Source organism: Hydractinia symbiolongicarpus, chromosome 5 (assembly GCF_029227915.1).
Source record: "Hydractinia symbiolongicarpus strain clone_291-10 chromosome 5, HSymV2.1, whole genome shotgun sequence".
Lineage (NCBI taxonomy): Eukaryota > Metazoa > Cnidaria > Hydrozoa > Anthoathecata > Hydractiniidae > Hydractinia > Hydractinia symbiolongicarpus.
Window position 1 is genome coordinate 23,429,894 of NC_079879.1, and position 121,896 is coordinate 23,551,789.

At 34.3% G+C, this 121,896-nt stretch overlaps 4 protein-coding genes and 2 long non-coding RNA genes across 6 annotated transcripts; 2 read left to right on the forward strand and 4 right to left on the reverse strand.

The window, feature by feature from the left end:
• Positions 1 to 5,262: 5,262 nt before the first annotated feature.
• Positions 5,263 to 21,833, reverse strand: LOC130645502 (protein sidekick-2-like). Its single transcript, XM_057451511.1, has 14 exons — positions 21,787 to 21,833; positions 16,909 to 16,953; positions 16,499 to 16,790; positions 16,153 to 16,304; positions 14,615 to 14,746; positions 13,641 to 13,803; positions 13,157 to 13,308; positions 12,148 to 12,435; positions 11,359 to 11,655; positions 9,786 to 10,076; positions 8,786 to 9,082; positions 8,052 to 8,339; positions 7,676 to 7,981; positions 5,263 to 6,091 (listed from the first exon to the last, which is right to left on the reverse strand). The coding sequence occupies exons 1-14, from the start codon at positions 21,803 to 21,805 to the stop codon at positions 5,829 to 5,831; spliced, it is 2,985 nt and encodes a 994-aa protein (XP_057307494.1). The 5' UTR covers positions 21,806 to 21,833; the 3' UTR covers positions 5,263 to 5,828.
• Positions 21,834 to 60,411: 38,578 nt separating this feature from the next.
• On the reverse strand, positions 60,412 to 64,869 carry LOC130646298 (uncharacterized). The gene is made up of 5 exons (XM_057452472.1): positions 64,366 to 64,869; positions 63,219 to 63,330; positions 62,730 to 62,957; positions 62,549 to 62,596; positions 60,412 to 61,441 (listed from the first exon to the last, which is right to left on the reverse strand). Exons 2-5 carry the CDS (start codon positions 63,277 to 63,279, stop codon positions 61,305 to 61,307), a joined length of 474 nt encoding a protein of 157 aa, XP_057308455.1. The 5' UTR covers positions 63,280 to 63,330; positions 64,366 to 64,869; the 3' UTR covers positions 60,412 to 61,304.
• Positions 64,870 to 65,293: 424 nt separating this feature from the next.
• Positions 65,294 to 67,300, reverse strand: LOC130646066 (uncharacterized). The gene is made up of 9 exons (XM_057452201.1): positions 67,268 to 67,300; positions 66,985 to 67,193; positions 66,844 to 66,871; positions 66,618 to 66,721; positions 66,502 to 66,532; positions 65,978 to 66,119; positions 65,780 to 65,896; positions 65,605 to 65,664; positions 65,294 to 65,535 (listed from the first exon to the last, which is right to left on the reverse strand). The coding sequence occupies exons 1-9, from the start codon at positions 67,298 to 67,300 to the stop codon at positions 65,330 to 65,332; spliced, it is 930 nt and encodes a 309-aa protein (XP_057308184.1). The 3' UTR covers positions 65,294 to 65,329.
• On the reverse strand, positions 66,994 to 68,430 carry LOC130646299 (uncharacterized). Its single transcript, XM_057452473.1, has 4 exons — positions 68,228 to 68,430; positions 68,059 to 68,154; positions 67,794 to 67,835; positions 66,994 to 67,689 (listed from the first exon to the last, which is right to left on the reverse strand). The coding sequence occupies exons 1-4, from the start codon at positions 68,286 to 68,288 to the stop codon at positions 67,517 to 67,519; spliced, it is 372 nt and encodes a 123-aa protein (XP_057308456.1). The 5' UTR covers positions 68,289 to 68,430; the 3' UTR covers positions 66,994 to 67,516.
• A 31,155-nt stretch (positions 68,431 to 99,585) lies between these two features.
• LOC130645503 (uncharacterized) lies at positions 99,586 to 113,805 on the forward strand. Its single transcript, XR_008982711.1, has 2 exons — positions 99,586 to 103,467; positions 113,022 to 113,805. It is a non-coding gene; the product is annotated as an uncharacterized LOC130645503 (long non-coding RNA).
• Positions 113,806 to 115,416: 1,611 nt separating this feature from the next.
• On the forward strand, positions 115,417 to 120,693 carry LOC130645505 (uncharacterized). The gene is made up of 2 exons (XR_008982712.1): positions 115,417 to 117,706; positions 118,881 to 120,693. It is a non-coding gene; the product is annotated as an uncharacterized LOC130645505 (long non-coding RNA).
• Positions 120,694 to 121,896: the final 1,203 nt, after the last annotated feature.

Sequence of the window (121,896 nt, forward strand, 5' to 3'; positions counted from 1 at the left end):
AGTCCGCTCCGTTCGGTTTTCTTCCGTTCTGTTTCATTCCATTATTCGTCTCAGCATTATTATTAAAAAAATTTTTTTTGCGCAGATAATGTCGCTGAACGCAACATACGCCGGTGAAGGAGATATAAAAAAGACAGAAATTTTCTTCAGCAATCTTAACAATAGCAATATCCAACAAATACGCGGCGAAATTTATAAGTCTATAAATGGTGACAGCTTTTTCCCAATACACACATGGCCTTTAGATATGCAGTTATTGTTCACTAACCTCCCTCTATCCGATTCAGATACATTTAAATTAATTTTATTTATGTTTGGAAATGGTTGCCCCCCACAAATTTGCATACAACATATTTTATGTAGCCACTTTAACAAAAACGCTATGAAAACGATAAAACGCATCCACCAAATTAGATGGATTACAACCAATTTGGAACACAAATTAAACACATGGTATTATTTTGACATATTTGAAAACAAAATGCTCTCTTTGAGTGGGATACCCAGGGGATCGTTATAAAACTATTTCACATGCACCTCCCTTTTGGTCTTCCCCCCCCCCCTCCCCTTTTTAACCCCGACAAAATTAATGATAAAGTGTTGTTCGCTATTTTTTGCTTTAAAATTTTAGTCTTTAATCATGGACTGCGATCAACTCAGTACTGGCGTTCCAGAAGACTTTGACATGTTTGCTCCCCCAGAAGACTCCCCTACCTTCGTGCACCAAAGACACCTCGAAAAAGAAAAAAAACAAAGCTTGGACTTGCTCCTAAAAGAAAAATTAAAAAAAACAGAAATCGAGAACTTTGGGCCATGCATAAATATCATCCCCACCATTTCCCTTACAGAAAACCGAACTACCCACTGGAAGCAGATATGTCAACATACAGCCACCTCCCTTCACCATATTCTTCTGGAGCAAGTCAATGAAAACATCACGCACATACAATCTAAATTAAACCAAATTGAATTACAATTACAGTACATACATATACCTACACCCATACCAGACAACGTAACGTGCGGCCAACCCTCTCCAGGTAAGTCAGGTAAGTATCCCTCTACACCTCTGTCTCCACCTGTGACCACAAACAAGAAAAATCCTAAAACTAAAAGAACTACACTCCTCCCAAAAGAAGAAATTCCAAATCAAACGCAGCGACCAGTACCACTCATGAATCTCAAAATCCGACCACCTAAATTATACTACAAAAACACCAACTCCAATTCCAATCGAAAAAACACCAAATCCAATGACCACCATAAAAATCAAAGAAAACCAAAACAAAACAATTCAACAGCATCAGAAAGCACAATAAAATACAGGGATTATCGCTATTTTTAGTGATATATCTCTCACACACATGCACCTCCCCACTGCCATGGTAAGCCCGTACAAAATTATTTTTCCAAATAAATTTAAATCAACAAATTATGCTATTTTTTAATTTCAACGAATTCCAAATTTGAACAATCTCTGTACCCAACCATATACAAAATATTTTGAGAACAAGCGCGCTCGCAACATGCACTAGTTGCACTATCGCTTGCTATAATTACCAATTTTATCTAAGCTTCTAGGCAAGAGGCTGCGGAGCGATATGCGTGACAAGATTAAAGCCACCGTCTTGCAGTAGTCACAAATTTCTTACCTCAAGTTTCTGGGGCATCGCGGGAATAAATGGTAAAGGGACGCGCGTTAAATTCTTATAGACTGGCAAAGGTTGTAGCTTTTTCACCACGGACTTCTAGGCTACAACCTGTTGGGGCAAAATGCGGCTTATGACTTAATATAAGCGTTATTTAATTTTGCCGATTTACCATAACCACAATTGCTCGCGAAGGGCTGCATGGGAGGGTAAGACGCGAATCGGATTGCGGACGCGTATTGGTGCATTGACGTATAACCGCTGTTCGGCACTGACGCGGTTCATCAGGGTGCGGGGTTAATTGTCCTGTCGTTATCCTTTTTTTTTGGGGGGGGGGGGGTGAAGGGGCGCAGGGGGCACGTGTGACTAGACTTATGGGTTAAAGGGAAAGTTATAGAAATACGGACTAAAGTTTGGAAAAATGGGACACCGCTTGGCACTGGAGCCGTCTATGCGAATACAGGGGTGTTTGTTCTGTCGTTTTATCTTTTTGTGGGAACGAGGGGGCGCGCGGGGCACGCGTGACTTCTATCATAGGTTGGAGGGGCAAGTTAGAGTATCATTTCTTTTTTCGTCACAATTTAGCCTAAATAGAAATTGGGTTGCACTGGGTTGGAATGAGCGTGTTGCTGAAAGTTAAAAACACATACACTTATTTACCTACAGGCACTATTTCCGCAACTTTTAAACTATAAATACAAAGCAACAAATACCTAAGTCGAGTAAATTCTGAAGAATTCACTTCTGTCAGAAAGCTATCTTAACGATGCACCCTCATCGTTAAGACAGCTTTCTGACTCCGTGTGGAACACCACATTTAATATTCAGAGCTTTCATACATTGTCTTAGGAGGCCCTAAAGTGTCGTCTAGCAACTGGAAAGCATTAAACATCGACGGAGGGGCAAAAAAGCTGTCTAAAAATGCGGAAATGGTTGTTACGGGCGTTGCTGTGCAGTTATATTTGCAGTTGGTTGAAAAAAGTGCCGGATTGCGTAATAAAAACTGAAGTTTGTCATAAGCACTAGTTACCACAGTATTGCTGTCTGAAAACGGATAAAACAAAATTATTAAAATTCAGCCATTTGTTTCTATAGTAACCACCTTAACATGCGGTCTTAAACGTAGATGGTATTAGGGTCGCTACAAATGGTCTTGACTAAAAAAAGTTGTATGTATTTAAAAGAAACAAATAAATCAAGGACTATTACTACGATTATCTAAAATTTGGGAAAACATATTATAATTTTTACCGGTTTTTATTGTTAATAAACGATTTTTATACATTTTATTTATATCAAGAGAATTTTAAACATTTTGTACATGCATGTTGAAAGACGTTTTTAGTTGTGATGTGAAGATGCTCTGACCAAGAACAGGGAGAAAATTCATCAAATTTAATTTGTTATTTATTGCCTTAAACCCAAGAAATATTTGCTAAAAAAGGCCAAAAAACAAAGTTTTTCCGAATTAATTTACTTTGGTCATTACATTGTGGAAGGAACAGGTAGACAAGCAAATGATCATATCAAATCTGATATCGTAGTTCTTATAGCTTGATATGGTGTTTCCATAGTAAAACCAACAAACTTTCAACATATAACTTTCATTACATGTCGTATATAACAACATAACGAATCGTAATGGAGTTTCTGCCAGAGCATCACTTGCGCTGATTTTTGGTTTGCCCTGGAAATAATTACATGAGAAGCACTAAATTATGGTAATCTCCACCCCAAACCACGACTCGAATAATTTAAGTTTACAACAAGTCAATGTTTTCTGTTTTTACACGAGATCAAAAACTAGCTTTTCACAGGATTCTCGAGAATCTTGTTTAGATTTTATTATCAAGTTAGGATTCAAACGGACTCAAGTATTCGTCGCAAAAAGTGGTTACCTTTGGCGAACGATTTTACGTTTCCTAGCTTATCAAATTCTTCCGGATAAAGGTCAATAATTGTCGCAATTAGAAAGAGTTACTAGGTCCATCAGAACGCCTTGGTTTGCATGTAATATCTTCTACTACAAACATGGACTGGTTAAAAGGCTCCTGGAGGATGTGTAACTTTCACTTTTGTTATGAGTAAACTAAATGGTGAAATAGGTTTGGAAATTTCGTTTTTAAACTACTCTGAAGTTACTTGCGTATGCGGGCTTCAACGCCACTCAATTTTGTCGCAACCATTGTCACGAAGGAACAAGTTGACATTCGTACGACTTTTTTCAAATAAACATGTTAATCATTGTTTGCGCCAATACGGTTGGCCCCTTTGTCACTTCCGATGTTCCGATGTTCATCTTAGTGTGCATTAAAATTCTATTCAAATTGCTATTGCTTCGGCATCCCTTTGACATCCATGCGTGATGTGCATTTCACTGCCTTTTGACAAAAAACAATACGTAATCCTTTAGCACGCCGTTTGTTTATATGTAAAAAAACGTGATTTTCAGGCAAAGCACGACTACTCTGGAGATGTTATGTTGTTTTTATCTCTCAGGGGAAGAGTGAGTTGTCATAACAACATTTAATTACCCTTGTTGTTTACAAAATCCAGCTTTTTTAACCAGTTTTTTACCTTCTGTAAGAACATAGTCATAAGTTTGTTTTTCTTATGACTATGGTAAGAAGCAGAATATGCTCAAAGATTTACTAAAATTTAGCATAATAAAGTTGTGAGTCAAGATTGATTCAAGGAAAGAAAAAAGTAGAAGAGTTAATTGTTATTTTTCTTTTTAAATGGTGTAATTTCATTTATGGATTCGAAAGATACTAAAATTTTCGTTAAGACCTATTTCCATTTCTTTGATTCTGCTGATACACAAAACACATATCAGCCATTTTGAAATGAACAAATCATTTACGTAATGTTATGGCTTATTAAAGGGGAACTCCAGTAATAATCACTTTTTTGTTTTTTGTTTTTTATGTACTCAGAAAAGCATAATAAATCAAAAAAATCTTACTTCACTTGTTTTCCTTATTTAAAATTGTTGTACTAGCCTTCGCATATTCAATTTTTTTCTCTTAAAAAACACAGACAGGCGCGATTTCATTTAGGACTGGACCCGATTATAAATAATGACATCACATCACACAGAAAGTTTAAGCGAGCGCAGAGAAAATGGTTAGTTGCTCTGCGTTTCAATGTACCAATCGACCAGAGAAGTGTAAAGAAGTAAGTTTTCACAGAACTCCGTCTGTGAAAAAGAAAGAACTCAAACAAAAATGGCTAAACAAAATACGTCGTGCAGGTGAACTACCAAGCGAGCAAAGTTCTTATACTTGATTGGCGCACTTCACAGATAGTTCTTTTAAAAGAAATCTCCAGGAAATAAACTTCCATATTAAAATATTGCCACTTTGTAAATGCAATTTAGCTAGTGATCGCGATCAAAGTTTCTCATTTCTTCTCATTTCATTATTTGTACTTATATCCACAGAACACAACCAAATAACGTTTTGTACATTTTTATATTAAACAAAAGAACATTATACCAATTTCCAATACAAACACCGACAAAAAAGTTTTCTATTTACACATGTATCTTTTGTAGCGCTTAAGTTATTCGATTGTTTTCTCGACCAATGAAATTTACTAAACTGACACGCGCTAGAATTTAAAATGACAACATGAACAGATTTGCAACTGATCGCATCACGAATGATTTTAATAGAAACAAAAGAGTTCAATTTCCTTCCTTATTTCTACCTCCATGGTGCAATAGAAGCTACCTTATAATATATACAAAGCGTGGTTTGCTAATAAAGCAGACGATTTTGGTGCAAACACTTTAGTGGAAACACTTAAAAATGACATATATAATATTTCATATTCCCATGTATATCAAATATTTACCATTAATATAAGGGAAGGATAGGATGGAACTATTTTTCTATCATCACAAATCATACACTTGCTCGAAAATCGTTATGTTGAAAAATCCATGTTTACTGAAAAAAAATGGAGATTTAAAAATGTTAATTAGAAAAAGTCTGCCCCACTGTTTTCGCTTATTTATACCTTTATACGCTTTATCATGGCCAATGTATATTCATAATAAGATCCACATATCATTAAAAAGAAAATCTGGGAATGTTTAATTAACCTGTTTTCGTTTCTATCTTGAATTGGTAATAACGTGCAAATATCGTATTTTGCGTTAGTCAACTAAAAAAGTTACGAGGCCATTAGTTGGTAAAACTTCCAGCCATCTGCGTCAACAAAATTTTTAGCATGATTAGTATAAATCATGTCATTTAATTCGCACACTTTTGTTTCTTTGTTGTAGTTGACAGATTCACAACGTGCGTCGTCTTCGCAGAATGTTAACATGCATTGCACAGCATCAAATGCACCATATTCCACTCGAATCACGTGATTCATCAAACGCTTGTTGTTGAAATAAGCGTTTGATATGTATCTTCGACTTGCTTTTCTGCCTAAAACGAAATTTTAATAATGATTTCAAAGCAGAATTACATTTGTGGGATATTAGGGAAAATATTCAATTTTTCAAAAATTGTTTTGTGTATTATAGTTAAAAAAGTTTTAAAATTTTACTTACGATATTATTTTCTCAAGATGAAGAAAAAATAACTTATTCGTTTAATTTTTGAATTTAATTGGATTTTTTCAATTTAATTTAAAACACGCAAAATGAGCACTTAGATCATTTTTTTATATACCGTAATGATCCGAACAAGCGCCCTGGGCGCTTATTAAATTTTTGGATTTTATGCATTGGCGCTTAATCGAGGGTGGCGCTTAGAAAATGCTGGGCGCTTATAGATTTTTTCTAATGTTATACAAAATAAAGACAACGGTAATTTTCTAATTTTTTTTCTCCTGAAAAATGAAACTGAACAAAAGATGTAACAAAATAAACTTTAGTCTTTCTAGGGTTCTCAATATAAGAAAGAAAAACTTTTAAATAAGCGCCCAGCTTCTCAAGGTAGTTTTCGATTAAGCGCCCACTTTTATCAGGTGGGCGCCTATTGAACTTTGAAGAAATTACCTGGGCGCTTATTCGAGGGAGCGCTTAAAAAATGCTGTCTGTCTGTCTGTCTGTCTGTCTGTCTGTCTGTCTGTCTGTCTGTCTGTCTGTCTGTCTGTCTGTCTGTCTGTCTGTCTGTCTGTCTGTCTGTCTGTCTGTCTGTCTGTCTGTCTGTCTGTCTGTCTGTCTGTCTGTCTGTCTGTCTGTCTGTCTGTCTGTCTGTCTGTCTGTCTGTCTGTCTGTCTGTCTGTCTGTCTGTCTGTCTGTCTGTCTGTCTGTCTGTCTGTCTGTCTGTCTGTCTGTCTGTCTGTCTGTCTGTCTGTCTGTCTGTCTGTCTGTCTGTCTGTCTGTCTGTCTGTCTGTCTGTCTGTCTGTCTGTCTGTCTGTCTGTCTGTCTGTCTGTCTGTCTGTCTGTCTGTCTGTCTGTCTGTCTGTCTGTCTGTCTGTCTGTCTGTCTGTCTGTCTGTCTGTCTGTCTGTCTGTCTGTCTGTCTGTCTGTCTGTCTGTCTGTCTGTCTGTCTGTCTGTCTGTCTGTCTGTCTGTCTGTCTGTCTGTCTGTCTGTCTGTCTGTCTGTCTGTCTGTCTGTCTGTCTGTCTGTCTGTCTGTCTGTCTGTCTGTCTGTCTGTCTGTCTGTCTGTCTGTCTGTCTGTCTGTCTGTCTGTCTGTCTGTCTGTCTGTCTGTCTGTCTGTCTGTCTGTCTGTCTGTCTGTCTGTCTGTCTGTCTGTCTGTCTGTCTGTCTGTCTGTCTGTCTGTCTGTCTGTCTGTCTGTCTGTCTGTCTGTCTGTCTGTCTGTCTGTCTGTCTGTCTGTCTGTCTGTCTGTCTGTCTGTCTGCTTAGCTGCGCAATAGCGAGAAGCACGCAATGTGGTATAAAAAGGACGGGCGAACCCGTGGATTTTCCACGGGCTAACGACTAGTATAAATAAAACCTTTAAAAAATAAGATATTTTGTGAACATTAATTCTTTTGGATATGTACGACGAATTTGAATATCACAAACATAAAAATATAAAATATGAGTCCACTCACATAATATGTTTTGAAAAGTGTAATTTCCAATGACACCAATCCCATCTTCAGTAAAACCTGCCATAGTAACATTATACGTGGTAACAACTGGATCAGAACTTCTGTGGTACTGGAGCGTAGCTCTCGAAGCAGCGGAAATATTAAAAACGGTTTCCCCTCCTCCATTTGGCCTGCTAATATTTACTTGATATGACAAAATTATACCATTGCGATCATTCTGGGGAATCTCTCCTATCTTTATCGACAGCTGTGACCCACTTGTAAAGCAAGCATGTACTAACGTTGGTGGCTTAGTCGGCCATGATGCTAAAATTAATTTCTTTCATTAGACATGTTCAAAGAAATTACTTTTTTTATATCGGAAGTTATTGCTTACCTTTAGGCTCTGTAGCGAATATGATCGATTTACTAAATGCTCCAACACCTAAAGCATTTTTCCCTGCCACTTGATATTCATAAGGTATTTCCGCATCAAGACGATTAATTATCATGCTCATTTGATCTGTGGTAACCTCTCTCCAATCAGCATCGACGAGTTGTTTATATCGAACATGGTATATCTCAGCGCCTTGACTTTCGTTAGCTGGGATTGTCATCCAGTTAACGACCGCGGATGTTAAATTAATCGAAGTAATGGTGATGTCCGAAGGTGGTGCCGTCGGGGCTAAATAAAAATAAAAATTCAAGAAATAAATTAAATATAAAAATAAATATTACTAAAACCGAAATAAATTAAATTCTGCTATATTACTTTTACAAAAATAGATACTTTTTATAAAAAATTCACATTAAATAGTTTAAAATTATAGCAAGAAAAAGAAACCAAATTTGTAGAAATGAAATATTTATTTGTTTGTAGATTATTGCAACACGCCCAAGGCAATATATTTTACTCCGACCATAGATAAAGCAAAAAAAGTACCATAGATCTGCTCATAAAACAATTGATTTCTTTTGTAGAGGTCATACTCGTCAATTGGAGTGTAATTAAAGTGCTATAAGTTACTTTGTATCCCAGAATTAGATATGTATTTGCTGATAGCCGCACTATTCAGTGTTTTAGTTCAACAAAAGTAAAAAGACAGACACTAGCCATGTATGTGTTCTCACCTGAAAAGATTTGTTGTACAGTAAGCACGTTGGTGAAAACACCAAGTCCAACAGATGTCTCACCAGCTATTTTAAAATAATAAGTCTTCCAAGGTTCCAAATTATCAATATCAGCTATGGTTTCATTTGGACCAGCCTGATACACTGAAGTTACAATTGAAGCTTCTTCCCAATACAACACGTAATAGTTAGTTAAAATCCCATTTCGGTAAGGAATATCTATCTGATCCCATGTAGCGCGGACATGATGATAATTTATTGCATTCACAGAAAAATTTCCAGGACTTTTTGAAGGAACTGGAGAAACAAAATAAAAAGACAATTTAGTTATCTCCATTCTATTTTTTTAGTAAACACAACATGTATTAACTGGAAGGATAATGGTTACGCTGCAGTAGAAATTCAAGAATATCTAATGGGAGTAAAAAGATGCTGTATTTGAATTATTAGTCGGAAAACATTTTGTGGATTCGGTAAAGATATGAGAAACCTGGCGACTGTAGATACCATATTTGTTTATGTTTTTAAAACCTCTAAAATTGTGTACATTATGCATTTGTATTTTGAACCAAGCAGTTCAGGAAATTTTATGTGTTTTTTAAAAAATTGATTTTGAATTTTAATTTTCTTGTCTACTCACACCCCGTTTATGCTAAGTAAACTTTAAACCACTCAATATCATATCTTTTTTATGGGAAACTTTTCACCGGTGAGTAATAGCTCCCAGGGTCACTTTGATGTTGTCGCTAAAAGGATTATGAACTTCTGGGGAAATGTATTTTGCCGTAAACCAAAATGTATCACTTTCTTTCCGTTGTATTTTCAGACTTTACTAACCGTTTTCATACAATTAAAACTTAAACCTTTCCCTAAAATTATTTTACGCGTAATTTCAGTACTTGAGTTCACGCTATAAGGAACTTATTCGAGCGATTGCACAAAAATTGGTACGCACGAAAATTAAAGTGAATAAGGCAGATGTTTAAACTAGCTAACTCACCGTCAGGCTCTGTAGCAAATATTGTTGAATTGCTAAAGTTAGCAGCACCAAAAATGTCACTACCCCCAGCTACTTCATATTCATAGAATACTTCGGGAAGAAGTTGATCAATTGTGGTGCTTGTCTGATATGTGATGACTTCCGTCCAATCAGCGTCATTGAGTGGTTTATATCGAATGTAGTAGAGACCGAAACATTTTCTCTGTTCAATCGGAATTGGCTGCCAACTTATGTCTACAGCATATGGATTTCGTGTAACGATTGAAATGTTAAAAGGTGGCAACTTAGGATCTACAAAATAAGTAAGCATCAAAGAAAAAACTTTTTCAATGTTGTTGCGCAAATCAAAGCTTTTGTGTTGTGCTTAGCTCTATTTGGTCCATATTATGATTCGGGGAAGGAGGAGATCGCCCCGAATCTTAATTGAATCAAACTTAGTACACTTATACCCTGCCATGAAAAAAACAAGATGGCAGCATGATACTTTTGCTTATGTCAGCACTTTATCTGTGACGTCATCAGAAATTTGAATTTTGTCCAAAATACGCACTACATGTTTTTAATTGAAATTTCCAAATGAGGCTTAAAATGCTTATAAAAGTACTTTTTTGAAAAAAAATATCGTATTAAATTTTTAAAACACTCAAGAGAAGTTTAGCAAAAGTAGCAAATATAAATGTGTTGAATGGAATGAGAATTGACCACTTGTCCTAACTGAAGAGAGTGCTGTGCGTACGTGATTTTCGTAGCTCGAATATAAGTGTTATATATGTACTGCCCTTTGCAGAGCCCTTGTGGATGGCATTATTAGGATTGAAAAGGCAAGCCTAGATAAATAGTTCCAAAAGCTGAAAAATATACCTTTAGTGGTAAACTTATGACCAGAGGTCTTTCATCACGTTTACCTTAGAAAGACTTTTTTATCGCGAAGGTTTCGTTTCTAGTTTAAGGGGGCTACAAAATAGTTGATGTGAAAACTTTTACGTGGATTTTACTCTCAATCCTCGCACATTCTGAGTGCAGATGTGAAATAAATAGACCATTCGAAAGATCAAGTACAAGAAATTATACGCACTTTACAACTGTATAAACATCCGGGATTTTTTCAGTATACTTTTTAGCGCTTAAGGAAGCTACAGTCTGTAAAATATATTACATAATAGTTAATCAAAAGTTTGTTTTGACAAAACAGGGCCAAGTAGGTGGCTACCTAGTAGCTACTTAGCAAGTAGCTGCCTAGCTACTTAAAAAAGGTTTGCAGTTAATTTTATCAGAAGGCTTGGTTCCATAGCATGGTGTATGCTTATATCGAATAAGCTATGCATATCAATTACACGTAGGGAACTTTTCCTTCATTTTCGGTGATATTAGGAAGTGCAACGTGATATTTAAAATGATTTTCAACGTTGTTCTTGTTCTTAATGCTCATATTTTTTACACTGCTATTTGCCCGACTTTTGTGGACGTTACTAAATTCCAAGTTTTGTAGCCCCTTTAAAAGTATTATTTTAAAACTATTAACTGTTATTTTAGGCAAGCATTACCAAAAATTAAAAGGAATAGTTGTTTTCACCTGCATAGACTTGTTGTACATTTACGATGCTTGAAAACACTCCCAATCCTGCAGAGGTTGACCCAGCTACTTTAAAAAAGTAACTCTTCCAGGGTTCCAACTGATTGATATTAGCCTGTGTATCATCTGGACCTACTGAATGCAGAGAAGGTTCTGCTGAGCCATCCATCCAATACTGAACAAAATAGTTAACCAAAATTCCATTCGTCAAAGTAGCGTTTATCGGATCCCATGTAATGCGGACATGGTGACAATTTATTGTGTGCGCAACAACATTTTCAGGACCTTTCGACGGAACTAAAATAGAATTTACGTATAAGGCCTTTAAGAAAGAAAATTCACTTGCATAATTTTCCTGAGTTTTAGAAAATAAACGCATTCATTAGGTAATTCCAGTCCCTTGCATTATTCTCAAATGTCACAAACATTATACAATCCGTCGCACTATAAATGATTTACAGTTTTAGATCCGATTTTATGCATTTCTGATGTATTCATTTGAAAGTTTCGTTAATTTGGAAGTCTACTATATTTACGTTAGCGTACATTCTAAAAGAATTAGATTCCGTTTATCTATGATTTCCGAAGGCTGGTGACGTCAGAGGGGAAGGAATAGAGATTAGTAAAAATTTTCATGAAGTATTGCAAAGTTGTTGTGTATTTCTGTAATTCTTAATGAAAAACACCCAAAATGGAACAATTTGAGCTCATGTTGGGGTGAAGTCTGAAATACTCTCGTTTTGGCGCCTGTCCATAAAGTAGAGTTTTAGTAGTAAACGGTTCACCAACCTCCCTCCAACGTTGTAACTGAAACAACAGGCGTAAAAACATCGTAATCTCGTAAATAATTTGTTGCCGTCAATTGAACATGGTAATCTGTCAGAACTTTTAACCCTGTCACTGTGATCGTAGAACTTGTGGAAACTAGTTTGCTTGTGAATTCACTTGCTTCCACTTCTTTGTAGGACACATAAAAGGTGCTGTTAAAACCAAGCGCTGAAGGTCGTTGTATTTCTACTGTGATGGTGTCAGCTGTTGCTACGGTGTTTCTAATGGCAAGTAATCTCTCACTAGAAACTAAAAATAAATGGAGTGAAGTGATATAATTAGGAGCCAGAAAGTACTATCTGCAGGCGTACGTTAGAAATTTAAGAATGGCAACATGCTGTAAACAAGAACGGGACAGCACAGTGAGAACAAAGCCAACTACAGGGTTTTATTTAATTATCAAAGTCATAAAAAACAACACTACATTCCAATATTTCTTATCATATTGAATACATTTATGATAAACAAAGTTTGAAAAACAAAGTTCATTCTTTACAGCTTCTTTACCAAAATGTTTAGCATTGTTCAAATTACTTTAGGAGTTGACTTGTGGATAAAAAAAATATGTTAAATAAATATCATTTGATTATAAATGAATAAAAAGTTTTGTAAACAGAGTCCATATATTCTATGTAATCAAAGCTAGTTTTCTCTTGGGTCGCTTAGCAGTGTGTAACAATGTGCTATTTCTTGAGGGCGATTGTTTTCATCATAGATAAAGCAAGTTGTTTAATAACGCAAGCGATAGACATGTCCTGGGGAAAAAGTTGGACCTTTTTTGGCTTTTTCCTTTATATAATCTTTAAAAGATATCTATAACATGTTATATTTACCTTAGGTTCCTGAAAGTGGAGCATATGTAGAGTTACAGAGTTGTATAATTTAGGCATTATAAATTTTTTTAATAGTCAGTGCACGTCTTAAAGAAATATTATTGTTGCTAAGAAAAAATAAAAAATAAACATCTTACTGCCAGAGGTGATAAAATTTTCTCCAATTAAGATTCCGTTAATCGTTTCAAATAGAGACAATGGAACTATGTCTGCTACCCGTCCAACCGCTGTGAGATAGACATGAATGTACTCACTTCTTCCAAAGAGGAGTTTAGTTGTCATTTTTTGTCTATGGTAATTAATCTCTATATAATTATCGAGGTGTTCCATTCTTTTACACAAATCATTTAGTATAGCCCTACTCAATTAACAGGATAAACGTAAAAAAGAAAAAACGATAAAAATAATACATATATACGGCCTAATTAAGACAGTATTCCGAAACAGACGGGTTGACAGGTGGCTGGAATTATTGGACTTCCGCACTCTACTTGATATAATTGTGTTTCATTCGGTGGAAAGGAAAAAGAGAACAAAAAACTTGCCTAGTTATCGGTCGGATAGCTAAATTTTCATTTCCAGCAACTCTACTCTTGAAAAGATTAGTACGCCTTAACTTACCCTGAGATGGATATATCTTTTCCATCCACTTCCAACTTAAGACTTGAGGAACCAACAGATGTTTTCACTTCAAATACAGCCTCTCTTTCAACTATTCGCCCATACATCACGAGGTATATTCCCACCGTTTCATCAGGATTGTCGGAAAATCGTACAGGTAAAGCTAAGAAAATAATAAAGTATAGAAATACGGTTTCATATGGATTTGAGAGCTACAAAGTTGTAATAATTAGAAACTGCGTTCTTTGAAAAACAAAAGACATTTTAGGAGCAAACTAAAAACTTAAAGCCATTTTTCATTGAGATCGATCCGTATTGCAAACATTTGGAGTCATTATGTTGCATCAACCACGCTATTCTTGTATGTACTACTTTTGCTTAGAATTAGTCTCCCTTAATTACACATTACGTATGAAGTTTATGTCGGATGCCCTGATCAGACAACTTATATTTTTGTGACTTCGTATTCTGCTGCAATTTGTTCTTCTGGACAAATAAATCGAATTGGATTGAATTAAAAATGTTAGAAACTGTGTCTATACTTATTCGTAAAATGCGTGATGCAACATAAAAAAATTTCGCCATTTCACGTTAATGACGTTAATTAGATTCTCCGTATGAATAATTGGAGGCTTCTTTTCTTCCAGAGCTCCACTATTTTAACACCATTTGACTTTTTCTTGCAAAAAAATTCACAGGTGCTTTATCAGTTTTTTCAAAAAAAATAGATTTTTTTGGCTTTTTATAAATAGACAATCACCAAGTTTTTTTGTGGAACGACTGCAGGAATATGAAACAATCTGAGCAGCGTTACTACGCCATTTAAAAACTGTAGCGTTGACGTTGGTAACGCCTGATTTCTCGGGCAGTATATAAAAAATCCTGAAGTACGCGTAAAGTAACTTACCGTGAAATACACCGCAATATAACAAAACAGAAAAAAAATTAAGACTTTCAAACAGTCATTTTCTAACCGTTTATTTGAAAAAATTCCGGTGCGGTGATGATATCTGGCGAGTTCGGAAAGTTTGGAGATGATCTTAGCTGTTCTAAACTTCCAACGTTCCGAAAAAATCTTGCAATGCTCTTCTTTCTTCTAAAAAAGTCTAAAACAAAGAAGGTATTTCAGTATTTAGTATTTCGTTCAAAATTCGAAAATTATTTTAATTTTTACCCCGACACCACTCCTGTTTCTAAAGTTTTAAAAGAAAGGTAGTGGTTGTAAATTTAATGATAAGGCGTGCAATTGAAGTTAAAATTATTTCCATTCCACAGTTTATACTTTTCGTTAAGAAAAAATATAATTACGTCATTAAAGGTTGACTTGCGCTCACTTGAACGGATGCTCCTTTACGTAACTAACCATCCCATTTCTCTAAGTCGAATTTCATGCAGAGTTTTAAGCGTCGTATCGAAATTTTAACAAAATGTTTTTAGATTTTTAAATATGCATAGGTAATTACTACATTTTTATTATTAAAAAAGTAGCTTAAAAACTTTACATGTAAAGAAGATAAGGTGTTAAAGCCTCATTATATGTTGACTTTGCTTTAGTTTATACCAATTAATTTCATAGTATGCTACTCTGTGATGTGGATTGCTATTGTAATTATACTTGTTGAACTATGTAGTACATTATAATCATGCTGTTTCGTCTAATTATTTGATTAATTGCAGTATGGGGCGTTGCGGAACACAAACCACATTAGAAAACCTCATATATTTTTAAATATTTAAAATATTGTTAGCACAGCCACCATTACCAGTCTCAAAAAACAATGAGCAAGGACGATGTTTTAAATTCAGATGTTAACATTTTCATTGCTGAAATAATGAAATATATGAAATAATGAAATAATGAAATAATGGCTTGATCTATTGTACTTTTTTAGTTAGTAGTTAGTTAGTATTTGAATCATTGATTTACAAAGAGATATGTAACATAGAATTTTCAGAACATTTACGATCGATTTGAACGACATCCAGTTACTTTTTCAGCATAGTGGTTTATGTAAATGTATAAGTTGTTGTAAAGTAGCTATGTAATTTTATTCAGATGTAATGTATGTATTTTAAAAACTGGTTTTAGCTTAAAAGCAATTCTTATTTACATTGAGGACTTCTTAGGGTTTTATATTGTTAATAATATTGGAATGTAAATAAACAATGGTTATAACACGTCTTCTTTTAAAAGCACGACGTTAACTTTCAGAGTTAGATTGCAACGAATTTCCAAACAAATTCTTTATCACTGCTTTTGTTTTTAATTTTAGATCTCATTGCTATATACTGGTCGCTGTTTACAACCTGTTGCGGGTTTTTTTCATCAATATTGTTTTTGACTGATAAGAGAGAGAGAGTTGGCTCGTCACCATTGAAAAATGAATTTGTCCTTGTATCACCCATTTACGACATAACCCAACACAGAAAAAGCCATTTTAACAGAGCATATTGAACGCATAAGCACCCTTCGTCTAATTTGGAGACTGCACCATGATCGTAAGTTACTTACGTGGAGCGACATAAGTAGTAATGGGCGACAGAGTGTTATTTTTCTTCTCACCAACAAATAGCCAGTTACTTTGATCGGTCATAGCTTGATGATACACCGTAATACAATATCGCTTTCGAAGTGCAGAGTTGATTGTAATATTTTTTGATTCACTACAAAAGAAAATATAAATATTATAAGTCAGAACTGTTTGTGGCAAAATGTACAAATTAAACGCTACTGCTTTAATGTTTTTTTATTCTTTAAATACACATTGCACCTTATCGAGAAAAGATCATGAAGAGTTATGGAAACACCCGTCGTTTCTTATGTGTCGTTTGGGTTGCACAATTCCAACATTGCATACCTATGATATTCTTCATTCACAACTGTGAACGCAGTATTATCTGGGTCCATGCATTGCAAACTAAATGATATTCTGCATAATCCCGAACAGGTCATGTACAGTTGATGAGGGCTTTTCTTTAAGATGTAATATGCTCTAAATCTTGCAACATATTCATACGGAAAGGTGAAATTTTGTTCTGCAAATAAAGGCAAGTGATTGATACTGTATCCCTTTGTCGGATTGGTGTAATCTTCTTTTGGATAAAATAACTCCTTATAAACTCCATCTCTTTCATCCATTCTGAATGCATCTAAAAAGAAAAGGTAGCCACTCTAGCAAAGAAAATCACAAAAACAACAGCAACAGAAACAAAAACAATATAAAACAAGTAAAAAAAGTAAAATGAGGCAATGTAATAAAAATCCTACCATGTTGAAGAGTAATGGTCACATAGTAACCAACCAACATCAGTGCTAAAAGAGAAATGTATGAGGAGGTTAATTCGTGGCATGATTTTTGTAATTCTCGTGGACAAAAAGCCGTGATATTGCTAGCCCGTCTTTAACATTATGTGCGGAAAATAAATGAAGAAATACCACCATAAAACGGGATTAGTAGAATAACCCTATTGGTATGGGCTTTAGATTATGGGAGAAGGGAGGCATAAAGATTTTGCGGTCCATAACTTCTGACGATTATGAAATAAAACTTTGCATAATTGTAGTACAAATTGGGAATAAATTAACATAATTATTCTCTTTTTCCGTAAGGATGTTTGTTTAAAAAATCAGGAAAACTACCATTCCAATAAAAATCCAGTTTAAAAATGTTCTGGTCAAAATTTTGCAGTCTATTTTGATTTTTCTTAGTAGCATAACTAGTTTATAACACTCCTTCTGGTTTTTGCATATAGAAAAGTATAAGTATTGTCAAAATCTTAAACGATCCGATCCATGGAGAGACACCTAAAGTGACAGGTGACAAATTATAGACGAAATGATTGCATTTAAAATATAAACACTGTGAAATTTTTATGCTTACACGACCATTATATAAGAATTTATAATTCTTCCTTCTAATGAGTTTACTATGGTGGTTATAAACAATGTCCAATAACATCATCTGCAAGTGGAGTGAAAATAATTGGAAATGTTGCCACTCGTGAAAATATAAATAATCACAAAATTTTATAATAATTCAGAAAAGGAAATTAAAACATGTGCTTAAAATTTATTTGTTCTAGCCACTTTAAAACGTAAACGAAACTTTTATTAAGTACAGAACATTTATATAGGGGATGTTTTATTGACACTTTTAAAGAAAATTCCGAAAAAATATAATCGACTTTGCCTGGAAGAGAGACAGACAGACACATGCAATTACTGTATTATTATAAAGTGGCGCGTGGTTAAATCCACGGGTTCGCCTGTCCTTTGTATATTGCATTTCGTTTGTCTTGCTACTTGAGGTACCATTTTGCGCACAGACAAACAAAATACGGCTATTATTAAGATGAAAAGTGCTTTACCATAACGTGTAGCAGGGTTTTTTAACTTTGTTTAGTTTAGTATTTTTTGGTATTTTATACGAGAAAGATCAAAACACCTGTACCAATCTGTTGCTTTTTTTATATGGACACTCTTAAAAGGAAAAATTTACAACAATTCTTTCCTTCTTATTTAGAATGGTATTCAAGGTAGAGGAATACATAGTATACGCTACGATTGTCATGTACAGTTTTTGTGAGTTTAGCGCCTCGTAAATTTGTTTATTTTCATTTTATTAGTAGCACCTTCCTAAGCAAAATGAATGGTACAACTCTTATAAAAAGGCGTATTAATTTTTTGGATTTTTTTTATCTAAATTGGCGGCTCAAAAATGGAGTAAATATAAAACTAACACAATAATTAATTTAAATACTCTCAAGCCAATCTGGTGAAGAATGTATGCAAAACAGCAGTAAATTATATTCGTATCAAGTTTTTTTAATTGTTAATGGCAAGGCGTTTTCCCTAACATTTAACTCTTCTTCCGGGAGGTTTTACCTCGACCAGCACAGACTTAACAACGAAAAGCGAGGTTTTTAAAACAGTCGTTAATTAAATTATCACCTCAATTTGCGTATAGAAGATATTTTAAAAATGGGAGTAAGTTGAACCACTTTTTGGGGCTCTTTTTTCTCATTTTGACACGAACGGCGTGAATACATACCACAGGGTGTCCGGATTAGAAGTAAATTGTTTGGTTGTGAAAAAAATTTTATCAGCGTTTATATTTGACTGTTTGGTTAGCCTCACTAATTTCGAAGAATAAAACTTGTTTTTTAAGAGCCAGTTCTAGAGTGTTTAAACCTTAGCTACAAAAACTTTTAAATATCTAACCACTACTCAATATAGCCTTTTCATGATTAGCCGTGGTGGCAAAAAATCAAAACATTGCACGAAAACAAGGGTAGTTTAGATAAATTCAGGACGCCAAGGTGTTTACTAGCTGTCCTGACCTTAATTATCAACAAATGTTGGTTTTATCATTTTCAACTTCCATATTAAAAAGATCGTAGTAGATAAAAGTATACTGAGGGTATTAGTAGTGATAGCGTGCCAAAAATTATGAATATTTATTGATATTAAGTGTGTATTTATAGCAATATTAATGTTGGCTAGCTATACCTAGTTAGCCAACAAACGTCTTGTTTCTTCCTCCTACAAAAAGTTTATGTATTAAATATATGCCGTGTTCTATTTTACATAGTCGTCTTCAATTCAACCCAAGTTTAAGGAATGAAAAAAAAAGAAAAAATTTAGAAGAACAACGACTCTTATAAGAACAAAATATAAATAAGAATTTAATGACATAAAAATTCTAAATTGGGAAAACTCCGAGACTATTTTTGTTTTGTTTTCACAAAATCACTTGGAGCCTTTGAAATAAATATGCTTTAATTGATTATTAAGCATAATTATTTGAACTTTTGTTTTCGAAACTAGCAAATTAAATAAAAACACTCTTTTTTATAGTCTAAAGGCTGAAATACACCGTAAGTTTAAACGAACCGTTTAGTTGTAAGAAAAAACTTATAATTTCAGTTGCAGGTAATACACCTGTGTACACGATAAGTTAAAGAAGTTTTTGATCCAAGAATAACACAAGAAAATTCTAAGTAGATATACAATAGGTAAACATAGGTTATTGAGATTTATTAACCCGAGGTGATTTATATTCAACGACGCGCAGCGGAGTTGAATATAATATCACCGAGGGTTAATAAATCCAATAACCTATGTTTACCTATTGTATATATGTTTTATTATATACCCAAAAGAGATTTCTTTGTTTTGATGTTTTTGTAAAAAGAATTTTCTCGACAAAAAAGTTCCCGCCATTTCACGTGTTTGGAAATCGACCAATCAGAAAACGGACCACTAAGAAACAACCAATCACAGTTAATTACGATAAAAAGTAATGAGGCGGAAAGGATAAAATCAAAACATGCGTTTACGAATGTTTTGTCAAAACTATTGTTACGTCACAAGCATTGAATAATACGGGTGGAATACGATTATTTATTCAATGGCTGTTTTTGCTTACGGGTATATAATAATAATATATATTTAAGTACACGTAATTCTTGTACTTCTTTTTTAAATGATAACTCATGTCGCAAACCTAATTTGTAAAATATTCATTTATTTTTGCAAGAGACATTTATCCCAAAATATGATTAAAAAAAATTACACTTAGAAAATTTAGGACACATTTTATCTGTTAAGCATTCGTCACTTCGTTCATTCAAGATGCATTTGTTCACATCCTCGCATGTTTATGTTACACAAGTTAATAATTTATCGAGCAGAATATGCTTTTCGAGACCGTAATGGCGGCTAACTTAGTATCATTTTGAAAGAAACAAAAGAAAACAAAGTTTAAATTCACATTCTAAATTTAGCCGAACTTGTTATCGTTAGTTTTCCTTAAAAAAACAAAGAGAAATGTATAAACTGGTTTCTACTCTACACATGACATGATCCAAAGTCGCTTCTTTTGCGTCAGGTAAAAAGCGTGTACAATTCGCTAGTAGTATTTTCTGGAGCTTCCTTATCATGAAATAACCCATGTCGCGGTCCACACAGGTCACAAAATTCGGAAAATATTGTGGTCAGCAACAATTAACATGTTTTAAAAGTTAGCACGTTTTAAAAGTTGGCATGTTTTATAAGTTAGCATGCTTTAAAAGTTAGCCTGTTTTAAAAGTTAGCCTGTTTTAGAGGTTAGCCTGTTTTAAAAATTAGCCTGTTTTAAAAGTTAGCCTGTTCTAAAAGTTAGCCTGTTTTAAAAGTTAGAATGCTTTAAAAGTTCGTCTGTTTTGAAAGTTAGCTTGTTTTAAAAGTTAGCATGCATTAAGAGTTAGTATGTTTTAAAAGTTACCCTGTTTTAAAAGTTAGCATGCTTTAAAAGTTAGTATGTTTTAAAAGTTAGTATGTTTTAAAAGTTAGCATGCTTTAAAAGTTAGCATGTTTTAAAAGTTAGCATGCTTTAAAAGTTAGCATGTTTTAAAAGTTAGCATGCTTTAAAAGTTAGCATGCTTTAAAAGTTAGCATGTTTTAAAAGTTAGCATGTTTTAAAAGTTAGCATGTTTTAAAAGTTAGGCTGTTTTAGAAGCGTGCTGGAGAGCGACTAGCAAATCTAAAACTCTAATTGCTTCACCTACGTGCAAGCAAACGTAGCTGGTTTGTCGCTTACTTACTGTAGATCATTGACCGTCGGACTCTTTTGTTCATAATTGAATAAAAACGATAAAACTGCCTTCTATTTTTCTTGTTAAAGAATTAACTTTTTAATTTTTAGTCCAATAATTTATATTAAGGGGTACCTTTTTTTGCTATGTGACAACAGACAATATATCCAACAGCTTAACCTAAAGTCGTTTAATGAAGTGTTGGAATAGTTTTGGGAGATGGATACGCGGCCTTGAGATTGCAAAGCAAGCCTATTTCTAAGCCCAATTTGAGTCTTTTGACCTTTAGCATCTGGACTGGTAAAAATGTAAAATTTGTTTAAACACCAATCTATAAGGCCCGGAGATTGTTGTTTGCCCACTTGCCACAAATGTAACTCACTGCTATTTTTTGAGAAAGCTTTTGTAAGGCCACTGACGGTGCCAGTTTTTTTTAAATATTTAGTTGTTATGCCCATGAATGGATTTTTTTCTCGCAAACAGACAGCTAACTAAAGACAAATAGAAAAATTAAAAATTTTGTAAAAAATATGTTATATAAAATATAATATATAAAAAAGTCTTTACTTACAATAAGAAATATATTTCATCCTGATAATGGTATATTTCTTCCTCTTCTTCCTCTAAATATTTACAATCAAAAAGAAATTGATAACAAATTTGTCACGAAGAGTGATATGAATCAGTTATTCAGGGTAGATGGTTAAGAAAATGAATAGTGTTATAACCGTATATTCAGGAAAATGTACTTTTATTTTAAAAATAAAAATAAAAATAAATAAATAAATAAGTAGAAAATTGTTATGTTAATAATTGCAGCTATGCCCCAGTACGTTTTTTTTCTTGATAGCAGAAAGCGCCGATTAGAAACAAAGAGGTCTGCAAACGAAATTGACTGAGATGACCGAGTATTTTGAACAATTTTTGTAACTTATAGTTAAACTTTGTTTTCAGGGAAACGTTATTGAAATGTTAACGATTATGTTATGTTGTAAAGTTGTACTAATAAAAGTAATAAAAATATTACAGTTTTTTGCTGGTCATAAAAGCAGGATGTAGTCAAATATATTTAGAATTATTTATTTAAAAAATAAGAATGCTAGAGAACTAATTTTGCGAATAAAATTTTGGTATTAAATAATTCGAATGGTGAATTTAAAAAACGCATGTCTAAAAGCCAAAAAAAACCAAAGCGGCTTGTGCTTCATTTTTTAAATCTATAATTATCCTAAGCTAAAATCAGAAATACTATAAATGCACGTGTCTATTTTCTACTCAATTTTCTTCGCGCTCTTGGAATAAAATTAAAAAATGAATATTATTTCTTTGAAATAAACAACAAACTTTTTCAAAAATTTCATTTTGCAGTATAATTTATTCAAGTTATCATACTTTCTAAAAATTATGCATTAGAAAAGGAATGAAAATAGCGTAAATTTTATTTGTAATTAAAACCCCTTCGCGCTTAAAACTTAATATTGCTATCCATCTGGATTTTGGAAGCGAGCAACACGAGTTTTTAGGCATTCTCATTGGCTTAGCGCTCTTGACGACGGGCGATTTGGAGCGGTATTGTTAGTTTTTGTCTAGAAGCAGAAAAAGCAATTTTTAAGAAGCATTGGAAATGATTATATATCTAACTCCCATAATCCATTGAGAAAATAGGTTAGAAACAACAACGATGTCAAGTTTAACAGTTAAAAAACCAGATTTTGCAATATTCTATCTGGATGCTTCTTTAACATGGCTAGTTAACTAGCTGCATTGTCCATAAAGAAGGTTATCTACATAGTTTTACCAGAAACACTAAATACAGGACGACGAAATTATAACAAATACGTCTCCTCTCATTTGTATTCGTTCCTTCAGCTTTTTGGTTACTCAGTCAATTTAAAACTTGTTGAAACCCATGTTTTTCTTGGCTAGATAACTAGCTAGCTAGTTAAAAAAATTACTTTGCACATTCAACTTTTCACATTTTTCTGTAAGTGTCGAACATCGTAATGTTTTGTTTACATGGATTTATTCCATAGGGACTTTCGAATTCTGCATAGAATGTATGTTTTTAGACAGGACTGTTTCAATTTTTTACTTCGAGTGTTAACGAAAGTAGTGGTAATGGATAATATTACCTTGTGGGGGAAAAAATAGTCGGGGGCTATTTATTTCGCACATTCTGAGTGTTCCAAGTGCTCCAACTAGCATTTCTTTGGTAATTTGGGGCATTTAAAATCGAATCTCAGGTACGAAAGAAATAGCCCCTAAATTTTTAAAAGTGACTTAATTTTTCCTCGGCCAAAATTTCCCCCGATTATTTTTTCACCTACTAGCATTTTTTCCCGATTTTTTTATACCTGATTAAGGAATTTACCCCGATTTTTTTCTTTTATCCTAAACTTTTTTTCACATTGTTACCACATTAATAAATTACAAGGAAGATTACAAAAAAGGATGAGGGACATAAAAACGTAACGGTTCTCAGTTCTTTTCATTTCGAGAAGCAAGGGATAAGTTGTCAATTCTATGATAAACTTTGTTAGCTTTTTTACGGCTTCAGTGATGCATGCTGCTTTAAAGCTATTAAAATCGAAATCAGTACACCCTTGCAAGTACTGGTCCATCTCGAAGATCCACTTGGTATGTAATGCTTTGACTTGTGACAAATTTAGGGAAACTTTTTCGTCTGCTGGAGCTTTTCCTTCGTGGTTCAGCCGGGGGTAATCGGTTATTATCTCAGGTGAGAAATTGCCGCCAAACAAATGGAAACCAAGTTACTAGACAATTCCTCTCTTCTCACTAATGGTGTCAGAGATGGCACCGTACTCGTTTATTTTTAAAAGAGCTCCGTAAAGCTTCCTACGTCTTCATACACATTGCCTTAATAAAAACATCTAAAAAATCAATATACTTTTGGATAATTTTTTTAGTTAATTTTGGGGCACTAATAGGGTAATTGGAAGAACAGAAGAAATGTATGTGAGGACTATCTTTAAACTCAAACTCTAATCCTATGACATAATACGTAATTTTCCCTAGAGAACTATTTATTACAATCTCATTAAAAAAATATTGAAAATCTTATCTACGTAATATTAAAAATGCTTTGCGCCATAAAACAACAGAGTCTGTGTTCGATTTATCACTAATGATAGACCCAAAATTCAACTATAAAATTATTCTTGCCAATTCATTCCAACGAGAATCAGCACAAGATAGTGTCATAACAAATGTTGGTAACCCTAATTGCTTTACCATAGCTTAAATTTCGAGAAGGAATCTCTTGCAATGTATAAATGTGGCTTTATTGTGTTTATGAAGTGAAATCCTTTACATGCTGCAACAAAATTAGAATTGGAAGATAGCATTTTATTAAAGCTATGCTTAATGTACTCCCAAAGGTTACTAAGTTTCCCTTGAGTTGTGGCTATACAAAAGAAATATACCCTCGGTCGGAAACTTGATGCTAAACCGTAAAGGCGAATGATGTAAGAAGAGAACAATTATCTAACGAAATATACTGGAAAGACAACGGCCCATTGGTGCTGCTTTCATTCGTTGTAAAAACAGCATCAGGAAAGAAATTTTTCTTTCTTTTTCCAACCGCAACGCCTGTATTAGGAACCACAAATCGCAAGTCAAGTTTGTCTAAGCTATACGATTTCACGAAAAGCCAAACTGATACCAGCATTGTGTATCACTCTTGCAAACTAAAATCTCGCAAATGGACTTTCCAGTCGATAGGAAATGCATTTTCCTATCGACTTGATATATCACGGGTGAACTCTGTAACGATTTATGGTCTGAATATGGGGATGAGTTAGTCAATTACCTTGTAAAAACCTCATATCAAACAGCGAGATCAGGCAAGACTGAAATGGTCTACAAAAATAAGGTGAAGCTTATTGGCAAAATATTTTTACCTGAACCTGGTCCCACAATCAGTGAGCATAGTCAAGGTGTCATATATGCATGTTGGAGATTGTTGGTGTTAGGAAAAAAACAAGAAATAAGGTCAGGTATCAGTGCGCAGACGTCTAAGCAGAACGTTTTTCTTTCTTGAATTTGTAAATACCATCCTCGCCCCCAGGGTTCGTTGCCTATGCCAGGGTCGCTAGCGTTTACTTAACCGCTAAACATAATGCTTAGCTACCTTTAATCCTTATATCTACGCTATGATATAATTCCTTCCTTTCCCTCAGCTATCAACTTTCCCAGCATGGTTTCCTAGAAGCAATATATACTGCGTTTAAGCAATAATATAATATGATCCGAAAATTCAAATTTCCCAACTGTGTTGTTCAATAAAGGTACTAAGTGCCAAAAATAATTAGCTAAAAACTTACTGAATTATTTTTACCTGAACTGCGACGTAAGCCTGGTCCCCCAATCAGTGAGCATAGGGCTAGATGTCATATATGCATGTTGAAGATTGTTGGTAAAGGTCACAGCCAAAATCTTTATGCCAATCATGTGGAAAGAATATATATCGCATGCAGTTCTCCCGCAATCATAGGTAAAAAATTGTGAAAAAACTGTAATACTAAATATCTCCAAAAGTGAATTATGTTAAAAAAGAACCTAGAATGTTCTAATCCATGCAGCGGTTAGTGGAGTAGAAACTTCTGCCATTCAGTTAGCGAAAGGTGTTGAAAATACAAGTGTCATAGCTACTGTTGGAACTGAGAGAAGTTATCCTTTTCATAGTACATGTTTTACTTATGTTGCAAGAGCAATATCAGAAAACCTTGGGATGTTTTCGAAAGACAAAACATAAACGAATAAATATGGAATTAATATTGTTGTATTGTTTATTAAGTGGTAAATGTTTTTTTCCTATCAGTAATAGCATTTTCTATACCCTAACGAAAAAAGTATTAGTTTTAAAGAGTTGTCATTTTTTAATCAATAGTAGTTTAGGGCGAGGTAATATTGTCACATTGGATCCTGTTGGTGTAAACAACTGGGAAAGGAATACAAATAGTTTGGCTTTGGATTCTTGATGGGTGTTGTATGGTCTGCTAGGTGGGGCTCGTATAGATGGAAGCTTACTGGGAAGACTTCTGGGAGAGCGAGCGCAGTTGGTGGGAACGACATTGAGAGAACACGATCGTTGGAGGTAATTTTCAATGTTAAAAATATTTTTATTTATAAAAAGAAAGTTTTTGTCTGACGTTTTTGTTGCAGATTTAGCTAGAGCATAACAGCATTTTACGTTCCCCTAGCAATTCACAGCGTAAAAACTATAGTCAAAAGATGCGTAAGCAGCAATTGCCTTCTCAGCGTCTCGTACACTATGCTTCTCTCACTACTTTGTCTATGCGTTCAGATACTCGATATACGGAAAACGAAGGCCTGAAAAATCCGACAGTGCTATCATGCGCAAGTAGAATAAAAAGGGAAATACCTACTCAAAGTTCTGTCCACTTCAGAAAAAATCCGAAAGTCCAAAATGTGTATAAAACTAATAGAAATGAGTTGGTTCAAGAATGCAATCAGCAAATTATACAGTACTGTATCAGCGCCAGTAGGAGCAACTGGCAACGCTCTTGCCGATCAATTACAGAGCGTGCGGGATACTGTTACTTTTTATTATAATAGGGCAAAGGAACAACTTTCGAGAGGGAAAACACTTTACGATGAGGTGGAACAGGACGCACATGAAGAGTATCATACCGAAGACAACCGACAAAAAAAACTACACAGGTATTGAAGACATTAAACATCTGTTTCCACGAAAAAATAAGGAAGCCACAGGTATTGAAGATGTGCAGTAATTGTACGATGTTCTTGACATGCGCTTGCTAGAGGATGGTAGGCGAGTTAAGACATGCCGAATAACAAAGCATCTGAAATAATCACTGACAAATACTATCATGTGAAAAGCAACACCAGACATCAACACGCGAACCAAGGTTGCTTACTGTTTTCAATGCAAGGTGCATCAAGGTGGTGGTGATGCTGCGAAACATCATAAAACTAAAGGGTCAACAGGAAAACTGACAAGTCTGAAAGAGGTGGAGGACTTTATCGAAGAATGCGAGAGAAAGCGACTTCACTTAGATGATCATGAGTTTTGATGTAAAGCTTATATGTCAGCTTCGAGAGTTATCGAAACACCGGGATGGAGGAAAGATTGTCTTCATGCATGTGCAAATGAAGCTTTTTTCAACAAATGAGCCTTTTTGGGATGCAGGCCATTACCCGATTGGCTGCACAAAAGCGGTGTATTTACGCTGTTGATGCTAAAAGTGAGCGCAGTGATGACTTGTGTGTTTGGCGTTGCCTGGCATTTAGACTCGTGGCATTGAGAGCAGAGAGACTGAGCATACGACAAAAGAGGCGCTAAAACTAGCAAGAGAATATTATGAAGATAGCAAGCTGAATTGTGAAAATGTGCCAGCTACAAGAGTTATGGGCTTTGAGAAAATCGCGAAGAACTTCAACATCAACATCAGAGTGTATAAACCGAAGAGTAACTCAGAGAAAGCTCCATAGATGCTGGTGTACGGTCAACGTCAATACAAAGAAAGTTTGGACACGATTAATCTTGGTACGCTTGGAGGTCATTGTTGCTATATCAAGAAGATGGATGTTTTGTGTCAAAAATAGGAATGCATGGCTTGTAAGGAAATTTTTACTCAAAGCACCCACTTGAATCGACACCTAACCGATGGTTCATGTAATGGTCGGCAACCTAAGCTGATCTGCAATGGAAGGAAGTTTAAGCGCTTGTTAAACACTAGTGAGAAGGTGTGTAAGGATGCAAGCCTAACTTTCGCTATTCAGCATGTCAGTGGCTAGAAGCATAGTATGAAGAGACTGGTAAGCACATACACCACGCTTAATGCTGGCACGGAGGAGAACGTGTGATTTGAACTTGATCAAGCGATATTTTGTAGCGAAAATTGTAAAGTCTGATGCCCCAGAACCCTGCCTGTTGATAGACGTTGAACTAGATCAGTTAGCAGCAGCAAAAGAGATACTTGTGGCGAAAGAAGATAACAATTACATGTTGTTGACGACAGACAAGTTTAAATTTCTTGATATTAGAAACTTTTTGGTTTGAGTTACGACGCATGGTGTAAATCTCTACGGTGCAAACTGTAGAAAATGGTGCATCATTACGAATGGTTGACTAGCTATGGCAAATTAGGTCATTTTGGTCCCGTGAAGCGGCAAGAATTCTATAACAACCTTACAAAGAGGGGGATTTCGTGACAAAAATATAGGCAGTTTCGGCGAGAGTTTTACAAGCGCGGATATGCAACGATGGTAACCTTGCTGAAGGAGTACAACATAGCGGATGTAGAGCCATTCATCGAAGCTGTGGACAAGACCAGGAAGCAATACTATGATAAAGAGCTTGACATTTTAAAAGAAACAGTAAGTATACCAGGTATCTCGCGAAAATATGTCTTAAACAAGGCGTTAAAAAAAATTGAATGTGAGCTTTATGCACCAGGAGAATCCTGTAAGCATAAATGTGAAAGTGGCTGCATGAAAAAAGCTTGCAAGGCTTGTAAAGAGGTTAAAAAAAGAGTGTAAGGAATGTGGAAAAAACGAGGCTTATGAACTACTACGGACAGGGATGGTAGGTGGGCCTGGAATTGTATTCACTAGGTACCATAAGCGTGAAAAGACAGGGATCAGAGGGCATGTATACTGTAGAAGCAGTAAGAAGTGCAAAACAATCTTATGATACGATGAGAACGCCTTATATCTGTATTGCTCTGGTCAAGTCATGCCTTGTGGAAAGAAGCAGCTCGACAAAGTTATGTCACCAAGAAGTCGACAAGGAGCCCAGAGGTTGAATGGAAAGGTTCTAAATGGGTTGTTGCGCGAGGTGATATCGAAGTGTCACGAGGGTTGTTAGAGACATTTAGTGAAATGGCTCGGCATTTTTTCATGGAAAGAATAATAGAAGACCCAGAGGATATGAAGACATCAGGAAGACACAGGGCGGAAGGAAGGCAAGAACTCGAGGAAACTATTGGGCGTTATGAAAGCTAAAAAGATCTTGCCTTATACATCATTATTAAAGTGGTACTTGGAGCATGGTTTGGGCTGTTAAAGATAAGGATAATAAGATCACAGGTGATACTGCAAAGCTCAAAGGGAACAGCTTCTACGGAAAAATGATCGAAGATGTTGCTCATTGTTATGTTACTCAGTGTTACACAACATTTACAAATAGTGATGAGAGAGTAGATATAGCACTGAGCTCACCATTTCGTGAAGATATTGACCCGAACGGTGATGCTCAAGAGAGGAAGAGAGGCGGAGATAACACGACCGTATCAGTGTGGTATAGCGGTATACCAGTTGGCGAAGCTTCGCATGTTAGAGTTCTACTATGACTTTTTGAACAAGTATGTAGATAGAAAAAACTTTGAGCACATTTACATGGATACAGATTCAGCGTACTTTGCTATCAGCGGAGAGTGTCTAAGAGATGTTGTGAAACCAGAGATGCTTGAAGAATATGATAGAGAGGTTGTGAAATGGCTGGCAACTGACAAATATTCAGAAAGAACTCCAAGGATGTTTAAGTCTGAATTTATCGGATCAAAGATGGTTGCTCTGAGTGCAAAATGTTACTTTGCTGAAGTTAAAAGTGGTACAAAGTATAGCTGCAAAGGTATGTCAAAAATTCAGACTGATCTCAACCGGAAAAGGTGCATGAATGTGTTACAGGGTCCTCTTGATAAAGTTCGGAATACAGGCTTTCGAATACACAACCAAGGTGTTATAACATATGAGCAAAACAAGCTTGGTTTATCAGCGTATTACGACAAAAGATATGTATTATAAGATGGTATTCATACAAGACCACTAGCATCAATATTGTTACGTTGGTACCAGCAATTGTACCAACTTTAATTCTTACAATCAAGCTAAAGCTGTATATATATATATCCTGGCGAGGAAGAACAATTGAAAAGATTGCATTATTCCAACATGCAGCCTATGTGGGTTGCAAATAACCAAACGATAAATCTCTGAGTAGTGAGAAAATATTGTAGTCTAGTGTGATTGATCAAACAAACTTTCAATAAATGGAATTTTGTTTATATATTGCGATAATTCTGCCATATGTGATAGTACTACTTTTTTTTCTTTAAATTTCAACGTTTAATAAACAGAATAAACAAGCTTTGGGCAGCTTACTCAAATATATTTGATGAAGTAGATACCCCCGCGGAAGCGACGGCAAGTAAGGAAAAAGCTATCGGCACACGCCAAGTTTTGAAGGATGCAATACGCAAAGCCAAAGGGCATCTATTACCAAAAATATGTACTGAAGGTTCCGTAGAAAAGGCGCCAAACGATGCGATCGAAAAGGCATATTCAGAATATGTTCAACGTAAAATTCATGAGAAAGAAAAAAAGACAGCCAAGGCAGTCTTCTCATGCAATTAGCATGTACGCCAATGTTGTAAGGAACGTTTTTCAACTTGATAGTGCTGAAAAGTTAAATCAAAATATTGAGGAACATCCAATTATTAGGGATTCCATTGCCGATTTAGGGATCCTCGTGTACTCTGCCTTTGGAAACTTTCTAGCACTACTATTGGTTGTTGCGCACACAGTGAATCATGTTGATGTTTTATTAAAACAAAACGGAACCGTCGAAGATCGAGAAGAAAAAGAGTGAAAGCCTACGTTATTTTATAAGTCTTGCGACTTATAAGAAATGAGTGAGAACAAGCAAGTTTATACTAAGAAAAATGAGGGCCGTGTTGCTGCTAGCAATAAAAAAGCTGAATGGAATTGCAAGAAAAAGTGAAACTTGCGCAAGAACTCAGGTAAAAGTTCTTTATCAGTTAGCCAGCAACCTTCATCAAGTGGTCAAGTTCCGCACAAGTCAAATGATATCTACATCTACGGTGTAGGGGCAATTGCCACGCTTGCTTGCTTGACAGTTGGAGTCTATTAAAGTTTCTCACGTAAGCAGCAGCAGCAGCCTGATAAATCCTCAGAGCATGTTGGAGTGGCAGATCGTCTTGCGGCTCAACATGAGCGACAGCTTACGCACCGCGCTAGCAAAATAGTTCAGCCTCAGCCTCAACAAATTGACATTTTTGAAATGTATTAAACCTTTAATAAATGACAAACATATCGCCGAAATTATCGACATGCTCTATGAAACTGTAGTATATCTCAGTTTCATCTTCGGATATGCCTTTCAGGTAAGAATTTTTTAGGGATCACACGACCCTTTGCCAAAATGGATATGAATGATGTGATGAAAAAGATAAGGTCCTTTGCAGCAGATAAAGCAAGTCGTGATATGGATGTGAAAAAAGCTGGATCCCACCAAACATTATTCCCAAAAAATGAATAATAAACAAACTGTCTAGCGAAACTTATGTTTACATTCAAGGTAAACACAAAACAACAGGAAGAGATTAAATGTACGTGCTCCCAACACTATCTTTCTTTGAACAATTTTAGGATCAAGGGGAACCTAGAACGGACAAAACAATGCATGAGATGTTTGAATGCAGACGAAGCGTCAAGGAAACGTAAAAATCGCCGTTATGGTAAACGGAGATCAACACCACCTCCGAATCATAACTAGGAAATAGGTTCACAATTTGCTCAAAATTATCTTTTGCAAGCATCGCATGCAAGTAGAGCTCATTAGGCTCGCCTTCGACAGTGATCGAGATTTTCTCAATGTTTGGGTTTTATATATATATATATATATATATATATATATATATATATATATATATATATATATATATATATATATATATATATATATATATATATATATATATATATATATATATTGCTTATTACTTTACACTGATTACTTTTGTTTGCTTATTTCTGTGTGGAATATGTCGATTGGTCTGGATGTTTTCCGTGAAACAAAAAAGACCCCCTGATTTTCAGAACAGGCAGGTGTTTGGATTTACTGGAACTTTTAGCGTGTGATAAATTTGACAAATAAGGATTTGATAGCACCTGATACTTTGTGGCTTTGGAATTTGTGGCTTTTTTGTCTTTGTCTAGATTTGATTCGCTGGGTTTTAAAATATAGCAAGAAGGAGTTAACTCAAGTTTAGTGAGGATATAACTTTACGAATTTGTTAAATCACGATGGAAGTCCAAATCAACATTTTGTCGCATACACAAGTCATTAAAAAAGCTGCTTGCACTTTTTTTTAGTTTTAGGGTATAGTTTTAAACTATCTAAGCAACTTTGCTTGTTGCCAGATGTAAAGAAAAAGTGCAGATTTGAATACTAACAATGATATTTTATTTTTGATATTACTATTTAAACTTCATCAGGAGTAAAAACAGATAAAAAAATAGTGCAAAGCAATTCCTTTAGATGTCACTACCTTAAGAGTTTTTTCAACAAATGCGCCACAACAAGCTACAGTTTCTTAGTCATTCTTTTCTCTAGTTTGACAAAATCCACATCAGTTCTCGTCAATAGTGCCGGATTGTAAAAAGTTGTTATTGGTGATCGTGCAAATTCTTTATAACCTTTCTTTGTATAATAGGATTTTAAATCTGCTTGGCAAGATACAATTTCAACTTGTGATACTGCTGCTAATGTCTCGGCATACTCAAGCAATTTCGACCCAATACCTTAATTCTGGTGTGATTGTGCAACAGCGATAGGACCAATTTTTACAGTATCATCTTCAACTTTGGCTTTAATACAACCTACTATTACATCTTGAACAACATAAACAAACGTATGAACCATCTCGTCTCTAGTTTTTTCTTTCTCAATATTATATGACAATCTGTTTTCTTTCGTAAACTCTCTTTGTTTACTTTTATAAGCAGCGTTAACAAGATCATAAATGCTACCAATGTCTGCTTCATACTTTGCTTCTCTTATCATGCTTATCTAGAATGAAATCTGAAAATGAAAATGAAAAGAAAAGTTTACATGTGAAAATGTCTACTGAAGTAAAAAGTAAAATGTCTGCAAAGTTCTCTTAGTCTGTTTTTAAGCATTTGTAATTATTTAACACATTCTGTGTGCGCTTTTGGTTTTAAAAATTACCTGTCGTTTTCGATATCTTTATCGCAAGCTGTTTCGTCATTAATTATTATTGATGCATTTAAGCATATATGGAAACTCTTGTATTTTAAGCACAAATACTGCGTCTGGCTCTTTTATTAATAATGTTTCATATCGCACCCCATTACCATTAGATAGTTGAATCTATTTTCTTTAAAGCCCTGACTAAACGAGTTAAACGAATTGGCTTTAACAGCTATCAGTAAAGGAGCTCGTACAAAAATAGTAGGTCCCATTTTTTTAAAGTTACGTCAGTTATTTTTCACAGCGCAGATACTAGGGACAACCTGAGACCAAAATTGGGTAAGTTTTCTGAACCTGGGTCCCCGAAACCGTTTCGCAATGGACGGGTTGATGACGTTATCAAAAAATTTAAACCACAATATCTCTGTAACCATTCGTCAATAGCACATAATACTATAGATTCTTGATCATCGTAACAAGATGAACAAATAATAACTTGGTTTGAATCAAAACTTTCTAAAGTCAAGCGTTGGAAAGAATAAACAACCAAAATACATCTTCTTTGCCATGTGAAAAAGGAGGACTCGATCAAGTCGATTTTACTAGCCGAAGAAATTGTAACAGTAAGACAAATCATTTTACTGGTTTATTTTACTAATTTACTGGTTATGAAAAGCAGTCTGTACAAGGGTTTTGTTAGCAAACCAGTATAGAAAGTGTTGCGGAGAGGTTGCCAAGGCAAAGGCATTAAGGAAAGGGCACGGCAATATATTTAGCGTTGCACGGCAAAGGCAGGCAAGGAAACAGGAAAAGGAATCAGCAAGCCAGGGGTAGGCAAGACAGGGGTAGGCAAAAAAACCACGTGATCCATATTGTCCAATCACAGTTAAAATTTTTCGTTTTTTATAAAAGTTCACGTGATCTATTTTGTCCAATCAAAGCAAAAAATGTTTGTTTTTGAAAAACTTAGTTCCCAGCGCTTTTTGTATTAGCAAATGCACTGTTTATTCCGGACGCAATATTTCACGTGCCAATGACATTACGTATTGTTTATAATCTAATGAATCAAAAACTACTAAAATGTAAATAAACAGTATCCCGCGTCTGTTTTCTTACCAATAGGTTAAAGAAGTGTCGGTATGATATTTATTTATTTGAAAGGAATATTTTTTACAGGATAGCCATTCAAAAGCTTGTATATTATATACCAAGTTTTTTCCATGGGTCCTGTTAGATTCCTAAGACAGAGAAAAAACAGAGAAAAACACAATGAACTAAGAAATATAAAAGGAATACAGATATAGTTGATAGTTTTGTTCTCAACTTTTTTCAACTGGCTCTAATTTTGTTATTATTCAGCCAGAGGTCGACTTGCGAAGGTTCTAACTCGACCTGCGAGACAAGGGTATCCAAGTTTTTATGGGATGAAATAATTATTGTATTATCTGCATATAGGTGGTGGTGGTTTGAATTGATGACAGATTTTAAGTCATCAATATACAAAAGAAAAAGCAGGGGCCCAACACAGATCCCTGCGGCAAAGGTAAAAAGTCAGGGTAAAAATCAGAATATATATATATATACATCATAGTATACGGAATATAATATCCTTAATACTGCAATATATAGCTATATGTGCAACATAATTAATGTTTTTCCTAGCCCTGTCCAGGATTCGAACTTGGATCTCTCATTTATAAGAGTGTCATAGCCATTAGACCAACAGGGCATGAATGCATATATACTTTTATAGTTGCACATTATAGCCACACATGTACAGAAAGTCTGATATATAAGAACATCATTTAGTTTTCTTTATACAAGTGTCTCAGAACTGCAATATTAACCACAACAGCAAAAAACAAATCAAAATATAAAAATATATAACCAAAATGAGTCAAAACTTTGTACTCTCTGCACACCATATGTTACTTATGTTAACTTTTGAAGTTGTAGCTTCACGTCTGTCGTGGACGACTGACGTCAGTCACTTTTTCCTCTTCTTCTACTTCATCTCTAGAGAGAGGAGGATGAGGGTTAGATCGAACTACAGTGACTATACTGTTTTCTGAGGCTTTATATATGGAGAAAAACACAGTCTATTCTGGACACAATATTCTATATGGGTCAGTGACACATTTTATTTAGAACAAAACAAATCAGAAGATGCTACAAAACGTTACGAAGAATTTTTCTTATGCGAATTGGATGGCAAATTTGCAGGCGAAATGTATCTGAGCATGCACATTTTTATTTGTGTTATTTTGCTTCAAAAAGTTTGCTTAACTGAAAAGTAGAAACAAGGTTCTTTTTTCATGTAAATATACATCCTAACAAAGTTTTATCCTAACATAGAAAAAATAACAAAAGAAGTCTTAATTCAAAAAAAAAAGATGTATATATATACTCAATAAAATGCATAACTATAAATTCAAATAAAAGCTCAATGTTGTTCAATGTTTATATATATTTGAAGATTTTCTATGTTTCTATGTTAATTTTTCTGGACATGTTAATGATTGCACAAGAACCACTCCTTAGAAATTAAAAAAAATTGTTACTAGAAAATATGGATGTTGGTGTTAATCCTGATATATATATAGAAATAATTTCAGTTTCTATAACATGACTCGCACTAGTGTATTAAATTAATTTGAAGACACATGATCCTGTTGCTGTATTAGCGAAAGAGTAGTCTGTTTGGAACGCCAAATAGTCTATGGGTCTACATTTTGTTTAGAATCCGACGACTACAAATTTACATGTTAAACAAAAATTGCATCCAGCACCGTGATGCCCCAGTGGTAGCTTAATATTTACTCCTCTGAGTGTTTGGTGATGCCTCTTAATTTCTAGATCATAACCTCCACTTCTTTCTTGAAAAATCTCATCATTTCGCTTCTAGCTGGCTGACTACGTTTAGCACCATCTTTAAAACACAACAAAAACTCCATCGCCGTGCTAAAAACACGTTGTCTCGCTCAATCAGATATTTACGAAAATTTACCAACAAATGACCAGATAAAATTACTGGGCAACACTGATAAAATGGCAGAATTTTTTATAAATTTGATGTATAGGGACGAAATAGTATAGAAATCCTATATACTCTCCACCGTGCTTACTTTTTACTTATATTTGGCTTATTAATGAGGAAATGGGCTTCGACGCTCCGTGCGCTAGCGCGCACTCCGCTACTCTCCGCAATCAATATAGAAAGTGTTGCGGAGAGGTTGCCAAGGCAAAGGCATTAAGCACGGCAAGGAAAGGGCAAAGGCAGGCAAGGAAGTAGGAAGAGGAATCAGGAAGGCAGGGGTAGGCAAGGCATGGGAGCCACAGGTAAGGACATACTTTAAAGGAAGAAATTTTCGCGGAAGAAATTTTCGCGAGGCCAAAAAATCGCGAAATTTTTGGAATTTTCGCGAATAGCCTCTCCTAAGATTTTTCGCGGGAATATATTTTCGCGAATGAACACTTTCGAAATTTTTCGCGAGAAAAGATTTTCGCGAATGGCCTATTTTTAAAATATTTCGCGAGAATAAACTTTCGCGAACGAAGACATTTTTGATTTTTTTATACGTACCTAATTTATAAAAAACGTGTTTTTTATACAAAAAGCAGTTATATAAATGACAGCTGATTTGAGAATGTAAGTTTTTCTTTCGTTTGCACTTTTTCAAAACACAAAATAAACTATATATAAACAAGTTTTACAGGGTAAAGCTTTTCGTATTAACGAGTACCAAAAATATTTGTTTTAACAGTGTCATTGTTCATCTTCCATGCTTTCAAAAGCGTCAAAAGCAGATCTTTCCCACACAAAATCACAATCCTCATCTTCGTCGTCTTCACCGCTATCGTCATTTTCGTCGTCGTCGGCTCTTTCAGAGTATCCAATCTGCTTTTCTTCCAAGGTCAAACCACAAACCGATTGAAGCTGCTGGTTCTCCACTGGACTGCTTTCACATAACGGGTCGATCTCTTAAAATGGGTCGATTGGAGGGAGATTCTTGCTACCCAGCTGAATCGCATCAGTAATTCCCGCTGCTCTCCATCCACTTTCAATGATACTTTTTCCTTTGCTGGTAGTCATCTCATCATAAAAGTCGACAACCCATTGAGCATGTAGGGGTTTGAGAGTAGTTAAACGCAGCTTAACATCTACTTCATCAATTTTGACCACATCATTAAGCTGCCTTGAAATTTGATCAGCGTACCAGGTGCTGAATTTATTTCTCAAGAAGCGCTTTGCATGTCCATTGACAGTTAAATCTAATGGTTGATAAAACTTGGTCATATTTGCTGGTACATTGACGACACATATGTGGTTTTCCTTGATCTTATTGAGGACTTCGCTCGTCATTTGGCCAGTAAATACATCCATGATAAGCAATCCTTTTTGATCAAGAGGTAGCTTGAGTGTTGCTCGTTCTTCTTTTAGGTAGGGCGAAATGATTTCTTCAATTATTTTGATTGACTCTGTCGTGTTAGAGTAGTGAGTGGGGTTTGCACTCAAACTGAAGCCGTCTGGAAACTTGAAGCGAGGTAGACTCTGTTCCGTCTTTCCCCCGTAGATCAGCTGGATAGGCAAAAACTTATTTGTAAACGTTATTCCAAATGTTCCAGTAATCGATCGTTTGTCGCTAGCAGCTTCCATGACTACGGACGCTGAACCACGTTTGGCTAGGGTGAAATTACCAGTTGGGACATATTTTAGGGGTGTTTGGTCAATGTTGACGATCATGGAGTGTGGTATGTTATGCTTTTCAATAAGGGTGACGATCTCATGGTGAAACAAAAATTCCATTTCTTTCCTGGCACCGTCAGGAATATTAACCTTCGAAGAAGTCTTCATCCGCCGAACGAAGCCCATACGCTTGAATAAGCTTTTTGCCCAACTTGATGAATCGACATCAATGTTTCCAACGGCGCCCGGATACCTTGACATTCCATCAATTTCTCCAAGTAGCAGTGGACGACCTACTGGCTTCGAGTATTTGGACACAGATTTCACAACTTCACGTTTTTCTTTCGAAGCGATTTTTATCTCCTTCACGACTTTCTCTTTGAACGATCGAATTGTGCTCTCTGTGAGCCCAGGAAACTGCGACTTGAACTTCCGTAGCGCAGCACTGTTGCCATTTTTACGTGCGTAGTCGCCAATCGTAAATCGGTCTTTAGGTTGCCATTTTACGTAAGTCTTTCTTTCCTTCGCTTTTTCCGAGATTGCTTGCACATCAACTACACCGAGGCCATCGACTTCAGGCAAGGATTTAGAGGTAGTACCTAAAAATAAAAATAAAGGATTTTGTAGAATAATTTTTTAAAATATACCCTGCAATAATTTCATGATAATTCATTTGGTACAAGAGCTTTTTGCTGGCAACGAAAAATATAACACTAACCTGCAGAAGGTTCCGGAGGAGCAATGTTCTTTTCTGCAGGACTGTTTTCTTTAAGCTTATCTTCTAAAGCTTTTTTAAGCTTTTGACTTATTCGAAGGAAAGACATGGTTGATCCTTCTCATCCAAAAAACTGTTTGTTTCCTTTTTCAAATCACACAGAAACAAAACACAACAAAAAAAATTATGTGAAATACTTTTTCGATTGCCTTTTGAAAATATAGTTTGCATCTCTTATCTTAATAAAAAAGAAGAAAAGCTCACAAAAACATTTCGAAACTAAATTTAAAAAAAAAACATGTATTTTGGTAAAAAAAACGTCTTTGATGTTTATATTCTAAAGAATTAAGATTTAGAACAACATAACCCCCGGCATAAATTGACTTATCCTTGTGTGTATTCGAATACGCCTCTTCTTTTATGTTTGGATCGAATCAGTCTAGACGGTTTCGAATTTAGCAGACACCTCTTTTAGACAAAATCGAACGACAAATCATCTTTGTCATCACTTATGTGTACAACTTTCTTGCATCATGTCTTCGACAGAAAAGATTTTAAAATTTTCTTCAGCTGTAAGAGGTTTTCATTATTATCAGAGATTATGGTTCCCAAGAGAAGAAGAAACACTTAATTGCTATTATGAACAAGACAACGCATTTGATCTGTTTGCTATAAAAACCGAACAGTGCGATTCTGGAACAACAGTGGGACACTTACCCAGAGAAATTTCTAGGATAACAAAGCTTATTCTAGACAGGGGTGCAAGGATTACGGCTACTCTAACGTCAAAAAATTATCGTCGATCTCCATTGGTTCAAGGAGGATTGGAAATCGCATGTGAAGTCACTGTGAGAATGCCAGCTACAATAAAAAACCACATGATTTTGGATCGTTATAAAGAATTGCTGAATGATTATTATATCGAACCAAAAGATAAAGAAATTCTCGGAAATTTTCTAGCACTTTCAACTAATAATGCTTCTCCACCAGAAAAAGAAACTGCTCCGAAAAGAAAGAAGAAAAAAACCACAACAAACGTCAATGAGAATATCCCGGACAAAAGGGTTATATTCCGTCGCCAACAAAAAAATCACAATAAACAAAACAGGGACGACGCCAAAGCCGAAACAGTAATTGTAATAGATTAAACAAAACAAAAAGAAAATTTTTAAAAGATATTGAATAACTGTTTACGTTATTACTTCCTAATGCTTTCATTTTTTAGAGTGAGAAGTGCCATAAATAAAACCTTGCACATTTTTCTCAAACTTTTCCCCAATAAGGTATTTGTTATGTTGCAAAAATAATTTTTTCGTGGGAATTTATTTTCGCGAATCAAGCATACTTGAAAATTTCGCGGGAATTTATTTTCGCGAACGACCCCTTTTGATTTTTTTCGCGGGACTTTATTTTCGCGATTTTTACCAATATTCGCGAAATCGCGAAAATTTCTTCCGCGAAAATTTCTTCCTTTAAAGTAGTAGGCAGGCACCAGAAAAGGCATAGGAAGGGTAGGCAAAGAAAGGCACGGTCAGTGCAGGCAAGGCAATGGAACGGCAAGGCAGGGGTGCATGACTTTAATAGAAAATCTCCACCTTACAACTCAAAGATTGCGTATACTCAATATGTCTAAGTTAAGTATCATATTAGTCCAGGAGTATAGAAAATATTGAGGTGCAAATATTTCAAATTCAATATCTCAAAAAAAAGTCTCAAATTTATCTCAGGTCAATATACAGTGAATCATAGCAGAATTATGTGCCATTACAAGTATTTAAACAATCAGTCATAACGACATATCATTTTTTGATAAATCTGAGATTAACTTGGTTCCAATGACAACAACATTAAAAAGTCAAGATATAGAAATAATCATAGAAGTCTTCGAGAAATGCAAAAAAATTATTAAAAAACGCCTTTTTTGGTTTCTTGTGCCTACCAGGTGTATCAACAAAAACTTTTTACCATAAAGTAGATCTATTACAAAAAACAAAGCACTTTTGGGCTCTATAAATGAAAGTGGTAAATGTATGCAACTCCCCCCCTTTACGACTCAAAGATTACCTATTATATGAAAACCTGGTTGTTGTAGGTGCAAGATAATTATGTTTTTTCTAGCCCTGTCCAGGATTTGAACCTGGATCTCTCATTTGCATGAGTGTCATAGCCATTAGACCAGCAGGGCATAAACATAAATATATATACAAGACTTTACAGGTGAATATTATATACACTTAGGAATTTGCAGCACACAGCCTAGATAAAATAAACTTTTGAGAAATGCTGGTTAAGCCACAAGTAACTGTGTTACCTGGCATAAAACACTTGTTGAAACAATTAATACAAATTGTAAACTGTAGCACACATTCAGGTGGAGCGCCTTAGTACAGGTGTGCACTATATCATAAATCGAGTGAAACACCCAACATTTAAGGTGTGTTGGGTGTATAATTATATTTTTCAGATTCACAAAATATATATATATTTCCTTCAACTTTAGCTTGAATAAAAACACAATTTACATATTGTGCCATGTCATAACGAAAACTGTCAGCAAACCTTTTTTATTTTTCACAAAATGTTCCTGGTAAAACTTAAAATATATATGTACTTTAATCTGTGGTGCGCCATTAGTATAGGCAAACAAACCCTTTCAAAAACACTTTAGCACAACTTCTGTTAAATAGAAACACGGGTAACAGCTTGTTGTTAACACTGGGCTGAGTGATTTGTGCAGGTATATATATATATATATGTGTTGCACATACTTTTCGGCATAATACCTATTTCCAAAAAACCTGTTGTTATCCTATGCAGCTAAACCAATCTATCTGTAGAATATATAGGTATGTACTTTTGCTGATTTCACTAAACATTTTAGTCCTTGATTTTTGATCTAAAATTGTCCCATACATATCTTGTCCCTGTGGCTAGAACAACAAGCTATGTAATGGACATTTCTAATCAGAGTAGAATTATCTCACTTACTGTGTCATGTCAAAAAAATTTATATGCTAGCTAAAGGAGCTAATTTTATGCCTGCTTAATTGGTAGTTTTATCCCAGCCAATTAGTTAATTTTATGCTAGCTTTGTAGCTAGTTTTATGCTATAGCCCTTTTTTTATAGCTAGCTAAACGGTTAAAGTAAGCTAGCTATATGTTATCTAAGTTCTGTTATTATGCCAGCTAAGTGGGCAGTTTTATACTAGCTAGCTTTAGGTGGCAGTAAGGATAAGAAGGGGTTCATCAATGTAAAGAAATAGTGATCTACTAGCTGTACATACCCTTTCTTCGTTTTCCTCAAAATACCCTTCTACCCTATCATCAAGCTATCATCAACTAAATTTTCGTTTCAAGCGCTATGTATCTGAGGAAATGTCATGTGATATTAGTAAGAGTAACTAATGAATCACGTGGCTAATGCTGTATGCCGACCTGATCTTAACTGAAAACGGCGTGTCTCGACCAACCGGATTTTCACGGAAGAAATGACCATAAAAAATATTTGGGTAAGTGGGTCAAAAATCGGACGTTTTAAAATTTATTGTACTAGGAGAAAACGCGGAAATTCGTTACGCTCTAATATATTTATGGGAACGAGGAAAATAGCTCCGTTCGAGCAATGGCTCTCTCTCCGCAACCAGTATAGAAAGTGTTGCGGAGAGGTTGCCAAGGCAAAGGCATTAAGGAAAGGGCACGGCAATATATTTAGCGTTGCACGGCAAAGGCAGGCAAGGAAACAGGGAGAGGAATCAGCAAGGCAGGGGTAGGCAAGACAGGGGTAGGCAAGGCATGGGAGGCACAGGCAAGGGCATAGCAGGCAGGCACCAGAAAAGGCATAGGAAAGGAAGGGATTTATTAAGAACGGCAAGGAAAGGGAGCGACAAAGGCAGGCAAGAAAACAGGAAGAGGAATCAGCAAGGCAGGGGTAGGCAAGGCATGGGAGGCACAGACAAGGGCATAGTAAGCAGGCAACAGAAAAGACATAGAAAGGGAACGGCAAGAAAGGAACGGCAAGGCAGGGCCAGGCATTTAAATATACACTCCTTCCCCTTCTACAACTCGAAGATTACGTATATTTAATTAAGGTATTATAAGGTCAATATACAGAATTTTATCAATATAATACAACGGGGTTGTTGTAGGTGCAAGATAATGTTTTTCATGCCCTGTCCAGGATTCGAACCTGGATCTCTCGTTTACGAGTGTCATAGCCATTAGACTAACAAGGCGTAATAATTATGTAATTTTGTTAATTAAATATACTTAAATATTTACACTTGTGTCTAATAAAGTAAGTAATATTGATCATTATCCATCAGTTTTTGACCTTTCGTATTAAAGGATCGTGTGTTTCAGGCTTAATCCCGAAGTTTGAGGTGAAACTAAGTAAGTTTATTGAAAAAATTTTCCAGCATGCAAAGGAACGAATATTATCAGAACAAACTACCACTTTATTCTTTATTATTCCATGAAATTAACGAGTCAAGAAATTAACGCAAATTACATTTAATTAACGCGAATTTGAGAATATGCTACATCACACGGAGCGAAAATTACAGTAACAGGCGATTTTATTTATTGTAAAAAAAGTCGGCAATTTACAGTATTTTAATCAACAAGTCATGAAATTAAAAGTCTTTAAATTAACACGAATTTTGAAAAACCGGTTTACACGCTTTTTTTATAAGAATATTGTTTTTTCGTTTCAGCCTCAGTATCCTTAGCTTTTTGACAAATCTCAGCCTCAAATATTCTTAAAAATATTCTTCACCGGAAAGTATGATTACCCTTAATATGCTTAAAGATGGTTAAAAAAATGGTGGAAAGTCAATAAACAAAGTGAAAACGACAGGTGATCCGACAAGAAAATAAACGTACAGTATAAGAAATAAACCTCTAATCAAAATCTGCGCATCACACAAATTTTCATATCTAAAACAAGAAGTTGAGCCTGGGTATATTCTTAGTATATTTTTAATTTTAACCCATTTCTCAGCCTCGATATTCTTATAATTATATTCTTATAAAAAAGCGTTTAAAATCATAACTGGGTAATTTTATGGAATAAGGTAATTACGCACATTATATGCAGAATCTGGAACAAAAACGCAAGACACAAATAATATGACAAAACGCAAATTGTTTTATAATAGCTTAATAAAGAATTTTATAACCTAAAGTTATGCTTGCAAGACACAAATATAGGTGGTGGTGGTTTGAATTGATTTCAGATTTTAAGTCATCAATATACAAAAGAAAAAGCAGGGGCCCAACACAGATCCCTGCGGCAAAGGTAAAAAGTCAGGGTAAAAATCAGAATATATATATATATACATCATAGTATACGGAATATAATATCCTTAATACTGCAATGTATAGCTATATGTGCAACATAATTAATGTTTTTCCTAGCCCTGTCCAGGATTCGAACTTGGATCTCTCATTTATAAGAGTGTCATAGCCATTAGACCAACAGGGCATGAATGCATATATACTTTTATAGTTGCACATTATAGCCACACATGTACAGAAAGTCTGATATATAAGAACATCATTTAGTTTTCTTTATACAAGTGTCTCAGAACTGCAATATTAACCACAACAGCAAAAAACAAATCAAAATATAAAAATATATAACCAAAATGAGTCAAAACTTTGTACTCTCTGCACACCATATGTTACTTATGTTAACTTTTGAAGTTGTAGCTTCACGCCTGTCGTGGACGACTGACGTCAGTCACTTTTTCCTCTTCTTCTACTTCATCTCTAGAGAGAGGAGGATGAGGGTTAGATCGAACTACAGTGACTATACTGTTTTCTGAGGCTTTATATATGGAGAATTTTTACTCACAAATTTTTATATGTCATGGGGCTTCTTTATTAGCAAAAACACAGTCTATTCTGGACACAATATTCTATATGGGTCAGTGACACATTTTATTTAGAACAAAACAAATCAGAAGATGCTACAAAACGTTACGAAGAATTTTTCTTATGCGAATTGGATGGCAAATTTGCAGGCGAAATGTATCTGAGCATGCACATTTTTATTTGTGTTATTTTGCTTCAAAAAGTTTGCTTAACTGAAAAGTAGAAACAAGGTTCTTTTTTCATGTAAATATACATCCTAACAAAGTTTTATCCTAACATAGAAAAAATAACAAAAGAAGTCTTAATTCAAAAAAAAAGATGTATATATATACTCAATAAAATGCATAATATAAATTCAAATAAAAGCTCAATGTTGTTCAATGTTTATAAATATTTGAAGATTTTCTATGTTTCTATGTTATTTTTTCTGTTATTATATAGATGTTTGAAGATTTTCAGGACATGTTAATGATTGCACAAGAACCACTCCTTAGAAATTAAAAAAAATTGTTACTAGAAAATATGGATGTTGGTGTTAATCCTGATATATATATATATAGAAATAATTTCAGTTTCTATAACATGACTCGCACTAGTGTATAAAATTAATTTGAAGACACATGATCCTGTTGCTGTATTAGCGAAAGAGTAGTCTGTTTGGAACGCCAAATAGTCTATGGGTCTACGTTTTGTTTAGAATCCGACGACTACAAATTTACATGTTAAACAAAAATTGCATCCAGCACCGTGATGCCCCAGCGGTAGCTAAATATTTACTCCTCTGGGTGTTTGGTGATGCCTCTTAATTTCTAGCTAGCTCCACAATCATATGACTCTCCTCCCCCTGCCCTCTCCCCAACACTTCTCTGTCATCCAATCTTGAAAAAAATTACCTTTGGTGTCGGTAACATGTGACCATGTCAATGTCTATATAAATATTGACAGGAAGTATTATATGTGGAAAAATTAGCGATGTTCTTTTGTTGATTTTGCTAAGTTTTTTTAGTCATTCTTTATATACATTTAAAAAATTTGTCAAGAGCCAACACATTTTGTGGAGCTGGATAAAACTACAAAGTAGTTATGTGATGGACATCACTCACTGTGTGCAGTAGCAGCTAGCTAGCTCAAAAATCCGTCCTAAAGTCTTAGGACGGATTTTTGAGAATTCTCTTATGATGCTATCTTCTAATCATCTAACATAAGAGAAAACTTAATAGGCATTTTTATGCTAGTTAAATTGGTAGTTTTATGCTAGCTTAGCTGCTACTGTTGTGCTAGATAGCTTTAGATGTATGTAAGGGGTTTTCACAACCTTTAAAAAACAGTGATCATAACCTCCACTTCTTTCTTGAAAAATCTCATCATTTCGCTTCTAGCTGGCTGACTACGTTTAGCACCATCTTTAAGACACAACAAAAACTCCATCGCCGTGCTAAAAACACGTTCTCTCGCTCAATCAGATATTTACGAAAATTTACCAACAAATGACCAGATAAAATTACTGGGCAACACTGATAAAATGGCAGAATTTTTTATAAATTTGATGTATAGGGACGAAATAGTATAGAAATCCTATATACTCTCCACCGTGCTTACTTTTCACTTCTATTTGGCTTATTTAATGAGGAAATGGGCTTCGCTACGCTCCGTGCGCTAGCGCGCACTCCGCTACTCTCCGCAACTAGTATAGAAAGTGTTGCGGAGCGTGGGACTGAGTCCCCTAGGTTCGCAAGCAAAAAATTTTAGATGCCCCTCTCAATTGAATCGTATAATGAATCGTATAAAAAACAAAGTTTCCACGTGCTTCATGGTAATCGATCAAACGGTTTCATCTTCGATTTGATGAAACATTTCCTGGACATGCGTACAATATATATATAACTACAATCATCCACAAAAATATGGCTCTACATTCCCCTCATGTTTAACACTGACCTTTGTGGCTCAGCAAGGTAAACGATTACACGTGACATACCTTTATGAACGTACTATCTGCAAAATATCTAGCTAGCTAGCTATGTTCTTTTTTTGCTGACTTTCTAAACTTTTTAGTTCTTGGTTTTTGGAATAAAATTGCCAGCAGAGACAAGAAATTTTGTGGATGATTGTAGCTAGAACAAGCTATGTGATGGGACATTCCTACAGAGTAGAATTATCTCACTCACTGTGTAGTATATGTATAGTTAGAAAATCTGTCCAAAAGAATTTTTCTATGCTGCTATTATGTAGCTAGCTGATTTTATGCTAGCAAAAATAGCTAATTTTATGTTAGCTATATACATTGGTAGATTTATCCCAGTTAAGTAGTTAATTCTATGCTAGCTTTGTAGCTAGTGTATTATGGTAGCTATATGGCACTGTTTGCTCTTTTTTATGCTAGCTAGTAAGCATAAAAATGAGCAAACAAGAAGTAGCTAGGTAGCTATAGCTATATGCTATCTAAGTTCTATTATTCCAGCTAAGTCGGCAGTTTTATGTTAGCTAGCTTTAGGTGTGAGAAAGGCGAAGAAGGGATCATTACATGTAAAAAAATAGTGATATATTAGCTAGCTAAACATACCCTTTCTTCGTTTCTTGGAAATGCCCTTCCGTCCATTATGACCAACAAGCCAATATGGCCATATCAACGTAATTTTCATTTCAAGCGCTATGTATCTGGAGAAATGTCACGTGATATTAGTAAGAGTGACCGTGGCTAAAGCTCTGTGCCGACCTAATCTCAACTGAAAACGGCGTGTCTCGATCAACCAGATTTTCACGAAAGAAATGACCAAAAAATATTTGGGTAAGTGGGTCAAAAATCGGACATTTTCAAAATTTGATGTACTAGGGGAAAACGCGGAAATTCGTCACGCTCTAATATATTTATGGGAACGAGGAAAATAGCTCCGCTGCGCTCGGCTCGCTGGCGCTCCCCTTCACTCCGCTCCGCAACTAGTATAGAAAGTGTTGCGGAGCGTGGGACTGAGTCCCCTAGGTTTGCAAGCGAAAAATTTTAGATGCCCCTTGCGGTTGAATTGTATAACGAATCGTATAAAAAACAAAGTTCCCACGTGCTCCATGGTAATCGATCAAACTGTTTCATCTTCGCCTTGATGAAACATTTCCTGGGGTTTCCGCATTAGCAGTATATACCGTAGTGTGTTCCGGACGCAATATTACTTGCACCAGGGACATATTTTCTTTAGAACCTGATGTATCGAAAATGCTAAAAAAGGTTAAACGGAACAAGAATGGTGTTCGGCTCAAGTTACAAAAACGGAAAATATTTCTTTATCGTGAAATTATTTTCTGGTTTAAAAAATTATGAGATTTCCCGAACAGGAAATTTTTTCATTTTTCTGAAATTTGTTTTGATTGAACCCAAAAAATGAATTATATATATATATATTTGAAGATTTTCAGTAGGCGTTGATGATTGCCATGAGAACCGCTTGTCAGAATTTAAAACGCCTCAGTAATAACAAATGTATATACATGTTGAAAAAGTTTCCCCGATACATATTTATTGAAATAATTTCCGTTTCTGTAACTTGAGCCGCACTGGTGTAAGCTCGAGCTAGCTAACTATTCTTAAAGTAGTTAGCTAGCTATAGCTACAGTACAGTCCAGATGTAAGCGTACGTGTACGCTCAACTTGCAAAAATAATTGCTTTCATTAAAAAAACAATGGTATAGCGAGTTCCTTTCAAATTGCGCGAAAATAATTGCTTCGTGTTAAAAACAAAAGCATAGCGAGAAACATTGTTTAAAAACAATACTCTGCTCGAGAATAAATTAAACGCGACGGCCATTGAATTTTAATTTTTTTTAACAACGAAACTAATTATAGTAACGCGATTTTAATCTGATATATTTAAAATCACAAGCTCTTACTTTCAAAATGCGATCTAAAAAACATTTCTATTGCAGTTTTTCGTTTTTAATCTTTTAAAATGCGATCTAAAAAAAAATTTCTATCGCCGTTTTTCGTTTTAAAACTTTTAAAATGCGATCTAAAAAAATATCTATCGCCATTTTCCGTTTTAAAACTTTTAAAATGCGATTTAAAAAAACATTTCTATCGCCGTTTTTCGTTTTTAAACTTTTAAAATGCATTCTAAAAAACATTTCTATCGCCGTTTTCCGTTTTTAAACTTTTAAAATGCATTCTAAAAAACATTTCTATCGCCGTTTTTCGTTTTTAAACTTTTAAAATGCGATCTGAAAAAAAATTTCTATCGCTGTTTTTCGTTTTAAAACTTTTAAAATGCGATCTAAAAAAACATTTCTATCGCCGTTTTTCGTTTTTAAAGTTTTAAAATGCAATCTAAAAATCTTTGTTAAAATAATTTCTATCGCGTAAAGGCTTTATTTAACCCGTGCAACCAACAATGCCTTCTCGCTAGTCTATTTAGTTTCCACGCAAAACCTTTGTTTAATAAAAATATTAAACAATGGCTCTTCGTGTCACATTGATAGAGTTGATAACATTTGCAATTATGCTATTGGGAATAGTTATGTTAACACTATTTAACAATAGTTACGCGCAGTTGTAATAAGCTATTTTTTCTTCAATAATCTTTTGTTTATTACGCGCAAGTTAATGACTTACAAGACTCGCAAGATAATTAATAAGAACAAAAGACAAACAACTACCGCCTCCGAGAAAAAGGTGTGAAACTTGAGCGTACGCGTACGCTTACATCTGGACTGTACTGTATATATGCTATCTAAGTTTTAATATTATCCCAGCTAAGTCGGCAGTTTTATACTAGCTAGCTTTAGGTGCGAGTGAGGCTAGAAAGGGGCTCATTACATGTAAAAAATAGTGATATACTAGCTAACATACCCTTTCTTCGTTTTCTTGAAAATGCCCTTCCGTCTATTACGTCCAACAAGCCAATATGGCCATCAACGCAATTTTCATTTCAAGCGCTATGTATGTGAGACAATGTCACGTGATATTAGTAAGAGTGACCGTGGCTAAAGCCGTATGCCGACCTGATCTCAACTGGAAACGGCATGGTCTCGACGAACCAGATTTTCACGGAAGAAATGACCATAAAAAATATTTGGGTAAGTGGGTTAAAAATTGGACGTTTTGAAATTTGATGTACTAGGAGAAAACGCGGAAATCCGATACGCTCTAATATATTTATGGGAACGAGGACTAGTATAGAAAGTGTTGCGGAGCGTGGGACTGAGTCCCCTAGGTTTGCAAGCAAAAAATTTTAGATGCCCCTCTCAATTGAATCATATAATGAATTGTATAAAAAACAAAGTTCCCACGTGCTTCATGGTAATCGATCAAACGGTTTCATCTTCGATTTGATGAAACATTTCCTGGATGTGCGTACAATATATATATAACTACAATCATCCACAAAAATATGGCTCTACATTCCCCCTCATGTTTAACACTGACCTTTGTGGCTCAGCAAGGTAAACAATTACACGTGACATACCTTTATGAACGTACTATCTGCAAAATATCTAGCTAGCTAGCTATGTTCTTTTTTTGCTGACTTTCTAAACTTTTTAATTCTTGGTTTTTCGAATAAAATTGCCAGCAGAGACAAGAAATTTTGTGGATGATTGTAGCTAGAACAAGCTATGTGATGGGACATTCCTACAGAGTAGAATTATCTCACTCACTGTGTAGTATATGTATAGTTAGAAAATCTGTCCAAAAGAATTTTTCTATGCTGCTATTATGTAGCTGATTTTATGCTAGCAAAAATAGCTAATTTTATGTTAGCTATATACATTGGTAGATTTATCCCAGTTAAGTAGTTAATTCTATGCTAGCTTTGTAGCTAGTGTATTATGGTAGCTATATGGCACTGTTTGCTCTTTTTTATGCTAGCTAGTTAGCATAAAAATGAGCAAACAAGAAGTAGCTAGGTAGCTATATAGCTATATGCTATCTAAGTTCTATTATTATTCCAGCTAAGTCAGCAGTTTTATGCTAGCTAGCTTTAGGTGTGAGAAAGGCGAAGAAGGGATCATTACATGTAAAAAATAGTGATATATTAGCTAGCTAAACATACCCTTTCTTCGTTTCTTGGAAATGCCCTTCCGTCCATTACGACCAACAAGCCAATATGGCCATATCAACGCAATTTTCATTTCAAGCGCTATGTATCTGGAGAAATGTCACGTGATATTAGTAAGAGTGACCGTGGCTAAAACTCTGTGCCGACCTGATCTCAACTGAAAACGGCGTGTCTCGATCAACCAGATTTTCACGGAAGAAATGACCAAAAAAAATATTTGGGTAAGTGGGTCAAAAATCGGACATTTTCAAAATTTGATGTACTAGGGGATCAATATAGAAAGTGTTGCGGAGCGTGGAACTGAGTTCCCTAGGTTCGCAAGCGAAAAATTTTAGATGCCACTTTCGGTTGAATTGTACAATGAATCGTATAAAAAACAAAGTTCCCACGTGCCTCATGGTAATCGATCAAACTGTTTCATCTTCGCCTTGATGAAACATTTCCTGGGGTTTCCGCATTAGCAGTATATACCGTAGTGTGTTCCGGACGCAATATTACTTGCACCAGGGACATATTTTCTTTAGAACCTGATGTATCGAAAATGCTAAAAAAGGTTAAACGGAACAAGAATGGTGTTCGGCTCAAGTTACAAAAACGGAAAATATTTCTTTATCGTGAAATTATTTTCTGGTTTAAAAAATTATGAGATTTCCTGAACAGGAAATTTTTTCATTTTTCTGAAATTTGTTTTGATTGAACCCAAAAAATGAATTATATATATATATATTTGAAGATTTTCAGTAGGCGTTGATGATTGCATGAGAACCGCTTGTCAGAATTTAAAACGCCTCAGTAATAACAAATGTATATACATGTTGAAAAAGTTTCCCCGATACATATTTATTGAAATAATTTCCGTTTCTGTAACTTGAGCCGCACTGGTGTAAGCTCGAGCTAGCTAACTAGTTAGCTAGCTATAGCTATATATGCTATCTAAGTTTTAATATTATCCCAGCTAAGTCGGCAGTTTTATACTAGCTAGCTTTAGGTGCGAGTGAGGCTAGAAAGGGGCTCATTACATGTAAAAAATAGTGATATACTAGCTAACATACCCTTTCTTCGTTTTCTTGAAAATGCCCTTCCGTCTATTACGTCCAACAAGCCAATATGGCCATCAACGCAATTTTCATTTCAAGCGCTATGTATGTGAGACAATGTCACGTGATATTAGTAAGAGTGACCGTGGCTAAAGCCGTATGCCGACCTGATCTTAACTGGAAACGGCATGGTCTCGACGAACCAGATTTTCACGGAAGAAATGACCATAAAAAATATTTGGGTAAGTGGGTCAAAAATCGGACGTTTTGAAATTTGATGTACTAGGAGAAAACGCGGAAATTCGATACGCTCTAATATATTTATGGGAACGAGGAAAATAGCTTCGCTGCGCTCGGCTTGCTGGCGCTCCCCTTCACTACGCTCCGCAAAAACACGGAAATTCGTCACGCTCTAATATATTTATGGGAACGAGGAAAATAGCTCCGCTGCGCTCGGCTCGCTGGCGCTCCCCTTCACTCCGCTCCGCAATCAATATAGAAAGTGTTGCGGAGAGGTTGCCAAGGCAAAGGCATTAAGCACGGCAAGAAAAGGGCAAAGGCAGGCAAGGAAATAGGAAGAGGAATCAGGAAGGCAGGGGTAGGCAAGGCATGGGAGGCACAGGCAAGGACATAGTAGGCAGGCACCAGAAAAGGGATAGGAAGGGTAGGCAAAGAAAGGCACGGTCAGTGCTGGCAAGTCAATGGAACGGCAAGGCATGGGTGCATGACTTTAATAGAAAATCTCCACCTTACAACTCAAAGATTGTGTATACTCAATATATCTAAATTAAGTATCATATTAGTCCAGGAGTATAGAAAATATTGAGGTGCAAATATTTCAAATTCAATATCTCAAAAAAAGTCTCAAATTTATATCAAGTCAATACACAGTGAATCGTGTTAGCAGAATTGTGTGCCATTACAAGTATTTTAACAATCGGTCATAACGACATATCATTTTTTGATAAATCTGAGATTAACTTGGTTCCAATGACAACAACATTAAAAAATCAAGATATAGAAATAATCAGAGAAGTCCACAAAAAAGGCAATACTTTTACCTGATTGTTGTAGGTGCAAGATAATTATGTTTTTCCTAGCCCTGTCCAGGATTTGAACCTGGATCTCTCATTTGCATGAGTGTCATAGCCATTAGACCAACAGGGCATGAATATATATATATATATATATGTATATATATGAAAAACTTTACATGTGTATCTTATATATATATGCTCACATAGCCTTTTTTCTTACTAGGCAGGGGGACCTGGCGTTGATTATGTCTGGTTTAGTCACAAGTAACTATAACACCTGGCGCGATTTATACGTTTTGTAAACTGTGCCACACATTCATGTGGAGCGCTTTAGTACATGCAGTATATATATGATAAATTATGTGAAGCACACATAACAGTAAGATGTCTCAGGTGTAATATATTTTTTAAATAATAACTTTTTTGCAAAAATACAGTTTATATGTTGTGCCCATCTTAGCGAATTTTTTCAAAATGTTTCTGGCAAAACTTAAAAAGTGAATTTCAATCCAGGGTGAGTGCTTAGTACAGGTATGTTGCACATCCATATAGGTTAAATACCATTTCAAACAAAAGATTAGCTTAAACTTCTGTTAAATAGAAACACAGGTAACAGCTTGTTGTTAACACAGGGCTGAGTGATTTGTACAGGTATACTGTTTCGCACATACGTTTCGGCACAATACCCATTTCTAAAAAACTATCCTAACTTCAGTTCAAACAAACAGACAGTTAACAACCTGTTCTTATCCTACGCAGCTAAAACAATTTTATATACTTTGTGGAAAATTTTGTAACATTTAAAAATAAAAATACAGTTTATAACCTGTTTTTACCTTCTCTAAGCAAAAAACCCCCACAATATTTAATGGAAAAAGTTTCTGTTAAAGATTAAAAATTAAACACGGCACTATGATTGAGTGTATTATCTCACTCACTGTGTAGTATATGTAGAGCTATAGCTAGCTATAGCCAGAAAATCTATTTATTTGTAGCTAGCTAGTTTTATACTAGCCATTATGATATTGTTTGATCTCTTTTAATGCTATTAGCTAGCTAGCTCTTCAATTCCAGTAGCTCTAGCTAGCTATTTAAGTTCTATTATTATTCCAGCTCAGTCAGTAGTTTTATGCTAGCTAGCCTTAGGTGTGAGTGAGAATAAGAAAGGGTTCATTACATACCCTTTCTTTCTTCGCTTTCTTGAACATAACAAGCCCTTCCGTCAGTTGCGATATGGCTTAGATTGAGTTTGAGGCGCTATGTGTCCGAGAAAATGTCATGTGATGTTAGTAAAAGTGATTTATGTTACACGTGCCTAAAAAGTGTAGGCAGATTTAACCTAAACTGGAAACGGCACCATTTACGCTTGGTACCATATTTAAAAAACAACAAAAACTCCATCGCCGTGCTAAAAACATGTTGTCTCGCTCACTAGAAAAATGTACTTAAAAATGACCATATGAAATCGCTGGGAGACTGGGCCCCAAAACGACAGATTTTTGATATTTTTGATGTATAGGGGGACGGGGCGCGGAAATCGTATAGAAATCCTATATACTCTCCACCGTGCTTACTTTTTCTTTTATATTTGGCATATTTAATGAGGAAATGGGCTCCGCTTCTCTCCGCAATCAATATAGAAAGTGTTGCGGAGAGGTTGCCAAGGCAAAGGCATTAAGCACGGCAAGGAAAGGGCAAAGGCAGGCAAGGAAATAGGAAGAGGAATCAGGAAGGCAGGGGTAGGCAAGGCATGGGAGCCACAGGCAAGGACATAGTAGGCAGGCACCAGAAAAGGCATAGGAAGGGTAGGCAAAGAAAGGCACGGTCAGTGCTGGCAAAGCAATGGAACGGCAAGGCAGGGGTGCATGACTTTAGTAGAAAATCTCCACCTTACAACTCAAAGATTGCGTATATTCAATATGTCTAAGTTAAGTATCATATTAGTCCAGGAGTATAGAAAATATTGAGGTGCAAATGTTTCAAATTCAATATCTCAAAAAAAAAAGTCTCAAATTTATCTCAGGTCAATACACAGTGAATCATAGCAGAATTATGTGCCATTACAAGTATTTAAACAATCGGTCATAACGACATATCATTTTTTCATAAATCTGAGATTAACTTGGTTCCAATGACAACAACATTAAAAAGTCAAGATATAGAAACTAGTATAGAAAGTGTTGCAGAGAGGTTGCCAAGGAAAAGGCATTAAGCACGGCAAAGGCACGGCAAAGGCAGCCAAGGAAAGAGGAAGAGGAATCAGCAAGGCAGGGGTAGGCGAGGCATGGGAGGCACAGGCAAGGGCATAGTAGGCAGGCACCAGAAAAGGCATGGGAAGGGTAGGCAAAGGCATTAAGCACAACAAGAAAAGGGCACAGCAATGCACAGCAAAGCAGGCAAGGAAACAGGAAGAGGAATCAGCAAGGCAGGGGTAGGCAAGGCATGGGACGCACAGGCAAGGCCATAGAAGGCAGGCAACAGAAAAGGCATAGGAAGGGTAGGCAATGGCAAGGGGACGGCAAGGCAGGGGCAGGCACGTTAATAGAAACTCTCTCCCCCTACAACTCAAAGATATACTCAATGTAAAGTATTACATTTATATAAGGTCAATATACAGTGAATCATCTTAGCAGAATTATGTGCCAGTATAATACAACCTGGTTGTTGTAGGTGCAAGATAATTATGTTTTTCCTAGCCCTGTCCAGGATTTGAACCTGGATCTTTCATTTGCATGAGTGTCATAGCCATTAGACCAACAGGGCATGAATATATATATATATATATATGAAAAACTTTACATGTGTATCTTATGTATGCTCACATAGCCTTTTTACTAACTAGGCAGGGGGACCTGGTGTTGATTATGTCTGGTTTAGTCACAAGTAACTATAACACCTGGCGCGATTTATACGTTTTGTAAACTGTGCCACACATTCATGTGGAGCGCTTTAGTACATGCAGTATATATATGATAAATTATGTGAAGCACACTTAACAGTAAGATGTCTCAGGTGCAATATATTTTTTAAATAACTTTTTTTGCAAAAATACAGTTTATATATATGTTGTGCCCATCTTAGCGAATTTTTTCAAAATGTTTCTGGCAAAACTTAAAAAGTGAATTTCAATCCAGGGTGAGTGCTTAGTACAGGTATGTTGCACATCCATATAGGTTTAATACCATTTCAAACAAAAGATTAGCTTAAACTTCTGTTAAATAGAAACACAGGTAACAGCTTGTTGTTAACACAGGGCTGAGTGATTTGTACAGGTATACTGTTTCGCACATACGTTTCGGTACAATACCCATTTCTAAAAAACTATCCTAACTTCAGTTCAAACAAACAGACAGTTAACAACCTGTTCTTATCCTACGCAGCTAAAACAATTAATTTTGTAACATTTAAAAATAAAAATACAGTTTATAACCTGTTTTTACCTTCTCTAAGCAAAATTTAATGGAAAAAGTTTCTGTTAAGATTAAAAATTAAACACGGCACTATGATTGGGTGTATTATCTCACTCACTGTGTAGTATATGTAGAGCTATAGCTATCTATAGCCAGAAAATCTATTTCTTTGTAGCTAGCTAGTTTTATACTAGCCATTATGATATTGTTTGATCTTTTTTATGCTATTAGCTAGCTAGCTCTTCAATTCAAGTAGCTCTAGCTAGCTATTTAAGTTCTATTATTATTCCAGCTCAGTCAGTAGTTTTATGCTAGCTAGCCTTAGGTGTTAGTGAGAATAAGAAAGGGTTCATTACATACCCTTTCTTTCTTCGCTTTCTTGAACATAACAAGCCCTTCCGTCAGTTGCGATATGGCTTAGATTGAGTTTGAGGCGCTATGTGTCCGAGAAAATGTCATGTCATGTTAGTAAAAGTGATTTATGTATCACGTGGCGAAAAAGTGTAGGCAGATTTAACCTAAACTGGAAACGGCACCATTTACGCTTGGTACCATATTTAAAAAACAACAAAAACTCCATCGCCGTGCTAAAAACATGTTGTCTCGCTCACTAGAAAAATGTACTTAAGAATGACCATATTAAATCGCTGGGAAACTGACTCAAAAAACGGCCGAATTTTGGATATTTTTGATGTATAGGGGGACGAGGCACGGAAATCGTATAGAAATTCTATATACTCTCCACCGTACTTTCTTTTTCTTTTATATTTGGCTTATTTAATGAGGAAATGGGCTCCGCTACGCTCCGGGCGCTGACGCGCCCTCCGCTTCTCTCCGCAATAATCAGAGAAGTCCTACTCAAAGGTTACCTATTATATGAAAACCTGGTTGTTGTAGGTGCAAGATAATTATGTTTTTCCTAGCCCTGTCCAGGATTTGAACCTGGATCTCTCATTAGCACGAGTGTCATAGCCATTAGACCAGCAGGGCATAAACATAAATATATATACAAAACTTTACAGGTGAGTATTATATACACTTAGGAATTTACGCTGGTTAAGCCACAAGTAACTGTGTTACCCGGCGTTAAACGCTTGATGGAACAATTAATACAAATTTTAAACTGTACCACACATTCAGGTGGCTGGCTTTAGTACAGGTGTGCAGTATATCATAAATCGAGTGAAACACACAACATTAAAGGTGTGTCGGGTGTGTAATTATATTTTTCAGATTCACAAAATATATATTTCCTTCAACTTTAGCTTGAATAGAAACACAATTTACATATTGTGCCATGTCATAGCGAAAACTGTTTCACAAAATGTTCCCGGTAAAACTTAAAATATATATGTACTTTAATCTGTGGCGCGCCATTAGTATAGGTAAACAAACCCTTTCAAAAAAACTTTAGCACAACTTCTGTTAAATAGAAACACAGGTAATAGCTTGTCGTTAACACTAGGCTGAGTGATTAGTACAAATATACTGTGGCGCACATCCGAAAAACTTTGGTTCAAATAAACAGACAGTAAACACCCTGTTGTTATCCTACACAGCTAAAACAATCATGCAGCACTTTTATTTTGCGGAAAAGTTTTTGTAACATTTAAAAATAAAAACACTGCTCAAAACCTGTTTTTATGCTCCTAAAGAATCCTGCAATATTTTATGGGAAAAGTTTGAGAACAAAACTATCAACTATATGGGTATTCCTTTGAAGAGGAGCGAAAAAGTTAAATATCTTGGGGTAACATTTGATCAAAAAATGCAATGGGAAAAGCACATTAATGACATAAATAAAAAATACTAATTAAATATTTTAAAATTAGAACCATTGCATCCTGTTTAACACCTCACACAAAAAACCTTTTAATTAATGCACTTGTCATGCCATATTTCAACTACTGCTCCTCGGCATGGGCTTGTGCCACCCAAGGTAGATTGGGAAAACTAGAAAAACGATTAAAATGTGTCCGTACCTTTCTTGGGAAAGAGAGGGAATATTCAATGAATAATTTACTCATCAAAAACGATGCCATATTAGTTTTCAAAGCCATGAATCACATTGCTCCTGATTACATGCGCTCAAAATTCCTTTTGACAAAAAACTGTCATAATCATCAAACAGGAGCTTCAAAAAACAGGTTCACACTTCCCTTGGTCAACACGGAATTTGGCAAAAAAGCCTTCCCATTTAGAGCTGCAAAAGTGTGGAATAATCTTCCAGACCAAGTGACCTGTGATGGAAGTCTGCTTTCGTTTAAGACTTCCATCTCTAATGTATTTGGCAAATTCTAATGGAGATCACTTTTTAATTTTTTAATTTTTGTTTTTTATTCTTTTTCTTTTCAATTTTCACAGATTATAAATGTTACTATGTTTGATTGAGCTGAGGCAGTCTAAGGTTTATCATTTTTTGTTTCTTTTTTGTTCTAGTGGCCCCCAGTGGAAACAATCCACTAACTATAGGTTTTTGTGATTTTCTGGGCTAGCCACTTTAAATATTTATTATTATTATTATTATTATTATTATTATATAAACATTTACTATCTGCAAAATACCTAGCTGGCTATGTATGGCCATTTTGTGGACGATTGTAGCTAGAACAAGCTGTATGATGGGACATTCCTACAGAGTAGAATTATCTCACTCACTCTGTAGTATATAGCTATGTATAATAGCTAGCTAGATAGAGGATAGGTAGAAAATCAGTCTCAAACAATTTTTCTATGCTAGCTATGTTGCTGATTTTATGCCAGCAAAAATAGCAATTTATTGCTAGCTACATGGGTAGTTCTATCCTAGCTAAGTAGTTAATTTTATGCTAGCCTTGTAGCTAGTTTGATGCTAGCTATATTGCATTGTTTGTTTGTTTTTATGCTAGCTAACTCTAACAGTGTAGCTAGCTAGCTAAATGCTATCTAATTTCTATTATTATTCTATTTAAATCGGCAGTTTTAAGCTAGCTAGCTTTAGGTGTGAGTGAGAATAATAATGGGTTCACAACATGCAAAAAATAGTGATATACCAACGAGCTAAACATAGCCTTTCTTCGTTTTCTTGAACAAGCCCTTCCTCTGTCAGCTGCGATATAGCTTAGATAAACAAAAGTTTGAGTTTAAGGCGCTATGTTATCCGAGAAAATGTCACGTGATATTAGTACAAATGACCCATGGATCACGTGCCTAAAACTATACACTGAGTTGCTCTCAACCGGATTCACTGCTAGGCCATATTTAAAAAACAACAAAAACTCCATCGCCGCGCTAAAAACACGTTGTCTCGCTCAATTAGATATTTACGAAAATTTACCAACAAATGACCAGATAAAATTACTGGGCAACACTGATAAAATGGCAGAATTTTTTATAAATTTGATGTATAGGGACGAAATCGTATAGAAATCCTATATACTCTCCACCGTGCTTACTTTTCACTTATATTTGGCTTATTTAATGAGGAAATGGGCTTCGCTACGCTCCGTGCGCTAGCGCGCACTCCGCTACTCTCCGCAAAAATACAACAAAGTCATTTATCAGTTTAAGGCTACCTTTATATATTTAAAACTTTCTTAATTTTCCTAATCCATGAGGTTGAATTCTTGTGGTTAGTAGATCAAGTATTACACATATAATGTTAAAGAGTACTGTCTAGCTCAACTGGCCCAATATTTTATTGCATTGAAACAACGTCTATTTATAATTACTTAATTAGAATACATAATTACAAAAAAAACTGTCATTTTTTAATAGAATAGATAAACTTGGTAAGTCAAGGAGTATAATTTTTAAAAAACAAGTCTAAAGGTTACTTATGAGTAAGTATGCTTTCACCTTGGATAACTGAATTGCTCTTATGACATTTTGTTAAAGTTATAACAAGATCAATATTCAACCTAATATACCACCAACACAACATGCTCAGGATAGCCAATTCATAATTACAGATGTTTTAAAAAGTAAAGGATATCCCATAACAAAAAATAAAGCGTATATGTCACCTACACGGGTTAACGCTCTAACGACACAGGTTAAAGTTTCAACTACACAGGTTCAAGCTCTAAATAGCTGGTAGTAACCAATGCTAGTGTTGTAGCTAAATATTTAAATCCAAATCAATCAACTTAGCTAGCTGAAAACCATATTTTTTTATATAAATTTTCTACATGAAAAAAGTGTTGTTTTAAGTACATGTCAAAATTATACACGCAACATTTTGTGAAGTGTCTTTTCGGTGTAAAGTTTGGAATCGCGAAAGTTTTTTTATTAAAGTGTTACAATTTTTGCATGATATTTCATAATGCTTAAATGTGCATATTTTATGTAGCAGATTTTAGTGGTCTTATTGTTTAACAATAGAGAAAAAAGAAAAATGACCATGATCGGTGTTCTTCTAAAATGTGTACGTATTTAAACAAGAAAAAACTAGAAACACTTTACGACTAGTGTTTAGTGAGAAAACAAGCATGTTCTTACCAAATCGCGTGCACGCATGTAAACAATGCAATCGAAAAAATGTCAGCTGATGTTTTTAACTTAAGCTGCCAATAAATTAATTTAACGTGCAGCTAGAATCCATTGACCACTTGAATCATGAAGTATGTCTAAGATACAGTACACCGTTGATTTCCATAGCTAATAATGTTTTGAAAGATTATCAGCAAAGAATAAAAAGCTGTTTCAATGTGTAATTTGAGACTTAAAGTTTCTAAAGTGCTGCACGACAGAGCTTTTTTCAGAAATGAATGTTTGAGATTTGTTTTATGAGAGTCGAACTAACTTTCTTGCTAAAATCTAAAAAAAAGGTTATAAAGCAAGTTCTAAAAATTAGACATTCTAATAAATTTGATGAAAAATGAGATGAGAGAGTAATAAAAGTTTGTGTGTTCAACTGAGATTTCCAAAGATTGGTTTAGTACGCAGTTAAAAGCCACTTTAAAAATATAATAACAATAACAATGAGAATATTTGTCTGTGTGTAATTTGACACTTACTTCGTGTGTAATTCGAAACTTATTGCACAAATGAAGCTCTTGTATATAGTTTAAAGCATTTTCTTTTCCATACAACACATAATATTTCGTAGGTAAGATAGAATTTCTAAAAGTCTACTACAAGAAAAATCTGCCTTTCTTTCTTATTTCACAGTGTATTAGAATATTTTTAAATTAAAAATTAAAAATTAAAATAATGGGAAGTTGTAAAACTGTCATTTGAAGAATGAATATTCACGATGAAATAATCAAGTTGTGTGTGTTTTCATTTTTTATCGTCCACTTCTTCTCCTGCAAAAAGAACCGAAAACTGTAGAATATTTACATCTTCTTCTCCTTTGATACGATCTTCTTCTTTGCATCAAACGTTTTGTTTCCTTCACTTTGCAAATTGAACATAATGATTTATCTAAAATTATTTACCTTTAATTGAAAAAAACAAGGAGTTATTTATCGCAAAAACTGTCAAGACTGGTATAGCTAATGCTAAAGATATTAACAAAATTGTAAGAACCTTTTTCTTTCCAATATTCTCTGTTGGGAATAAACAAACAGATATGCAATGATAAAAAATGACCTATATACATTAAGGGCACAAATTTTTGCGATCTTCGTGATTTTAGCGCCTTTTCGCGAAAACTTCTGCCCGGTGAGAAATAACCTGAAATTCGCTAAAGTTATTTTCGCGAAAAATCAACTTTTTCAAGTTTATTCCAAGTTTTAAAAGCCGAAAACTCCTAAATAACGAGGGCTCCGAGGACAAGGGTAAAAGTAATAGAAAATAGAATCACAACGAAAAATAATCAGCCCGAAAAACTCTAACTTAAAAATGGCTCCAAAGCCCGACTCAATGTGGGAAAATCAGCTAAAAATCGAAAAACGGAAGGGTTTAAATATCTTCCTATCGGAAATTTCAAATTTTAAGACAAAAAAAGAACAGTGAGACAATAATTTGGTGAATTTTTTCTATATAATATTTCATTGTTTTCCTATATCAAGAATTACTCGATAACAATACAATTTTCTTGCTAGAGTCTATCCCATTTCCAGAATCTTGATCCGAAGTTGACTTTTTCTTTCTTTTGTTTTTCATCAATATATATCCAGTAGCATTGTTAGTTCATTGCGAAAGATTTAAAATCATTCTTTTTTTCATTGAAATTCACCGTCAAAGATTTTGGATAATTCGCGAAAGTTTTTACTGTGAACTTTCTTTCAGAAGTAAAATTCGCGAAAATTAACTTCGCGAAATTTTTCCGCGTTTTTTTTATCCTCGCAAAAATTTCTGCCTGCGAAAATTTCTGCCTTATATACACATCATCCGGATATCTGAGTTCGTCACTAACATATTGCTGCACGTAGTGTAGTGTGTTCGTCTGCGCCTCCCAGTTCTGGGGACCGCTGATCAAATCCCGCTCACTGCAAGGCAGTATGTTAGTGATGCGCAAAATAGATTCTCTTCAATTTAACTTTTTCCTTGCTTGCTGCAACACAATTTTTAAAAAGAAAAACTCACCTTTCTGACAATATATTTTGATGCAATTAAGCCGCCATTTCTTGAAGTCTAAAAATTAAAAAAAAACATTTAGCAGTAATATGCGAGCTTAAAACGCCATATTACCTATTTATTGTCCTTATCAGCAAATTTAGTGCAAGTTATCAAAAGTTCGTCTGCTCTCAGTTTGCGAATTGTTTACCTTTCGTATCCTTGTTATCACTTTTATCATCGCCATCATCATCATCATCATCATCATCGCCATCATCGTCATCAACAGCATTATTCTCATAATCTTCATCATCATCACCATCATCATCATCATCATCATTATCGTCAACAGCAGCATTATCAACGTAGAATGCGTCGTCAACTTCGTTTTCAAAGTTCTTATCAATTTCATTTTCGCCTTGGTCAAACTGAGAACATACTATTAGACAAAAAGCAACATTATTTTGCAATTTCTGCAACGAAAAGTAAAGCTTTTAGAAACATACGAACAAGTTGTTACTTGGGGTAAAGGATATTAACTTAATATGACTCAAATAGCATAAAATAGTAAATAAAAATGGTCAATGTTAATTACATACGTAAAGGATCCCAGTTGTAACATGCTAACATATACTTGTATAACCCCTTTGTATAACCCCCTGGGTATAACATAACTTACAAATAATAATGACCTCATTACCTGGATTGCAAAATAGAGCAAGCATAAAAACAAACAGTGCCATCCATTTTATTTTCATCATTTTTACGAGCGAACCAATTTACCGTTGCTTCTTTTAAAATCCTGAACCACACTGAAGACAATATACAAAAGAGTTTATTTATATCACATCTATGAAAATATTTTTATTTACAAGAGTTGGTTGCATGTTGTTTAATCCGGCATCTACTTACTACCAAAACAATCTGGTTTAAAAGAAACGTAATGATTGGCTTAGAATTTAAAATCGAGTTTTTTAATTGGTTGAAAATATCAATGCATTTTCGTTAACACTTGAATATCACACAAATAGTTAGAGTCCTTGTCTGTTCCCTAACTAATTTTGGGAGAACACGAACATTCATTATTGATCAAACTTTTGTGTATAATTTATCAACAAGCTCGTCAGTTTTTTTTAGAAAAATGTAAAATCAGCCTGCTTCCGCTGCATATAAAATATTAGGACTTGCAGCTCCTCTATGTTCAAAGCAACACCTATATTATTTTTTATTAAAGCGGGCTGATCCAGCTCTTCGTTGCCTTTTTGGTTGTAGTCATGCCAGAGACTACAAATGTGCGATCGGTTGAAAAAGTAAGAAGCAGCCTGCGTGGTTACTCAAATCGTGATGCAAGTTTTATCATTTTATTTGCGAAAAATGTGTGGAAAAGACAAACGCTCAAATGCTTTATCAAAATTCATTGTTCTTGAAAAATAAGGCATGTTTCATAAAATACTACTCCCAATCTTGTTTGTATTTTTAAGCACCACTTCCGTGTATAAATAAAAACAAGCTGTTTTAAAAATTTAGAATTAATTGTTGTCCCTACAAACTCAAGGGTACCTCAATCGATTAATTTTCGCGAAGATTAATTTCCGCGATTTTCGGTAAAATTCGCGAAAATAAGTACTCGCAAAAAGTTTAGAGAAGATCAATTCGTGAAAATTAATTCTCGTGAAAATTTTGAAAAGGGTTCATTCGCGAAAAAAAAACCTCGCGAAAATTTTGAGAACGACATTTTTTTCTTCATCTTTTTTTTTCTTTTTTCATAGATTTCTCTAAGTCATGTAGAAGTTCTGTTCTTTTTTGTTTTTACCTCGTGCTTGCACTATACTTAAATCAATACTTACAGTCTCTGAAAGAAGGTTTTAATGTCTTTTCATTCTTTGGGTTTTTAAACAGGATCCGTTTTCCTTTTTGCTTTTGGCTGTATATCAAATTGAACGTTGGCGCATTAGCATTCTTCTCAACAAAACTATCCGTTATTACTTCATCTTTCGGTTTACAATAGAGTTCTTGTACCATTTCTTCATAGCGTTACAACACCAAATGGCCTTTAAACTAGCTGGAATGGTGACCGTCACTTCACACGCAATTTATTTATTTGATTCCTCTTTTTGTTGATAGTGAAGCGAATCTGTGATGACATATAGATCTTTGTAACTTTGCTACTACAGCGAAGACATAGTTTCTTTACCCCACACTCGTTAAAAATTATTTAACAAAAATTAATCCTCACAAAATGTTTTTTTTGACCTTGCGAAAATTAGTCCTCGCGAAATTTTATCCACTCGAAGTAGTAAAAAGCAATGATATAAGTGATCGTTCCCTAAAATATCTGACCCCACCCCTAACCCCTCCTTTTTCCATTTACGAAGCATATTCTATGATGGTAACAGAGATGTGACTTAGGCTAAAGATGACGACTTGTTCTTATTCAATGGAAATTAAACACAGACTTTATTTCTCAATCTTGTTTCTTGTATCATGCTATATATAGAAATACAAGTTGTTGACCTGAAGGAATTCCCGAACATATTTTGTATATTTTTTTCTATGTAGTGATTTACTCTGGGGCGCTCAGCGACAACAGCTGACTGTAACATAAGCATTATTAGCATACACACAGGCGATGGCTATTATTATGGAGAGGCCAACGTATGAAGCTATCTAGTAAGCTACCTGATAATGCTTTCTTAAAATTTTACACGCTGTCCCTATTTACTGTGCAAAAGATTTTATTTTTTATTTATTTATATTAAACAAGAACAATAACTGTACTTTCATATTTAAATACACTTATTCTTCGTCTCTCTACTTCACATTTACAAGGCTTTTACATCTGAATTTTCCAAACATAGTGTGCGCACTTGAACATTCTGGATCCTCATAGCTGCCGATATTCCTGCATAGTCTACTGTCCCGCAGTCGTTTATTTTCACATAATATTCTCCAGTTAGTATTATGTCCGTTTACTTTCCATTGCAATACTGGTATATTGGCTCTTCTGGTGCTGTAATCTAAGATAAACAAAAATAGATAAACACCGCCGATGTGACTAGTTTTCAGCTGAAAATAATGTGTTTTACCTCGCTGGCTTAGGCAAGAACCATATTCACACTCCTTGTCAAAGTCTTCTTCTAGCACGTCTGAAAGAAACAAATAAAAGCTCACGCTCGAAATACAAATTTTACGCCAAAGCATCGTTACTCATATGATATTTTTTGTGCCCCCTGCCCCACCTCTGCTAAGCCACTTTTTTACCTTCTAAAAGATCACGGTCATTGTTATAGTCATCATCATCATCATAGCCCTCGTCGCTGTCATCGTAAGAGAGGTCCTTATCTTCATCCTCATAATCTTCAAAGTATCTTGAGCTTACTAAAGATACACAAATGAAATGGGTGAATATACTTGTTTATTTTGTCAAGAGAGGTTATAAAAGAAAAATATTAAAAGTACCTGGTGTCCAGCACACAGACAAAATAAAAACAAAAATAATAAACTTCGTTATTCCAGCCATCATCAATCCCTGTGTACTATTTTTTCTTTTACCTCTTATATAGCACTGAGATTGAAAATAAAGTAATGTTTGTTTTTGTTGCTTTTATATGAGCTTAGATATTGAAAACGTATGTTATTCTTTCACAGAGTTATTGTCTTAAAGTAGTCAACAAAAATAGCGTGTCGGATTTTAAAGAAACTTTGCTTGTCAAGCACATTTTTCAGGCTTTAGGACAGTTTTAATACAACATAACTTCGCTATGACTATATCTATTTCGCTGTTGTTTTTTTAAATATAAAAGGTTTAATGAAAAAGAAACAACTTTTTGCTCATGGCTATGAGTAAGGCATGGTATGGTATTACTTGCAGTATGTCATTTCTCTAAAACATTAACTAGAAAACTGTTGCAAAAGAGCTTAACGGGCAGGGTTGAGAACACACACACAGAGAAATTATTACATTGTTTTTTAATTTTACTTACATGTACATCCTTTTTCTTGCTAATTATTAAGCTATGAACACCAAAAATCGTAAAGGCAAACTAAAGTAGACTCATTTCACAAAAAAGGTTTTTCCAGGTGAATCTTCGTAATTCACATTCTTAGTCTTCCTACTTTAGCAGCAGCTGGCCTATTACTTCCAGTGGGATGGGGTAGGCGGTGGGGATAGTGGGTCCAATTTACATGGACCAAGTTCAAATACTGAAAACCAGAACAATTAACGAATAGTAATGCTTATTGTGAATGAATTGTGATATTGATAGTGTTTTGTTAAAATATTTTTTATGTGGGCACAGGAAATACGTTAGTGACAATTTTCTTACTTCGTCGACAGCTAAAAATACTAAGTGGCTATATGTATATTGTTTTTTGAGATGTGCGGTTAATCATGGCTCCACCGTCATTTTTAAGTGAGACTGATCGTGACGGCAAGTGTAATCAGTGTCATAAGAAGTGACCAGTACTGCATTGTACATCGTTCAAGCATTGCTTTTAAGAAATAAGAATTCCATTCACTGTTGCGAGACCTGTCATCGGCAAAAAATCCACTCACATGTATCGGTTGACACCTCGATGTACACTTCACTTGGAAGAGCTTTATTTTTGGTGTTCCTACAGTTACTTCAAATTGATAAAAACTCGCAAAAGATTTATTTCGAGAAAGTTTGTACTTCTAAAGCATCAGAAGTTTTTTCATAAGAAGGAAAAGAGTAATTTCCCCTGGACCAAGAAGGTTGAGTACCCTACCTTCAAACTCCACCTGCTTTTACGAAGCCACATCACTTCTTTTTCACATCAACAACAACGTATTTATCTGCTGTCATTGTATTTTAGGAATATTTGTATAAAAGAAAGTACAAAATATAAAAAACACAACAAAGTAGTAAGAATATAAGGAAATACATGTTTTTGTGTGTGTGATAAGACATACATAGCAGCAAACGTGTTCCTAATTATGTAAATAATAAGGATAATAATAAAAGGCAGAAGTTTCCTTCAATCAATGCATCTCCCTTTAAAGAATGTTTGACTTGATGTGCATTTTTCATCTCCATATTTAGCTTTCTTTTTCACGCAAACAACGGTACCATCGTCTAAGTAATAACACCGTACCCTTTTCCTTTTCCCTTTGTTAGCTAATAATGATTGAAGTCTTGGCAAATAGTCCTCTAAAAATAAATTTTTTTTAACAAGTATGATCAGTACACTACAGCCTTGTGTTAATTCAATAAAATACACGGTAAATGTTAGGATTAAGTAAATTTTTACTCACCGCTCACGTCTTCACTTAAATCAAAAATTTCATTCAGTATTTCTAGAATAAAATTATAATATTATTTAGTCATTTTATTTTTACTCATTTAGTCATTTTACTTCAAATTTACGCATGCTTTTTGATTTCTTCCTTCACAATTTTAAGGCCTTTATGAGCAATGTGAATACCATCCTTGCATTGGGCAAAAAAAGGCCGAGATACACAAAACTGGAACCAACACGAAACCATTTGTAAGGCCGCTATGAAACAACAAAATGCTTACCTTTCGGGGAAAGCTGATTGATGTCTTCATCCTGGATAACATCTTCTAGCTGTAGCAGTAGATCGTTTTCCTGTTCATAATAGGGTCTTGCGTATGCTATTGAAGAATTTTTTGTCACATGTTTTAAAAGAAATAATTTAATTTTTTATTTTGTGGTATAAATTATTACCTGTTGAGCAACATATAAAAATAAGCACAAAACTTGATATCATCCTGTATGCATCAGTCATTATCTATCAATGCTTTTTTAGCTCTCACTCTGCTTAAAACAGTCTTAAAAACTGGAAGAATCACATAAACGTATTATTTTAATTGAGATGACAGAAACTGTCTTTTTGTCCTTTAATACTGAGTAAAAATAACAATGAAACAAAATCTTGTGAACAAGCTGCTGTCAGAGGATGAAAGTACTTCCTTTCTTGTATCAGATTTTACTGTGCAATGAAAGAGAATTAGGCTGAGTTTCGCTTTAACAAATTTTTCACTTTGTTACGGATTCATTTTTGCAGAAATAAAAGTTGTTATTTCAAAATACAAAAGAGCACGGGCCCTTTTACGGAAACGTTACCAGAAGCGTTTCCATTTTAAAAGAAGTTACACCTGACACATTCCCAGCAATCAGTACTGATATTACAAATAATCTGAGACTTGCAACGTAAGTTTATAAGAACAATTGAGGTTCAATTTCTTGAAAGGTATGTGTGCTCTTCAGGTAGGCAGCCAACGTCAAAACGCCGGATCAAGTCACAAGTAACTGTGTGACCCGGCGTTGAACGATCGGGGAGTGCTTAAGAAGGGCCGTAAACTGTGCCAAACATTCAGGTGGAACGCTTTAGTACAGATATGCAATGTGTCGTAAATCGAATGAAGCGCACATGGCATTAGTGTTTACCACTTTCCGCAACTTTTGCTGAAATAAAAAAAGGCATATTTTTATTTTTTATTTTACGGAATGTGTTTTTAAAAAAGCTTAAAAATTAATCGTGACACCAGAGGGAGCGTTTAGTACTGGTAAACCCTGTCGCATATGGCGTAGCTCGATCATAGCATGTTTCCTCCGTCATCATGTTGAGGCCGCGATGAACTGGGATTGTTTATTAGTGAAAATGGAGCCTCGTGATTGGTCTATTACGCGTGAGCAGTCAAAACAAATCCGGGGCAGCTGGAATTCTCCGCTAGTCTAGCTACTTGCGGCACTATTTTGTGTAATAGACAGGCAGACGTATACTGGTATTCTTTACTGTATACTAGATTCTTTTTTCTTAACTTTTAGTTCTATGTGTATTGCGCGCATTTTTTCCACTGTGCGCGCTGACAGTTACGAGGGGTCTCTATGTGTTTCAGTTGTTTTTTTATTTTAATCAGTCCCTTTCCATAAGTTTCTGTGTGCGTTGTTAGTTTTTTTCTTTTAATTGCCTACGTATCTATCCTGGTGTTTTGTATCTCTTTAGCCTATGTCTATGTTGAACACAGAGTAAATCGAGTGTGTGGTTGTTTCTGTTCCTCGTTTAAACGTTCTATATACGGATATTTTTACGACGATCCGTTGTAAAGCCTTTTAGTTGCTTATAGCTAGAAATGTATTCCCGTTTATTTATATTTTCGTTCATTTAATCATTCATTTTCTCATTCGTTTATTCGTTTATTCGTGCATTTATTCATCCTTCTTGTTTCTTCATCTTGGAGTGTGATATAACTACGCGGTGCATCCTTGTGTTTGTTTTTGAAAGCAACGTTTTTGCTATAGAACGTGACGCAGTACACTGATAAATAACATCAAACTCATATAGACCGAAGAAAAAATTGCAAAAAAGTGTAAAAAAGTGCATATTCTCTCAAACCAGATAAATTTCTTATCAAATATTATTATTAGTGTCATTAGTAAACTGACAAAGCGTAAATACATATCAAACACCTTTCAAATTGCCGACTCTACAGGAATTTAAAGCTTAAAACAGAGATAAAAATAACATCAAAACAATGACTTGGTTTTGCTTTGGAAAGTCTAGCTCCAAATTTTTATCAAAATTTGTATTTCCTATTTCTCCGTTTTACTATTTCATGTATATGTATTCTGAAAATATCTAAAGAGATAACTTTGAAGCAAGAAACACACACCATTTGAGAGCTATGTACAGTAGACGTCCGTTGATTTGAATATCGCTTAATTCCAACTTTCCGTTATTTCAAACAAATTTCCAAATCCCTTGAGTTTGGTTTAATAAAGTCTTATATTTTAAGCTGCTTAATTCGAATTTCGCTAATTCGAACATTTCGCTAATTCAAACAATTTTTAATCCCAAGGCTGCATTATGCTCGTTAATGCGAAATTTTGTGCATCGATAAATAAAATCTTATGGAAAAATAAAAAATGGTCTATTCATTTTTATTGCATCAATGGTGGCAAAATTTCTTTCAATTTATCAATTAAATTGGCATTTCCAATAAAATGAAGTTTGCAAGGAATTTGGAGGCCTTTCCTTTCGCTAAGCTAACAACGTTACAAATTTTTTTTAAAAGTTGTAGTAAAGTTGTAATAAAGTTATATTAGCATAAAACCTTTAAACGTTTATTAAAATTCTTGTTTTTTCTGAACTTCCGATAATCTGAACATTCGTTAATTCGAACATATAATTTAGTCCCTTGCGTGTTCGAATTCACGGACGTCTACTGTATGTCCAAAACATTGATAATTTAGTTTTGTCTCCGTATTCACAAATCCATGTACGTTTTATCCTAAAACGTAGATATGTATCGTGTAAACTATTTTTGAGATATCGAGTTCAAACTTTTAAAAAACAATTAAATCTTGTCGTAAGTAAAAAAATATTCGTTGTTATATATTTTCCATTCTTCATTTTTCAATTTTATATATATATATTTTCTTTACTTAAAAATTTTGTAACATAGTAAATGTATTGTATGTGTAGACGTCCGTTAATTCGAATGCCGCTTATTTCGAACTTTCCGTTATTTCGAACAAATTGGCAAGTCCCTTGAGTTTGATTTAATAATAATCCGAATATTCGTCAATTCAAACAAATAATTTAGTCCCTTGCGGGATCGATTTAACGGACGTCTACTGTACATGGATATGGCAAAATCTTTAACCAACAACATGTATCATTGTACATTTACACGTTTGATTTCTTGATAAAATCTCTTGTAGTTAATTAAAGTGTAAAACAACAACAACAAAAAACTTTTAGCGTTGCTGACACAACAGCCTAGGCATTAATAGATACATTCAGCTAGAAGATATTTTTATTAGATGTACAAAACCTCTTATTAGAGATTTAGGATTCCAGTAAAATGTAGTAGAAAGAAACTTTTTAACGACAATCAAGTTTTTGCGAGGACATTAGGAGATAAATAACACGATAAATAAATAAATTGAGGTAGACGTATACTCCATGTAACCGTGGTGACCGCGGATTGAATCCCGCTCACTGCCAGGCACTATGCTAGTGATGAACAAAGTAGCTTTATTTTCAATATGAGATTGATTTTTATTCGTTTGTTATATATGTTTTGAACAAGTCATGCATTGCGCTTGCTTTGGTGCAGAACACCATCCGTTTTTATTGCTTTGGAATTGCTTCTTTAAAATGTTTTCGCACTTCCTGGGAAACCAATTGCTGCATGCAAAACACCTAGGTTTTACATTCAACTATGTGCAAATCAGGTTAACGCGATGCTAACCCGATTTAAAATGGCAAGTGCAGAATACAGACAGTCTCTTAAACTTGCTTTTCCCTGGTATTACTTTTATAGTAATTGACAGTGTCTGGTCGACCTCCTACAGTTGATATCAACACCCAAGGAAAATGAACATTGGGCAAAATTTGTACGCCTGTGTGTCGCCTTAATTTTTTAACATAAATCTCCGACCACGAGCATATCTTAACCATATCTATTGTCAAAAAAAAAGCAAATAAAATAGAATTAACAGTACTTTTTTTAAGGTGGCAGTAACCCTTTAAAAAATCGGACTTTTTTTTTTACATAATTAGTTACGAAAGGTTATTTTCAGACTATATATCCATATTTTTCTGTTACAACACACTTGTCATGATTTTATGGCTAGAATACTATTATCTTTCACTAAAAATATTGAGCCTCCACAATTCCTCTTTAAAATAAAGTTCGTGAATTATTAATTAGTTCTGCTGAATATAGTTTAAAGGGGGATTTTCACGAAGCGAATTGAACGGCGAATTCGACTACGAATTGGCGAATTGTATCTGAGCATGCGCAGTTTTGTTATGATTTTGCATCAAAATATTCGCTTCGCTGAAAAGTAGAAATAGTTCCTACTTTTTGAACGAAACGAAATTGTACAGAAAGAAATGACGTAATTATTAAAGACGTTCATAACAACAAAGCTGTTGAATGTCGTAAATGAAACTTCTTTGAATGCGTTATCGCACGCTAATCCTTCCAAGATAAACTCCATTGTTAATTCTTCTCGATTGAGATGATCTTCGTTGCACATTGATATAGTTAGGCATGGATTTATCGAAGATTCCTTAATGCGTAAGTTTCAATAATGACAGCTTGATTCGTTGCTGCACTGGTAGCCAATCCAAGTCTATGACATCAACTGTGTTGCACCATTTATTCAAGACGTAAAACGCAGCACAGTTTTGAACTTTTTAAAGTCTCTTTACTTGGTAATTTGGTACATTAGTTTTAGTTTACAAATTTTTCTTGTTCTAAAAGATGGACATCCCTTAGTGGATGATCAATGCGCATAAGATAAGCAGCAATCGAGCCTTTAAAACAGAAAAACCTATCCTGCATTGAGCCAACTGCTGTTTTGCTTATAAGCGTTATATGTCATATTATTTTATTCTTATAAAACTGTTTATTTATATATATGATAGAAATATAAATTTTATCTTAAATACTTCATCATCGTTTTTTTAACCCTCTTCTTGTTTTGCTTTGTCACACCTCTTTCAGAATTAAAAATAAAATCCTAATATGCATACGCTTAAATTATCTAAATCAGGCCTGCCTTTACAGTATGACGTTTGAAAGAGACTAAAGAAAGACGTCTTTAAGTCGTTTTGGTACCTACAAGAACGTCTCTAAAACGTCTTTAATACGTCACTTTTTCCGTCTGTTAAAGACCTCTTTAGGCGTTACGCGTTTAGATAGGTCAGAGACGTCTCAGAGAACTCTTATCTGGTGTTTAAAAGACGTGTTTAAGAAGTCTCGTACTTTCTGGGATCTGAACCAAATAGGAACAATTTTTTTGTCACTCTCGGTTACAGGTGTGTTGTTTGATTTGTTCAATAATTTAAGTATGATGGAATTAGAAACATGTTTTGGAAAACCATTCCATGATGCGAACTTTTTGATTATAAAAATCTCACTCGATAGTTTTGTTGGGCAGCAGATCTTGATAGCTCGGTTTACAAGGCTACTAATCCAAGCAGTTCGAAAATTCCATGAAACATAAGTTGTGTAGTTGATCTTTTCGATAAATAGCAGGTCTATCCAGATTCAGTTCGAAGTCCAGAAAGTGTGGAACGACATCTGTGAATAGACCAACTGGGAATACTAAGTTTTCATTAAATTCGTTTGAACAATGCATGTATGCGTGATATATCTTCTGGTTTAATTACAAGGAGGGTATCGTCAACATATCTGCCATAGAATTTTATAGTACCATCAGTCACAAGGTTTCTTATATTAGTTTCTTCCATTTTTGTCATGATAATGTTGGCTAGGACAGGGCCTAAGGAAAAACACATGCAAACACACCGTCAATTTGATCATAAAGTTCATTGTTTGCCATGAATGCTGTTTTTGTACACGTATCCATTATTAGTTTTCTCAACGACTTTTCTTGGAGCTTGGTAGAAATCAATTTATCACAATAAATTCGTAAATTCATCTTACATTTTTCATAATGACATCCATCATAATGACAATGACTTGAACTATAGTCGAAATATTAGAAACTACAAATTTTTTTTTTTTTTTTTTTTTACGATCTGGCTAACGTGATTTAAATAAAATGAACTTATGCGGACTTTCTTTTTTACTTTACCCAGTATAGAGCCTTGGGGCACTCCAAAGACAACTTAAGATATGCTAGATCTGTTATTATTTACTCGTACATACTGTTCTCAAGCAGAAAAAAACTTACCATCATAAATATTGCAGGTTTTGATGAACCTATTTGATAAAGCTTTCCTATTATTGTGTCATAGTTAAAAGTGTAAAATGCTTTTAAGAAGTCTGTCATGACAACCAATGTAACATCACTTTTGTTCATTGCTTCAACAATCCCTTTAGTTTTAATAACAGGGTAACAGTTGAATGATTTTTCTAAAAACTGGATATAGATTTACCGTATATCGATTTGTTGTCAATATACTCTAATAACTGCTTGCATGATACATTTTCAAAAAACTTTTGGGAACAGCGGGAGAATTGCAATTGGTCTAAAATCTTTGTAAGACATTGGTTGATCAACCTTCAGTATGGAAACCACTCTACCAATCTTCTATTGCTTAGGAAAGTGTTGATTTTCGATACAACACTTAATTATATGCGTTGAAGGCCATGCAAGGTGCTCTATCACAGGTTTTATGAGTCATATCGATATTTCATCATCACCAGTAGAACAGTCGTTTCTTAATGATCGTAGTACGTCAACAACTTCAATGTATTTAACTTCGTGAAAATGAAAACTTTCCTCACTAAAGCCAAAAGATTTAAATGTTTCCATTATCTCTTCCTTGTGTTTCAGTGATTTATCAAAAGCCGTTCTGCAGTGGTACTATAGTGGTTATTCAAAGCATCGATGTCCTTGATGTCATTCATAGAAGAGGATGGTTTTAATTTTTTTTTATTACTTTCCAGACTTCAGTCGGATGTTTTGAGCTTAATGCAGTTGTGGGAAAGGACTTTTTTGCAGATTTGAAAGCAGAGACAAGTCTATTTCTACAACTGAAATACTTATATTTCAACACTTGTATCTATCTACTTTTTGGCTCGTTTCGAACGCAGTTTTATTGGAGTTCCTCTGTTGTTTTAACTCTTGGAAAGCAGGGTTACGCATCCAAGGTGCTGTATTTTGGTGATTTTGGTTCGAATAAGTGGAGCATGTCTGTCAATACACTCTTTCGTTAAATCGTTAAAAATGGAGAATTTTTTCTAAAGCGTAGACGACATTAAATGTTAATATTTGGAACCCTTTTGCGTACATATTTACATCAAATATTTAAAGATTACGGATAAACTTATGGCATTTTTTAAACCGGTCTGGTTTAACGTTACTACGCTGATATACGATGCATCGTCGTCGCTCACTTCGTCTGTTGGCAGCACGTCTTTGCTAGGATTATTTGTCCACATCAGTCCATGCACGCTTTTTGTCTCGTAGTTTTCGTTATATGTTGATGTAAACCGACTGCAGTGAATCCAAGTACAGACAAAGACGAAAGGGTGATCATGAAGTGAACTGCTAAAACAATCAAAAGTCGACACCATACTCTGCGTGTTCAAATGCATGACCTTAAGTAAGTTACCATGATCATTAAAAATCAGTCTGTGATGATTAATTTCAGTTTCAGCAGGATCAGAGACACTAGTTTCGTTCATTGGTTGCTGTAAACAATCTTGTATGTGGTTGCTTAGTAACTTCGAGTTGAAGAATGGTAATTCAATATGTAAACAAGTGTGACATATGTACAAAGAATACGAGATTTAACGATTAGGTGTTCTTTGTTTAAACATTTCACGTATCTCAGACTGAGACACTTGTCACATATCACACGTGTTTGGTTAGATTTCACAGTTTTGCGGTACTCTTTACACTTCGGCGCGTGAGTTCCAGGTCCAGGGTTACGCTCTATATCTCCTGACAAAATTAAATTAAATACTCTTGCCTGGTTTCAACCTATTCAAAAGAATAAAATACATGTAATTATAACAAAACGTATCGTTGTTAACAGCATGGTTTCTATATGAGCAACTGTAAGAAAAATAGAGCATTTGTTTCGACTTTTGAAAACATAAACTTTCAAAGTTGCAATTCTCCAAAAATTACCCAAAAGTACCCCGATAAGTAAAGATCAAACTTTTTTATAATTTGGAATACGTAATGATCCACCAGTAACTTTTTTATGATATTCATCACTGTTTACAACCTCGATCCCAGGGCCTGTAGCGTTCTTTGATACGAGGCACTGGAATCGGGATCAAATATGCCGATAAGCATTACGAAGATTTTGGTTACTTGTTTATGAAGAAAATATTTATATTCACGTTATTTTTTACTTCCTTGCATTGTTTACAAATTTATCGAAGCTGTTCAAAATTTTTAAACATCACTTTTGTTTTCTCGCTTAAAAAAGGCAGCGGACAACTCAAAAGGAATGGTGCGACGAACATCCTGTCCTGCGAACGATCTTTTTTTGGGACAATACTTATATTTTTAAAAAACTGAAAATTTTATTTATCGTATCAAAAAATGCTACAGGCTCTGGGTTCGAGGTTGCAAACGTATGTACCTTGGTGCCAACCTATGTTCCTTTGCACCTTGCATGATGGGAGGTGAATAAGTAGCGACAGCAGTGGCCAGGCAGCTTTTTATGGTTTGTACATGTTGTTTATATGTCTGTGTGTATGTATTGTTTGATTTATTTATGCACGAAATTTGATATCACTTTTGAACTACAAGTAACGACGGGTCGAACGAAGTTAACGATTTCGAACAACGTTCGGTATTTTAATCAAAAAAATTGTAGACCGGGTATATGTATTGTGACGTTAGTAGCCATGGTACAGGTCAATATATTACGATGGCCCCTGTGGCTCACGTTTCTTTTAATTTAAAAACACTTCTCTTCTATGATCCAAACAATTCTCTTCTGCATTTTGACACTTCTCTTCTGCACTTAACACTTCTCTGCATGTGGCCCCAAACTTTCTCTTCGCAAGTAATTTTAAAAATCTGGTCCGCAATTTTACACCCATGGTCTGTATAATTTTTTTCACTTTTCGCAAGAAGATACTTGGCTCGTGCTCAATTTACGAATATATATGTTATTATTAAAATATTGTAGCAGGTCCCGAAGCATATGCATGAATAAAATAACATCACGAATCAATTCAGATCAGTAGCAAAGTAATTAATTTTATTTATGAAGAGACAATAAATCGCAAAATAAATGGCTGTCTAGAACAATAGAGAAATAATGGCCAGCCTGGTTAAAATTTTGGTATTCTTATAAAAAAGATAAACGAATGCCTTAAACGGATACGTTATTTATTCACTCTCGTCTCCGTTATGAAAAACGCAAAAAACCTGGAGGTGACGGGTCGGTCTTTTATTTAAAAAACGTAAGTTAGAGAAATCTAGCTTAATCAATATTCCGGACCGGAATTGGGTCTGGGAATTCTTTGAGTTCATGGAAGAGAAGTGTTTTTCACTTTGGAAGAGAAGTGTTTCGAACGGAAGAGAAGATTTCAGAAGAAAGAAGAGAAGTGTTTTGACTAAGAAGAGAAGTGTTTTTATCAAGAAGAGAAGTGACCCATAGGGGCCATCGTAATATATATGTCACATTATCAACGTAATTTAAATAGTATAATCTGAGTATATAAGAAATGACCCTGGGCCACACACTGGTCAGTTCCGAGATCTGATTGGTTTCTCAAGTTTCCGTTAATTCTGAAGATAAATTAATTTATGCGTAAAAATTGAATAATAACAGAAAAACCATAATGGCGGCCAAGTTTATGTGCGAAAGGGACGCTGGAATGTTTATGTTCTGCTGGACTGAATTTATTTTTGTGAAAAATAAAATATTTGGCATTGTTAGTATAGCTTAACGTGCAAACAAAATTAAATAGCTTTAAGTTGTACTCAGAGGCTGTTAAAGTAAGCTTCTGTTTTTTTTGCAGTGCAGTTGAGGAGGTAGCTACTAGACTAGAAAGCTAGCTATGCTAGGTTTTGTGCACAGAGTGTAGTAAAAAACACAATGAAGGTTTCTTTGAAGACATGTTTAGCAGCTATCTAGCTAGCTTAAATACAACACAAGGTATATACAGGTATACACAACTAATCCTATTTCTCCTGAACAGACCTTCTTTTACACTTTAGCTAATATATTCTTTCGAGGCAGAATATATAAACAAAAAAAAATCATATGCTGTTGATTTGGTTGAAAAAGATTAAAAAACTGGATTAAGAAGTTCATACCATTTAATTAACTAAATAGTTATACACTTAATTAAATCGATTTTACAGATTAAATAATAATTTTCTCTGACTGCATGAAATGCAACATCCTATGTTTTATGACTTTTAATCTCTTAGTAAAGCAACATAAATTTATTGAAAAAAGTCAATTGGTTTGACCATAGTGGCCATTTAGTTGTAAATGTGTTTCCAGGAACGCGTTTCGTGAAAACCGAAACTGTAATATGATAAAAAAGAAGGATGAAAAAGAAAGATATTGAGTTGAAACTTGTTAGGAGATCCTTTTAGGCTGGTCTGATGGGATTAGCATAAAAAATGATTCTGTAATAGCTAGTTTAGGCATTTAAAGCAGGGAGATAAGATTTAAAGACAATTATAAATTTTGACCTAACAATTGTAAAATTTTTTAGACAATACAATTTTATTTAGGTGTATATGCACGTTACGACAATAACAGACAAAAGGAGCCAGTTATTATATACATCAAAACGTATATATCTGATATGTATCTGACTGACACATGGTTACGTTGAAGACTCAATACTAGTATAATATATAGCTACACCACGGCACTATAATGTCGGCGTGATAAAGCCTCAACTTAGGTTTATAGAGATTCACGTTAGCAATAAGTCGCCCGCGAGACAAAAATAGAATTAGAAAGACTGCATGTGTCTAAAAAAATGCTAAAAACTTAACTAGCTAGCCTTGTGGTAGAGCGTTCGCTTGGAGTGTGGAAGGTCTTGGGTTCAAACACAGCCAAGTCATGTCAGAGACTATAAAAGTGTGAATCTATCCTTTTTGCTTAGCGTTCAGCATGAGAATAGGATTGATATCTTAGGTGGTTGTCTAGTTGAGTGATTGCTGTGCTTGCAAGACTTTCGTAGCTCAAATGGCTTTAAATGCGCTAGGACCCCCTTCGCAGGACCCTTGTTGATAGCAATACCAACAGGAACTGAAGAGGCTATCCTGGCTAAATAATTTTAATAATAAAATAATAATAGGCATCTTCAGTAATTCAAATCACAAAACCCTCTGAGAATTCTGTGGCTTGGAAGCTAGCTAAAAGTGCTTTCACTTTTAACTATAATATGAAGTAAAGATAGCTAAAAATCATAATTAAAAAAGTGTATAGCTAGCTACCTTGGTTAGCACAACCTTTGTAGCTACAAAGTACGTCTTGGACCTTTGCTAGCTAGCTATAGATGGCTGAAAACTTTAAAATAAATATATATTTAAAATTTGTATGTAGCCAAAAAAGCGAAGGCAACACTGCAATCATGTTTTCTCGAAGCAAAAACTCAAAACACTAAAACTAACTTGTTTCTAATTAAAAATAAAACTCTATCCATGATTTCGATTAAAGATTGTTTTGCATAAGTTATAGCAATACGGTGTTCTCGGCGGTCCGCATTCTTAACAAAATGACCAAATTTTGAATAAATTAAAAATTACCACGAATCGTGCTGATTTAAACATAGTCATAAGAAAAAGAGATAGTCTGGTGAATCGCGCGGCTCTATTGTTATGCTTTTGTTAGCGGAATATACCTCGTACCCAGTGCTTTGACTGCACGCTCGTGTTGAAAAATGGCGCATTTAAGTGGTTAGTTACTGTAAACAACATAGGATTAACAAACATTTAAACAGAATTATTTTCAACATGCCTGGCGAAAATCGTAACCACTCTAGCAGAACCACACTTGTTCCCGGTGCTATCCCCACAATAAACCTTCCTATCAAAAGTTTTCCTTCATCCTCCACATCTTCTAAGCCTCGTCAATCAGCACAATCAATTTTGCAGAAAAAAATTGAACCAGTGGAAAATGTCATTACTGATCAGTACAAGTCATTTACAGATTTTATTTCTAAAACTCAGTTATTGAAATTAGTCGGTTGGAGTTTTACCTATACAAGTGATTGTGCTTCTTTTGCCTGTCATGATGCTATCCACTCAGTTCCAAAGTATGAGATATATGTTGATAATAATCTTGTTTTTACTGTTCGTGTTTTATTATGGTCTGTTCCTGCTAAACACGACATTTATTCTCAATCACTAAAATTTATTACAATCACATATTTAACAAGATTAATTATGGATTTGAAATTATGCCCAGGTTTGACAGACCACTTTGTTGGTAGCTGTCTTGAGCACTGTGTTCCAAAAGTATTTAACATCAAGGATAGTACTAGTGCACCTCTTCATCAAAGCAAATGGTATCGATCTCCAAATTGCATAGTTCTTATTCCACCTTCTTCTGAAAAATGCTTGGAATGTGTTAGGTCGGAGTCAAAAGAAAGCCTAAGTTTGAAAAAGAAAAGGGACAATTTAATTTCACCTGCCAAACTTAAAGCACCAATTTCCATGACTTCTCCAGACCGAATCATAAAAACCCTTCAAAATCACCGGTTGGAAAATAAAGAATTAAAGGAAGAGTTAAAGAAAATGCAAGATGAAATTTCCACTTGTGCAGTTCCAGTCCAAAAAAGTCTTGGTGATGATTTCATAAAAATTATGTCAACAACTAATCGCAAGATACCACCATTCATGAAATTTTTTTGGGAAGAGCAGCAGAAATATTTATCATCATCGAAAACTGGTGTTCGCTATCATCCTATGATCATTCCTGCTTGGGTTTAGCTGCAAAATCCCCCGCCTTTTATGATGAGATTCGTGTTGACGATAAGAAAGACAGTGGTTTCTTGGTACTCCCTAGTAGACGTCGTTTAAGGGACTATAAGAACTATATTCGTCCAAAGCAAGGTTTTAACAAAGACGTTATCCAGGAATTGTGTATTATGGTCTCCAAATTCCAACCACATGAGAAATATGCAATATTATTAATGGATGAAATGAAAATTCAAGAAAGTCTTGTGTGGGACAAGCATAATGGTGATCTTATCGGTTTTGTTGACCTTGGTGATATTGATCTAAATTATGTTGCGTTGAAAAAGGTTGATGAAATTGCATCTCATGTCTTAGTTTTTCTTGTGAGAAGCATTGTAAATCCTTTAAAATTTTCATTTGCAAATTTTGCTACTACCAATGTCACATCAATTCAATTGTTTCCTCTCTTTTGGAAAGCGGTTGGCATACTGGAGGAAAAATGTGGCATAAAAGTTGTTGGTGTCACAAGTGATGGAGCATCTCCAAACCGACGAATGTACCATATGCACCTAAACATGACCCGTGTAGCTGACATTAATGCGGGAGTGGACGTAACATACCGCACTTTGAATGTTATGGCGGATGAGAAACGGTACATCTACTTCATCTCAGATCCACCACACTTAATTAAAACAGCCCGCAATTGCCTGAGTAATTCTCTTGCAGGAAAATGTACCAGAAGTATGTGGAATGATGGAAGTTATATCACCTGGAACCATATTTCAAAGTTATTCCTTGATGACTTAGACTGTGGATTACATCTTGTTCCTAAAATAACAAATGACCACATCAAGCTCACACCATATTCAGTAATGAATGTACGTCTGGCAGCACAAGTGTTAAGCGAATCTGTCTTTAACGCTCTTCAATTGTATGGACCACCAGAAGCTAATGCAACTGCCAAATATTGTAATATGTTCGACCAATTTTTTGACTGTCTTAACGACAAGAATACCAAAGAAGCAGCATTTAAACGTAAACCATTTCTTAAACCGTACACATCTGTTGATGATGAAAGATTCTTATGGTTGACCGAAACATTTCTAGGATATTTCAAAACATGGAAGGATTCAATTGCTGATAGGCCTGGTAATTACGGATAATGTTCATATTCATATTTACTAATCAGAATTTTTATCGTCTTCCACAAGACATGACTTTCCAGCTAATAAGATGTCCAAACTTTGAACTCCAAGCATACTTCTTGATTTTTTTGATCTCCTAATGCGACGATATAGGGTACTAAATACATAACCACTTAGATATTGATTTATGTTTCTTTCTTTGGGTGAAAAATTCACATGGGAAGAAAATTCTACAGTGTTTTCTTTTACAGTTGAATTAGTGAGATGAGCAAGTACGTGATTAGCCACTTCAAAACCAAGGAGAATAGAGCTTCGATTTGATAAATTTCTGAAAACAATATTTTCAGACACAGATTTATAGAAGGCCGGATAAAACTTTTCAGCATCGCCTTTAAAACTACCAATCACATCTCTGACAAAACTATAGGAAAAGTTTGTATCGTCGTTTGTAATAACATAATTGACAAATTCATTTCTGGTCTTCTCACTATAGCATTCATCTTTAGAAAGTTTACTTGCACTTAATTGGGTGTACTTCTTAAAGTATAACGGATGGAGCTTGGTTTCAGCAGTAGTGAGGCTGTCGTCATTTAACTGGTTTTGTGGCTGACGATGTTTCGCATTTCGGTGTCTTGTGAGTCCCCGTTGTGTTTTGCATGTTTTGGAGCATATATCACAGGAAAAACAGCTTTCAGAAGGGTCGTCAACTATTTCTTCAACAATTTCGGATAATTCTTTAGTTAAATCACGATTTTTCTCTAATAAATCTTCATCAATAACAGCCAAGATTGCATCAAAATCATCTTCACCAAAGAAATCCTCCCCATGGGCAGCCATTATTGATAATTCCGTGCAGTCTTAAACTGGCCACCCCGATTTAAGAAACATATCTACTTGTGAACAATAGGAACACATTATGGACGGCCCGGAATTACCAGACTATCTCTTTTCTTATGACTATGATTTAAACCAGCCTGGCCCAGAGTCAATTCTTCGCGCCGTCTCGGCTATCAAAAAAGCGAAAAATTGCCCTGGGAACGAGGTTGATGCTTCAACTAATTGTAATTGTCCTAAATACACCTTGTGCCGATTTTGAAAAAGTAATGCGCGCGCATTATAAAGAGGCAATATTTAAAGGGTCATATTTTCAAAATGGCAGTTTTGGTAGGTAAACAAACTAAAACCGTAAATAGCTGTATGTACAGTTTTGTCCCGTTTATGAGGGGAATTGATATATATTATATCATTACAAGGGTATTTAAAGAAAAAATAGAATTAAAGCTATTAGTTTTTAATATCTTACTCAAAATAAATCCTTCTTATATGAACAAATCAAAACAAACTTGGAACCGATTGCGCTCCCAAGCTTCGCTACCATCTATGTTTGCCAGAACATATGGGAGCAAATTAAATATTCAGTCTTGTTTATGTATATTCTGCAATTTAAACCCCACGGGCGACGCGGGCGTCGCGAATTGTAAACAAACATCTCCATCTTTTTACCATGGATGAAAATAATAACATACTTGTCATTTGAAAAATTTAAAATATGGAGTGTCAACGCTCCGAAAACCTTTTTACACATCCGGGGAAAGATTACTGAGGGTGGAATTGATGATTTAGAAGCAAGGTATACATTTGTTAAAGAGTTTTAAAAATGTGACTGTTGTGGAAAAGGTTTATTAGAAGTCAAATCACCTTTTCGATCAAAGGAGAACAACTAACTGCATGTAATTTACCCTACTTGGAACAAACTCTTAGCGATAAGAATGAAAAGATAACAACATTAAAAACAGACTGCAGTTACTATTTTTAGGTGCAAGGACAATTATCTGTATCAGGTAGAAACTACTGTGATTTTTTGGTGTATACAACAGCTGGCTATCATTTAGAAAGAATATTTTTTAAACAAAAATTATGGGAGGAAATGCAAATAGAACTTGATTGTTTTTGGTCAAACATTTTATGCCCAGAATTGTTTAATGGGCAAATTAAGAATCAGCTAAATAACAATAGAACAAACAACGAAAACAAACAAAAATCGGTTAGAAAATCTCAACAAAAACCACCTATTGTAGACGCACCTCCAGCCAAGATCCAGAAAACAAAAAATAAAGTTAAAACAACAAAGAATCCAATGATTGAAATTTATCTGTGTGGAGTATGTCAAAAACCGCTATCTACAAAACCAACAAAATATGAAGATTTTAGTGTAGGGTGTGATAAATGCCCACTTTGGTATCACTTCACATGTGCAGAAATTCCTTGGGGGTAGACGCTAGCAATTTCGATCAATGGATTTGTGAATGGTGCCGAAACATCACAAGTATATAACCTATACAATAATACACACACTTAAATAACATGTTTTATATATTGGAAGTTGTAAGTTTGTTAGGGCAGCACATATTATAATAAGGTCATCAATATGATGAGTAATTTTTTTTGGTGATTTTTTATATTTACGAACAATAGCTGTCTTGACAGAAGCCCCTCTCCACTTTCGCCGGATGTAATTAAATAGCTTGTCAAACAAGTTTTTTGATTATAAACCAGTAAAAAAAAGTATACATACAATCTTTTTCCAACTTTTCGATTTTGTTGTTTAAGTATTTCAGTTTACTTGCCAACTGTTTGATTACTTTTAACCAAAGTTTTTATTATAATATCTTTGTGATTGTTATATTTGGCACAGTGATGATATAACAAAATACTTAAACTAAATTTTACAATGTTCACTAACATAAAGAAAAATGTAAAAATTGAATAGGAAGTAAATACTGCAAGAGATGTATCATCGTATGCTGAAGATTGATATGCATTTTCCCCCATCAAAATATCATTTACAGTGGCTGCATTATCATAATTATCAATGGGCAGTTCACTATCATTCACTAATGGTAATTCAGATGCTTGTATATCATTAGTAGCTACGATGTGTTGTGATGATGACGATGCAGCATCAATAGCTTTCTTTCCCTTTGATCTTTTGGGTGGAAGAGCCTGTTTCGTTAAAACACATCTTTTACTGCCAACTAAGTTTTCAACTTTTCCTGCTGATTGGGATATCTTTCAGATGGAAAGGGATTTTCCTTTGTTGGGTATCCATCAATGAAATGATCCGAACAAACTCTTGAATGTTTGCCTGGAACCCAGCAGTTGTTAGTGGGAAGATGCTTTATCCAAAATGCGATTCCGTGGTTTTAAATTTAAATTATTATTAGAATAAACTAGTCGATAAAGACCCGTGGAGAAATCCACTTCGGCAATAGGACATTGAAAATGTTGGTTTGCTGTCGTCGGCATTGCAAATCCAAAAAAAAAAAAAAAAAAATTGGCGAAATTTAGTTTATTCGTTGCCTGTAACGTGTAGAGGTTGAAACGCTGATCAAAATAATATAGGATCATAACTTTTCTACGAACAACAAAAGACATAAAAGGGTTTTCAGAAATTTATATTCCTGTTACCTTCATCGTATAGACCTTGAAACGATGATTAAGAAAATGTATAGGATCATATATCTTTGACAAACGGTTGCAGAGATATTAGGGTTTAAAGATTTTTTGATGACGTCATCAACCCGTCCATTCCAAAACGGATTCGGGGACCCAGGTTTGGGAAACTTACCCAAATTGGTCCAAGGTGGTCCCTAGTTACCCACGCGGTGAAAAATCATTGACGTCACCAACTCGTTTCCAAGTTATTTAGCCTCAAAGTTTTAGGTGCACTGTAATGGCTTCATTATATTAATATATGATATTGACGTTAAAGTGGTGTTATTGACGTCGCGCCGTAATGTCTGAATATTTACCATATTAGACATGCATTTTTCGGCAATATCAAAGGAAAATAAAGACATCCACTTTGCCTGTCACAGAGACACGGAACTGGCGTATTATTATATAGACTAGTGGATAAGGCCCGTGGAAATATCCACTTAGGCAGAAGGACAATGGAAAAGTAGGTTGTTTTAGATTTTTTGCTGACGTCAGCAGTGCAATTACAAAAATATTTGGCGAAATTTAGTTTATTCGTTGCCTGTACTATGCAGATGTTAAAACGCTGACCAAGAAAATGTATATGATCATATCTTTTTGATAAGCAGTTAATGAGACATAAGGGTTTTAACATTTTGCTGATGTCAGCAATGGCCAGTCAAACCCCCCAAATTTTTTTTTAGAAATTTGTATATACCTGCTGCCTTCATTGTATAGGTCTTGAAACGCTTATCAAGAAAATGTATAGGATCGCGTTTTTTTGACAAACGGTTGCAGAGATATTAGGATTTGAAGGTTTTTCGATGACGTCATCAACCCGTCCATTCCGAAACGGATTCGGGGACCCAGGTTTGGGAAAATTACCCAAATTGGTCCTAGTTGATCCCTAGTTACCCACGCAATGAAAAATCATTGACGTCACCACCTCGTTTCCAAGTTATTTGGCCTCAAAGTTTTAGGTGCACTGTAATGGCTTCATTAATTTAATATAGGATATTGACGTTAAAGTAGTGTTATTTTCGTCGCGTCGTAACGTCAGAAAATTTAACATATTAGACATGCATTTTTCGGCAACATCAAAGGAAAATGAAGACATCCACTTTGCCTGTCACAGACACACAGACAGACACACCTAGCGTATTATTATAGAGACTAGTCGATAAATCCCGTGGAGTAATCCACTTAGGCAGAAGGACAATGGAAAAATAGGTTGTTTTAATTTTTTGCTGACGTCAGCAGTGCAAATACAAAATAAATATAATTTTTTAGAAATTTGTATACGTGTTGCCTTCATCGTATAGATCTTGAAATGCTGATCAAGAAAATGTATATGATCATGTATCTTTGACAAACGGCTGCAGAGATATCAAGGTTTAAAGGTTTTTTGATGACGTCATCAAACCGTCCATTCCGAAACGGATTCGGGGACCCAGGTTTGGAAAACTTACCCAAATTGGTCCCAGGTTGTCCCTAGTTACCCACGCGGTGAAAAAACATTGACGTCACCACCTCGTTTCCGAGTTATTTGGCCTCAAAGTTTTAAGTGCATTGTAATGGCTTCACTAATCTTAATTAACTTTCCTTTGACGTCAATACTATTTTATCGGTAAAGTTTGGTAAATTACAGAACAATTTTATAGGCGATGTTTTATAGAATTTGTTAAAGAAAATTTTGAAGAATGTAATCCACTTTGCAAAAGTGACAGACAGACACACGGAACTGGCGTATTATTATATAGACTAGTCGTTAGCCCGTGGAAAAATCCACGGGTTTGCCTGTCCTTTAAATTTACCCGTTGCAACAAAGTGGATAAAAATATATCGCATTTGATATTCGTGCACATTTTAAAAATTTCGTGTTTCCGTTACGGGAGGCGGCTTTCGCGGACAGACAGACAAAATACTAGTCGATAAGGCCCGTGGAGAAATCCACTTAGACAGGAGGACAATGTAAAAAGTGGTTATTTTAGACCTTTTGCTGATGTCAACAGTGCATATACAAAAGGAAAATTGGCGAAATTTAGTCATTTGTTGTCTGTAATGTGTAGAGGTTGAAACGCTGATCAAAATAATGTATAGTATCGTAGGTCTTTGACAATCGCCTAAGGAGATATAAGGGTGTAAAAGTTTTGCTGACGTCAGCAAAGTCCCTACCAAAAGTTGCAAAAAACATTTCTTTACAAATTCGTTGCATTCATCATATAGATCTTGAAATGCTGATCAACAAAATGTATAGGAACATGAACTTTTGACAAACGGTTGCAGAGATATTGGGGTTTGTAGGTTTTGTGATGACGTCATCAACCCGTCCATTCCGAAACGAATTCGGGGACCCAGGTTTGGAAAACTTACCCAAATTTGTCCCATGTGGTCCCTAGTTACCCACGCGGTGAAAAATCATTGACGTCAGCACCTCGTTTCCAAGTTTTTTGGCCTCAAAGTTTTAGGTGCACTGTAACGGATTCATTATTTTAATATAGGATATTGACGTTTAAGTAGTGTTATTGACGTCGCGCCGTAACGTCAGAAAATTTAACATATTAGACATGCATTTTTCGGTTACTTCAAAGAAAATTTCGGTAAGATCAAAGGAAAATAAACAAATCCACTTTGCCTGTTACAGACACACAGAACTGGCGTATTATTATATAGACTAGTCGATAAGGCCCGTGGAAAAATCCACTTAGGCAGGATAACAGAGAAAAACAACCGTCATTTAAATTTTGATGACGTCAGCAGAGACATGTCAGAACACAAAATGTTTTTTTCAGAAATGTGTATGTCTGTTGCCTTCATCGTATAGATCTTGAAACGCTGAGCAAGAAAATGTATAGGATCATATACTTTTGACAAACGGTTGCAGAGATATTAGGGTTTAAAGGTTTTTTAATGACGTCATCAACCCGTCCATTCCGAAACGGATTCGGGGACCCAGGTTTGGGAAAATTACCCCAATTGGTCCTAGGTGGTCCCTAGTTACCCACGCGGTGAAAAATCATTGACGTCACCACCTCGTTTCCAAGTTATTTGGCCTCAAAGTTTTAGGTGCACTTTAATGGCTTCATTAATTTAATATAGGATATTGACGTTAAAGTAGTGTTATTTTCGTCGCGTCGTAACGTCAGAAAATTTAACATATTAGACATGCATTTTTCGGTAAGATCAAAGGAAAATGAACATATCCACTTTGCCTGTTACAGACACACGGAACTGGCGTATTATTATATAGACTAGTCGATAAAGCCCGTGGAAATATCCACTGCGGCAGGATAAAAATGGAAAAATAGGTTGCTTTAGATTTTTTGCTGACGTCAGCAGTGCATATACAAAAAGAAGATTGGTGAAATTTAATCATTCGTTGTCTGTAATGTGGAGAGGTTGAAACGCTGATAAAAATAATGTATAGTATCGTATGTTTTTGACAAACGCCTAAGGAGATATAAGGGTTTAAAAATTTTGCTGACGTCATCAAAGTCCCTACTAAAAAATCCAAAAAAATTTCTTTATAAATTCGTACACCCGTTTCATCCATCGTAAAGATCTTGAAATGCTGATCAAGAAAATGTATAGGAACATGAACTTTTGACAAACGGTTGCAGAGATATTGGGGTTTGAAGGTTTTGTGATGACGTCAACAACCCGTCCATTCCGAAACGGATTCAAGGACCCAGGTTTGGGAAACTTACCCAAATTGGTCCCAGGTGGTCCCTAGTTACCCACGCGGTGAAAAATCATTGACGTCAGCACCTCGTTTCCAAGTTATTTGGCCTCAAAATTTTAAGTGCACTGTAACGGCTTCATTAATTTAATATAGGATATTGACGTTAAAGTAGTGTTATTGACCTCGCGCCGTAACGTCAGAAATTTCACATATTAGACATGCATTTTTCGGTTGCTTCAAAGAAAATTTCGGTAAGATCAAAGAAAAATGAACATATCCACTTTGCCTGTTACAGACACACGGAATTAGCGTATTATTATAGAGACTAGTCAATAAGGCCCGTGGAAAAATCCACTAAGGCGCAGAAGAACAATGGAAAATTAGGTTGCTTTAGATTTTTTGCTGACGTCAACAGTGCATATACAAAAAGAAAATTGGTGAAATTTAATCATTTGTTGTCTGTAATGTGCAGAGGTTAAAACGCTGATCAAAATAATGTATAGTATCGTATGTTTTTGAAAAGAGCCTAAGGAGATATAGGGTATAAAAATTTTGCTGACGTCAGCAAAGTTCCTACCAAATTTTCCAAAGAAAAATTTCTTCACAAATTCGTACACTCGTTGCATTCATCATATAGATCTTGAAATGCTGATCAAGAAAATGTATAGGAACATGAACTTTTGACAAACGGTTGCAGAGATATTGGGGTTTGTAGGTTTTGTGATGACGCCATCAACCCGTCCATTCCGAAACGGATTCAAGGACCCAGGTTTGGGAAACTTACCCAAATTGGTCCCAGGTGGTCCCTAGTTACCCACGCGGTGAAAAATCATTGACGTCACCACCTCGTTTCCAAGTTATTTGGCCTCAAAATTTTTAAATGCACTGGAATGGCTTCATCAATTTAATATAGGATATTGACGTTAAGGTAGTGTTATTGACGTCGCGCAGTAACGTCAGAAAATTCAACATATTAGACATGCATTTTTCGGCAACATCAAAGGAAAATGACGATATCCACTTTGCCTGTTACAGACACACGGAACTGGCGTATTAATATATAGACTAGTTGATTAGGCCCGTGGAAAAATCCACTTAGGCAGAAAAACAACTGAAAAGTTCTGTCATTTGAATTTTGATGACATCAGCAAATATTTCAGTATATTGAATATGCCTTTTACTAAAAAAAATAATCTGAAAATGCATAAAAAGAAAGTATATAAGTCATAATTTAACAAAAAAGTTCTTAAAATCTAACACAAAATATCAAATGTCAAATCGCATGAAATCCTCCAAACAAAACTTCAGACAAAATATGAAAAACAACGGCGTGCAAGGTGTAAAATCTAGTTAGTAGAAAGTTACAACAGATAAACAGTTTCAGTCTGAACATTCAGTAATTTTTTATCATCACCAAATATTTATTTCCGTAATTACATTAGTTTAAAGTTTAAAAAAAGTTTATAAAACAAAATATAAAAAAAATCCAACTTACACAACAGCTCACAGTCTAATTGTACAAAAATTTGTTCTTTCAGTATTTTGCATGTGGTCTTTTTCCACAAAAGTTTACACAGCATTTAAAAAACAGCATTTTGCAACACAAACAATATAATCGGCAACCATACTATTCTCTGCTGAGAAATTTTAACCACAAATGTAAAAAACCCAAGTAAATTTCCCAAAAAATGTCAACAACCTTTTTAAAAATATTAACCACTACCCTTGTAAAAATATATAACCTTGTAATTTACATGCAAGCTCACAGAAGTTTAACAGGATGTCAACAACACATTTGTTTGATAACATTAATTATGCAAAAAAGTGCAAAAAAATATGCTAGATTTTTTTTATAAAAAACGCGGTAAAATATAAAGACTTTGAAGCTTTTTTCCTGGCAAATGCGAGTCTGCCTGACACGTAACTCTAGCGACATAAAAACATAACGTCTAAACATATCTAAAAAGTTCTTACTATTTGTGAATCCAAATCTACTTTAAACCGAAGCTTTCATTTTCTACTTCTAACTTTTCTTTACTACTTCTAGCTCCACTCTTCACTTTCGAAGTAACTTCTTGTGGCTTTTAACTTTACTTTTGTACATCTATGTTCACATAATATATATATAAAAAGGACAGAGTGTAAAACCAATTGGCAAATTTTTTAGGCTAATTAGTCAAATTAGAAATGCAAAAACAAAGTTTGAGTCATAATTCATGTTATAACAACAACGATCAATTTAACAGTTCATTTTACGTCAATTTTTGCACTAAATTTGCAACACAAAATACAAATTCTAAATAATTCCTACGATTTTCCTCAAAAGTTTAATGAAAATATAAAAGATGAGAGGTGAACGACAAAATCAAAATTTGCAGAATTTAATTATTTTGGTATATACATATGTCTATTGATATATGCCCTTTATAACAATATTTCAAAATGTGAAAAAGAAAAACAGTTTGCAACAAAATCAGTTATTCTGATGAAATTGCATACACTTTTCTCCACAAAAGTGTAAAAAAAGAATGGTTCTAGGAAATACTTCTGATTCAACAAAAATAGTATTTGTATCTTGTACTCAATAAATATTATCCGAATTTTCAAAAAACTGCGATTTGGAACGCATCAAATTTATAAATAGAGAGGGATCGGTCATTTCAGTATGTTGTCCTGCCCAGTAAGAATTTATACAAAATATAAAAAAAACACAAGTTTTTTCGATGATGTACTCCCTCAAAAAAGTTGAAACTTTTCTTAATTAATACAAAATGTCATAAACAAAAGCATTTTAGTCAGAACATCTAGAACAACAAAAATCACTACACTTAAGGTACCAGAACTACTACATGTTAAATAAAAATCGTTTCGTCATATTGCATGTAACCGATGTATATAAGTTTAGTTACACAAAATGTGAAAAATACATTATTTGCATACACAAAATGTGAAAAAAACATTATTTGCATAAAAACAGTCCTTAAACTCTTCTTAAATATTATGTAATAATTTTTTAAAAGTTGTTGTGGCTTGTAATTTAAGCTTAAAATGTCAACTGAAATAAGTTACAGTCACATTCTTAGCAAAGACCACTAAGATAACACTACGATAGCTAGCTTAGCTACATGCAAAAAGCAACATAAAACTAAAGCAAACATAAGCTAGCTACAGCAGCTAATAGCTGGTCAGTTGAGTATAAAGTGGAGACTTAGCTAGGTATAAAGTCCGAGCTAGCTAAGCTATTAGGTTGTTGTTGGTGTGGTTGGTTTTATGATGCTAGCTAACAAACATGTCTCGCATCAATAATATCATCAAAACTGAAAAAAACATAAACAAACCTTACAGAAACCTTTCTATATTTCATTTATATACCATGCCCCTTTTTAAATGCTTTTGTAAAGATTTATTTTGAAGGAAAGAGTAGAAATTGCTTAAAAAGAACAGCCATCTTTTTTGCAAACACAATTTCCGTTACTTTGTGCTAGAACTTCATTTAACAAACCACATAAAACTCGCGGCTTTTCACGACAAAGAAGACATATTTTTTTCGGCAACATCAAAGATTTTTTTCGGCGACATCAAAGGAAAATGACGATATCAACTTTGCCTGTTACAGACACACGGAACTGGCTTATTAATATAGAGATAATCATCATTCAAGTATGACGTGTTGTTGCGTAATACCGAAAATGCATTGGGTGCGCATTTAGCAGGAATTCGCGGAAAAAGCCTGGAGGCACACGCACGTGTTTTTGAGATTTTGTATACCGTTGAAGTTTTCAACTAAAATAATAAAACCTTTCGAACTGTAATCATCGTTCAATAATCGAAATAAATAAAACGAATAATGAAAATCTAGATGGTAAATTGTCAAAGTTTTTTTTTATTATTCTTGGATATTATAAAGAATAAAAAAGATTGATCGTTTGACCAAGAGAAAAAAAAGCACTAGTCTTCTTTAAAAAAGAAAATCTTTGTGTGTGTTACCAACTTAATTTTTTAGGTATTAATTTAAAAAATCACAAGATTCTCTTCGAAGATATCAAGAATAAGGAGTCACCCCATCAAATCCTTTGGTCCTGAACTCCTTTTGTGATTGTTGGAAAAAACCTTTTTGGTACGAAGTTCTGTCCCGGCTGATAACTACACGGTTTGTTTGGGTGACAATTTGGTTGTGGAAAGACCAAAAGTTATAGGATCAACATATTTAAGTAAAAAATTCCAACCTCTCCCAAAACCAAAACCAAAAAAATCGGCGTTTTCAGGAAGAGTCGGTTTGGCTGCTAAAGAAAAAAGTTCTCATCCATAATCAACATTTGTCTCTCTAAAAGAAGAAAATCATGCGACGTCTGTGGTTGAAGAGTTTCCTGAATACGATCCATCTGTCATTACCAATGGAGCAAGAGCAGTTTAATGACGCTGCTGCTCAACTACCAATAAAATCTTGGTAAATCGGGATCTGGGTAATAAGTGCGTCTAAAGGAAGCCATATTTAATGCCGAAGTATTTTAAATAAGAGTTAATTTTAAAATTTTCAACCACGGAATGGCATTTTGGATAAAGCATCTTCCTTGTTTAGTGGCACTGTCCAATCGATTAATTAGCTGTAACCATTTTCCCCTTGATTCCTTTTCCTTTTTCTCGGTTGGAAATGGAAACAACCTACATATGTAAAAACATAGTTTATGTTTACATGAACAAGCGACACGACTATAATTCGTAAACTTAGCTACCTAATAGTTATTACTTTACCTGAAAGGGGGGTCACATTCACATGATTGATTCATACAAGAGTGAGATTTTTTCCATTTAAGTTTGTAATCACCATTAGAGCAATCACTAACAGCACAATGTCTTGACATGTTAAGATAATGTAAAATACAATTTCAAATTTAAAGAATAAAGGAAAGATTAGCATGCGACATGCACTAGCTCGCCCATGATTTCGTTTATTTACCTACCAAAACTACCTAGGGCCCAGGCCGCCTAGTTCGCAAGTGTATATTTTACCGAACGCTTTGAAATCGGCATAAGGTGTATTCACGTTTTAAAAAAATCTTTAATTTCGCGTCTTTTCAATAAAATAAATTTTGAGGAATAAACATTCGCGAAAAGACCTAAAAAGGCGAAAAACTTTCTGCTCCTAAAGTATGTACAACGCTTTTTAGCTCATCAAAAAATTTATCTAGTGTTTTCATGCTATGAAAACCTCCTTTTTCGCTCGAGGAGTCTAATTAAAGTGCAACAAATTTTGTTCAAGCATTGAACATGGATAATAAATTAATTACTGGCTTCGGTTTAGTGCTTCACTTTCTACACAGTACTACATGCCACGAACGTTTATTGTTTTCAGGGAGAGAGAGACCTATTGTTGCTTCTAAACAATAAATGTGTTTCTTCCTTCAATTCTCAATCTTGAATTGATGCTTTTCAATAGCATAAAAAAAAGGCTAAAGAACGCGAATAGATATTATTAACTTTTATAGCTTCGGAAAACAATAATTTTCCTGCGTGGTACTGTCCGGTAAAAAATTAAAACTTGATATTAGTTACATCTCTTCACAAAAGTAAAGAAAAAAGTATTAAAATACAACCAAAATTGTCTTTCATAAGTTTAAACTGAATTTGTTTACTTGACCATCCCATTCTTAATCGCCATCTTTACTGAACTTCGAACGCGGAAAAGGACTGGGTAAAAACATTAATATGTGCAAATTATGCAATGACGTACTCTTTGGGTTACCCCCATGTAGAGACTGGCGCGTGCAGAAAGAAAAACAAAGAAAAAAAAGTTGATGGTATTCCCAACAGAATTTTTTTTACGTTTATCAATCATGTTCACAAGCAGAATGCAATTAATCGCACTCCTGAAAAATAAATATTGAGTTCTAAAAATCAACGTATAAAATCCCATTTTATAGAGTGCGATACCTCGAAATAATTTTTGGACTCTCGTCAGACAAAATATGCCCGCCACATTTCCAGTTTGGGCGGACATGTCCTTAGCTCGTTTAGAACTTTCGTCGGACAAAACGTTGATAGATTTCCGTTTTGGTCGGACACTTTTAGATCTCAGAATTATTGAATAGTCCTGATCTTTTTTATCCACGAGCAAGCCTATTTATAGCCAACCTGATCATCCTAGCTAATTCACCGACTCCTGACATAGTTAAAAGAACTACGCAGACATGATTCTCTTTTGCCTGGCTAATACGTCGTTGATAACCAGGTCTTATAAAAAATCCAGCCATGCGGTTCTAACTTTTGCGGAGGTGAACGCCGACGGAGCACAGATGAATCAAGTCTGCAAAGCTGCACTTACAGGCGGAACACACATTTTATCATGTATTTAATTGTATATAATTTCTTCATTTGGCAAAACAATTGGAAACCATAACAGGTCCAAATTTACGGGGTTTTTTCTTCATGCCCCAAGTGTTAATCTTTTTTCTGGGGGCGTTTGAAGGGCGTTTATTCGAAGCATTACGGTATAAAAATTATAAATATGAATAACCTCGAACCAAGTATTTCTTTTTGTTCGCTAATATTAGCCAAAGCTACCTCAATTATAATTGAGGTAGCTTTGGTAATAGAATAGGGGTACTGGGAACGAGGCTTATAATTGTATAAATTGTATAAAAGTATAAAGGTACAAAAAAACACAATTTATTTAATGCGTTTGTATTTTCTATAATTTCTTCTTTTGCTGGTCGAATTTCTGGAGTACGATATATGTACGATATGACAACAACAGTTGATAGTTTGGTATATTACAAAAAATGATTCAGATTCATCAAGGAATTTAACTTGTAATGTTGCGTCAATTTTTTTCATTTCATCATCGCAGGATGCTGTCTGCGTTTTGAGCATCGGCCACTCCAACGGATGTCTGCGTAGATATACTTTTACGTAAATTATCTTACCCGCGTCTGGTCTCAGTATCGGCACAAAAAATGAAGCAGCTTTAAAATAATCTATTTAATTTGAATACAGACAGACATTCAGCTGTTTCTGTGGACAGGGACATAAAGTTCTATTTCTGAAAGTGAGTTGCATGCTTTGAAATTAAATATTCATAAATTGCTACATTTTTTTTTTAAAGGGGGTAAAATATTAAAAAAAAATTAAATTCAATCTGGTAATATTGCTCAGAGTAAAACAATCATTTTCTATTTACAATATTTTGATTTGCCGAGAACCCAACGCTTACGTCATAACAAAAATATTATTTTAGCCTCCCTTTCATGAAGATTGGGCAACGACTTCATTTAGCACCGGGCTAAGTGGTCCCGACACACGACGTACAACATAACTAACAACCTTCATACTTTATCGACATAAAAAGCCGACAGACGTTCAGTCATACTTCTCCAACCAAATGGACCCGACAAATGAAACCGCATTATCCGACATCCTCTCTATATAACAAATACATATTTTTTCTGTCGATGGTCATACCAACGTAATATCGCATAATACTGCATAATACTGCATAATACCTTCATAATTCATAAAAAATACATAAATTTTCTGTCGATGGCCATACCAACGTAATATCGCATAATACTGCATAATACTGCATAATACCTTCATAATTCAAAAAAAGTACTTAAATTTTCTGTCGATGGCCATAACAACGTAATATCGCATAATACTGCATAATACCTTCATAATTCATAAAAAACACATAAATTTTCTGTCGATGGCCATACCAACGTAATATCGCATAATACTGCATAATACTGCATAATACCTTTATAATTCAAAAAAAGTACATAAATTTTCTGTCGATGGCCATAACAACGTAATATCGCATAATACTGCATAATGCCTTCATAATACTCTCTGTCGTTACATAAAAAATACAAAAATTTTCTGTCGATGGCCATACCAACGTAATATCGCATAATACTGCATAATGCCTTCATAATACTCTCTATCGTTCCATAAAAAATACATATTTTTTCTGTCAATAATCCATAACCAACGTAATATCGCATAATACTGCATAATACTGCATAATACCTTTATAATTCAAAAAAAGTACATAAATTTTCTGTCGATGGCCATAACAACGTAATATCGCATAATACTGCATAATACTGCATAATACCTTTATAATTCAAAAAAAGTACATAAATTTTCTGTCGATGGCCATAACAACGTAATATCGCATAATACTGCATAATACCTTCATAATTCATAAAAAACACATAAATTTTCTGTCGATGGCCATACCAACGTAATATCGCATAATACTGCATAATACTGCATAATACCTTTATAATTCAAAAAAAGTACTTAAATTTTCTGTCGATGGCCATAACAACGTAATATCGCATAATACTGCATAATACCTTCATAATTCATAAAAAACACATAAATTTTCTGTCGATGGCCATACCAACGTAATATCGCATAATACTGCATAATACCTTCATAATACTCTCTGTCGTTACATAAAAAATACAAAAATTTTCTGTCGATGGCCATACCAACGTAATATCGCATAATACTGCATAATGCCTTCATAATACTCTCTATCGTTCCATAAAAAATACATATTTTTTCTGTCAATAATCCATAACCAACGTAATATCGCATAATACTGCATAATACTGCATAATACCTTTATAATTCAAAAAAAGTACATAAATTTTCTGTCGATGGCCATAACAACGTAATATCGCATAATACTGCATAATACCTTCATAATTCATAAAAAACACATAAATTTTCTGTCGATGGCCATACCAACGTAATATCGCATAATACTGCATAATACTGCATAATACCTTCATAATTCATAAAAAACACATAAATTTTCTGTCGATGGCCATACCAACGTAATATCGCATAATACTGCATAATACTGCATAATACCTTTATAATTCAAAAAAAGTACTTAAATTTTCTGTCGATGGCCATACCAACGTAATATCGCATAATACTGCATAATACTGCATAATACTGCATAATACCTTCATAATTCATAAAAAACACATAAATTTTCTGTCGATGGCCATACCAACGTAATATCGCATAATACTGCATAATACTGCATAATACCTTTATAATTCAAAAAAAGTACTTAAATTTTCTGTCGATGGCCATAACAACGTAATATCGCATAATACTGCATAATACCTTCATAATTCATAAAAAACACATAAATTTTCTGTCGATGGCCATACCAACGTAATATCGCATAATACTGCATAATACTGCATAATACCTTCATAATTCATAAAAAACACATAAATTTTCTGTCGATGGCCATACCAACGTAATATCGCATAATACTGCATAATACTGCATAATACCTTTATAATTCAAAAAAAGTACTTAAATTTTCTGTCGATGGCCATACCAACGTAATATCGCATAATACTGCATAATACTGCATAATACCTTCATAATTCATAAAAAACACATAAATTTTCTGTCGATGGCCATACCAACGTAATATCGCATAATACTGCATAATACTGCATAATACCTTTATAATTCAAAAAAAGTACTTAAATTTTCTGTCGATGGCCATAACAACGTAATATCGCATAATACTGCATAATACCTTCATAATTCATAAAAAACACATAAATTTTCTGTCGATGGCCATACCAACGTAATATCGCATAATACTGCATAATACTGCATAATACCTTTATAATTCAAAAAAAGTACTTAAATTTTCTGTCGATGGCCATAACAACGTAATATCGCATAATACTGCATAATACCTTCATAATTCATAAAAAACACATAAATTTTCTGTCGATGGCCATACCAACGTAATATCGCATAATACTGCATAATACTGCATAATACCTTCATAATTCATAAAAAACACATAAATTTTCTGTCGATGGCCATACCAACGTAATATCGCATAATACTGCATAATACTGCATAATACCTTTATAATTCAAAAAAAGTACTTAAATTTTCTGTCGATGGCCATACCAACGTAATATCGCATAATACTGCATAATACTGCATAATACCTTCATAATTCATAAAAAACACATAAATTTTCTGTCGATGGCCATACCAACGTAATATCGCATAATACTGCATAATACTGCATAATACCTTTATAATTCAAAAAAATTACTTAAATTTTCTGTCGATGGCCATAACAACGTAATATCGCATAATACTGCATAATACCTTCATAATTCATAAAAAACACATAAATTTTCTGTCGATGGCCATACCAACGTAATATCGCATAATACTGCATAATACCTTCATAATACTCTCTGTCGTTACATAAAAAATACAAAAATTTTCTGTCGATGGCCATACCAACGTAATATCGCATAATACTGCATAATACTGCATAATACCTTCATAATTCATAAAAAATACATAAATTTTCTGTCGATGGCCATACCAACGTAATATCGCATAATACTGCATAATACCTTCATAATACTCTCTGTCGTTCCATAAAAAATACATATTTTTTCTGTCGATGGCCATACCAACGTAATATCGCATAATACTGCATAATACTGCATAATACCTTCATAATTCATAAAAAATACATAAATTTTCTGTCGATGGCCATACCAAAGTAATATCGCATAATACTGCATAATACCTTCATAATACTCTCTATCGTTCCATAAAAAATACAAATTTTTTTTGTCGATGGCCATACCAACGTAATATCACAGAATACAGCATAATACCTTCATAATACTCTCAATCGTTCCATAATAATATTATATTTTTCTGTCAATAATCCATAACCAACGTAATATCGCATAATATTGCATATTACCGGTATAATACTCTCTATCGCTACATAACAAATGCATTTTTTTGTAGATAGGCTATAACCAACGTAATATGCCACATTATTCCGCAGTAGAAACAAGTGTTCTCCCTGGAAATGACGTATCAAAATTTCTAAAGTAGACCAATTAATGCAAAGTGATCACATATTGAAAAAAACAACAATTGAGGTTGAGTATACATCCATTTACCAATAGAAATGATATTATGGCAAAATACTCTTCTGCGAAATGATACATCAAAAGTCCTACATTAAAAGTCCTCAAGCACGCCAATCAAGAGAAGACTTTATACTTTAAACTAAACAAACACTGATGTTGAATACACGTCAATACACAAAGAGACACTATATTTTGGACAAGTACTTTGCCGCGATATAAAAAAATGAAAGTTCTAAAGCAGACTAATCAATGTGTAGACTTTACACTGTAATTGAACAAATATTGAGGTTGGATACACATCCATCCACCAATTGAAGTCATATTTGACTAAATACCCTCCAAGAAAATGACACATCAAAAGTCCCAAAGCAGACCAATCGAAGGAAAAACTATTCACTATAAACCAAACCAACACTGATGTTGGATAACAATCCATTCACAAATAGACACTATACTTTGGACGAATACGCTTTCGCGAAAAGATGAAGCACGCCAATCAAGAGAAGACTTTACGCCTTAAATTAAACATTCAGTGAGGTTGGGTGCACATCTATGCACCAATAGAAACAATATTCTGGACAAATACCCCCTCGCAAATGACACAGTAAAAGTCTTAAGCCGTTAGATTTGAGGAAAGATGTATAGTATGCACTAAAAAGGCGGTTTTGTTCTATATACACATGCAATAGAGACGACAGTGACAGCTTGGATAAGACTATTTAAAAAATGACCTAATAGATCTATTCAAATAAAGCCTCCCTAAACCAGTAAGTAAATGGGATATTCCACAATACATGGCTAAAAAACAACCTGGATGAAAGTAAAGGTCGAAATCCTAGCAGAAAAATTAAAAGAAGTCTGTAAATGTGAGACACATCCATACGTCATTTAAGGTAACACTTTTAGAAGTTGAGGTATGTGCAAAATAAGATCTGAGATATTTTAAAAGACCAATCAAAGAGAAAATTTTATACTTTACCCTGCACAAACACTTATGCTGGAAATACATCCATACACAAATAGAAACAATTTTATGGAGAAATACCCTCCCTGGAAATGACGCATCAACAGTCCTAAAGCAGACCAATCAATGCGAAAGCTTTACAATATAAACCAATCTGAGGGAACACGTTGCACTATAGAGGTATTGAGGTAGGATACAAATACATCCACTAATAGAACAGATATTTTGACAAAATACCAAAACTGCATTCTGGACAAATATTCTCTCGCGAAAAAACATATTAAAAGTCTTAAGGCAGACCAATCTGACGACAGACGTTACAGTATACACTGAACAAGCAGTAGTGCTTTATACCCATTGATTCATCTATAGAAACAATCTCTTGGACAATTACTCTTCTCTGAATAGCATGTTAGATGTCCTAAAGCAGACCAATCAAAGAAAGTGGTTGCAACCTTAACGGTTATTTTTATAGTATAAGACCACTGAGGTTGAATACATATCTATACACCAATAGAAAGATATATTCCCATAATAGATGCTAAACAGCAGTTAGTATTCTGTACCCATCGATACAACACCAAAAACAATATTATAGACAAATGCCATCTCGTGAAATGACATATTAAAAGTCTCAAAGCATGTCGATCTTAGGGAAGTCGTCAAACAATACATTGAACAGACAGCAGTGTGCTATACCCACTCATACTTCATTAGAAGCGATTCTATGTTCATTCGAACTGACATTATTAGATGTCCTAAAACATGACAATCCGAGGGAAGACGATATACTATACATTAAACAAGTGGTATTATTCTATACTTATCCATACACCAAGAGATACGATGTTCTGGACAAATACCTTCCTGCGTAATGACACATCAAAGGTCCGAAACCAGACCAATACACTACACAATATAGAATCTTAGATCCTTTAAAAGGGCAAATAAATTCAAAGGAAAACCATCTTCTGGTCAGTAATAAAGCAGAAATGCTGGACCCATTCATAAGTCAATGAAAAGGAAATTTTGCGAGAATTTTTAGCTCCATTGAAATATTAGATGCCCTAGCAGAACAAGACAAATAAAATATATGTACGATACAGTAGACAAGCAGAGGTGGAATATACCCTTGCATACATCACTAGAAAGATACTTTTAAGAAATATCGCGCGCGAAGAAGATAACGTTCTAGCAGACCATTTGAAGTAAATCTTTACTTTTGCAAAAAGGCAAATCGGATACCCATTCATAGCTACATCACTAAAGAGATATTCTGCGAAAGTAACCAAACGCGGAAAAAAGTATTAAATGCTCAAGCACAATAATTTAGTGCCCTAACATCATAACTTCCCTTGTGTTAGGTTATAAATTATAAAACTTGGTATGGATGATATTTGTCACATGACAATTAAAAATCATGATTCAAATGCTGACTTTGTCAGAATTTCTTTGCGGACGTCAGCATTATTTCTCTTGCATTTGTGTAGCTTATGATAGATTTTTATTATTTTTTTTGTAAATATTGACAAAAATAATGTTAATTTTAATAATTATATAAACATTTTAGCTATTTTGGCTTACTTTAAGACCCTTCGTTTGAGGCGCCAACGCAGCAAATTTTATTCACATTTGAAAAGGGCAGTTTATTACTTTTTTTCTATTTCATGATAGATTGATGTTTACTTTTTCCATTTACAGTAACATAAATTTGTAAGGTTTAAACTTGACATATAGTTAGTTATAGTTACTTATAATAACTAAAAGAATATTTTTTACTTCAAAGAACTTTTTCCTACTTCAAAGAGAACTTTTTTACTTCAAAGGGGAAAATTTGTTATTGTTGCTTATTGAACATGTGTGATGATACTTCAGAGGGTTGATTGTAACAATAGTCAACGTAATTGGATCAATTATATGCAATTACGTCGTGTATAAAATGTAAAAACATATTTCACCCATATAATCGGAGTAATTATATGATCGTAAAAAGGTTAAATATATATGCACACCACCTGGCGAAATTGTCAAAAAGAGAATAAGAGCCCTGGGGGGTTGGATATCATATCTGAGAGCGCTAGGCCAACCAGAATGCCTAAAATCCCGTATTCCCCGCTTTGCAAAATCTAGACGATTAAAATAGAAGCGTCCGGTCACGTGGTCGATATAAGCCAATAAAAACGTCAGTCAAAGATTTTCACGATCCCGAACCTGCCCGAAATGCACTTTGTTGTATTATGCGGCCAGAAGGAAAAGAAAGGAACAGTCGAACAAGAAATAAATTATATAATATCAAAGAAGCATAAAAAAACAGTTCTTTTAAGAACTATTAAGAAGAATATAAAGTAAGTTTATAAACTATTTTTCTATCTGTAAGTCCCCTTCCATTTTTCGAGTTATAATAGCTAAGTAAGGAACTAAGAAATAAGGTTTATAATGCAAGTTTCACAAGTCGTAAATGTCAGATATAAAAACTAGCTAGTACGTAGGATAAAAAGCCTCTAATATATAATATAAAGTAACACACTATTCCTAAGTTATTTGTACAATGTGCTGTATAAGGGTTTTTTGTAAATATTATAAGCACAAGCACACAGAGGAATTTCATTGTTTACATTTTCAGCAGTATGCTCTTTTGACTTGGGTTATAAAATATGGGGGCTCTAGTCTATGTGAAGCAGTGTGATTATCAGTCCATTTTGTCACACAAAGGCATCAATTCAGACTTAATAAAAGTTTAAACCTCATTTTTTTATGGGAAGAAATCCACAGGAAAAACCTCTCTTCACCAAATCCTAGCATCTTTCTTCCTTCAACGCAAATGCCAGAGGCAAAAAGCTTACTGCTGAAAAGTAAACAAATGATGACAAAATCCATCTATTTACTAATACATTTACTAACATGCAGTTTTATAGGCATGGGCTTTACCAAATAAGGACGGGTGAGAAAAAATACAAATAAAAATTATATACAACTAAAAATCATTTTATTGGTTTTGGTAAAGTCACATAGCAGGACCATGAAATATAAAGGTAAAAAAGGGTTTAAATGACTAAACTAAATAATGTATATAACCTGGAGAGAAAAATAGTTCATACCCATGATGGACTAATTACCCATAATTTCAACTACTGCTCACAGAGATGTGCCATCCAAGGTCTTTGTAATTTGCAATGACAATGGCAAAAAAAATACTGTCATGTCTTTTCTATGTTTTTTCAATGAATGAGTGAACGACAAAAATTACTACTTAATTATTATCTTTTTTGACGCAGGGATGTGAGGTGATTCAAAATCGTTTTTTATTATCCACTATATATAATTATATTAAGTTAATTTAAAACCAAGAGCTGTCTAAAATATTAAAGTCGAAACAGTTGTTTTCTAAATTCTTTTGTTTAATCACAATAGCACAATGACTCCTATTTTTTTCTCCTGTTTTTACTAGTGGCTTCAGGCAATTGCTTTTAATTAATTCTGATCACTACTGACTTTTAAACTGAGTTCTTTTTTTTGTTTTTATTATTGAGACTTCAATACTAATGAATAATACTGATATTTATTCCTTGCAATTTTTACACAAAATTGTACTGATTATGCATATATTTTGCATGCTTCCCAAACAAATATTTTTCAGGCTTCCCATGTCTTTTTTCAACTTCGTCCCAAAGATTTTTTACCTCTATGATGAATGTCTCAGTGGCCAAGAGATCCTAAAACAATTTTTCTCAACCCTTTTTCAATTGTAAGACGTGTTAATTTTTCTGTAAAAACTTATCTGTTAAAAAAAGGACAAACATACATTACTGTTGGATGACTCAACTTAATTAGTTGTTCTACGGCAAAGTTGATAGTAGCTTACGGTCCTTCGGCAAATCATTGTAAATTAACATTCAACTAACAAAAAATAACATTGATTATGTTCTATACTCATTATATTTTCACAAAATGGGAAGGGGAAATTTTTTTTTTTCCTTTTTGTTTTTTATTATTTTTTTGTTTTCATTGGTCGGTCAGGCCCATAGAACAATTAAGTAAGTTGCAGTTGCCTTACCACAGAATTAACAGTATAATTGTAGTGTTGTCTATACTGTTTCTTGTTCTATTTAAAACAGGAAAGTAATTACGTGGTAAATCATATCATTTTACTAAGACCTAAAAAATCTTTCAAGGAAATTTATTATGGAAGCCTTACACTGCCTTTTTTATATTTGTGCTTTGATTGTCTGTCTCCTCATATTCACATTTGTCAAGGTACTTTTACAAGTGCACATTTTAGAGATGTAGGTTGGGAATTATAAGTTTATACAAAACAGCGTGTTTTCAAAACATATACCATTGGTAATTTTATGGCTTGGTGAATTTACAAATAAGAAGTCCCTATAACTTTGTGTGACTGCATGAGCTGAAAGAACCCAAAGACATGTAACAAGAATTCAATTGATTTTCCAGAGTATAGCTAAGTTACCTCCTAAAGCAATGCACAAACAAACTTTTGGCGGAAAATCAATTACCTTTTTTTACGTTTGTCACCACAAACGTGGATAAATTATATCACTGCAGAAAACACTAAAATATATTTAATAAAATGGCACTTTTCCTACCTTAAACTTTAATGTGCATTTACCAACTTTTTGCAGGCCTATCAATAATTCGCATAATTCTGAAATGAGAAACTAGCTGAGCCATTAATTGCTCCCCCAATTCCAAAAAAATTTTCTGGCTGAACAATATCAATTCATCTTACATGGAAATCAATGTTCCCTTTTTTATTATTTACAGAAAAAAAGAACCAAAATATATAAAAAAAGATAAAATAAAATAAATAAAAAAGACTGTGACCTTGAGGGAGCTATTTATTGCTCTGCTGTTATTTTCTTATTGATAGGCCTGTTTTTGTGTATTACTTTTATAGCTTTTATTTTATATAAATATAATATTTTTCTCTGATAAAAAGGGGGTAGCTAAAACATGTTTTTGTGTTTTGTTAAGGTGGCAATAACCCTTTTTTAGCTGTCCACATTTATTTATTTACTAAGTGTATTATTTATGCCTGTTTACATTTCCTAAAAATATAGGCCTCAATACATAATAAAATGATTTTAACTTGAAACCAAAATTGATGAGTCACCAGAAATTTCTATGTAAAAAATCCTTGTTTTTCAACGAGAATTTGTATTTTTTGTGACCTGGGAGCTTTTTCCTGCATTTTTATTTTTCATGTTGGAGACAAGTGGGGGACTACTAAACTTTTGAACCCCAAACACGAGAACTTAGTGTTTCAGCTAGGGACTCTCTCAGTATTAACTTTCTTGTCTCCGATAGCCGAAAAAATGTTGCAAAAATGAAATAAGTTTATTTTTATAGCATAACATGCTGTAAGAAAATATACAAAATGTAATTTTTATTTCAGAGGTTCTTAACCAGTTTTTCTGAACATAAAACGTAAGAAGTTAAATACAGTATACTGATTAAAGTTGTTTTCAAAAAAAATATGTTTGTTTCAAGCGAGTCATTTAGTAGTAAAATGTTGTTTCTTATTTTCTTTGTTTCGATGTGATGAAAACAAAGTTTAATGCAACTTTACTTAGGTTAATAATACTAATTGAACTATTTGCCATTATTGAAACTAAAAACTCTAAAAAAACATTTTGACTTTTAAATTTTGTCTGAATAAAATTTTTAAAGTAAAACAAAAATACTATCAAAAGTTAAAGCTTGTGCAGTGTAGCATAATGAAGATCGCCTAAATTCCTACATAATGCACTGTTTTTGTTATTAACGTTTCTTTTTAATAATTACTCATTCCTTTCTGTATAATTTGCAAGCACGCAGACTAAAGGGCCTGATACACTTGTATGATATCACTGAAATATATAATTTCTTATAATATAGCTTTAATATGTAGTTTTAATATGTATAATGTCAACACCTGGTATGTGTGTCATAACCTCATAATTTGCAGCATAGCTATAATATTTAAATAAAATCAAACCAATTTGATTTTAATAATATTGTTGGTAATATGGTTTTGAATGCCTTTTTGTTTGTGTGATGATATATCTATTATCTGCTAGCGTTGTTGTGGCAACGATGGTATGAAAGTATCACAATACAAGAAATTATAAGTATATTGTAGAAAAATTATAAATTTATTGTAAAATATATTTAATGATATTATACAGGTGTATCCTGGCCTTAGATTAAATTAATTATTATAAGTTTTAATTTAAAGAGGAATTGTTAAGGTATTTTGGTGAAAGATAATAGTAATATAGCTATAAAATCGTGACAAGTGTGTTATAACAGAAATATATAAATATATATAGTGTGAAAACAATTTTATGTAACTAATTATGTACAAAAGAAATTCTGACTGCCACCTTAAGTTCAAAAGTTTCATCAGCTAAATCCATATCTGAGTAACTTAAGTGACCTTGCCCCCGCGGATTGTTAGTTTTCTAAGAACCCCTAAGAACAAGGCTGGCAATACTTATTTGAGCATCATATCCCACCTAGGTTGATAGAGTATAGATAAGTAATTTTTAACAACCTGTTTGTTAAAAGGAGTTTTTAATTGTTAGTAAAAGTCATTAATTTGAGCGTTTTATGTAACAGATATGATAACGAAAATTATTGTTTTTGTTTTACATCCGCACAATTTAGGAGGAAACTAAAAACACTATTCAAAATATTTATTCTTTTGGAAAATTAAATTAGTAGGCTCAGAACAATCATTTCTTCTTGTTGTACTTTATCTTTCCGATATCGTCTGGTTTCGTCTCGCAATATTGTTTAAATTCAAGCTAAATTAACAAAAATTGTCTTAAGTAAGCAAATTAAAAAAAAAATAAATCTTCCAAGATCAGTTTAATTTCGATAAAGGAAAGACTCAATTCGTGTCAATTCCTTATATTGAGAGACATGATGATCCATAAGTCCAACTTGAAAAGCTAAAATGAACTAAATTGAAAATAGTTTATTTATTAATTCTATTTCATCTGGGTTTTATAAAAGCAACCTGTACGAGGTAGAAGTGATTTTTTTTAATTTTTAATTTATTTTTTTACTTGCTTAGCCAGTTGTAATGGCTGTTAGAACTTGGATCTTCTTGCTGAAATGAATGGTTTATTTTACTAAAAAACCTTGGATTAATCAGGGATCAAAATAAGAAATTTGAAAGGCAGGTGTGTAATCGACAGTATAAGGGAGCTTAACATGTTATCCATACAATTCAGTTCACTGGTGTGATTAATAACACATGGTGAGGAAAAAAAATTGTGCCCTGCGAACAGGATAAACAAACTAATAAACTAATACAAATAAAAGTTATATCCTGAAAGTAATAATTTGCGTGATTGAAACAAAATATTAACAGTAAATTTCGAAAAATGGTGGAGATTGATCGAGTATGGAACAAACTCGCACTCCAAAGAAAGTATTTGTTGGGTGTGCTTCACTTCATTTTATTCCCAGAAACTTGAAAATTATAACTTAGAAAGAATAACAATTACTGACTGATCACCAGGGTAAGAATGAGAAAAGATGGTCAGTCATAACTCAAGTTTTGGTTGGTCATGACCGATGACTGGTAGTTATTTCGATTCCTGTTCATTGGCATAAAATTTCTGTTTGTCATTTTGTTTTTTATTTAAATAAGAGCTGTTAAATTGACTTATCTTCCTTGTTTTAAATATATAGTTTTCCCTGGTAAATTAAAAAATTATGAAAAGTTATTTTTATGTTGAACATTAAACTTTGGAAATGTTTAGTAGGTGTATAGCTGCCTTCTCTAAAAATATTAATGGTTCTTAAAGTTGTTTTTATTATCTTTAAAATTAACTTGACACTGTGCAACAGTAAACATCGGTAATGGAAACATGATCTCTTGGGATACTCCAAAAAAAATTAAAACAAAGCTATTTTATTAGTTGTAGAGCAATCTATATCCAAAAACTTTTTAGCTGAGAAGAGAAATTTTTTCATAACATGTAAAAACCTAATTCTAAAGTTCATTTACATTCAAAAGAGTTATTGTGGAGTATTAAACATATGGACCCTTGTCCCCAGGTTTTTTTGTCTTTTTGATATGAGAGAAGACAACGAAAAATACCTTGGTATGATTTAGTGATTTTTCGCCAATATATCGCCAGATTATGCGAACACGTTAATTTATGCGACTAACAAAAGCAGAACTCTAATTTATGTTCCAGAAAATATGCAAGAAAAATTATCTTGGTAACTGTAATAAGCGTCTTTCAATTTTTAAAAAATATGTTCCTTTTTTTAGCAGGTTACATAATACTTTAATATAGTTTAGCTAGCTAGTACCTAGCTAGGTAAACTCTATTAAAAAAAAACTCTGAAAACTTATGAAAATTGTAAGGTTTCAAATCAAATTTATGAAAAGATTTTTTATTTTTGTGGTGTTTTGAACCATGAAAAAAACAAAGAATTAAAGAGAAGGATATATATGTAGACAGCTTCAGATATCATAAAAGCTTCCCTTAGACATTCTGTTACGTAAAACAGCAGAACCATTACAGGATATTTTATAGAATTATTTTTGCAAGAACTAATTATACAAAACATTTTTAATTTCAATAAGTCCTAATAAATAAGCTTATGCCACATCGTGCAGAAAGTCTGTAAGATTGGTAGCTCGCCTTCTAAAAGTTTTGTTTACTTACTGTTTGCATTGTTCGTTGATAAGATGTCTTGTTATAATGACGAACATTACATAACCTTTACAAAGCTACAGCCATATATAATATATTTTATCGCTTTTTTTACATTCTTTTCGTCAAAAATTCAGTAAAAAATCTTTCTTACTTTTTATATAAAAACTTTGATTGCACGACATTTTTTTAAGTCATTTTTTGTTTGAATTCTTTCTTTTTTAAAGACGGGATTCTATGAAAACTAACTTTTTTACATTTCTCCGATCGATTGGTTAAATACATACAAAAACAAACAATTTAAATGTAAACTATAAGTTTATATTTAATATATATATATACTCTCCAACTTTCTGCACAATGTGTCGTCATTATTTATAATCAGGTCCAGTCTTAATGAAATCGCGCATGTCTGTTTTTTTATGAGAAAAAAAATAAATATGCGAAGGCTAGTACAACAATTTTAAATAAGGAAACAAGTTAAGTAAGCTGTTTTTTATTTCTTATGCTTTTTCGAGTACGTATAAAAGGAAAAAGAAAAAAGTGATTTTCACTGGAGTTCCCCTTTAACAAAATTGAGGAGCTTTGATAGTGGTGATTCAAAATAAACAATATAAAAACTATAAAAAAATAACCAAATGTTAAAATTTTTTTCAGATGATTTGAGAAGAAAAATCAGGACATTTAAGGAAAATTTAGGTGACCTTTTGAAATCAGCATCTTTTTAAGTTGTGAGTGGGTTGATTTTACCTGCCTCTGCATAAATACGGTTAAGGTATATATTATTGAAATTCATAGATTTCCCCTTTTCTTCTTTTTCTTGAAGGAATTCATTAATTTAAGTAAGTATTTGGTAAATTTTTGAAAAAGGGTCCCCATAAGTATATATATTTGTAAGATTTATTTTTGTGGCGCCATAGATTAGTGGTTATAGCTCTCGTACTCTGTGCGAGAGACCGGGGTTCGATTCCTCTTGACGGCGATTCAACATGGGCGAGTGAATGTTACCATAGCCCTGGGTTAACCCAAGCCATGTGAGGGAAATTGGGAAGATGGCACACTGTGTGGGTCTGCGTAGCTCAAAATGAGGCCAAATATATTATTGCATTGAAACACCATGCCTAAAACAAATCACGACTGGTTTACTTATATAATATATTATATAATACCGAATAACATGAAAACGAGATTACTTATAAGCGAATTTTAAGTTTGCAGCGAAGTAGTGCAAACATGGTTTGTTTACTTGCCATATTTGCCAAGTTAATTTGTCATACAGATTGTTATAACCATTTGGTGATAATATGGGATAATAGTATGCATCACTGGGCCATTCTAATGCTTTTGTGTATTATTCTTGGTGTTAAATGAGCTAGGTGTTAGCTAGATTTGAATATAATGATATGGGTAGCTAGCTAGTTGGCTTGTTGACTTGTTCCAAACAAACGTAAAATTTGAAGCTGTTTACAAAAATTGGTGATGTTGCTGGTATATATCCTGTGTCTCCAGTGTACCTTTTTTTTAAACAACATCTGTGAAAAAAACATTAGCCAGGATTACATAACTCACATTTTACACATTTGTGATTTCAGAATTAGTATACTAATTTAATTTGGTGGGGAATGTTGGACTTTAAACTTTCCTTGGAATGTTCTTGCTTATTTGTGTCACATTTTAGGCCTCTATCATAGATTATATTTGGTAAAAAAAATTGTTAAAAATTCCAAAATATAAGGTTGACAAAAGGGATGATATCCTAATTCTTAAATTTTGTATTCAGAGAGTTACCATCTTGGTATTTTTCAGGCAAATGAAATCGTCCAGTGATTTCACTCAGTCAAAAACATTTTTCCTTAAGAGGATCACTTCACGAAACAATTTAAAAATTGTTGCTTGAAAAAAAATAACTCTATGGTTACTGACGTACTGAGTAAAAAAAAAATTTCTCTAAAATTTTGTCCACGGAATGCTTGTCATATCGAACTTTAACAAATGAAAACAATGTGAGTTTTTTTTGTGGGGTCAAAAACAAAAAAGAATGCCATGGAGATTATTTTCTGTAAATAAACAATTTGAACAATTCTGCAAGATTAATTTTCAAGATTTCATGAAAGAAACCAAAATATATTAGGACCTGGCTTTTACGAACATTGAGACTGAGATTTTGCCAAAAATTAAGCACGTTCGCAGCTGAAATCCAGACTTTAAAAAGAGTTTACTTTTTTATATATATACACAGATTTATGATAATCTCTATACTCTATCAATTCATATTACTTATAAACTTTTTTTGAAACTATTTGTATGAAGCTTAACTGCTGTAAGCCCCTGCGCTTCTTAACAGGCTACTACACTCTACTACAAGCTACTACAGGCTACTACACTCTGCTACAGAGAAATACGCTTTACTACAGAGAAATACATTCTACTACGCTCTACTACAGGCTACAACAGTCTACTACAAGCTACTACAGGCTACTACACTCTACTACAGAGAAATACGCTCTACTACGCTCTACTACACGCTACTACACTCTACTACAGAGAAATACGCTTTACTACAGAGAAATACATTCTACTACGCTCTACTACACGCTACTTCACTCTACTACAGAGAAATACGCTTTACTACAGAGAAATACGCTCTACTACAGAGAAATACGCTCTACTACGCTCTACTACGCTCTACTACACGCTACTACACTCTACTACAGAGAAATACGCTTTACTACAGAGAAATACATTCTACTACGCTCTACTACACGCTACTACACTCTACTACAAGCTACTACAGGCTACTACAGATGCTACTACAGGCTACTACGCTCTACTACAAAGAAATACGTTCTACTACGGCCTGCTACAGAAAATAACGTACTGCTACACATCGCTACGAAAAATTACGCTTTGCTACATTGTATTACAAGGAAAGAAAGGGCTTGCTACACTCGACAACAGACATTGATAAGTCTCACTACAATGTGCTTTATGGAGAATAGCACATTATTATCTCTACAAGGCTTGGGAACGTACATAGGTCTAACGCATGTTGAATACTATATTTCCTTCTTTTCAGGAAGTAATACGTGGACGACTTACCATAAATTCACACTGTATCAATATCTATTATATGTAACTATATTGTGGCAATAATATGCTGCAATATTTTCGCAATATGCTGCAAGGCCAATATGTAAATTGTTTCTTTTTTCCCTGTTTAGATTTGGACAAGTTGAAGCCCAAGTTAACCATCGCGTCTTATGATGTCTACGTTGGTTTAGGGTTATATTTAATTTTAGCTATTAGCGCGCTAATGTTGTCCGTTCCGATCCGCTTTCGCTTTTAAATGGAAATTCACCTTGGAAATTAGCCAGTGTCAGAAGTGGACAAATTTTATGAGAAAGTTTAATTAAAGTTCTTATACTTCAAGTCAGTTTTGATTTTCTCCGCAATTTCTTGTATTTATTACTCATGGTCTCAAGATTTGGAAAAAGAAAGTTCGAAAAATTTAAAGAATGCGCGAAAGTGTTAGTGGAGTGGCCTTTTGTGCAGTTGGAAAATACGTTAGCAGATGTCTACTCTAGGAATTTTACGATCTATTTTATTGTACGAGATGGTTTTACGAAGTTTTAAAATCTTTTGTTTAAAATTAATTTCTTTTTTCAGTGTCCTTTATTATTCAAGTTATTATGCTGTGTAAAGTTTCTACATTAGACATTGTGATAAAATGAACCGGACATCATCTTTCAAGATTTGCTTTCCCGCGCATTCTCAAACAGAAAGAATAAGGAAATGCTCATAACGTTTTTGAAGTGGAATCAAACCTTCTGACAAAAAATTAATTGTTGTGAGAATTTTTTTAGCCCTGACAAATATCTTTATTTTGGTAAGGGTGTGACATCTTTTTGTTCGATTATGTCCATGCGCATCGTATCTTTAGAGAAAATAATTGTAAATATTGTTTTCTTTTGTTATGTTATTTATAAAAAGAAAGAAAACAGCAGATCATACAAGCTTTTTTACTTACATCAAGCCAACGCAACGGAAGCCAACGTAAAACGGCCACACCTTGGACTTCAGAAAAGCTCTGTTATTTTTCTCTTTCAAAGAGGGAGGGCTGAACCCCCAGCCCCCTAGTGGCGCCGCCCCTGAAACTAGCGAGCTGAGCGCAAGCAATACCCATTTGACATTTAAGTATGCGTAAAAAATAGCCAACCCCATGTTCCATCTTTGGTCGAAGATTTTAAAGTAAAAAAGATCTGTCAGTTTAATATTGTTCATTTTAGTCATCACCTCTAAAATGCATTTTAAACATCTTTGATTTCCTCAAGCAATTTCTAGAGAAGCGCGGGCAAGTTGATTGCGCGCTAAAAGCAAAAAGTGTTAATGAAAGAAAAGATATACCATAAAGGACACGGTTTTCTTTTTTCCTTAGTTTCTCCTGTTTCTTTTTTGCTGTGAGTAAAAAAGTTGGTAACTGGAAGACAAAAAAGTTTAGAAAAAATGTTTGTACCAAAAGTAATTAAGCTAACTTTCGAAATGTTTTTAGGGAAGCATTGAAATTGTATTGATGTAACTTGCCGGCTAAATTGAGTTAAAAGTTATCTTATGCATCAGTATATTCCATCAAAATTAGCCACACGTTTTCACAATTCGTTGAAAATAATGCTTAAAAGATTTTATCACTATGAAATATAGTCTCAGGGTAAACAAATAATAACTTGCTTTGAAATACAACTTTCAAGTCAAGTTTGCAAAAACATTAACAACAGATATCGCCCTCGCCTGTGTAACGAGGACTTGATCAAGTTCCTTTATTAGCTGCATTATGCTCTTGTTTAGCCGTCAAGTAAGCGCTAGCCGCTTTGCCACAGGCAACAAACTCTGCCGACGAAGACAATGTACTGCTATAAATAACAGTTCACAACGTTCTTCATAATTTAAAGTGGAAAAAGAAAAAGAAAAACATTAAAAATATGGTTTGTTTTGTTTTAATATTACCTTTAAATTTAACGCAGGCAGACAGGGTGGTTTGGGGTTGTTTAAAATAATAACTCGGCAAACGATGTTTATCCGTTAAGTTACGATCGTTCAAAACTTTTTCTATTCATTAAATTTAGAAGTCGGTACGTTCCGAATTAAAATCAAGAATGACATACCTTATCAGAGAAATTACCAAAGGAACAAAATTAACGACTACGAAATTAACACGAAAGAAATTAAAACAAGGAAAACATATATTATTTCTTTTGAAATATTTTTTATAGTGTTTACATATTTTAAACATTAGTTCAAACCATTATTATTCCAAAGTTAAGTTTGGTTCTCACAATAGGGATAACTCAGTTCCGTTTTCTTTTTACAAAATATGATAAAAACACTAAGAATTTTAGGGGCGCTGGCACTTTTTAAAAGATTTCCATCATATTTGGACTTTTTAAAATGTGCTGCCAGCCCCCTTAAAACATTCAGCGATTTTTATAATAATGATGATTCGTATGATGCCGTTCCAACCTTTGAGATGATTGGTCTGAGAGGTAAATCGGCAACGTCGTCTGTTTTAAGCTTGTGTACTTTGACAGTACCATACAGTTTGCCAGGGGCTGAGTCAGTGGGATATAGGCTCGTGGTGGAGAGCGGTCATGCACCAGTGAAAAAGGACGATTCTACGATTCCTTTTAAAACCAAACAACTCGGCAATTATTACAAACTAGTCGTTAACCCGTGGAAGAATCCATGGGGTCGCCTGTCCTTTATATATCGCATTTCATGTTTTCGTAACAGGAAGCGTCTTTAATGGCAGACAGACAGACGACGGCTATTATTAACTAGCCGTTAACCCGTGGAAAAATCCACGGGGTCGCCCGTCCCTTATATATCGCATTTCGTGTTTCGTGTTTCTGTAACAGGACGCGGTTTTCGCGGACAGACAGACAAAATACGGCTATTATTAAAGAGAAGAGAAGAAGGACAGCAGAAGCATTCCTTCACTTCTTACAGAATTTAAATGCTTGTAACCGGATTTTTAACATGTCCACAACAGATTGTGCGTTTTTAACAGCTTTTGTAATTAAGATGCATCGAACCCGTTGATGATAATTTCTGCTTCGTTGCTTAAATAGTGGTAAAGTTGAACGATTCAGGAAGCGTGGACTGGTTTTAAATCTAACAACTTTGAGGAAATCTTCACATCCGCAGGATCAATGCCTCGTTTCAACTGAATTGCCACTTGATTTGAAAACTTTTTATTGTACAAACTTTGTTTTAATAAGAAATAACAAAAATCCAAAATAAACAAAATTTTCGTCGAACAAAATTTTTCGCGGACTAAAATGACGAAAACTTCAGGTGTCCGAAAAATTTTGTCGGACAAAACTTTTGTCCGACAAAGTTTTCGTCCAATTAGGTGAAAACACAGAAAACAGCCCGTCCAGCTAAAAAAATCGCTCAGCAATTTTATTTTGCGGAATAAGTCTGGTGTAGCTACCTGCTTTTGGCATAAGAATTACTAATTAAGAATTTTGTTGTAGCTGGCTAAACTGTATCACACATGCTTTTAGGCTTAATACGCTTTTCAAAAAAACTACATTGCATCTTTGGTTTACAGAACACAGAATACACTCTGTAAAAAGGCTAGGTAACTGTTACCCGCCGTTGAACACCCGGATGAGTGATTAATAAGAGCCGTCAACTGCGCCACATATTCAGGTAAAGCGCTTTAGTAAAGTTATGTAGTATGTAGTAAATCAAATGAAGTGCACACAACTTTATGGTGTGTCCAGTGTAATATGTTTTTTATCAAATAACTTTCCACAACTTAAGCTGAAATAAAAACACAGATTACAATTTGTTGTTACCCCGTCATAGCAAAAACTTTCTGGCAAACCTTTTTTATTTTTCGGATAATGTTCCCGGTGAGTGTTAGCTGACCATTTAGTACGGGTAAATAATGTGACACATCCATACAGATGTAATACCAATTTACCATGTCACACATGAGTATAGGCGTAACACTATTTTTCAAAAGAACTTCATCGCAAATTCGGTTAAAAAAAGTCCAGGAAACCGCTGTTGTTATCATGTTCAGTTAAAAAAATACTCAGCAATTTTATTTTGCACCATAAGTTTTCATAACAGTAATAAAAGTGGTATCTGCCTAACTTCATTTAGCATAAGAATTAAGAATTGTGTTGCAGCCAAACTGCATTTGGCTACTTTCACTTTTTGGTCAGAAGTAGCTAAGGAGCTAGCTAGGTAAACACAACTTTAACATAAAAATAAATAATACTGGCTAGGATATAAAGCTGTTATACTAAACTGAATAGTAATAACTAAGGCTAGCTAGCTAGCTGATTGTAGAATGCTCCTTAAAAATCTTCGTTCCTAGCCAAAAATCAAGAAATTTTTGGGTTTGAGATTTGTACTTAGCTACAAAACGTGAGAATATATTTATCTTAACATGTAAAAATATGTAAAAAAACAAAAATGAAAACCTTTTTGAAGACAAAAACAGATTAACCGTCAATGCCACAGCTTTTAAAATGGCCGTAGCTCAGATTGCTTTATCTTTCCTTCATTGGTAAAAATCTGATTCTGCGGGGTTTTCCCAAAATTTTCTGATAAAAGCCGCGCACAACCATTTTGAATATACAGAATACGGCTATTATTAAAGAGAAGATGGACAACAGAAGTGATAACCATTAAAAGAAATAAACTAACACTAAATACACAAGAGAAATCAGTGTCATTAAGGCTTTTTAACTAACTATACATAGATTTCCATAGATTGTAATGGCAATATAATGTGTGTTACGAGTAAGTTATGTGTGTTTGAGAATGTATTTACAGTCTCTGTGGATAAAGAAGTAAAAAAATTGTTGGAAAAAAACTTCATAAAAGACTGCATGTAATGATTGCATGATCCTTCTCTAAAGTGACCCTGTTCATTTAGGTGCAGTGATGGGTTGTATGAAGAAAAAAGTGCCAGCTTGTATAAGAATCGTGTTTTCAGTGTAAATTTAGCTGATTACTTATACAAGACTAGTTGATAAAGCCCATGTGAAAATCCACTAAGGCAGAAGAACAATGGAAAAATAGGTTGCTTTAGATTTTTTGCCGACGTCAGCAGTGCATATACAAAAAGAAAATTGGTTAAAATTAGTCATTCGTTGTCTGTAAGGTGTGGAGGTTGAAACGTTGACCAAAATAATGTATGGTATCGTATGTTTTTGACAAACGCTTAGGGAGATATAAGGGCTTAAAAATTTTTCTGACGTCAGCAAAGTCCCTACCAAAAGTTCCAAAAAAATTTCTTAATTCGTACAGCCGATGCATTCATCGTATAGATCTTGAAATGCAGATCAAGAAAATGTATAGGAACATGGACTTTTGACAAACGGTTGCAGAGATATTGGGGTTTGAAGGTTTTGTGATGACGTCCTCAACCTTTCCATTCCGAAACGGATTCGGGGACCCAGGCTTGGGAAACTTACCCAAATTGGTCCCGGGTGGTCCCTAGTTACTTACGTGGTGAAAAATCACTGACGTCACCACCTCGTTTTCAAGTTATTTGGCGGTTGCAGAGATATTGGGGTTTGAAGGTTTTGTGATGACGTCCTCAACCTTTCCATTCCGAAACGGATTCGGGGACCCAGGCTTGGGAAACTTACCCAAATTGGTCCCGGGTGGTCCCTAGTTACTTACGTGGTAAAAAATCACTGACGTCACCACCTCGTTTTCAAGTTATTTGGCCTCAAAGCTTTAAGTGCACTGTAATGGCTTCATTTATTTAATATAGAATATTAACGTTGAAGTAGTCTTATTGACGTCGCGCCGTAACGTCAGAAAATTTAACATATTAGACATGCATTTTTCAGTTACTTCAAAGAAAATTTCGGTAAGATCAAAGGAAAATGAACATATCCACTTTGCCTGTTATATATATATATATAATGTATATAAGATAAATGTTTATCATTCATTTATTTTTTATGTTAAAAAATAATTATTTGAGGAAACTTATTTTTTTTAGGAAAATCTTTGTAAAACATTCACATAACTATTTAAGTAATTTTGTTTAGATAAATGCTGTAATGCCAAAAGGAAAATACTGGGTTAGGCAGCCAATGGTAAGTTTTTATTAAATTTGATTTGAGATTTGAAATTTGATTTGAGGTTTAATTTGAAAAAAAATATAAAAGTAATGTTGTGTAGTGGGTTGCACGTACTATTACTTTCAGTTAAAAAGTCCAAAAATCAACGTGATAGAATATAATTAATTGGATATAACAATTTAATTGCTATGTTGTGCTTTTTTTATGGTTTATAGAGAACAGACAAAAGATATTGCCGACAGAAACGATGGTGAAAGCATTAGAGAACAAAGAATCTTTACAACAAGTGAAGGTTAGTCCGAACATATTAACTGTTTTCATGTTAGAGAAATGCTCGAATGTTCGTTGTTATCAATCTCAAGAAACCCTTTCGTATTAACGAATAAGATTTGTTCCATTTTTATTTATCTTATCTTTAGTGAAGAAACTCAAAGTCGCGATAACCTAGATTCACAGCAAGCATGACGAATTCATGGTGGTTCAGTTAAATTTAAAATATAAAATTATTGATAGATAGACAATTGTCAACCAGGCCTTAACTTTTGCAATCTTAAAGTTAAAGTCCAATTGACAAGTAAAAATTAGGGCCTAAAAATATTTTTCCGTTCGACTTCCTTTTGAATATTTTTCATTTTGTGTCGTAGTGTAAAACGTTTGAAATATTTTTTTGCATATTGGGAAAAGCTGCCAAAAGGGAACAAATCCATAGTTCAGCTTGTTTTGATTAACCACAAAAAAAGCTTAGGGATGAATTTCCCGTATTTAAAAGCAATCCATACACATTGTTTCAGTAAATTCGGTCTTTGAAAAAAACACGTTTGGGGAGATAATTTACCCGCATTAAGAAGCAATCCATACAAGCAATCCATGATATTCAGTTCTTTTAGTAAATTCGGTCTTTAGAAAAAACATTTACGGAGATAATTTACCGGTATTAAGAAGCAATCCATACATATAAAATTCAGTTGTTTTAGTAAATTCGATTTTTGAAATATATATATATATATATATGAACACAAATTGTAGCTATAGGAATAACCAACAAGATAGATGACTACATCAAGAATTAAGTAAAAAGATTTTATTATTTAAAATTTTCGTCAGTTCATCGACTGACTTCTTCAGTATCGCTTACAATACAGTATTAACAATTAAAATATCTTATATAGTGATAAAAATAAATTATATACAATTAAATACACAAGGGTTTAAAACTGGTTTCCATCACCATCATCCTACTATCAACTTAACACACGGTTTCTACAACTTGCATTTTTCTGTTCTTTTAGTTCTATTCCAGTCATGAGAACCATTAAGTCCCTGATGTTGTGTGACGAGTGTCCCTATCCAGAATTTTTCTTTATCTAATAGCAAACTATCAATTTGCCTGTTTGTTAAATTCTCTCCATTGTTCACAACATCAACTATAATAAACCCAATATTTTGCACGGAGGCATTAGGGCATTCATCAATAAAATGTTTCACAACTTTGCAAGATGGTATCTTCTTTTTAATGTGGGATTTGTAATTCGAAAGTCGAGGCTTCCAAGCAATGTAAAAATATATAAAAAAACAAGGACAGACTTAGCAACGTCAACGTTACGCAACTTTCAAAATGGCCGTAATAACACTGCTCTCTGCTTTACACATCCCTTTGTCGTGGCTGCAAAATCTCGGATTGGTTTTTCAAAAAAAATCAGGCGTTGCAATTGAATGCTACACGCGGGAGAATAAAACAAAGTCGGTAAATATATATCGCATTTGGTATTTTGTGCAGATATAAGAATTTCGTGATTAATTAACAGGACGCGCTTTTCGCGGACAAACAGGCAAAATACCGCTATTAATAAAAAGACTAACGATATCATACGTCTATTGGTTTTTCGGTCAGTTGCTCATAAAGTTGATCTTGTTAACTCACCATATGATTTTTTAACAATAGCCAATAATAATTACATTATTTAGAACTATTTTCAGCTTTTGTACTCTGATCCTAACTTCAATGGAATATCAAATCTACGGAGACTCTTTAAATGAGATAAATTTTATACTTATGCCTTTTTGGAACATCTTTGTTCCATGTAAATAGAAGTTTTGACTTTTAATTTGGAATTCTTCCATCTTTTTCCTAATGATACGTTATATTACTGACATGCCTTCTACAGAATTTCAGCCTAAGAGCCTTTGCCGAAAAAAAGTTATGACCTGTCAAATTTTAACTACAAACAATGGAATAATTTCATCGTAAACGGCTCTAAACTTTAATGTGATATAGCTTCTCTACGGCAGCAGCTTCTTCAGTCGGACAAAAATCATTGGAACATTTAAATTTTTATGCATCTAAGAATTCATTTGGTTTAAGAACTAATCAAGCTATACTATTGAAATACTGCACCGAAAAAAAGAAATAAAAAACACACGTAATGTCTTTGGATTGATTGGCCTGCTTTAGCGCTTTTGATGCGTCATTTTCAGGGAGGACACTTGTTTCTACTGCTGTACGGATAAGTACATAACAGTAAAGCCCGGTAAATTTATAGTATAATGCCTTGCCTCAGATTTGCATTTTTTAGGACTTGTGATATGTAATTTCGCGGGGGTATTAGTCCAAAATATCTTTTCTATTGGCTATCGGTGGGCATAGAACACCACCGCCTGTTCAATATATTGTACAAAAACGCCTCTTTGTTTAGCCTGCAATAGGGCCGTTATTATGTCTTGTTGCAAAAGGATATTTGAGCGAAATATCGTTTCTGTTTGTGTATGGATGTGTATCCAACCTCAAACTTTGTCTACTTTATAAAAACAGCTTTCCGTAAATGGCAGTTATGCGAAATATTCTGGAATATTACGTTGGTTATGGCCATCGACAGAAAAAATATGTAGTTTTTATGAAGCGACAGACATTATTATGAAGGTATTATGCAGTATTATGCGATATTACGTTGGTATGGCCATCGACAGAAAATTTATGTACTTTTTA

Bases quoted from the DNA above. Each gene is read 5' to 3' on its own strand.
- LOC130645502 (XM_057451511.1), bottom strand. The intron at 14,747-16,152 runs GTAAGTAACTTA...TCTTTGTTTTAG, and splicing joins TACTACTTATGTCGCTCCAC to ACTTTTTTAGAAGAAAGAAG. The intron at 8,340-8,785 runs GTGAGAACACAT...ATTTTTATTTAG, and splicing joins TGTACAACAAATCTTTTCAG to CCCCGACGGCACCACCTTCG.
- LOC130646298 (XM_057452472.1), bottom strand. From the start codon at position 63,279: ATGATGAAAATAAAATGGATGGCACTGTTTGTTTTTATGCTTGCTCTA. The intron at 62,958-63,218 runs GTAATGAGGTCA...TTTGTCTAATAG, and splicing joins TGCTCTATTTTGCAATCCAG to TATGTTCTCAGTTTGACCAA. The intron at 62,597-62,729 runs GTAAACAATTCG...TTTAATTTTTAG, and splicing joins TGATAACAAGGATACGAAAG to ACTTCAAGAAATGGCGGCTT.
- LOC130646066 (XM_057452201.1), bottom strand. From the start codon at position 67,300: ATGTGGCTTCGTAAAAGCAGGTGGAGTTTGAAG. The intron at 66,120-66,501 runs GTAAGTAAAATT...CTCATATAAAAG, and splicing joins GCAAGAAAAAGGATGTACAT to CAACAAAAACAAACATTACT. The intron at 65,536-65,604 runs GTAAAACACATT...TGTTTATCTTAG, and splicing joins TTCTTGCCTAAGCCAGCGAG to ATTACAGCACCAGAAGAGCC.
- LOC130646299 (XM_057452473.1), bottom strand. From the start codon at position 68,288: ATGACTGATGCATACAGGATGATATCAAGTTTTGTGCTTATTTTTATA. The intron at 68,155-68,227 runs GTAATAATTTAT...ATTCTTCAATAG, and splicing joins TTTTATATGTTGCTCAACAG to CATACGCAAGACCCTATTAT. The intron at 67,690-67,793 runs GTGAGTAAAAAT...ATTTATTTTTAG, and splicing joins TTTAAGTGAAGACGTGAGCG to AGGACTATTTGCCAAGACTT.